The 141688-nt window shown below is 37.5% G+C and overlaps 1 protein-coding gene and 2 long non-coding RNA genes across 5 annotated transcripts; 1 reads left to right on the top strand and 2 right to left on the bottom strand.

Moving 5' to 3' along the window:
* Window positions 1-23633: 23633 nt before the first annotated feature.
* ANO5 (anoctamin 5) lies at window positions 23634-117934 on the bottom strand. 3 transcript variants are annotated; one of them, XR_003141300.3, is made up of 23 exons: window positions 117752-117934; window positions 107827-107873; window positions 96649-96699; window positions 86779-86820; window positions 83952-84065; window positions 79754-79822; window positions 78509-78793; window positions 72823-72936; window positions 69886-70001; window positions 61541-61675; window positions 60853-60958; window positions 60695-60755; window positions 50943-51094; window positions 48295-48369; window positions 46476-46698; window positions 44164-44333; window positions 43426-43523; window positions 36168-36298; window positions 33998-34203; window positions 31722-31900; window positions 30298-30403; window positions 26894-27190; window positions 23634-26785 (listed from the first exon to the last, which is right to left on the bottom strand). XR_003141300.3 is itself a non-coding variant. In XM_025459773.3 (22 exons), exons 1-22 carry the CDS (start codon window positions 117789-117791, stop codon window positions 26969-26971), a joined length of 2742 nt encoding a protein of 913 aa, XP_025315558.1. In that variant the 5' UTR covers window positions 117792-117934; the 3' UTR covers window positions 23634-26968. The 3 variants fall into 3 exon arrangements, 2 of the variants coding, with proteins under 2 accessions (XP_025315558.1, XP_025315559.1); XM_025459773.3 differs by having other exon boundaries at window positions 23634-27190; XM_025459774.3 differs by having other exon boundaries at window positions 23634-27190; window positions 96649-96696.
* A 632-nt stretch (window positions 117935-118566) lies between these two features.
* Window positions 118567-133302, top strand: LOC112667818 (uncharacterized). The gene is made up of 4 exons (XR_007404697.1): window positions 118567-118978; window positions 120276-120405; window positions 121412-121583; window positions 132588-133302. It is a non-coding gene; the product is annotated as an uncharacterized LOC112667818 (long non-coding RNA).
* On the bottom strand, window positions 129821-138292 carry LOC118351847 (uncharacterized). The gene is made up of 3 exons (XR_004808000.2): window positions 138226-138292; window positions 135503-135595; window positions 129821-130208 (listed from the first exon to the last, which is right to left on the bottom strand). It is a non-coding gene; the product is annotated as an uncharacterized LOC118351847 (long non-coding RNA).
* Between the last annotated feature and the right edge of the window lie 3396 nt (window positions 138293-141688).

Here is a 141688-nt window from a genome sequence, read left to right as displayed (position 1 = left end):
CCATTTTGTGAACAAACACTTCAATTGCCTGACCAAGTACTAAATGTCTTTAGAAGTAAGTTGATTGTCTAAAACTCAGTTAACCAAGGAGTTATTATAAAAACATTTAACTCTATCTAGATTTATAAATGTTATGGTAATCACATGGGGGAAAATGGGTTGAAGTGTCTAATCTCAATAGAATAAATTGTGAAAATTTTATAAATACTTTGAAATAGTGGTGTAGGTTTGATGCTTCCTTCTCCATTACCAAAATATATATATATTTTAAAAGCATCATACTTAATGCTATTCATAAATCTTTACTAGCGCATGTTTATGGCAAATTTATTTCAAAAAGTTCTTCAAGGTGTCTAATTCCGAGGCTATTTTAAATGCAACATTTTCTATTGTTTTTTTTTCAACAAATATCAGCAGATAATTTACACGTGTAGTGGACTAGGCCCCTTTCTGGAATGTAGTAAACCAGTGAACTCAGGACAATATCATAGCTTGTTATAATAGATGTAGGGAGTGTATATTCCTGAAGAAAAAGATGCTTTGAAAAGCCTTTAAAAAAATCACTTTTTATTATTTGACTTGAATTCCTAAATCAACATTCACTCTAATAATCACACATTTCTTTCAGGTTGAGTCTATACAAATAAGCTCTAGGATTCATCTGTGACTTGTTTCTTATCAAAGCTTTTTAAGTGGACAATTTTAGTTCAGCTTTATTTGACTTTACTTGGCAGTGTTAGCCTCAGAGACATTTCCAAGAAATTATGATTATACAATTTCTTGAGTGCCAGAGATAGAAGAAATAACTTCGTTTGTCTTATCCACATCTGTGTACATAACCCAATATGCTGCACTGCTATATTTAGTGGCCTAGAATAAAATATCTTTTGATTTCTCTGTGACCTGATCTGTCTGATTTAAAAACTGGAAACTGTAAGTTTTCAATAAAGCACAATGTAATCTTAATTATATATTTTAACTACCAAAAATGAATGTATATAATCATGTATGCTACGTGTTCTTCTTTTGGTGTGTATCTTACTCTGTATATTTTACCACTAGAAAGATGTATACATTTTATTCCTGCCCCTTCTTTTCTGTACTCAAGGAAAAAAACCTTTTTCACTACAAACCATTATGCCTTAGGAAAATCCAAGTTTAAAGTAAATGGAGAACAAATACTGTAGTTCCAATGCCAGAAAAGTATTTTTAACTTTGAATCCTACAGTATATGTAGACAGTAATGTGACAAATTACAGAAGGACTTTGAATTCTCTTTAAGCTCTCAAAAATTTTTCTTAATGTGAAAGATGTGATTGTAGAAGGGAATGTTGGGAGAAATTAGGGCAGAAAAGAGATGCAACTTGTAAAAAAAATAAAAGAAATACATACTTCAATAGGAAGGAGACGAAGGCAGAGATCACCATGACTTAAGATATTTTATAGATAAACAGATTGACAAGTAATATATAATATTCTCCAAGTCTGATGAAATCTTACTAATTGAAATCTTTCTCTCTTTCTCTCTTCTGGGTCCTATAAGGATCATATTTAACTTTCATCAGCCTAGGTTACTGTTTTCTTTGAATAGCATATGCTTGTCATTCCAGCTTGTGGAATATTATCTTCCTTGAAGGCAAGCATCTAACATTATAGAAATCTCCCACTTGGCTGCAAACAGCTAACTATTTTATGTTTAAATTGTTCACATTTTCTAAGTTACTTAAGCTATTAGAGACAGAAGGTGGGGGAATTTCACTTCTAGAATACTTACACATTTTCCAAAGTAAAGATATGGGTGCATAGTTTTTTTTAATAGGAAAGGATATTATGATACAGAATATTTCACTGCTGCAAGCACACATCACAATTTTGGAGAAGTAAAAACAACAGCAATAAAAATAGCAAATAAAAAAATAAAAAATAAATAAAAATAGCAAATAGATGTAATGAAACACAGAAGCAGCTATAAATCTTTCCTAACTGCTGCCCTCTAGTGTTGAAAATGAAAAGGATGCCTTTGAGTTAAAAAGGCTAAACCTAACGATTTAAATTATTTTAAAATCAGCGGGTAAACATGTCTCAGATCATATTCGTATTATTTGTATGTTTTCTCTTAGCACAAAGAATAAAGGGACACTGATTAATTAGCACTTAAGAATGTGCCACAAACCAAGTGGGATTTATCCCTAGGATGCAAGGTTGGTTCAACATTCATAAAACGATCAACGTGATAGATCATATTAATAAAAGAAAGACAAGAACCATATGATCCTCTCAATAGATGCAGAGAAAGCATTTGACAAAATAGAGCATCCATTCCTTTCAAAACTCTTCAAAGTGTAGGGATAGAGAGAACATTCTTCAATATCATAAAAGTCATCTATAAAAACCCGTGTGAATATAATTCTCAATGGTGAAAAACTGAGAGACTTTTCCCTAAGGTCAGAAACACAACAGGGATGTCCACTCTCACCACTGCTATTCAACATAGTGCTAGAAGTCCTAGCCTCAACAATCAGGCAACAAAAAGAAATAAAAGGGATTCAAATTGGCAAAGAAGAAGTCAAACTCTCCCTCTTCGCAGATGACATGATACTATACATAGAAAACCCAAAAGACTCCACCCCAAGATTGCTAGAACCCATACAGAAATTCAGCAGTGTGGCAGGATACAAAATCAATGCCCAGAAATCAGTGGCATTTCTATACACTAACAATGAGACTGAAGAAAGAGAAATTAAGGAGTCAATTTCATTTACAATTGTACCCCAAACCAAAAGATACCTAGGAATAAACCTAACCAAAGAGGTAAAGGATCTATACCCTAAAAACTATAGAACACTTTTGAAAGAAATTGAGGGAAGACACAAAGAGATGGAAAAACATTCCATGCTCATGGATTGGAAGAATTAATATTGTGAGAATGTCTGTGCTACCCACGGCAATTTACACATTCAGTGCAATCCCTATCAAAATACCAAGGACTTTCTTCATATGGTTGGAACAAATAATCCTAAGATTTGTATGGAATCAGAAAAGACCCCAAATAGCCAGAGGAATATTGAAAAAGAAAACCAGAGCCAGGGGCATCACAATGCCAGATTTGAAGTTGTACTACAAAGCTGTGATCATCAAGACAGTGTGGTACTGGCACAAAAACAGACATAGATCAATGGAACAGAATAGAGAACCCAGAAATGGACCCCCAACTCCATGGTCAACTAATATTCGACAAAGCAGGAAAGACTATCCACTGGAAAAAGTACAGTCTCTTCAATAAATGGTGCTGGGAAAATTGGACAGCCACATGCAGAAGAATGAAGCTGGACCTTTCTCTTACACCAGACACAAAAATAAACTCAAAATGGATGAAAGATCTAAATGTGAGACAAGATTCCATCAAAATCCTAGAGGAGAACACAGGCCACACCCTTATTTTTTTCTTTCTTTCTTTCTTTCTTTCTTTCTTTCTTTCTTTCTTTCTTTCTTTCTTTTTTTTTTATTGGTGTTCAATTTACCAACATACAGAATAACCCCCAGTGCCCATCACCCAATCACTCCCACCCCCCGCCCTCCTCCCCTTCCACCACCCCTAGTTCGTTTCCCAGAGTTAGCAGTCTTTACGTTCTGTCTCCCTTTCTGATATTTCCCACACATTTCTTCTCCCTTCCCTTATATTCCCTTTCATTATTATTTATATTCCCCACATGAATGAGAACATATAATGTTTGTCCTTCTCCGACTGACAACACCCTTTTTGAACTCGGCCACAGTAACTTCTTACAAGATAGATCCATGAAGGCAAGGGAAATACAAGCAAAAATGAATTATTGGGACTTCATCAGGATAAAACGCTTCTGCAGCAAAGGATACAGTCAATAAAACTTAAAAGACAACTTACAAATGGGAGAAGGTATTTGCAAATGACATATCAGATAAAGGGCTAGTATCCAAGATCTACAGAGAACTTCTCAAACTCAACAGCAAAGAAACAAACAATCCAGTCATGAAATGGGCAAAAGACATGAAGAGAAATCTCACAGAGGAAGACATAGACATGGCCAACAAGCACATGAGAACATGATCCGCATCCCTGGCCATCAGGGAAATACAAATCAAAACACAATGAGATCCCACCTCACACCAGTGAGAATGGGGAAAATTAACAAGGCAGGAAACCACAAATGTTGGAGAGGATGTGGAGAAAGGGGAACCCTCCTGCACTGTTGGTGAGAATGTGAACTGGTTTAGCCACTCTGGAAAACTGTGTGGAGGTTCCTCAAAGAGTTAAAAATAGACCTGCCCTATGACCCAGCAATTGCCCTGCTGGGGATTTACCCCAAAGATACAGATGCAGTAAAATGCCGGGACACCTGCACCCCAATGTTCATAGCAGCAATGTCCACAATAGCCACACTGTGGAGGGAGCTTCGGTGTCCATTGATAGATGAATAGATAAAGAAGTTGTGGTCCATGTATACAGTGGGATATTCCTCAGCCATCAGAAAGGACGAATATCCACCATTTGCTTCGACATGGATGGAACTGGAGGGTATTATGCTGAGTGAAGTAAGTCAATCAGAGAACAACAATCATCATATGGTTTCACTCATACACAAAATACAAGAAATACTGAAAGGGATTATAAGGGAAAAGAGGGGGAACTGAGTGGGGAAAATTAGAGAGGAAGACAAACCATGAGAGACTCCTGAATCTGGGAAACCAACATGGGGTTGCTGAAGGGGAGGTGGGTGGGGGGATGGGGTATCATGGAGAGCACATGATGAGATGAGCACTGGGTGGTATACTATATGCTGACAAGTGGAATTTAAATAAATAATTAAAACATTAAAATAAAAATCTTTTAAAAATGAAAAAAAATGTGCCACAACTTAAATAATGTTTTATATCTGACGATAGAATTATGGCAATGGTAAAAACACCTTTATACTGTAGTGAGAACCAAGGTGAGTAGGTCTTATTGTGTAAGAAAAAAAAAAAAAAGAGGTATGGTCCTTCCCTGACACTGGATATTGAGCGCCATTCCCTTTGCTCATTCATTGTGGAGAAACAGACTCAGAAATCTGATCAAACCACACCTGAAACCTACTCCCCTAAGTCAATTGACTTCCCCAAATTTGAGAAATTGAGTCCCTTTTAATTAATATTTAAGTCAGTTTGAGTTGGGGTTTTCATTCCTGGTAAGAGAGAATCCTGATTTATCACCTTAAAAGCATTTTATGGATGAATAGAAATAAAGGATGAATAGATAGATTTGAGATCTAGAACATAAACCAAAAACACTGGAAAGAGAAGGAATATATAAAAGTAATTATAGAACAAAATATTAGAAAGGAAGAATAGGATAAGACAAAAGAATTTCAAGTGATTCAATTACATTTTTATTCAACATTTCTAAGTTATGATTAACCTATGTCTTTCGCTAGATACGAGGGGAACAGAAAAAATAACACAAAGATCTTGCTTTCAGCTCAGATTTCTCTTAAGAAAGTTAGATTTTTTTCCTTTAAATAATCAGGGTAACATTCTTAGAAGTTTAATCATGCAATAATGTGGTAAACTGTGGAGACAAGCTGGAAGCAAGGTTCTCAGCTCAGAAGACAACTATTGCGGTCGTGTATCAGCTGACAAAGTGCTTTAAAAATTCGTCTTCTTTCCTATGTCATGATCCAGTTGTTGCTAAAGATAAGAACAGCTAAAATTAACATTTTCACGAGGCTGTTACTACTTTTAGTTTTCTTTCTGTCCCTGTTTTTCTGTTAATTTCCTCTTTTCCACTTTTGTTTTAGATTCTTTGAGAGTCTTTCCTCAAACACCTCGGGTCCTCAGCAGTCCACTTGTATTCAAGAGGGAGGCGCTGTGGGGGTGCCTGGGTAGTGCAGTTGGTTAAGGGGCCTGACTCCTGATTCCCCTCAGGGCCTTGTGAGATCTAGCCCCCTGTCAGCCTCCAGGCCCTCCATTTCTCTCTGCTCTGCCCCGGGTCTCTCTTTCACTTTCTCTCTCAGAAGTAAATAAATCTTAAAAAAAAAAAAAAAAAAAAAAAAGAAGAAGAAAGAAAAGAAAAGAAAAGAAAAGAAAAGAAAAGAAAAAAAAGAGGAACACCTGGGTGGCTCAGCGGTTGAGCATCTGCCTTCGGCTCAGGGTGTGATCCTGGGGCCCTGGGATCGAGTCTCACATGGGGCTCCCCGCGGGGAGCCTGCTTCTCCCTCTGCCTGTGTCTCTGCCTTTCTCTGTGTCTCTCATGAATGAATAAATAAAACCTTAAAAAAAAATAAAGTAAGGCACTGTTGGGAGTGGAGTTTACCCACTGAGATTAATCACACAAAAACTCAACCTTTCAGTTGTGAGCCTTGGATAGCAACAACATGTCTTTTATTTTCTTGAGCCCATGAGCTTCTCTACATAGGAACCCTCCAATCTCTTTCCTGAAGATTATGCATATGGCAACTGGGATTCTAGAAGCTGAGTAGAGAAAGGAGCTAGAGAGAGAGTCTTGCTATTCAGTATATAAACTTTCACTTTTCCCCCTGATTTTAGTAAGGCATCTCGTCCCCTCAGACCTCAGCTGTGCCTACCTCCCTTGAGAGCCAGGCCTATATGATTCACCCTGAAGGGATAAATCTCCATATTCTACAAGAGTGAGGTCTGTTGACCTGTCGGAATAGGTTAAGGTAGGTTGAAGTCCTCCTGATACAGAATTGCAGCAAACCATCTTTTTAAGCCCATGATCCTGCTTTCAGATGGACCTGGTCATCTCAACTCCCAAGTTTTTTCCAGGGTTTGCACATGAATCAGATTGTCTCCCATTGGGTTTCCACGGAAAAAGCATTTAAAGTTCATCTCTCCCCACCATGTAGGCCACTTTCCACTTGTCTATCAGCTTCCCATCTCCGAAAATCTTGTTAACATCCTCTAAATATAAGAACCTCCTGTTCCATTCCCTTTATCCTTGGGCATTTATACCTTTAAAAAATGCTTTACTATCATTTTGTCCAGAAAATGGACATAAGAAAGTCTTAGGAGAAAAGTGGACGTAAAAGAAAGTCTTAGGAGAAAAGTGGACGTAAAAGAAAGTCTTAGGAGAAAGTGGACGTAAAAGAAAGTCTTAGGAGAAAGTGGACATAAGCTATATGTTCGATCATCCAGATTTAATTGGAAACCAGTGTCTATTTTATAGTTTGAAAAAATTCAATCAAAAACCATACCCACACAAAAACCTACACATGGAATGTTATAGAAGTGTATTTATAATTGCCAAAACTTAGAAGCAATTGAGATGTCCTTCAGTAGGGGAATGGATCACCAAACTGTGGTGCAACCAGACGATGGAAAATTATTGAGCACTAAAAAACAAATGAACTATCAAGCCATGAAATGACATGGAGGCACTTTAACTGCATATTATTAAGTGAAAGGAGCCGGTCTGAAAAAAGCACATGTTGTGTGATTCCAATGGTATGACGTTCTGGAAAAGGCAAAATTGGGGAGAGAGTGAAAAGATCAGTCGTTGTCAGGGGTTGTGGGGGTGGGAAGCTGGGAGGAGAGGGATGAACACGTGGATCACAGAGGATTTCCAGAGCAGTGAAAAGGCACCATCCTGGTGGACATAGGTCGTTATACACTAGTCCAAACCCATATGATGTACAACGGCAGGCGTGAACCCTAATATAAATTATAGACCTTGGGTGGTTGGGATGTGTCCATGTAGATCAGTTCTAACAAATAGATCCCTCTAGTTGGAGATGTTGGTGTTGGGTGTCAGCTAGGGAGTATGTGCAAATCTCTGTACCTTCCCCTCAATTTTGCCTTGAACCTTAAAATCCTCTAAAAACTTTAGGTATCATTTTTTTTTTAAAGAATATAGTATAAATCTTGAGGCAGGTCTCGTGTTTCTCTTTTCCAGAGATAGAAAAAAATAATATGCTTATCACAGAAAAAAAATCTAATGTTTCAGCTTATACCATTCTGATTAAGAGCAGCTGAATGCTTCCTAGAGAAGCCCACCTCTTCACCTTCATCTTACCTAATCTCATTCTTGCTCTTTACCCACCATGAGCACAGGGCAAGTGTGTTTTTGTGTTAGGACCTGTTCACTGGCTTACTAGCATATATCTTTTTTACAAAACCTCTTCATTATGAGCAGCCTGGGTGGCTCACTCAGTTAAATGTCTGACCCTTGATTTTGGCTCAGGTTATGGTGTCAGAGTTGTGAGTGTGAGATCCATTCCTGCATCAGGCTCGGTGTTGGATGGTAGAGCCTCTCTCCCTCTCCCTCTGCTCCTCCCCTCCCCGACTCCCTCTAAATAAATAAATAAATAAATAAATAAATAAATAAATAAATAGTAAAATTCTCATCATTCTAGATCATATCATTACCAAAAACTATCTTGATTAATTTTCTGCTTAATTCTGTTTTAGTTCACTATTGCCATTGTAACAAGTGAACACAAGCTCAGTGGCTTAAAATGGCACACATTGGGATGCCTGGGTGGCTCAGTGGTTGAGCACCTGTCTTTGGCCCAGGGAGTGATCCTGGAGTCCCGGGACCGAGTCTCACATCGGGCCCCTTGCAAGGAGCCTGCTTCTCCCTCTGCCTGTGTCTCTGCCTCTCTCTTTGTGTCTCTCCTGAATAAATAAAATCTTTTTAAACAATAAAATAAAGTGGCACACATTTATTACCTTAGAGTTATGTCACTAGAAGTCTGACATGGGTTTCACTAAGCTAAACTCAAGGTGTCAGGAGGGTGGCATTCTTCTGCACACTTTAGGAGAGAATGCGTTCATTGTCTTTCCCAGCCTCCAGAAACTTCCTGAGTTCCTTGGCTTGTGGCCCTCAGCCACCAATCAAATCCCTCTGACCTCTATTTCCATCATCATTTCTCCTTCTCCAATTTGACGGTCTTCCTCTTCCATCCATAAGGACCCTAAGGATCACATTAGCCTCACCTGAAAAATCCAGCATAATTGCCACATCTCAACATCCTTAACTCAATCACTTCTGCAAAGTTCCTTTTGCCACATAAGAAAACATATTCACGGATTCTGTGAATTTTGATGAGAACATCTTTGGACTTGCCTGCCACACTATCCATTGGTTCTTTGTCTTGTTGCCCATTGCTAAGTCAGCTAGAGAAAACTCCTGAATGGCAGAAAATGTGCCTATTTTACTTTCAATTCTATCCTGGGCACCCAGAATACTCCTGCTATGAAGAAGGTCCTTAATAGGTTTTTGTTGTTGTTGTTCCTGTTATCTGTCATTTTTGGAAAACACGTTTATTTTCAGTCAACCATATTTTCATTTTTCTGCATTAGAGCCTATGGAAGAACAGCTTGAGACCACTTGATGGCCATCCCTATCCATTCATGACTTGTGTTTCAGTCTCAAGGGCAGGCTGAGCGCTCCAGTCCTCACCAGGGAACTACTGGATAAGCACACTGAGCACCTGCAGGCCTTCAGACCTCAGGCGGAGTAGCAGTCAACTCAGGAGCTAGAACAGTCTACCCCCCTTGAAACACCTTCTTGGTCACAGCCTTTTCAGCATCAACTTGATCTTCCTTTTCATTCTCTCCAGGATTTCTAGAGAATTAAAGTCAGGCATGACCTCCCATGGGTTCTTACACGGCACCACACATTCTTGAAACTTCTAGGTCGACATTTATCACATCAGAACCCCTGCTGTTGTACAGAATGACATGTCCACCTAGGGCAGTCTGTGTTGCATAGAGCCATGGAGACAGGTTGGCATAAGACATGTCTTTGAGAGGCTGGTGTCATCCTTAGGATCAGTAAGCATCAGAATATGTGGCTCCTGGGAAGCCTCCTGGATCTGGTTAGTGAAGGTTCCAGAAGCCAAGCAACCAATAGTAAGAGTGGTTCTGGCAGCAGCAGCAAACATCAGCCCATCTCCATGGCCAGCATTCCTGGAGGATGTGACACTGACATCAGCCACATTTTCAATGGCAACAATGGCGTGAGCCATCAGCAGAAGCTGCTTCCAGGTGCTCTTCAGATTTATGGGGTCGATGCCATCGTATCACAAATTTCCTTCTGTAAGTATATGGTTGTTTGCAAATCAGTGTTGGTGCCGCCGATGCAGTTTCCTGCTGCAAGAAATTTGAGGACATCCTTCTTCACTTGCAAGATATCTGGGTTCCAGACACTGTGACCATTTCCCTTTCAGTTAGGACAGAAAACCGGGACATTGTCATAGAGACAAAACACTGTCTGGATAACACAGAAAGGTTCAGCAGATATTTTTTTAAGATGTTATTTATTTATTCATGAGAGGCAGGGACAAAGGCAGAGGGAGACACAGTCTCCCCTTGGAGAGTCTGATGCAGGGCTCCATCCCAGGACCCCAGGATCATTACCTGAGCCAAAGGCAGACGCTCAACCACTGAGCCACCCAGGGTCCCCCAGCAGGTATTTTTGAATAAATGAGTAATTGCTGTTTGAATTTAGTGTTGTTTTCTGAAGAAAGTGAATGGATTTTGTCCTCTCTTATGACATTTGGCTCCTAAATGGATTCCTGGTCACCAGTCTCTTCCAGGCTCCAATCCATATTTCACATCCCTGTGGGATTTATCTGCCTGAAGCAACACTCAGATCTTGCCACTTGTTTTTGCAAAATCTTTCAGAACTTCCATCTCTCTCAAGAATCATTTCACAGTTCCTTCTGACATCTGCTTGTTGGTCAATAGCTGGTCTGTATCTGCCATTCCCATTTGATTTCCCACTTTTCCTTTTCAGGGTTCTACATGCTCCAACAAATTGGAGCCTGTATTACCCACAAAAGCCCCACTTCTTGCTCCTCTGGCTCACTCCCACTCACCCATAATGCCATTGCCCTTGCCTCCATTTACCAGTGCCCTGCATGGATCATCATTCCAGACCCCAATCAAATGCATGCTCTTTAATGAGGTTCCTTTCTTTATCCCCTCCCTGGAAAGTGAGATCCAGCTCTGTCATTGGAAGAAATGAACAACCGTGAAGAAGAAAATTAAAACTCATCGAACGTCAGTTTCATTATCTGTTAAATGGAATGAGTTATATCTATCTTTTGCTAATTAAATTAAATAATGCACATTAGCCACCTCTCATAGCGCCTGGCATATGAGAGTGATCATTAATATGATGATGATTTATCTAAAACTTTTAGGTGAAATCAAAACCACAATGAGATCCCACCTCACGCCAGTGAGAATGGGGAAAAATAACAAGGCAGGAACCACAGATGTTGGAGCGGATGTGGAGAAAGGGGAACCCTCTGCACTGTTGGTGGGAAGGTGACCTGGTGCAGCCACTCTGGAAAACTGTGTGGAGGTTCCTCAAAGAGTTAAAGATAGACCTGCCCTATGACCCAGAAATTGCACTGCTGGGGATTTACCCCAAAGATACAGATGCAGTGAAACGCCAGGACACCTGCACCCCGATGTTCACAGCAGCAATGTCCACAATAGCCAAACTGTGGAAGGAGCCTCAGTGTCCACCGACAGATGATGGATCAAGAAGCTGTGGGCCACGTATACAGTGGGATATTCCTCAGTCATTAGAAATGACAAATACCCACCATTTGCTTTGACATGGAGGGACCTGGAGGCTATTATGCTGAGGGAAGTAAGTCAATCAGAAAAGGACAAACATTATATGGTTTCATTCATTTGGGGAATATAAAAATTAGTGAAAGGGAATAAAGGGGAAAGGAGAGAAAATGAGTGAAAATATCAATGAGGGTGACAAAATATGAGCAATTCCTAACTCTGGGAAACGAACAAGGGGTAGTGGAAAGGGAGGTGGGCGGGAGGTTGGGGGACTGGGTGATGGGCACTGAGCGGAGCACTTGGTGGGATAAGCACTGGCTGTTATGATATATGTTGGCAAATTGAACTCCAATAAAAAAAAATAAAACTCTTAGGTGAAATGTCATTTTCAACCCTGTGGTCTTTGAAAATGGGGTTCATATTTGCATTATGTTCATTTTCCATAACTCTTGCCTGCCAGGGAAACAGTAAATAAGATTGAATAGATACATCCTCCTCAACTTTATTACTTGGTTCTGCTTGTGGCAAAGGGTACTGTGTTAGTTTCCTCGGGCTATCATGAGTGACCACATACCGGGGATGGTTTAAAATAACAGAAATTTATTCTCTCACAGCTCAGGAAGCTAGAAGTCTAAATTCAGGATGTCAGTAGGGTTGGTTCCTTCCAGGAGGGAGAAATCATCTCATGTCTGTCTCCTAACTTGGAGTGTTTGGTGGCAATCCTCGTCCTCTCTTAGCCTGTAGATGATGGGTCATTTCAATCTCTGCCTCTGTCTTTACGAATTGCTTTCTTCTCTGTGTCTCCGTGTCCCCTCTTCTTAGAAGGACTCTGATCATTGGACTTAGGACCCACTCTAAATTCAGAATGTTTTATCTCGAGGCCCAACTAAGATCACATCCTGAGGTTCAGGTAGACATGAATTTGGAGGAGACACTATTCAATCCACTACAAGTAAGTCCAAGAGCTCCTTCTTTCTTATAACAAATTGCAATTAAGAATTTAAATTTTAAAACTACGCTGCGCTGGCCCAGGCCTTGCCCCTTTACAGGGAGTGTGGCTTCGGTTTTATTACTTAACTATACCCAGTTTCCGTTTCTGCATCAGGGAAATGAGGATAGTAATAATATCTACCTTAAAGAGTTTCTGTATGAATTAAAAGAAGTAATCCTTACAAAGGGCTTAATGTTGGCTTCTTCTTTTATTTATTTTTTTTTCAGTTTTACAGAGCACATCTCTCAGCCTGGAAAGCTCACCCCCCACTTTTTAACTGATTAACCTCTAAACATTCGTGTCTCAACTGAAGGTTTACTTCCACAGAGAGGCATTCTCCGATATCCTCAGTGAGCTCTGATCGTCCTCCATAGTCCTTCTTTCAGTCCTTATCCCAATCATACAATGATGAACTATTATTACAAACAATAATTGAATGCACTTTAGGGAATTAACATTTGATACCTGGCTCCCCCCCCGGAAGTAGACACTCCACAGGGACAAGAACTCTGTCCACTTTGATAGGGACTCAGATGGCCTGGGACGAGATCCTGGCCCCTTCACCCTTCCTCCTTGCCCAAGTTCCTCCATCTGTGCAAGTCTGTTTCCTTACGGGAAGTGGCTTTAACATCATGACTTAGCCCAAGCAGTTGTGCGGATTAAATGAGATCCTGTGCATAAAACCCATAGCTCACAGTGTCTCTCACATGCTAAGTGCTTAAAAATTACTAATTGGAGTTTTGTTTTCAGTTCCTGGCATTTTAGTTGGTTAAATGAAAAAAAAAAAAAAAAAAAAAAGAGCCATGAGCCAGGTTATGGGTCAAATCTAGGAATACATTCTGTGCCACAGAGCAGTGTGGCAATTCAATAGTTTCCAGTGACCTTGTCCTCATTAGAGATTTTCTCTAAGGAAAGGAGCTAGAAAGCCCAAGGGAAGAGCTGCTGAACACCACTGACCCTGGATAATTTTCTTTCCTATAGCCGTTACAATCCCATTTAGAACCAGAATTTAAAAAAAAAAAAAAAAAAAGAAGAAGAAGAAAAAAAAAAAAAAGGTTCAGAGAATCCAATTTCTTTCTAGCCCGAGGGTGGTCTTTGGGAGGTGGAGAAAGACCTCTGGAAGGGCAGTGAAAAAGATCAGACTAAGCAAGTCTAGTTCTTTATTGTAACGCGAGGCTGGACGCAATAACACTTCAGTGGAAGGAGGCACAGAAACTCACCCAGACTCTGCAGCTTTTAATGTGCTTCTCTACAGTGGAGGGAAACAACAACAACAACGCTGTGTGGACACAAAACGGCAGCTTTCAAATTTTGATTATTCACTACCCTAAGAATAAATTGGTCTTCCGGAATCCAGATGCCCACCGAAGAGCATGCAGTATTATTTCTGCCCTTGTCTTTACAGCAATAGAAGCAATTTAGTGGTACAGTTTTGCCATCGGACTGACCCGGTTTAAAATTCAGATGGAAATGTCACTTTTTTTTTTTTAAAGGAGTCATGAATCACAGAGGTTTTAAATCTACTCTTTAGGGCTGACAGTTTGATGGCTGAAGTCACTTATATGTCCTTAAATAGAGGGAGCTGAAACAATGATAATTTTTTTTTTTTTGGTGAGACACATAATTTTAGAACTTGAAGATTATTTAGTCACTTTCCAACTATTCAGTAAAATTGATTTTTGTGTATTGACCTTCTATTCTATAACCTTGCAACATTCAACTATTGATTCTACTATCCTTTTTGCATATTCGTTAAAAAGTTCTACATACACAGTCATGCCATCCACAAATAAATACAGCTTTATTATTTCCTTTCCAATCTCTATGCCCTTCATTTATTTTTTTTATTGCCTTATTGCCCTGATTAGGACCTTCAGCATGTTGAATAGAAGTGGATTAAAGCAAAAACCCTGGTTTTGTTCCCCCAAATTTCCCCAGGTCTGATGTTAATGTAGTTTTTTGTTAATTCCTTTTATCAAATTGTAAAAATTCTCTCTCATTACCAGTTTGCTGAGAGTTTTTGTCATGAATGGGTGTTGAATTTTTTTTTTTCCTCTCCAAAAATTTAAGCAATGAGATTGCATGATTTTTCTCCCTTATTCTTTAAATGTGGCTAATTATTTCAATGAACTTTTAAATATGAAACCAACTTTGCTTTGCCACTTTGGGATAAACCCCATTTGGTCATGATGTATTGTAATATTTGTATGTTGCTGATTTGGTTTGCTAGCATCAATTTAAAGATTTTTGTTTCTATTTTTGTAAGGAATATAAGCCTGTGCTTTTGCTTTCTTTTAACATTTCCTTTTGATTTTGCAGAGTAATGCTGGCCTCAAAAAATGAGTTGGAAGCAACCTCTCCTTTAAGTCCTTGGATAGACAGATAGATACTAGATATGGAGATATTAGCCAATTTAAAGTCAATGGCCAATAATTTAAAAAAAAATAAAGTCAATGGCCAATAATTTAATCATCTCTGTCCCTTCTGCATCTGTTTGTGCTGAGTATTGACTTCTTGTTATGGATCATAGTTTCCCACTTCACTACGTGTCTAATAATTTTTTTATTATATGCTGAGCTTTGTAAATGTCACACCGTTGCATGTCTGGATTTTTCTTTCTTCCTTTGAAAACTGTTTTTGAAATGCAGTGATATTATTATGAACCCATCTGATTCTTTCATGACTTCTTTTTAAGCATTGTTAAGGTGCCTTAAGAGTAGCCTGTACTCTAGGGCTAGTTTAAATCTCTCTCACATGAGACAACTCTAAGGTGTCATACTGAGCTGTGGCCTTTCTAGGATCTCTACGGATCATCACAGGTGTTCACATGTTGTTTTTTCCACTATACGTGGTCAGAACTCTGCCTTTCCCCAGAACTCTGCCTTTCAGAACCAACAGGAGCTTCGAGAACTGTTCAGCTGATAGCATCTGGAAGTCATTCGCTTGGCCTCACACAGAGTTTAGCAGTTGGCAAGAGAATCAAGGGAATTCCCATGCACATTTCTGGAGCTCCTGCTCTACATAGGTCCTTCCTTTCCAATAGTCTGTCCTGCAAACACCTGGCTCCTAAGTTCCCTGAGCTCCAGGATCTGTCCCCTCCAGTCAACAAGCCCGTCCCTGCTTGGGCCTCCTTTCCCTACTATTCAGCCTTGAAAGTGCCTCCAGGCAAAGAGCCAAGTGATAGGAGAGTTCTCCTCATTCCTTTCCCTTCTCTCTAGAAGCCCAAGCCAATGAGGTCCAGTTATCTACTCTTCGGGGGCAAGTCCAGGACCAGTTACTCTGATTCGCCAGAAGCAGAAGTGCACTTCACAGGGTCTTAATAATGCATGAGTATTACATTGGAATTTAATTCTCACTTATGTGAGTCCTCTAGCATGAAGTCCTGACTAGTGGTGCTGATAATTACTCCTCTCCCTCACCTGCCCATCCTTCAGTTCACAGTAGCAATAAATTGACGTTTAGGGAATTATTTCATTATCATGTATCTGCAAATAGACCAAAATCCACTGAATTGTACATTTTTAATTTTTTTTTATTTTTAAAAAGATTTTATTTATTTATTCATGAGAGACACACAGAGAGAGGCGGAGACACAGGCAGAGGGAGAAGCAGGTTCCATGCAAGGAACCCGATGTGGGACTCGATCCCAGAACCCCGGGATCACGCCCTGAGCTGAAGGCAGGCACTCAACTTCTGAGCCACCCAGGCGTCCCTGAATTGTACATTTTAAATGACTGAATTATATACAATGTATTTATATGTATTTATATTTCAGTAAATCTGTTTTTTTTTTAAATGCATTTGGCTTCCATTTGCAAACCAAGAGCTAAGCTTAGAAGTGTCACCCAGAGAGTTCTTTCAGTACAGAGAAAAAACTATCTCCGTTTGCTATTTAAAAAATCTTACGCAAAAATGATTTAGTACTGGGGAAAAGCAATGTATGACAAATGGGAAATCTCACTGCTTTGGAGGATGGTGACAGCAAGATGAAATCAAAAAGAGGAAAGCATGTTAATTAGACATGAACTTCAATTTCCCCTTCAGCCCAGAGAGGAATGTGCATTCTAATAAGGTGAGGGGGGGTGGGGGGGTAAGCAGATGCCAATGGAACCCTACGCATTGCCCCTCACTCACCTAGAGTTTACTGCGGCTTCGGCGACAACTTCCATAAAGACAGTGGCCATTCCACCCCCAAGTGCCTGCATCTCTTTCCCTTAATCAGAATGATTTTCCTGGCTGCTGGAGTGTTCTTGGCTTGTGACGACAGGTGGAAAACTTCACAAGACTCCTTCCTGGAAGCAACCTTTAATCAGTGAATGATGGAAGTTGGTGGATCAAGACCCCTTCTTGTCCCTCCCTCAGTGTAAGAATTCTGAACTTTGTTTCCAACAGGGTCTGTGGGGATGCTCAGTAAGGCCGAGCTCTAGTTTCCCTATAATGGTAGCCCCCTGATAAGCCCGGTTTTGTTCTCTGTCTCCTCTTCTCCCTCCTTGCAATCACATCTTCATCCTTACTGCATTCCCTGCACCAAGCAGGGGGGACACTGCAGGCAGGAAGCACGTGCCTGATACCTGGTTGAGGTCTCAAGGGGGGAAACTAGGAAGGTAGACAGAGGACTCTGCGCTAAGACGGACCAGCCTAACGTAACAAAGCATGGATGGGCGTCATCAGGCCAGATACCCAGTTGTCCTCCTCAAGCCTCCTTCACTTTTTGTGGATGGTGGGTCCTAAGCTGATAATCCACAAAACTGCCACTTAGTGCACTTGGAAGACCCCCAGCAGAGCTTGCTAGCAGGCCACTGGGCCAGGGGGCTAGATGGGGCCGTGACATGAATTGGGAGGCAGCTAGCTAGGAAAACCTGAGGACAAATAGAGCTAGCTGGCAGGGGTAAGGTAGTTGTTCCCCTGAGGTGTATCATCCAAGCCAATGTCACAGGTCGACTTGCCATAGGATGCCACCAGGGCTCCCAGGGGCCAGACCCACAGGGCCATCTGCCAGAGAACGGTGGGGAATGGTGCCCACACACACCTTCCAAAATCACTGGGGACCAGGGACCCTTCTCCGTTTCCCTCCACTAATAAATCGCAGCCCCATCTTTGCTGTAGGAGAGGGAAGGTAAGCTCCCTGAGGGCTGAGCATCTTTATCTGGGGGTGACTGAGATGAACCTAAGCACACTGTCTACTTCCGTGGATCCCACTAACTTGGCAACCGGGTGATGGTTAAAAATTCTATTTCTCCTTGCTACCAGCAGGCGGCGACCAAGGTAAGAGGATTCCCACACAAAAATCCTACTCTCCTGGCTTAACCTCTGTTTCCCACCTGAGTTACATGGTGAACTCAACTGTGTACAAATGGAACGGCTGTTTAGCAGACTCTCCATTTAATTTTAACAAATAGACTGTGCTATCTCCCAAATGTTCGCTTATTTTGACTAATTACTTTCAGGTTATTTCCAACACTTGCTTATTATAAACAGTGCTCCGGTGAAAAGAATATACCTGAACTATCAACTTTCTACACAAATTTCTCTATCTGCAGTTTACAAGGTTTTTTGTTTGTTTGTTTGTTTGTTTGTTTGTTTCAATTTCTAGAGTTACATTGCTGGTCAGTTTGTAGTTTGTTGTTTTTGACTGTTAACTGTGAAAAATTTCAGGCATACACAAAAATAGAAAGGATAGATCTTAAAACCTGTATGTCCCCATGACTGAACTAGAACAAATGTGAACACCTGGCAGCCTGGGTTTATATCTCCTCCCGTTTAACTTCCCCTCCCCATCAGGAATTATTTTGAGGATATAATCACTATGCCACTTCAGCCACATATATTTAGGATGCTTCTTTAAAAGATACATACTCTCAAAATTATAGCAATAATGCCATTATCAAAACTTTGAAAATGATTTCATAGTCCATTTTGAGATGAAATAAGTAGTTTTCTGAACTTTTTTTTAATATTATGAATGGGTGTTGGATTTTGTCAAATTCCTTTTCTACTGATATGATTGTGTGATTTTTCTTCATTAACTTGTTGGTCTGATGGATCAACTAATTGACTGTGAAGACTAGGCCAGCCTAGCATTCCTGGGATGAGTGTCATTTAGCTGTGGTGAATAATTCTTTTCCTGCATTGTTGGATTTAATATCTTGTTGAGAATTTTTACAACTTTTTTTTTTAAGATTTACTTATTTATTTATCATAGACAGAGAGAGAGAGAAGTAGAGACACAGGAGGAGGGAGAAGCAGGCTCCATGCCAGGAGCCCGAAGTGGGACTCGATCCCGGGACTCCAGGATCGCGCCCCGGGCCAAAGGCAGGCGATAAACCGCTGGGCCACCCAGGGATCCCTGAATTTTTACATCTACGATCAGGAGAGATATTGCCTGCACACCAATTTTCCTGCATATTAATGAAGCTGAGCACTTTGTCAACTTCATTATGTATTGGCCATTTGGAAATTTTTTTTTAATATTGTGTGTTCAAGCCTCCTAGCCATTTTACAATAATAGGTTGTCTAGCTTATAAATCTGTAGCAGTTTCCAAAAATATTGTGGATAGGTCTTTGTCAGAAATACACATTGTTGTAAATACCTTCTCCTATACCATGGTTATAATTTCAACTTTTTATTGATGCATAATATTCATAGAGTACAGTGAACAGATATGTACGGTCTAATGAATTCAGAGTTATTTACGTACCTGTGTAGCCACAACTCAAACAAAAATATAAAACATTTTAAGTGGCACAGGAAATTCCTTCATGTATCCTTCCAAATGACAACTCTCCCCAGAAGTAACCATTATTCTGACCTTTACTGTCATAGGTTCATTTCGCCATATTTCTTAACTTTAGGCACATCAAAAACATGTACATGCAAATATACTCCTTTGTGTTGAGCTTCTTTTCTCCTCTATGAAATTTAATCATGATACTTCATTATTTCACTGCAGTTAGCATTCTATTTAATTAATATAGCACAACCCAATTATCGCATTGTAGTTGGATTTTCAGATTGGAGATAGCTTGGAATATAGTAAGTAAAGCTGCTATGGATATTCTTTACATGTCTTCTGATGGAGTTGAGTATTTAAAAGTTGTTCAGTCATAGGGTAAACTAATGCTTAGACTTAGTAGCTCATATCAATTTTCAAAGTGTTGGTAATAATTTTCAGTTCCATCAGCAGTGGATGAGAATTCCCCTGGCTTCTCTCCTTTCTAACACTATGTATTGTCAGTCATTTCATATTTGCCATTCAGGTAGGGGTGTCCTGGTCTAACTGGCATCCCTCTTACAACTAATGATGCTATTTACTTTTCCATAGTTCACTGGTAATTTGGACTTCTTTTGAAAATGTCTATTTAAGGCCTTTTGCTTGGGCTCTCTTTTTTATTTCATTTACAGAACTTATTCATATATTTTGGGTATGAGCCATTTTGGAAATGGCTTTTTCTTTATCTGTGGCATATATTTTCACACTCTTAATGTTGTCTTTTATTGAATAGAACTTCCTAGTTTTAAAGAAGTTAGTGTATCTATCGTTTCTTTAATGGTTATTGTGTTGCCTGTCCCCAGCCATGAAGATATTCTCCTGATTTGGGTAATTTGTGATTTCTCTTTCTCTTGATCATTTCTCGCTAGGCATTTTGTTAGCTTTTCCAAAGAATGAACTTTTGTTTTTGTTAATTTTCTCTATTGCATGCTTGCTTTCTATTTTTATTATGTGCTCTTTTATCCATTCTTTGGATTTATGCTAATTTTCTTCCTATGTATTTGAGATAGAAGCTTAATCTATTTTCATAATTTCATCTAATATATGCATTAAGATCCAGATGTTTTTTCTTAAAACAGTGATTTAGCTGCTTCCCACTAATCATTTCAATATTCATTTTCATTTAAAAATGTTATCTGATATCCACTGAGATTTCTCCTCTAATCCATATGGCATTGAGAACTGTGTTACTTAATTTCCAGATATTTTTAAATTTTTCTAATTATCTTTCTGTTGCTGAGGTCTAGTTTAACCCACTATGGTCAGAAAATATACGATTTCTGTCCTCTGAAATTGTATTTGCTTTATGGTCCAGGATACATTCCATTTTAGTAAATGTTTCATGTGCACCTGAAAAGAATGTGTATTTTGATATTTTTGATGTAATTTTATCTATATATCAGTTCTCATGTTGATTGATTGCATTGTTAAATATTCCATATTCTTGTTGCATTTTCTTTTTCCCACTTACTCTCAGTTATGAGAGTGTGTTAACATGGTTGTGGATTTATTATCCCTTTTAATTCTACCAACATTTTAAAAATATTTTTTCTTGTATGTTATTAGATATACATCTTTAGAATAGCTAGGTATTCTTTTTAAAATTAACTTTTTTTCATTATAAAATATCTCAAACTCTTTATTGCATCTTGTCTCACTCTCTACTTTGCCTGATACTTGTATAGATCTGTATTATTTCATTTAAGTTACTGTTTCCATGGAGTATCTTTTCTTTCCACTCTGTGCTTTTCAACCTTTCTGTGTCCTTATATATAAAGTCTCAACAGATAGCCTTGGGATTTTACCCTGGCTACTTATCCTTGGTGTCCCTGGAACTTCAATATTTTCCCTAAGCCCGAAATCTGTCGAATGCTCAGCTCAGCTTTTCTCCCTTTCAGCTATTACTTTTGCTTTTGGAATTTCCAATTCCCTCAAGAAGAAAAATCATCACAAACACAGGCTTACCTCACTCACCATGTTTTTCTCCCCTTTCCTGGATACTGATTCCAAAAGGCTACAAGTCCCCATTTAGTAATTTTCTAGTATTTTCAACTTTTAAAACATTTTACCCAATTTTTCTAGTTGCTCTCAGAGCTTCCATGATCTGAACAGAACCCAGGCAATTATTACTGAAGTGTTATTTCTTTTTGCTGATTATTAAAGGGGTGAGTCCAACGTGTTCCCATTAACAATGTTTTCTGTAAGCTTTAATTTCTCCTCTTAGATTCATTTCTCCTTCCTTTTCCTTTCTGTTTACATCGCTGTTCTCTAACTTCTTTGGATGCTTAGCCTATTTTCATTTCGTTCTGTTTGAATAGCCTAACTGAAGGCTGTACACTTCCCCTAAAAGCAACCCACAAGTATTTAGTACAATCACAAAATTTGAGCTGCTCAGTACTTTTGGTCCCATATAATTAAATTATATTTTTGATTTATTGGTTATTTCAAAATCGATCACATAATTTCCTAGTTATCTTATTATTTTCTAGTTTCATTTTATTGTAGACAGAAAAAAATCACCTTCTGACTGATTTTAGTCCCTCGAAATTTTCTAAGCTTTTCTAATGGCCTTGCATTTGGTCAGATTTTGTAAATGTTTAGAACATACGTGAAAAAAATTTCTATTCTTAGTTATTGAATGTAGCATTTTATGAAGGCAAATTGGCTCCATTTTTTTTAATCACATTGTTCAAATGATCAAGTTTCATTAGCCTGGTAAAATTTTGTTTATATGGTAGTTTTGGTTAAGCTGGAGCTATAATTCCCAGAAGTCTTTTCCTTATACGGTGTCCAGTTAGATTTGCAAAAGAGACAGAAATGAAGTTGCTGCTATTTCTCTCTGGAGGTCTTTGCGCCCCATAGATGAGGGACACAGACAGGAATCTTGTCTCACTCTTTGCCATTTCATGTCCCCATCTTCCTGACCAGCAGGGAAGCTGGGCTACAAACTCAAAGAAGTCGCTATACAGAAGCAACGGCTTTCCAAAGGCTTCGTCATTTGTCCTCCTTCCCAGTCTCATTTTAGCCGCTGAATATCCAGAACGTCCTTTAATTTGTCCACCAATAGAGTGTTCCAGGAGAAGTGAATACTTCCTTTCTCTGACCCTCCAAATCTCTCTTCCAAACCATTGCTCCCCACTTTCTTCCAGTTTCAAAAGGCCTATTTCCTATATCAAATTCTTTACAATATTTTGTCCTGATTAAATCCTGAAAATCTGTGTATTCCTCCAACCTACAATGTGTCTTTCATACATAGAATGTGATGTATTCACCTTAATTTCTAGCCAGTATGCACTTTTCTTGAATATACTGGTAAAAGCAAATATATTTTATTTCATCCTCTTTCTCTTTTTTTTAATTAAGTAGAAACTACAAGTTTAGGGCTTGTAGTTTTAACATATAAGATTTGGACTACTTCTGCACACTGCAGAATTAGAACAGTTATACAAACTTGGAAATCCTGAGTCTATATGCCTTGACACATGTCCTTGAGGAGCTGGAATGACAAGTTTGAGAGTTGTTATGAAAAAAGTGCTTTAGGCTAGGGAATTTGGCATTCTTAGGAAATTCTTGAGACTCATACCCACAAAAATGTAACCTGAGAGATTTTTTAGAGTTCCTCTCCCAAAGATTTTGTTCCTAGAGATCTGGGATAGGACCAAGGGTTATGCATTTCTCACAAATATCCCAGATAATTCCAGTGCACATGGTTGTGGGTTTCTTGTTCAGAAAGATGAGATTTTATTTTGAATATATCTCAACAAACTATTTTCCTCCCTGGGGCTTTCTGTTCACCTTTATCAACCTTCCAAAGTAAAAAAAAAAAAAAAAAAAAAAAAGGCAAAAAATGAAAGTACAGCTTTCTCCAAGTTTTCTGGACCATGCAGTCTCTTACTTTGAGGAATTTGCATCTTTAAATGTGACAAACATGTAATCTGGTGAATTAAACATGTTACACATAATGCATTTAATGCTTCTAAACAAAAAGAGGCTTAAAAACCTCTTAGAGTGCTATAATTCAGACAAATTATTTCAACATTTTACTGTAAGAATAAACTGAATTCATGTCAAAGTATTACTTTATTCATGGCATGAGTCTGAATCTCTTGAGATTTATGTACATGTTACTAAAGAGCAACTTTTCCTGCATAACCCCATACACATCTCCTTGGCGGAGGGAAAAAAAACAAAAGAAAGAAAAGAAAAAGGAGGACTTATTTTCTTGGTTAATGCCATGGCACAAAATCACTCATAGGGAAGACATTTCTAGTCAGATATTTTGGGGGGATGGAAAAAGGTATCTCATATACATTGAGCCGTGCTATTCTTTTTAATATTCTCATGAATTTTTACATAATGCTGGAATAATTGACATACTTGAGTTATCACACATAAAGCAGAAGAGTAAAAATTTGTTTAGAAAAAGGATAACATAATAGTTATAGTGAATCATGGTAGTAGAATTCAAAGACTAGTCAATGGGTACTTCTGGAAATGCTCTTTTCCTTATTAACATTCTTCGACAACATAGTAACTATTGCTAGTTAAAAAAAACAACTATTAAAGAGAGGGTCTTTCAAAACAACAGATTCCCCTTTTGAGCGAGCAGTACAAACTCTTCACCCTCAACTGGAGGCAATCAGCAGAGATTCAGGGCTACACATAGCACCGGACGGTACAAAAGCACTTTGGAATCAAAGTTTTCTTTTGACATGTGACAGTTTTCAACTTGAAACTTCTTTGGCTTTCCTCTCATCCTAAGATGACCTAGGAGAGACACTCCTCTTACTACCACATTTGCACCAGGCTGCCTCACAAATGCCTCTCCCGGTGGAAGCATGCATAGCTTCAGGAGAAAACTCGATTTCCTTCATCTTTTGTCCTCTTCTTTATCTTCTTCTTTCCATCTTCTCCTTGATAACTTGCTTAATAGCTTAGTTGAAGAAGAATGTTAAAGCCAAGAGGAATCATGAGATGCAGCAAAAATAAGACAGTGTCCCATCTCATTAAGATACCCCCTTCTTGATGGATTCCTCTAAAATAAATGTTTTGAAGTGGATTCTGCTTCTTGTGTGCAAAGGAAAACTAATGGAGGCAAGGATTAGAGATGACATTTGAAAGAGTTATGTCTTCTTTTTTTGTTTTTGCACTTAAAATTATTTCAAGTAAAATCTCAAATGGGTCCTGGAACATTTCTGAGAAAATGCATATGGGTTTTATCAGATGATAAAAACATCAACTTATATTTGGTAGTTAGGTGCTCTTAATGCAGCCCTCCCACAATAACCTGAGTTTAATTAGATAAGCCAAATCTACCTGAATTAATTTGGCTTTAGATTTTGATTAGCAAGTTTTTAGGAAAGTGAGGAATACTTGTATTTCATTTTAAAATCTTGGTAGAAACAAGGAGAAATTTCTTGGTAGAAAACTGAAACATGAATGCAAAGTATTTGCCAATAATATTTTAAAAGGAAATCTATACCAATCATAGGAACTGTTTGCTTGTCTTAAAATTAGTTCCTCTTTGCTGATTTTTCCATACATTCTAGAAACCTGAAACTTGAGTTGGTCTAAGATTGCAGTATACAGACAGCTTTGTGACTTAAATGTGTCTATTTATTTTAACACTCTAGGTATATAAATACAAACTAAAACTTATATCCAAGAAACCAATTTCCACACCATTCCCTATTTTTATTAGCACCCAGGAAGAAAGCAATACGTATGAGCTGTGCAGAGGGACAACACTGTAGAAACACAGAGTTTGATATGACAAGCCAAAGATACTGCATCTGTGGCTTATTTCGTAGTAACATTGACTGGTGTTCTCAAGCCACATAGGTCTCCTCCTCCTATGAAATCATTCTTCAATAATGAGATCATTTTAAATTACACAAACATGTTTTTGTTTTTGTTTTTTTTATAAAATCTACCCAGTGGAAGACAAGTCATTACTCCCAATATTGGGAGTCTGTCTCATGGTTCTATAAAATTCATAATCCTCATTTCTATATGATTACTATTGACCATTAGTTAATACTATGTGCCAATACTTAATACTGGCAATTCTACAAAAATGTATTAGTATCAAATAATGAAACTACTTTAAAAAATATCTTGTGATAAAGTTTCTTTTTTTGTATGCAATTAAAAAAACACTGTTCTTAAAAAAAAACACTGTTCTTTTGGAACTGAAGTATAATTTGAAGCTGGAGATGCAAGTACTATATCTGAACGGTATCTTTCACTTTATAGTGTTAAAGATATATATGAAGTATTTTTTAAGAGAAAGGGGAACTGGTGGACATGTGCCATAGGCCTAAGTATGAGAAAAATAATGCAATTATTATTATTTTTTTTACTTAGCTATCAAATTCATTATCCCTTTCTTATTTGGTTGATCTACTTTTGGTGTTAAACTCTGTGACTGATGTTAAATTGACAAAACAAGCTAGTATTTGAGATGTTACATCACATAGATGAACAGCACAACCATTTCTTGGGTGTCAAAGGCATAGGGACAAGGCACTGAGCATTGTATGAAGTGATGCATCAATAAAAAACAGTGTAAACCCATTAAAAGATTCAAGATTACCTGAAACAGAGAAATCTAATTTCATAAATAACTTGTACCTAACTTATACAAAGAGCTAATAATGCTCAAACAGGCTTCATGATGCAAAATACGCATTGTAGAAGAAAAATGATTTTTAAAAATAATTCAACGATTTTTTTTTCAGATTAAGGTCAATAAATTAATCAATATTCATTGTCCTGCATTCGTTAGCTACTAAGAAAACACATGGACTTCTCTATAACATCTTTCATTTACTTAAAGAACTGAAGCAACCTAACAACTTCTTAATGCTGTTTTCCAGATAAGGAAATCCAGCCTTGAAACTACTGTTACCAAAATGTTGTCTTTAAAGAACAGAGTTGTTAGTCTTTTGTTGAAACCCCAATGTTCAGTCTCTTGAAAAAAAAAATCAATTCTGCCTTGACCCGGAAGGGGAATCTGGGATTCTGATGGAAGTTTAACTTAGGATGATTTCAGGAACAAACCCCTGCCATGATATTTATCCAACATTTTTTTTAAGATGTGAGTTTTCTTAAGTCATCTGATTTTGGTTTTTCATTCACATAGTCTATGATGGCAGGATATACATGGCTCAGTAGGCCTCTTCACTTCCTTTCTTTTTGTCCCAACATTTTTTCTTGATGGGAAGGAGTTATAAAACAACCCAACAGAAGACCATGAAAATGTGCAGATGCCCTGGAATGTGATGGGACAGCCCAAGTTCAGTGTTTAATTCTAAACTGCAACATTCCATGATTTCCCAGTATTCTGATTCAACATGCCTTTCACAATCATTTCTAGAACTCCAGAAGACAGTATCTGGGGAGAGCTCAGTCAATGAAGTAGACAAGTGGTTTTCTTCCAACCTCACGAACTTGGCCTCTGCAAAAGTGTACAGAAACTCTGAATGAAAAAAGGAGGAGGAGGAGGAGGAGGAGGAGGAGGAGGAGGAGGAGGAGGAGGAGGAGGAGGGGTGAAACTGACACATGCCTCTGGCCTCTGGCCCAAAACCCAGGGAAAATTGTGAAGCCAGACAGGCAACCAGTTGCTTGCTCATTATGTTGATTATACTGCTGATTTAGCCAGTTGTACTTTGTTTTCCTGGATTATGACTTGTTTGGCAAGTTCACTGGAATTAATTCTCAAGTTCTCTTTTAATTTATTAAGCTCAAAGTCATGGAGAATCTTGATAGTCATTAACTTTTCTCGCTTAATTCTGTCCAGAACATCTTTTGGAACATCAGGGATCATCCAGGCCAACAAAAATTTGACTAAAAACACAACATGCTGGAAGAAACATAAGAGAAAATCAAGAACACTGTTAGAACCATCAAATGTTTAGCAGGAAGTTCTTAAAATTCATTCAATAAACTGTGCTCAACACAGAAGGTATGAAGAAAAAACAAAAAGATACCGTTCCTGTCCTTGAACTTTCCCAGAAAGACAAACATTAAACAAATATATACTAAAATGTGTAATTACAGAAATTTCAGTTGATCAGGAATATTAAATATGCTCTTTATCTGTGCTCACTTTTGAAAACCTAATAAAATATTTGTAAGGGGATTTTTAAAAATCGTCTAACTAACAAAGACAAAAGAAAGGAGGGAACAGTGGTAAAAGACTCAAGAGAGGGAAAAAAAAGCTGACACTTTGGGGCCCCTGGGTGTTTCAGTGGTTGAGTGTCTGCCTTTGGCTCAGGTCGTGATCCCGGGGTCCTGGGATTGAGCTCTGCATCAGGTTTCCTGCAGGGAGCCTGTTCTCCCTCTGCCTAAGTCTCTGCCTCTCTCTCTGTGTCTCTCATGAATACATAAATAAAAAAATCGTAAAAAAAGAAAAAGAAAAAGAAAGCTGGCACTTAAACTTCAATTGGTGATATGATGGTGGTAAAACCCAGTAAAACCCAGTAAGTCAAAAGCCAACTTTGTTTTAGATCTCAATAAAGCTCAGGAAAGATGGTCCTAAGGACTTTGAAGTGGGTGGGTGGAGTTGAAAACAAGAGGATTAGCCAACATTTGGCAAAAGGAAAAGTTGAATTTTCAGGAATTCTCTTCCATCGTCATCCAGGTACTATTTATCTCCAACCTTCCCCTGGCAGCAACTGAGTTAATTTACTTTGTGCAGAAATCAAAACAGAAAGCTGTGAACTCAGGAGCATCAGAGACAGTGGAGGATGGAGGAGAGGAACCAAACTGAAAACAGGGCAACTAAGTGAAATTCAGTGACTCCTAAGATCCCGAGTTTTCTTCTATCTTGCTCAGCTCTCAGAACACAGGCAGCCATAGAAGAGCTCCACAGAAAGGAGTTCGGAGGCCTTTTGTATGGGGAAAGTAAGTAGTCTATGAAATTAGAACTGCAAATACCAAAATTTTGTAGGTTTCAAATGAAAAGGTCCCCTCACTACCTCATCACTCTATGGTGAAAGCCACCAAGTGACATTCCTCCTGTACGCACACAAAGCCTATAATCAGTTTCATTCATTCATCCTTAACTACGAGCAGATTGCCTAAAATCAGCAAATACACAAGAAAGTCTTTAATGCAAAAGAAAAATATTGAAACAGACAAATAGAAACTAAAAGGAGACAGATAATAAAGGAGCAAAAGAACAGCAGAATAAAAAGACAAAAATATGGGACTGGGTGGCTCAGCAGTTGAGCATCTGCCTTTGGTTCAGGACATGATCCTGGAGTCTTGGGATCTAGTCCCACGTCGGGCTCCCTGCAAGGAACCTGCTTCTCCCTCTGCCTGTGTCTCTGTCTCTCTCTCTCTCTGTCTCTCATGAATAAATAAATAAAATCTTAAGAAAAAGAGACAAAAATATGAGTTCATCTACTTATAGGAGAAAAAAAAATATTTACAATTTCAAAACAGGAAGTGTAACACCTGAATAGATCTTCAGAAAGACAGAACAGAGAAAAGAAGAACATAATAAAAAATAGTATGTATAAGCAAATTTCCTCAACTTGAAGGGTAGGCATGTTTTCAGGTTTACAGGGCTCAGAGAGGTGTCCAGAAAAACGAGTATTATCCAATAACAAGAAACAGTCTTGTGATGTTTCATAAAAGAAGGACTAGTGAGAGAATCCTTAACTCATATTGATTAATAAAAAGATCACAAACAAAGACTGGGGAATTGGAATGGTGTTGCATCTTATAACAACACCAACACTGACAGAAAATAGAGCACTGTCTTCAAAAATGTCAGAAATACCTAAATAAGGTTGGTTGAAAAATTTTCAGGGAAAATGACTTTCAATCTTGAATTGTAAACCATTTACTCATCTGTGAGGAAAGAAAAGAAATGTTCAACATTCAAGGTCTCAACAATTGACCACCCGTAATTTTCCTCAGAAAATTACTGAAAAATGAACTTCATCAAAAGAAACTCGTAAACCAAGAATGGGAGAAACACAAACTGCAGAAAATCCAGTTTTTCCAACAAGAGAAGGTGAAGAGAAGTTCTAGGATCCTGGTGAATCAGACCCTGGGATGACTGAAAACATTAATAAGAATAATAAAGAAAAATCAAGACAGCCCTGGTGTAACTGACCAGACTGAAAGGTGATCTAAACTTATGATGGAAAATATGGGAATGGAAGAGCGATAGAGTCGTACAGAACTGAGAGAAACAGAGACAGGAAAAATATGGGGAGGGGTATATGTAAGACTGCTCTCTTTTTCATCACGTAGAACTTGTGTGTGCTTGCATTAGACTTGGCTATCACTGAGCTTCATGGCACAGTGAGAAAGGGCCTGGCCTTTATTTCCCTCCCTTTCTGGACCTCACGTCTTCTGATACGGAATGAACTATGAAACTTACCCAAATCCGTGCTCTGCATTTGTTCTCTTTTAATGTGTGCCTTATAACCTAATAAGACTAGATATTCCACAAAGAGGGAAACACAATATAGTGGACAGAGCCGGGGCTTGGGAGTGATACACCTAGCATTGAAACCCAGCTCCAATATTGGCTGATTATCTTTAAACCCGCTGTAATTCTGTTGAGTCTCAGATTCATTTTTTTTTTCAGATTCATTTTTCAAGAGTGAATAATAAAGTTTAACTTACAAGGTCATTATTATAGTGTCTGGAACCAGTATGTAATAGCTGTTCAGCAAAATCAGTGGGTTCTCTTGTCCTTTTCCCTACCTCGAGGGAAGAGGCCGTATTTTTTCTGTTCTCTCTATTACCTTTATATCTTCAACAATAGTAGGTGACTAACAGGCAACAATCCATTGTGCTGAAAATATCCCTAAGATGCTTTTCAGGACAATGAATCCTTCCTTCAAAACAATTCGCTGAGATAATACTACTTTTCTGCTGAGAAGATACCTTTAGAAATCTGAAGGGAAAACACAGACTAACTGGAATGCAAGTTAAAGAGAAGCTTACTTCCATAACGATGATGAAGGTCATCTTGGCAGCGAGGACGTGCCAGTACTGCATATTATGAAAATATTTCTGTTCATGATCAGGAGGGTATCTGTAATCTCTGTACCTGAAAAAAAAAAAAAAAAACAGAATTAAATAAAAAATTAACTATAGCTTCAAATAGAAGACCTAGCACAAATTCTTATTATTTCTTGTAAGAGACACTTTTAATTGACTACAAAAGTAAAGTCATAGGAAGGTAACTGCTATTATGATACATTTCTTTTTTGTACAGATAAAAATCATGGCCACATGTTACTTATATTTAGTAGTTTGGTGCAGCAGGAGACACAAGTGAAACTTCTCTCCTGTCCTTCAAATTTCCCAAAAGAGTTAGCAAAACTCCACTCCCTCTCTTCCTACTCTTTAACACACTTAACTGAAACACATGGTCTCCTGTCATTAAACTGAGGAAATATGCTAATCCTCATCTTTTTTGGTCTTTTGAGACTGGGACTTGAAATTGTTGACCATTTCTGTTTTTTTAAAACTCTATTTTCTTTTGGCTTATCTGACACTGCATTGTTTTCATTTTTCTTACTATTCTTCTGGACTTTTCTTAGTGCTCAACTTTGTAAGCTCACTGTTTTCTACAAAGTTGCTAGGCATTGATTTCTTCAGAGATTTAGTCCAAAGAGGAAGTGATGAAATCAAGAACTGACACCTGTCCATGCTCTTACACACTATACTATGACTTCTCTATCTGCAAATCTAAAAATTTGTGGTTTGGTCTACCTGTGTGTCCACCAACATTTTGCTGTCTCTTTGCTGTTTTGCAGATGAAGCAGCTCATTTAAGGTTTAAGTGGTCTTGATGTACTCTCTCTACATATGTATATGTGTATATATATGTATATATATGTTATGATCTTTAGGTAGTATACATATAATTTTTATATCATATATACTTATTATATACAATCTTTGAATCATAGAGAAAAAAGATCCTCACAGTGTATAAGACGCTGAGTGTGGAAACAAGTTCACAAATCTAATCACATGCTCCCTGCATGGAAGAAACCCTTTAAGTGGGATGGGTAGTGAATTTATCATCCTACTTCTCCTTTTCTCACTCTATCTCTTTTTAAGAACATATAGTTAAATTCAAGTAGGTTAAATGCATATATAATAAATCTCTCCAGTAAATTTAGAAAAGAAACAATTCAAAATTGATATTATCTTTATCCATAATACTCTCTTACTTTTGTACATTCTACTTTTCCAAATCAGATCCATATGATGAGTGAATTCAAAAATTGATGCATTCTACCCAGGATATTTAGTGCCCCAAGTAAACCCTTCACATTGAAAGACATCGAGGAAATGGAGAACTTAAAAAATACATTTTACAAAGCAAAATTAAAAGCTAAGAAAACAAGAGGAAACCTGCAAGTGGTGAAGTCCCGTTTTTCCCAGGGTGCAGTGTGGTTTGGAAAATCAGCTATCAGGAATGTTGACAGGCTATCATTGACATATCCTTTCATGGGCTCAGTGGCATCCTTTGAGTAGGCATAGTAGTAAACTAAACGGGGAATGATGTCCGACGTAAATGCAACAATAAAAGCCTAAAAGACAAGGCAAGAGGGAAACCTTGAGCTAACAATTTGGTTTTTAAAATCTGTGATTTGCATATCTCTCAGTCCTATAGGGATGCAAATGCAAATGATTAAAATGCTATTACAAATCACATTTATGTATGAGTCTCTCTTCTAAAACATGAAATAGTCCTTTCAGAGTGTTATGATTTGTATTCCAAAATTTCCCAGCTAAAGAGTGGCCTAGTTGAAAACTGAACCTAAATGCATGTAGCTCCAAAAGCTATTCTCTTTCCACCATGCCTTGTTATTTCTTATTATTTGTTTCACAGCACATTTCTACTGTCCTTAACCAAATTTATTTGCCTGAACCAACACCTTAAGCTAGGACAGTGTGTGCTCATGAGTCCTTGCATGCGTGTACAAGTGCACACACTGGTAGGTGGCTGGTGGGAGGCAACGGAGACAGAGAAGATCATGCCATGGTAAATTTCCCACAGGTCACTGCAATTAATTTCAGTATTTGATCCTATAGGAATGGTATTTTCTCATCCTTCCCTAAGCTCTGGGATAGTATAAAGAGCACATTTCTTTTAGGTTAGGTAATTCCACTTAAAACCATCTGGTGGGGATCCCTAGATGGCTCAGTGGTTTAGTGCCTGCCTTCAGCCCAGGGAGTGATCCTGGAGTCCTGGGATCGAGTCCCACATCAGGCTCCCTGCATGGAGCCTGCTTCTCCCTCTGCCTGTGTCTCTGCTTCTCTCTTTCTGTGTATCTCATGAATAATAAATAAAAATCTTAAAAAAAATAAAACCATCTGGCTCTGCCTTCTACATTTTTAGTGGTAGGTTTTTAAAAAACTTTTAAGATTACATCTGTAGCTACTGGTCCATTCAGGTTTTCTATCACTTACTGAATAAACAGGCAGTTTTTATTTTTTGAAAAGGTGACAATTTCAAATAGATTTTAAAATTAATTGGAATAAAGAAACATACTGGTCTCATAATTTTCTCACCTGTATCTTATAACTCTTTTTTTCTTAATTAAGATTTTCAGAGTTTTGTTTACTTTATATGTCTTTTCAATAAGCCAACTCTTGATTCACTTAGAAATTATACTGCTTTTTATTTATTTTTCAATTTTATTATTTCTGATTTCTTTCTTACTACATTCTGTTGATCAGTTTTACATTTTTAAGTTTCTGAACTCATGCTCATCTCATACTTTCAAGTCTTTTTAATAATAAAGGCATTTATTGCTATGAATTTTTCTGTAATTGTGGTTTTAGCTAATTCCTATAGGTTTCCATCATTTTAATTAAGTGCTCTTTATAATTTCAATTTTGCCTCCTCTTTATACAATAAAGCTTACTTAGAAGTGAGAGTGTTAGGTGGTTAGATTCTTTTATTATCTTTATTATCAACTTCATTTTTATACCATTATTGTATGTAAATATATATTGTAAAAATTTCTGCTTTGGGGAATTTAGTTTTATCATCATTATTTATCATCATAAGTGCTCCATAAACATAACACATAAACGTTGTATATTCTCTATCTGTAGCATACAACTTCATGTATAATCAAGCTTTAACTCTGTTATTCCAATCTTTTTATACCACTACATCTTTTCTGTCTACTTTGTCATATGCTGTCAAACTGTATCGTGGTTATTTCAAGGAGACAGGTTTTATAATTTTCCTTGTATTTAAGAGTTTGCATGTCATAAATTTCTCTATGTCGTTTAGTGTACAAAAGTGTAGGGAATGGGGGCACCTGGTGGCTCAGTCAGTTAAGCATCTGACTCTTGATTTTGGCTCAGGTCATGATCTCAGGGTCATGAGATCAAGCTTGGTGTCAGGCTCTGTGCTGGGTATGGAATCTGCTTAGGATTCTCTCTCTCTTTGCCTCTGCCCTGACCCTGACCCCCATTCATTCACATTCTCTCTCTCTCTCTCTCAAAAAAAAAAAAAAAAAAAAAAAAAAAGTATAGGGATGATTTATTGTCATGGACTGTCATCATGATGAAATCAACATAAAGACTGAGTTAAACACCATTCACATCTCCCCATCCCCAAGAAAACAAAATAAAATACAAGGCCTTCCAAGCAAAATAGGTCCACTTACATTAGTTGCAACAGAAAGGACAGTCATTCCATAAAGAATGTCTTGCCAAACACCTATGCTATGAGCTTTAGCAGCTACGGGTCTCCTGTACTGAGTTGTAAGTTTCCAGGCGTCCACACGGATCTCTATAATGTTATTCAAGAGAGCAAGGAGAGGAGCCAAAGGAAAAGAGGCCACAAATAAGGTAACAAATCCAAACTGGATAACTGTAGGGAAAAAAGAAAAATTACTGAACTCATTATTGTGAAGGAGAAAAAGGAGAAAACTCTGCCCAAATCTTGCAACATCCTCATTTTGGAGGACTCTACACCAGCAAAATGCTCCAGGCCTCCTTCCATTTGCCCACTTCCTCCTCCTCATTGGAAACAATAGTGACTTAGTTGCTTGCTAGAACAGAAAGGAGAAACTGGGCGCATACAGCTCAGTTCTGTCCTTGCTCTTTCTTTTGACATCTACTTGCCTGAGGAAAGCATCTCTTCCTGTTAGATAAGAGATTCTCTTTACTCTTCTTAAACGTAGCCTTTTATTATGGGCTACATTTAGATCAATGTTGGTCTAGTCTTTACACTGGTATTGGCATATTAGTGGGGTAATCAAGTTTTTCTATCCTGCTGAATCTTTGAGATGAGGGATAATGACTGATTCATTTGTATGCTTCCAAGAGCCAGATGTGTTGGGTATATAAACATATTCAACTACAAGCCTTATGAACAAATACACTGTTTAAGGTTTGAAGACGCTAACAGATGAAAAGGCAGTGCAAAGGAAGATACTTAAGAATAAATCAGAAAATGAATCATCTAAAGCATTAGAAACATATAAATTATATGTGGGCCAAGAAAGTATATATTTTTCTGCAATGAGGTATTTGTTAAGGTCTCGGTCCTCTATACTATCTTGACATCTTTCTAAAGAAATGTTATTCTCTTTTCTCATTAAGACCTAACACCAATGTAAGTTAGCTTCTCTTCCCATTTTATATAGTCCTCTATTTTCAGATGAATCTCAAGTGTTTCTGGATTTCAGCTTTTCTCACAGGAATTTCTCAAAAGAATTAGTCTTGCCATTTACTAAACCAACTGAACACCTCTAGTGAACTAAAAGAAAATTCAGAGGAAATGTTCAGTAGAAACAGCTTGGTTCAAATCCTACATTTGTAGGTTCAAATCCTACATTTTTTATCTATAATCTTTGTGGCCCATGGCACAAACTGACCCATTCAAATTTCAGTATTCTTTAAAACAAAATGCAGTGAATAAGGATTACTTGTGGAATGTTTCAAGATTAGGGATAATGTACATAAAACATCTAGAATTAACTCAGCTATGTCTCAGTAAATGGTAGTTAATTTTCTTATGAAAACTTTATTTCGTTTTTTAATTTCAGTGATAATCCCAAATTCATTTATGCACAAGTGGATTTGATACTTATACAATTAATTAAAAAATGCATCCCATAAAGCAAAGACTATCCAATTTTACAACCAGCTATATGAAACAGACTTCTCCTGACTTGTCCTATTTATCTATTTCAATCCAGGTATTATGTGTATGTATCACAGTGGAGAATCAGTAACAATTTTAGGTCATTTTTTCATTCCACCATGCTTCTATGGGCCTTGAGAGTAAGTTGAGAAAATTATCCTCCTTAATTCACCAGACAAGCAGAGAAATAACTAGAGAGGAAATATTTAAATGGACTTTATAAGCAGCCTCTATCATCATCCCTCCTAAAATTTCACCTCAAAATCTCTTCTCTATTCAATCTTTAGCATTTTTTATGCATTTCTTGTGTTCAATGTGAACTTCCCCTGCACAACTGTTTTTAGCCTGGTTCTTTTGAGCCTAAATGTATGTCAGGAAATGTCCTTCAACTTATTCTCTCTCTCTGGACTGTCAGTGAGGCGAACAGGAGAGTTATGCAAGCTAATTTGAGACAGGAGTTGAGAAGTGAACCTTACTTTATTTGGTTCAATAACATTCACATTCAATTGATAGGAAAAATATCTCTAACATTGGTGTTTTGAAACCAAACTTTATTCTGCATTCTATCTAGTAAGAAATATGTCCATCCACCTGTCTTTTCATCCACCATCCAATGATTTATTGGGCACCTACTCTGTGCAAGGCAGGAAGATACAGTAAGTTTCAAGACAGTGGTTAAAAATTACCTGTTTCTAAGTACTCATAGAATAGTCCAAGAGATCCAAAAGTTTCAAGGTCATGATCTTGCTCCCATCGACTGTACAGCTTTTCAGAGTTGGTCCGAGCTTTTCGACGTCTCCACCAATTCAGAACCATACTGTCAGAAGTGATAAAAGTAAATGAATGATTAGAATTTAAAAGAGAGGGGTCAGATAATCAGAGTGTTAGATCTAGAAATTGGCAGTAAGAGAGGCTAAGTAACTTAAGGTCACAAAGCAAGGAGAGGTATGACTACAGCTAAAGTCGAAATAAAAATCTAGTTGTTCTTTTTACAACACCTGCTGAGGTCAAAGTTCTTTATTGGGGTGATAAGAAAATAAGACAACCCTAACTCTCCCCATGGAAATGTATTTACTCAGAGACGGTTTTGTTAAAGAGCATGAGGAGGAGAGGGTCATCATAGGACTGCTTTTTTCTAATTTACTAACCTTTATGTTGCCATGATACTCAGAAGGATGCTCAAGGAAATGAGAAATTGGTTACAAGAGAAAAACATAACAAAGGACCTATAGAGGCTTATCAAATATGTGGAAATAAATGCAGTAATCCTAAACAAAATGTCACTAACTTATTTCCATACATTTATAAAATGATGTATCATGATAATGCTGGATTACTTTAAGAAACAAAAAGGCTTTTTTATTAGAAAATCAATGTAATAAATGAATTAACAGAATCAAGTAGAAAAACATAAGAACATGTTGACTAATGCAGAAAAATACATTCAAGTACCTATTAAAAACTATTTACAATAAAAGCAGGAAAAGAAGGAAATTACCTCAGTCTGATAAAAAACATCTACCAAAATCCTGAACATCATTCTGAACAGGGAAAAGTTAGAAGCATGTCCTTTAGAACCAAGAACAAGGTAGGTCTGTGCATGATCACATTCAAGAATCTATTAGATGCAGCAAAGGAAACCACCAACAACTAAAAGATAACCTACTAAATAGGAGAAGATATTTATAAATGACATATCTGATAAAGGGTTAATATCCAAAATATGTAAAGAACTTTTACAACTTAACACCCAAAACACAAATATTCCAATTTTAAAATGTCGACATGAATAGTCATTGCTCCAAAGAAGACATATAGATGGCCAACAGACACGTGAAAAGATGCTCAACATCACTCATCTGGGAAATACAATCAAAATCACAATGAGATATCATGTCATACCTGCCAAAATGACTAAAGTAAAAAACACAAAAAAACAAGATGTGTCAGCAAGGAGGTGGACAATAAGGAACCCTCTTGCATGGTTGGTAGGAATGTAAACTGGTTCCGTCACTGTGGAAGACAGTATGGAGGTTCCTTAGAAAAGTAAAATGAACTACCCTATGACCCAGTCATTGAACTCCTGGGTATTTTCCCAAAAAACACCAAAATGCTAATTCAAAGGGATATATACTTGTACCCCTATTTTTATTGCAGCATTATTTATAATAGCCAAGTTATGGAAGAAACCAAAGTGTCCCCTGATAAATTAATGAATGGATAAAGAATATGGGGTAGGGGTGGCTGAGTTGGTTGAGTGCCTACCCTTGATTTTGGCTCAGGTCATGATCTCAGGGTCCTGGGACCAAGCCCTGTGTTGGGTTCCATGTCCAGCAAGGAGTCTGCTTGAGATTCTTTCTCTTTCTCTCTCTCTCTTTCTCTCCCCCTCTTCCTTTTGTCCAATCTCCCCACCTTTTGTGCTCTTTCTCTCTCTAAAATAAATAAGTCTTTAAAAAATATGTGATATGGGGCAGCCCCGGTGGCCCAGCGGTTTAGCACTGCCTTCAGCCTGGGGTGTGATCCTGGAGACCCGGGATCGAGTCCCTCGTCAGGCTCTCTGCATGGAGCCTGCTTCTCCCTCTGCCTGTGTCTCTGCCTCTCCCTCTCTGTGTGTCATGAATAAATAAAATCTTAAAAAAAATGTGATATGTCACACACGTGCACGTGCACACACACACACACCATGGAATATTATTCAGCCATAAAAAGAATGAGATCTTGCCATTTACAACAACATGGAAGGATCTAGAGAGTATAATGCTAAGCAAAAGTCAATCAGAGAAAGACAAATACCATATAATTTCACTCATATGGAGAATTTAAGAAACAAAACACACAGATAAAGGGAATCTCTCTCTTTCCTGAAAAGAGAGAGAGAGAGAAAAAAAAAAAAACCAGACTCTTAACTGTGGAGAACAAACAGATGGTTACCAGAGAGGAGGTGGGTGAGGGGATGGGTGAAATAGGTGAAGGGAATTAAGAGTACACTTATCTTGATGAGCACTGAGTAATATATGGAATTGTGGAATGACTATATTGTACACCTGAAATGATTATAATACTTTATGTTAACTACACTGGAATTAAAATTAAAAAAGAAAAAAGAAAGACATCTTACTTGAATAAAGTAGCACTATGCAGAGCAAACTACAAATTCATGGTCAATTTAATAAATAATTTTCCACAAACAAAAATAATCTATGGGAGACCTTAGCACAGCAAACTGAAAAAGAAAAAGGCCAAACAATTGGAAATGAAGAGAAGAAATCTCTGACTCAAATTATTAACAGCAATGTGAATGAACTGTCTGCTCAGAAAACCCAAATGATGTTAGATAGGAATTATTAGAAATAATAATGGAGTTTTCAACATATTTAATACACACAAAACACAGGTAGAAAACATAAGTTTTAAAAAGATATCATTTACAATAGTAACTAAAATTGAAAGTACCTTTAGATGGATTTGACAAAAGATCTGCAAGGCCTATATGAAGAAGTTTAAATCTTTATTTAAAGTCATTAAAGTCCAAAATAAACGTTCATGAAATAAAAAGACCTCACATTATAAAAATGCCAGTTGTTTTTATTGAAACAACTGAAATGTCATTTCAGTCAAACAAAATTTTCCATATGGGGTCTGATAAGATATTTCTAAAATTTGTAGAGAAAGAGAAAAGAAAAAAGATAGCCAAGATATTTCTATAGATGAATAAGCTGGTAAGACTTGACCCACCGGAGGTCCAGACTTATTATAAAGCTGTATTCATTAAGAGAGTGTAGTATTGGCCCAAGGGTTGACAAATCCTGGAACAGAATGGAGACTTAGTAATAGCCTTGCACTTGCTACATGGCATAAGTGGCACAGTAGACCATGGAGACTGAAGAAGAGGAACTTCTCAGAAATTGGTAAACACAATTACATATATGTGTGTATGTGGAAAATAAATTAAATTTGAACATATCAAACACAAAAATCTCTTCCATCTATATACAAACTTCAAAAGAAAAAGATAATGTTAAAATGTTAAAAATTTAGAAGCAAATGAGAATACTTTTTTGATCTTGGGGTAGGAAAGGATTTATTAAATAAGACTTAAAAAAATGCTAACCCATAAAAATTGGTAAATTCTGCTGCATTAATAGTATGTACTTTTGTCCATCTACACCACAGGTTCCACAGAGAGTGATTTAGCCCACAAGGGTATATTTGCAATGTCAGAGACATTTTTGGTTGTCAGAGCTGGGGAGAGGGTGGGCTACTGGCATCTAGTCTGTATAGTCTCCAAAGATGCTGCTAAACCACTTGCAATGCAGAGGACAGGTCCCCGACAACAAAGAATTATCTGGACCAAAACGTCAATAGCACTGGGGATGAGAAAAAAAGACGAAATTTACGTTGGGATAAAATATATGCAACCCATATGACCAAAACCCAACCAAAAACACAATTATAAGGTATTCCTAGAAATCATTTAGAAAAAGATAAATCGGTACAAAAATGGCTAAACAGCTCTTCACTGAAGAGGAAACACATGTGCCAAAAATGCTCGTTCGTGTTATCAGTCAGGGACATGCAAAATAAGACCAAAGTGAGATTATCATTCATACCTTCCAAATCTGCAAAATTTAAAAGACAACAAGAAGTATAGAGCAAATATATATTAAAATGAACACATAGGATGCCTGGGTGGCTCAGCGGTTGAGCATCTCCCTTCTGCTCAGGGAGCAATCCCGGGGTCCCGGGATCGAGTCCCACATCGGGCTCCCTGCATGGAGCCTCCTTCTCCCTCTGCCTATGTCTCTTCCTCTCTCTATCTCTGTGTCTCTCATGAATAAATAAAAATCTTCAAAAAATAAAATAAAATGAACACTTATTTGCTGCTTATATCTAAACTGCAAGACAAAGAGGAAGGGCACAGAACCCCTGAGACTTTTCAGACCATATCAAAAAGATGGGCATTCATGGAACTGGAATCATAAAGAAAAGGGGATCACCCAGTTCAAGCAAGACACATCTATCTGCCAGGAATCCCGGGAGAACTTCCCTGTGCTCCATTCTGATCCTAACTCCTCAGTCCCCACACAGTAACCATGATCTTGAATTTAACAATAATTACTTCCTTGCTTTCCTAAATATGGTTTTGCCATCTATATGATCCATTGTCAGTTAATTACTAAATGAGCTGTAAGGTTTACAATGGGGTTTGCTATTTTGCAAATGGAGGTCTAATTGTTCCAGCACCAGCTGTTGAAAAGACCGCTCTTTCTTCAATGAACTGCTTTTGCACCTTTGTCAAAAATAAAATGGCCATATTTACATAGATTTATTTTTGCAATCTCTACTCTGTTCCATTAATCCAAATATGCATCCAGTCAGCAATCCCACCATCCTGATTCACAAAGTTTTACAGTAAGCCTGAAGATCGAGTAGTGCAATTTTTCCAATTCTATTATCAGAATTGTTTTGCCAATTTTAATTCCTTTACCTTGTATATAAATTCTAGAATCTGCTTGTCTATATATATAGAAAGAAATTCTGCTGATATTTTGATTGGAATAACAAATCTATAGATCAACTTGGGAGATAACCAGCATCTTTACTAAATTGAGTCTTCCGGTCTGTGAACACAATATTTTTCTGCATTCATCTAGATTATTTTTTTTTCCATGAGGATCTGTAGTTTTTTAACATACAAATCCCATGTATTTTTTTAGATTCATATCGAAGTATTTAATTTTATTTGGGGTGCTAGCTATTTCTGTACTGATCAATGTTTCTTGCAACCCATAATTTTGTCTTGTGTTCTTTTCTTGCTCAACTACACCTTTCAGTTCTTTTTCCAGTGAGGGCCTATGAATGGTAACTCTTGTTTTTCATGTCTAAAAGTTGTCTTTATCTCACCTGCTCTTTATACAATAGTTAAACTGGTTCTAGACATCTAAGGACAACATTAGACATTAATTTTATTCAGGATCTTGAAAATACTGTTTTCGGTATCTAATGTTAAGAGTAAGAAATCTGTGGACAGTGTAGATAATAGTCCTTTTTTTCTTCTGAAATATTTTAAGATTGTTTAGCTCTCATAAATTCTGGAGTTTCACCATAATGTATCTGGGTGTAAATTTAATTTTATTTACTTTACTTTATACTATGAATTCTTTTCATTTCTAAAACTCATGTTTTTCTTCATTTCTGGAAAATTTTCAGCAATTACCTATTTGAAGAATTTTTTTCCTCCACCATTTATTGAATTCTCTTTTTCTGGAACTACTAGCAAGTTAATATAGAAATATCTTAATATACCATAAAATAGCTTCCTGTCCATTAATTTTTAAAATTTCATTGTCACTCTGTTGTGTTGTACAATGTGAGAATTTCTCAGCACTATTTTCCAATTTATTAATTCATTCAATTGTGTCCAGTCTGTAATTGATATCATCTATTGTACTCTTTACTTAAAGTACCATGTTTCTTTTATGTGTAACTGATTCTTTTTCAAATTAATTTGTTCTTGTTTCATTTATATCTGTTTATATTTAAATCATTTCCTGACCATTTTATTTTTATTTTTTTTAAAGACTCTATTTATTTATTCATAAGAATATACAGAGAGAAGAGAAAGAGGCAGAGACACAGGCAGAGGGAGAAGCCGGCTCCACGCAGGGAACCTGACGCGGGACTCGACCCTGGGTCTCCAGGATCATGCTCTGGGCCGAAGGTGGTGCCAAACCACTGAGCCACCCAGGCTGCCCTTCCTGACCATTTAAATGACATTATCACCTCCTTTTATGTTTTTAGGCTTTGCCAGAATCTTTCTAAAGATCACTTTCTAAAAATTAATTTTGCCAGCTGCCTTTGTAGCATGAAATCTCATCATAAGTTTTGGAATTCTGGTTTGTAGGCTTAATTTTACTTGCTTCTTTCTTCTTTTACTTCCCTGTGTGTCTGTCTCTTTTTCTCTCTGTGCATATTTACTCTCACTCTTGTGTTTGGTTTAGGGGTCATCCCCAATCTGCCTCCAGGTTCTCAATCTAGAGCTGGGACTTAAAATAACAGCTTAGTTATTTCTGTACGGCAACTGGGATGTGGTATATCAGATATTGCTTGCAAAGATACGTCATCTTCTTCCTTTGTCAGCACATGAAATAGAACCCTGGTGTGAGCTGTGGCTGAGCTGTGGGGAGAGGCAGGAGCTGTGGGGAGAGGCAGGAGCTGAGCTGTGAAGGAGGTAGGAGCAGAGGGGGAGGGTGTTTTCAGCCTTCTTTCATGAAGAAAGGAGAACAAACCCAATCCCTAACGTCAAGAACAGTTACACCGGCCAAGCCCCGATCTTAAGTGGAGCACTTTAGTCCACTTGATACTTGTAGGTGCTAAAACCTGATGCTGTCATTTCCTAACTAGTAACCCTGCAAGATGACAGGCTTATGATTCTTTCTCTTTTTACTTATGGAAATTTTCAACTTAGATTTGATATCAACTATCATTTTGGTTTTCTCTTTTGAGACTGTGTTCATTATTACTATGCTTTGGAACAGGGAGCAATCCCTTCACATAATAAAACTTTATGCATGACCAATTTTTGTGCCTACGTGTGTCCATGTCATGTGGACAGTTTTATAGTGTTCAACTTTCAGCAATCTTGAGAAACAATATGCAACATATAAAATAATGTACAGAGGATATAACATTTAGATTTCCCAATGGAATTTCCTTTGGAGAGGGGGATAATACTTGACACTCAGCTTCACTGAAGCAATAAAAATCCATATCTAAAAGCCTATATTACTTTAATGCATTCCTGACTTGATTAAAAGTGAGTTTTTGCTCTGGGCTTAACCATTTGTTAACAATGATACCATGGGAATCAAAGAATTCTATCTTCTTCTGAAGGAAATCCCTCATGGTTACTTAAATCAACAAAAATTTCTAAACCATACATACGGGTAAATGGCTTCTTTAATGTTTCCAAAGATCTGTTTTCCAGTCATGATGATGGTCAACTGGGTTGTCAATTCTATTAGACAGCCTCCAGGGTCACACTAGTCAGAAGCAAGAAGAAAAAAAAAAAATGAATGATGGAAGATAGACTTTGGCAACAAAAGAGATCTCAGACCTGAAGACTACAATCTGAAGATTTTAATGGGAATGGATATTAAAGGGATATAAAGAGATCCTTGACTCAGTAGTTTCAAGCAGGATCACTAACCACTTACGAGATAGCTGCATTAGATTCAGATTGCTGGGTCTCGTTCTTAGGAAATCCTAAATCTTTATGTCTGGGCCAGGGCTAGCAGTTGTTATTTTCTCCATGTGACTTGGATGCACAGGCAGGTATGGAAACCACTGATGTGGGCTAGTCTAGGACTCATGGTGGAGCCCTTGCTATATTTCCGGAACGTTGTCACCTATTCTTTGCAGGAAGCCTTCAGGATTATAGACTCACTTATCCCATTTCATAGGTCATATTCTATTCCTAAATAATAAGTACAAATAAGTGCTTGCCCCAAAGGAACTGGAAAGTCCACCAGATGATAGCATTGTAAGACCAATACTCTCTGTGGAGAGAATCAGGGTCTTAGACTTCTCTTAAATCTTGATAAAAATCTGAGTTAGTACTGGGCACACAAAAAAGTGTAATATTGAGCTCCTGAAGCCACAACCTCTCAAGAGAATTCTTACCTCTTCACTTCTCCACACATTAAATATATATGTGTATTTTCCGGGATAGCCCACAAACTTCCCTTTAAAGAAAGCTACGTAGAAGCAGGACGAGTAAAAATTCACAAACTGAAACAGGAACATTTTCAAAGTAAGACTGCTCTCATATTCCTGGTAAGTTCGAGGAATTTCTGTTAAGTAATAAAACACCAAGGTTAAATTATGCATCTTCCTGTTTCTCCTCGAATTTCGTATCGTCTGGGACAAGTCACATTATTAGTCATATTATTCTAACAGCCTATTGAAATATGACCCACTCTTTGTCCTAACAGACCAGCGTTAAGTAACTACAGATTTGTGCTCGGCTGTTAGAGACTCCATACTAACCTAATCACCGGAGAAGCCTAGGAAGCAGTCATTACTATTTTTACAGAGGTAAAATACTTGCCTGGAGTCACACAGAACACGGAATTCAAACCCATATCAGCCTGGAGAGGCTTATGCTCACCCTGTACCCTCGCTGATACCCTGTGAACATATCAGATCTCTCTCTCTCCTTCTTGTCTGTTGTCAATCACATTTAAACAACGTAAAGGGTATCTTCAAGGACAGAGGATGATTTCCAAGCTACATTGTGTTTTCCTTTCATGAATTAAATGGTTATACCAATTTTGAAAATACTGTCATACAAATGGTGGCAGCAATAATACATTTTCTCTCTTATTTATTTATTTATTTATTTATTTATTTATTATTATTTATTTATTTATTTTTTTATTTATGATAGGCACACAGTGGGAGAGAGAGAGGCAGAGACACAGGCAGAGGGAGAAGCAGGCTCCATGCACCGGGAGCCCGATGTGGGATTCGATCCTGGGTCTCCAGGATCGCGCCCTGGGCCAAAGGCAGGTGCCAAACCGCTGCGCCACCCAGGGATCCCTCTCTCTCCTTTATTTAAAATGCATGACCAGGATCTATCACTAGTGAATTCCAACGATTAAAAAAAACCAAATCAGATTCCCACAACATCACAGAGAAGCATCAGAAGGTGTAAGAGAGTCAGGGAATGTGTATTTTTGAGCTGATGATCTCCCAGCACCACAAGCTGATCCAGTCAAACTGGTGACAGCTTCAATGATACTGAAATGGTAACACATATTATTTTAAAGACACAGATAATTCCTCCCATATAGTGAAACTTAGCTGCATTCTTACAAAATCTCTACTGCATATACAAGTGATTTTTATCACTGAAAATTTATTTTTTAGATGCTTTGTTAAGTGCTATCTGCTAGATTTTTCTTTAATTAACAGAAAAAAAAGCAGTAACATTGAGTGAGAACTAGCAATCTGAGGATAGCATTTGATCAAAGTTGCTTCCTAGTGTGTATCTGGTGCTCAGTAATGAGTGCAGTGATGGTGTGCTGACTTCGAGAAGGGGACCAAGCAGGGAGAAGAGATGCGGAGGCCTGGGGTGGCAGCTCAGCTCTCACTTCCAACTTGCTGGGGGCAAGATCAGAAGCCACTGTGCGCTGCGCTCCTCTCCCTGACTGAATCTCCCACTTCAACTCTCACCCCTTCACCATCCCTCACAGCTGTAGAACTTTTAATCATTTGAAAGGAAAAGAGGGGCATCTGGGTGGCTCAGTTGGTTAAGAGTCTGACTCTTGACTTCGGCTCAGGTCATGATTTCAGGGCCGTGATCTCAAGCCCCACATAGCGCTCCGTGCCAGGCATGGAGCCTGCTTAGGATTTTCTCTCCCTCTCACTCTGCCCCCACCTCTGTCACCACGTGCATGCACACTCCTATTTCTCTCTGCCTAAAAATTAATTATTAATTAATTTAAAAAGGAAAATAATCTAGGGTCTAAGACCTATGGCAACTGAAAAGAAAAGCACTACGTTTTAGACTTATTCAGGAGGAGCTGATTGTTCTGTTTTTCCTGCCTGTCAAAATCAAGTCACTTACAAAAACCATACACATAAAAATTATCTGTGTCTTGAGTAAAGAGAGGATATTACTTAAAATTCAACCAGTCTGATCAAGGGAAGATTAAGATGAGAATACTCAAAAAGATCTATAGAGTCCTAATTCTTCTGTTTAGTTCTTTTTCTTGCTTCCACCATAATGGGCCTAAATATGGCTGTTAGGGGATCCTGACTACCAGCTTCTGCATCTACCTATAGAGCAAAACTGTCATTGAAAGTGCCTTTAAAAACTGCCTTTAAAAAAAATGGTTATTTTTTGGGATCCCATTTGGGATGGTCCAAAATGGATGTATAGCACTGTTACGAACATTTTCAGTGTCACACAGATGACCTGGTCAGCTTACCCATTTTTGTAATCCAGGCAGATATCTTTTCATAAAAGAAATTCAAGATCAAGATGATGATAAAGTTCAAGCAGGATCCGGTGAGTGATGTGGTTATCTGGGGAGTGAGGAAACTTTTGACATGTTTCAAGGAAGCTTCACTTTCCATAAAACTAGCAAATGTGGCAAACACTGACAGGCGGTACACAATCACAGCAACCATACACGCGATGACCAGAGCCATCTGGAAATGGGAAACAAGGAGTCAGTCACTCGGGTCTCTGTACATCTGCGCATGCACTTCTGAAGCATATGCTCCTCTTCGTCTCATTATGTTAAGATTAGCACTCTGACTTGGAAAGCAGACCGAGCCAGTCTCTCTCACCAGAGATGTGGGGAAAGAAGCCCTGGCAAGGCAAAAGGGTTGGAGGGAAGACAATGCATATGGTAGCAGCTGGGTGAGTCTAAAACATTGCCCATCCTTTAGGCCTGTCATCTACCAAGCCTTGGAAAACTAGCCAGAAGGCCAAATCCTGCCCATGGCCTTACTTGCTCTTGTACAGTTCTTGAGTTAAAAATGGTTTTTTGCTTTTTTTAAAGGTTTCAGAAAAAACAAAGATGATTACATGCCAGAGACTATTTGTGGCCCACAAAGCCTAAAATACATCTGGCCCATTCCCAGAAAACATTTGCCAACCTCTGTCCCACGTTGTAATTAAACAGATAGTGTGAAGGCCATGTCCTTTGCCAAGAACACATTTACTCATTCTATTTCATTTCCCCTCAGAATGTTGCCATTTGTGGTCTGATATGTCCAGTAGTTTAGACATTTGGATAGATTCTGCATAAATTTTAAGCACTTCCCATATTGCAAAAGCACAAAGATCTGGGGATACCTTTATCTTGATGTTTGGAAAATCTGACTGTGAAAGTTGAGGGATCAAATCAAATAGAATGAATACTAGAAATAAAAGATAGAATCATCTTTCTGGGACCACACTCTAGGTCACTTCTCAAGCAGTGCCCTGAGTTGATTATTGCCCCCACCTTTTTACTTCTATCACTTCCCCTCAGTGACTATTACATTGCCTAAGAAAACACACAGTTAAAATTGAAAAATCAATACCTTTAACTAGAAATACTAAAGATAAAAAATATGGGATACTATGAACTAGTAAGGTTAATAAGCTCATGTCAACAGCTGCTAATTATTTATGCTTCAACATGCTAAACTCTCAGAGGGTAACACTGCTTCTTTTCCTAAGATTAAAGGCCTACTGTGAGAGGACATATATTTGGAAAGTGGAGGACAGGAAACAAATTGGTGATAGAGGAATCTATTAGCTAAAAGGCATGGAAAAAACGTGAGTCCTTCACAATGGGATATTCTAATTAAATTCTTCAAGTAGAAGCAATACTTTCTTCTATTTATCTCGGCAAGAAAATAAATCGTATATGCTTTTTTTTTGCATTTTGTGTAGATTAAGTGGAGATAAAGATAAATTAATGATATTTGTAAAAAAAAAACATATATAGTCTGCAAACAAATCGTTTGTTACACTGTTCTGGCTTCAAGAATTAATGAAGTGCTGGGAGAGGGCATGGGGCAGGCTCTAAGATGAAGCACTATTCTCTCCCCACAGCTCTTTTTCCAAGGTTCAATTATAACACATCCATGTAGATCACATTTTATTTTTCATACGAGCTCTTTTCAAGATAAAAAGATAGGGGAAGGGGAGGGAGGAGAGGGGCTCAAGAGCCACTGCAGATGAAACTGCTGAGTTAGCCCTAATATGACTACACAGCAATGAGACAAGAGCAGTTTTATAAGAATGCTCACCCATAATGTCACCGTAGCTCCTGATAAAAAGTACCATGGAAGACGACTACATAGAGGCATGTATGGTTCCATTTCCTGCAATTTTGAATAAATCACAGAAAAATTCAAAATCTACCTTCAAAGTTGGGACTCCAAGCATAGTCAAGACCACAAAACCCAGTTAAAGTAGAAACCTCCCCCAGAGTCCACTAAAGATCATGGAATGCTATATTCTAGCAATGGCTCCTCCTCTTCCAGTAGAGACCTTGAGCACTCTTGGGTGAGATATTTCACACATAATATGAGACATTATGGATACACACTATATCCTCAGTGTTGACCTAAAGTGGTATTCTGGGCTTGGTCGACAGGAAACAAGGTCAAAACCTGAGGGCTGCTGCCTAAGTGGACGTGCTTTAGTGATCTTACAGTTTTACTCTAACTGAATTGAATCGAACTGCATTGCTCCGTAATTGCTATGCATGATATTAAATAGGTCGTCCTCTTTATATTTATAGGATTGTGTTCCTCCACACAGGTCAGGGGACCAGACCATTCTTTACCTTAATGTTTTTCTAAGTCATTAATGGAAGATATGAATTACACATCAGCTGGAATTCTTAGCTATATCAAGAGGCAGTTAGAGCTTAGCCAAGAAAAATTGCCGCAGAGTAGAAAATAGCTGTCAGCAGAAATCTAAATCATGTAATTCTACCTAGAGGATAGGAAGTTTAGGGAGGGTTTTTATACCTTGAGGATTTTTAGGGAAGATTGAGTGCAAAGAGAACTCAACAGAAGGAACAACTGTCTAAGAGCACTACTGAATGTGTGTGCATGTGTGTGTCCAAAATGTACTTGCTTGTGTATGCGGGTTTGTTCGTACATGCGTTGTGTGTCCATGCATATACGTATGTGTTCCCAATACAGACTCAAACGTGAGGTCTCTGGTCATATTGAACCATGCAAGAAGTGCTGCAAGTAAATCAAAATATTTGATTTCCAAACCATTAAAGTGGATAATTCACAGATAATCAATCCATACTGTTTTTCAGCTGGTTTCAAATGTAAACATTCAATACACCTTGTTTTTATGGCAATAATTTTAGGCCTCTTTTTAGTTTCTTTTTTACACCAGGAAATGTGAACAGATACATATCATGTCATTATTATGGCAATGTCTCCTTTAATATATTTTCTTATTGTCATCCAGCCACCCAAGTGGCTAATATATTTTCTGAGGTGTTTTTTCCCTTTGCTCATTTACTGAGTTTTCTGTAATGTCTTAATAAAAGTTAATAAATGTCTAGTGAATGTATGAGTGCCTAAACTGTGAAAATAATTTTGAGTATTATACTATAAGAATAGTGTCCTGAACACAGCAGGAAATTCTGCTGAAAAGATTATGTTACAGACATATTCTATTCTCCCTTTAACAGCATCAGGCCACACAGATATTGTAGATGATGGAAAGGTAGGGACACTAAGACTATGTGGCCAAGAATCTGGTCTTTGAAGGCAAAGTACCTTGCATTTTCACATTAAAAAAAAAAGGGTACCAAGGAGTCAAATTACTCAGTCAACAATGTATAGGTGATTCGCCAGAGAGGGATCCCAAATCTAGACTTTGCTGTCCAAACACCAGTGAAAAGATCTTCCCATTATGATAAATTTAAAGGGACTAGGTGAATAAAATTTAGCCTAATAAAACAATCACTCATAAGCTCACTATCTTAATACAATACCATTTTTATTTGGGCATATTAACTTAGTATCATTTCCATACGTATATATTTATATGCTAAGTCCACTGCATACACATAATTTTCCATTTTCCTTTTATTTAACTTATTACAAAATGATGTTATTTCATGATACGATGCCTTGTACTTGCTTCAAAATAATCTAGTGGCAGGGAGGAGAAAGGGTAAATAAAACAAGACTGTCCAGAAATCAGTATTAATTGAAGCTGGTTGATGGGTCCTTCCTGGGGTTCACTATACTTTTCTATCTCCTTTTTTTTTTATATATTTGAAACATATATTAGAAACAAGTACTGAAGATTATAAGATTTATATGTTGGAGAATCTTTAAAAATATTTTATCTATTTATTTGAGAGAGCGGGGGGAGTGCATGAGTGGCAGGAGGGGCAGAAGCAGAGAGAGAAGCAGGCTTTCTGCTTAACCCACGAAGCCACCCAGGCATCCGCGTTGGAGAACATTTTAAAGGCAAATTAAAATATATATTATTATTTTGAGGCAACTTTTTTTTTCTTTTAACTGATTTGGATTTTATTCTGATAATGCAAAACTATTATTCACGACTATGACAAGGTTAGCTCTGGCTTTACAAAATATGTTAAAAAAAAAAAAAAAGGCCTAGAGCTGTTGTTTCTAAAGCAGTAACCTATGAACAAGTTAGAAATGCAAATGTTCAGGTCCCTCCCCACCCCATACCTATGCAGACTCAGAAAACTCTGGGGTTGGGGCCTGGCAACAGGCCAGTTTTAACCAGCCCTTCCGGGTGATTCTAATGCCGACTAAAGTTTGAGAACCACTGGCCTATAGAACAAGGCCAGACTGGAGGTCCCGCTTACCTTACAGGGTTGAGAATCAAATTGCACACAGTGTGTTCACTGAGAAATGCCACCCCTTTTGGTTCCCTGATCTACCTTAGTCACTGCATTCATCTTCCTGTGTTTACACATAGCTTCAAATTCAGGTCTCAGCTGAAGCTGCTGCTGCTCCTCCTCAAAGTCCACCAGGTCCCACTCATATTCCATTCTGGCTTGTCGTTGTTTCCAAAACTCCAAAAACAATGTGACTGTAGGCAAAGGAATGTATAAAAGCAAATGTAATCAATAGATGAAGAAATAAAGTAAATAACAAAATAACCAGTTTTTTTTTTTTTTTCCTCTACTTTGGAAAACCATTTGGTTGAATGTCACTACTATGTTGGCTTAAGACCATGTAATAACACTGAAATAACTCATATATAAAAATTCAAGTTAATTTCGTAGCAGTCCATGCAAGAAAAAAAATCTCAGGCAACAGTACTCTCTTTCCATTCAGATAATCTGAACTTATATTTAGACTTAACTTTTTACTAACACCTAGATTTTTTGTTTGCATGTTTTTTACTGAAATCATTCCTGCAATTATATCAGTTTCTCAGGCTCAGGTAAATTTAAGGAAAACATGAGAGCCATTCCCATAGCACAATCTCTGTCTGTGTCTCTGTGTCTGCCTCTGGTTCTCTCTGTCTCTCTGTCTCTGTCTCTCTGTATCTCTCTCTCTTTCTCTCTCTAAATATATAATTTATAATAAACTTTCAATTGAAGCATATTTACAGAAAAGTACATAAAACAGAACTGAATAATTTAAGGAATTTTCACAAAATAAACACTCTTGTGTAATCAGCATTAATATAAAAAAATGGAACATGACCAGCACCTCCAGAAACACTCCCTTATGATCTTCTAAGACAGAAGTGTAACTAGCATCCTAGCTTCAAATATTATAGGATAGCTTCTCCTGTCTTTGAACTTTACATAAATGGCGCCATACAGCAGGTAGTTTCTGCATTAGGCTTTGTTTTGGTTCGATTCTTCTAGTAAACTGAATCCATATTGCTGCGTTATTTTCATTGTTGTATGGTATTCCATTATTTAAGTAGATCACAGTTTTGTTTATTCTCAGGTCCATGGACATTTGGGCCATTGCCGGGTTTTTCTGCTATTACAAATAGTGTTGCTGTGAATATTCTTGTACTATAGCTTTTGGTGGGCATATGCATGTCTTTCCCGAGTATATATCTAAGAATGGAACACTAACACAATCCATATGAATTTATAATTCTATCGCCTGTGATTCAAATTTTATTTCATCTGACTCATTCCCTACCTACTTATATTTTATTTTTTAATTTTTTTCAATTCTTAATTTTTCCAAAGGAGGCTCCACACAAAGTGTGGAGCCCAATAGGGGCCTTGAATTCACAACCTTGAGATCAAGATCTGAGCTGAGATTAAGAGTCAGATGCTTAACTGACTGAGCCACCCAGGCGCCTCTTTTCCTTGTTGTTTTTAAAAAATATTTTATTCTAAGACCATTTAACCTGCTTTCTACTCTCTTAAACAAATTTTAAATTTATTTAAGGTATTTTACAATACCTTATTGTTGACTATTGGCACAATGTTGCACAGCACATCTCTAGAGCTTTAGATGTGCTATTTATCTTCCGTAACTGAGACTATCTGCCCAATGATTAGTTACTCCCTTTTTACCTCACATCCCCTAACCCCCAACAATCTCTATTCCACTCTCCTGATTCTATAATTATGACTATTTTAGATATTTCATATAAATGGAACCATGAAGGATTTCTCTGTGACTGGAACTGACTGTAATGTCTTCAAGGTTCATCCATGTTTTCGCATATTGCAGAATTTCCTTCTTTTCAAGGGTGAATAGTATAACTATATATATCAACAGTATATGTGTGTGTATATATATATATATATATATATATCAATTTCTTTATCCATTCATCAATGGACATTTAGGTAGTGTCTACATCTCGCTTATTGTGGATAGTACTGCAATGAATATAGGAGTCCCAACACCTATTCAAGATCCTGATTTCAGTTATCTGGAGTAAATACTCAGAAGGAGTATTGCTGGATCATATAGTAGTTCTATATTTAGTTTTCTGAGGAATTTCCATAAGTTTTCCGGCTGCATCATTTAGCATTCCCACTAACAATGTAGAAAAAATAATTATAATTATAATTATAATTTTCCACATCCTCATCAGCTCGAGTCTTTGGTTTTTGGTAATAGCCACCTTGACAGATGTAAGATGACATCTCATTGTGGTTTTGGTTTGCATTTCCCTGGTAACTAGTGATACTAAGCATTTTTCATATACTTATTGGCCATTTATATATATTCTTTGGACATTTGTATATATTCTTTGGACAATGTCTAATTTGAGTTCTTTGTCCATTTTAAAATCAGGTTATTAGGGTTTTTCACTATTGAGTTACAGGAGTTCCTTATGTATTTTGAAGATTAACCCTTATCAGATACATTATTTGCAAATATTTTCTGCCATTCCATGGGTTGTCTTTTTAACATGCTGCTTTCTGTGCTGCATGGACACTTTTTACCTTGATGTAGTCAGCTTGTTTTTGGTTTTTGCCATCTGGGCTTTGGTGTTAGGTTTAGGAAATCATTTTGCCAAGATCAATGTCATGAAGTTTTTCCTTAAATTTTCTTCCAGAAGTTTTATATAGTTTCAGATTTTACATTTAAGATTGTATCCAATTTTGAGGTGATTTTTGTGCATAGCATAAGATAATGATTTAGTTTCATTCTTTCACATGTGGTTATCTAATTTATCAGCACTATCTGTTGAAGAGACTATCCCTTCCCCATTGTGTATGCTTAGAACTCTTGCTGAAGATTAGTTAACCATATATGTATGGGTTTTATTCTGAATTTCATTCTGTCCCACTGGTCTTATGCCAGTGTCATATTATTTTGATTACTGTAGATTTGTAATTTTGAAATCAAGAAGTGTGATGTCTCTAGCTTTGTTCTTTCTCAAGATTGGCTTGGATAATTCAAGACTTCTGTGGTTCCACGTCCTTTTTTCAGTTGTTTTTCCTACTCCATAAAAAAATGCCATTGGGATTTTGGTAGAGAATATACTGAATATTTAGATCACTGTGGGTAGATGGAAAAATTAATAATATTAAGTCTTCCAATCTATGAGCATGGGATGGCTTATTATATTATTCCTCCAAATATTTATAAACATAGGTATTCTTTGCTTTGCGTAGTTCCAAAATGCATACATTTCCGTTTCTGTGGGTTAGTTACATAACACCAGTCCCCCAACATGACTCAAATTTCAAGTACCACAGTATATTACCTGTGAACTGTTGCATAAAGTACAAATTTTATTGTTAGTTCTTCAAATCACAAATCACTATATAAATAGCAGATACGTATCATGATTAGTAACCAATTCCAACACTTTAAATGCTGTTGGTATTTGAACCACAGCACATATCTGTTATTCCATTAATGTACAGATAGAAATGCATGCATTTGTGTTTTCTCCTGGTATTCCATATGACATCATACAAAAACAGATATCAAAAGATAGAACTGATCAACAAGGATGAAAATACAGCAAGAAAAGTGATGGTAAAACATAAATGGAATTATAGACGAAATGGAAGTCTCTGAGAATACTAACATTGCTGCCATTTGAGAGACTCTACATATACAGCCAGAGAAACTTAGCAAAAGCAACCTATTGACATAAGTGAAGAAAGCAGTTGTGAGAAAGAGGATGATGTCCCATAGGAAGTGATGTTGGCAAAACTTTCAGCTTAAATGGACTCTCAGAGATAGTTCATTACAACGAAAGCACAGAGGATAAGCTAATGCTCACACCAGATTTTTCTATCCTTGGGAAACCTTTCCTACCCTTTTCTCTATCAAAATCCTATTTTATTTTATTTTATTTTTTTTTAATTTATTCATTTATGATGGAGACAGAGACACAGGAGGAGGGAGAAACAGGCCCCATGCCAGGAGCCTAACGTGGGACTTGATCCCGGGACTCCAGGATCACGCCCTGGGCCAAGGGCAGGCGCCAAACCGCTGAGCCACCCAGGGATCCCCTATCAAAATCCTATTTTAAAAAATTCCAAACAAATCCCAAATCTTCTAAAAGTTATCTCAGTTCCTCTAGTCAAGAAGTAATTCCTTCCTTCTCTGTACTCAGCACTTACAATTTAATGAGAGAATGTATTAGATCCTGGCCCAATTAGATTGTGACCTTCTTAAGAACAGGTTATATCACTCATTTATTTATTCATTTTTTAAATGTAATATTGACTGAGGCAGTTGACTTTTACTCAATTATTCATTTCTTCACTCATGTACTCAGTAGATACATTGTTACCAGGAGAACAAAGTTTTAAGAGCATAGAATAATTAAGCAGTGTTTTAATATTCCAATCTTTCCCTGAAAAAGATCTACCTGCATACTTAGAAGCTGCTTCCTGAAGGTCTGGCTTCCAACCAGCCTGCGTCTAGGTGTTGACTGAGTTCTTCCCTCTTTGGGACACTGACAGGTTTTGGCATACTCCCAAATACTGGGAACTACTAAAGACAAAGAAGTCAGTGGAGACAATCACAGAGTTTAGAGAAACAACCAAGAGTTCAGACTGAATTGATCAAAAGATTCATCTCCTATACCAAATCACATGGTCAGGACTGGGAGAAATAGCTGTTTTATCAACATAGAGAGACAAAGCAAATGAAGAAACATAGGAATAGGTTCTAGACAACATCAATGACAAAACAAAAAGAAAATAAACCTAAGCAAATGACCTTAAGGAAATGGAGATAAATGATTTACCTGATAAAGAGTTCAAAATAATTATCATAAAGATGCTCACCAAGGTGAGGAGAACAATGTATAAAACAAAGTGAAAATCTGAAGAAAGAGACAGAAAATATTAAAGAGTAATAAACACAAGTAGGAGAACTAAAGAATGCAATAGTGTACTAAAAATGCTCTCAAAGGCAGAAGAGAGTAAGAAAGGGGCAGAAAACTGACTCAAAGATATAATGGTTGAAAAATCTCCCTAACATGGGGAGAAAAGAATCTATAAACTCCTGGAAGCCCGAAGCATTTCAAATGAGTTCAAAAAGACCCACACTAAGACACACTGTAATTAAATTCTCAAAAGTTAAAGGCAAACAGAGACTCAGAATGGCAATAGGAAAACATCTTGTTATGTACAGGGGAACCCTCATAAGACCACCAACAAATTTTTCAGCAGAAACTTTGAAGGCCAGAGAAAGTGGCATGATATAGTCAAAAGTGCTAAAAGACAAGGACATGAGGAGAAACGAAAACTACAGGCCAATATTCCTGATGAACAGAGATGCAAAAAACCTGAATAAAATAGCATCAAATCAAACTCAGCAATACATTAATAGGATCATACACTATGACTAAGTAAAATTTATTCCAGGGATACAAGGATGGTTCTACATACACAAATCAATCAATGTGGTCTACTACATTAAAAAAAGGAGTAATAAAAAATTATGGTCATCTCAACTGATGCAGCAAAAGCATTTAATAGAATTCATGATAAAAATTCTCAATATGGGTATGGAGGGAATGTATCAACATAGCAAAAGTCATATATGACAAGCCCATACTAAAATCATTCTCAGTGGTGAAAAGCTAAAAGGTTTTCCTCAATGATCAGAAATAAGACAAGGATGCCCATTCTTGCTAGTTTTTTTTTTTTTCCAATAAAGTACTAAGATCCTAGGTAGAGCAATTAGCTAAGAAAAAGAAAGAGATGACATACAGTTTGGAAAGGAAAAAGTAAAACTGTCTCTATTTGCAAATGACATTAAATTATATAGAGAAAGTCCTGAAGATCTCACCAAAAATAGAATAAAGGAATTCAGTAAAGTTTGAGGATAAAAATTAATATACAAAAATTAGTTGTTTCTATACACTAACCACCTAACTATCAGAAAGGAATCCCATTTCCAGTAGCATAAAAAGGAATAAAATGTCTAGGAATAAATTTAACCCAGGAAGTGAAAGATATGTACACTGAATACTACAAGATATAGATAAAAGAAACTCAAAAAGACATAAATAAATGGAAAGATATTCCATGCTTATAGTCTACAAGAATTAATATTGTAAAAATGTCCATACTACCCAAGAAATCTTCAGATTCGATACAATCCCTATCAAAATAATAATGACATTTTTCACAGAAATAGAACAAACAGTATTAAAATTTGTATGGAACCACAAAAGACCTGGGATAGTCAGAGCAATCTTGAGAAAGAAGAACAAAGCAGTAGGCACCACAGTTCCTGATTTCAAAGCTATAGTAATTACATTTTGTAATCTATATTACAAGACTATAGTAATCAAAACAACAGAATAGTGGCATAAAAACAGACACACGGATGTATGCATCAAAATCAAGAGCCCAGAAATAAACCCATCCATGAATGATCAACTAATATTTGACAAAAGAGCCATGTTCTTTCAACTGTTCTTTCAATGAGGAAAGAACAGTTTCTTCAACAAATGGTTTTGTAATTAACTGGATATTTATTTGCAAAGAAACAAAGCTGAATCCCTATCTTAGACCACATACCAAAATCAACTCAAAACAGATTCTAGACTGATTAAGCATAAGACCTGACATGATAAAACTTCTGCAAGAAAACATAGTGGTAATGAGCATCTTGACATCGGTCATAGCAATGATTTGTAAGATTTGACATAACACCTAAGGCAACAAAAGCAAAAATAAACAAATGGGACTACATCAAACTAGAAAGCACAGCAAAGGAAATCATTAACAAAATGAAAAGGCAACCTACAGAATGGGAGAAAATATTTGCAAATTACATATTTTATAAGGGATGTATGTGTGTGTATATATATATATATTTATACACACACATATAAAGAAATTGTACAACTCCACAGGAAAACAAAACAAAACAACAATCCAATAAAAAAATGGGACACAGAATCTAATTAGATATTTTTCCAAATGGCCAACATGGGAGGCAACCTGGGTGGTGGCTCATTTGGTTATGCAACTAACTCTTGATTTCGGGTCAGATCATGATCTTAGAGATCAAGCCCCGAGTCAGGCTCTGTGCTGGGCAAGGAGCCTCTTTATGATTCTCTCTCTCTCCCTTTCCCTCTGCCCCTTGCCCCCCACTCATGCACACATATGTGCTTGCACTCTCTTAAAAAAATTAACCAACACAAAAGGATTAGTGAGGCTCAACATCACTGATCACCAGGAAGATGAAAATTGAAACCACAGTATCACTTCCCACCTGTTAGAAGTGTCGCTGTCACCAGAGGCAAGAGATTAACAAGTGTTGGCAAGAATGTAGAGAAAAGAGAACTCTTGTGCACGGTTTGTGGCGATGTAGATTGATACAGCCACTAAGGAAAACAGTATGGAGGTTCCTCAAAAGATTAAAAATACAACTACCATATGATCCAGTAATTCTGTTTCTAGGTATATATACAAAGGAAACAAAAATCCCAAATTTGAAGTGATATCTGCATCTCCATGTTAACTGCAGCATTATTTACAATAGCCAAGTCAGGGAGATACTCAATGGATGACGAATGGATAAAGAAAATGTGGCATATACATAGACAGGGAATAACACTGAGCCATAAAAAAGAAGGAAATCCTGCCATCTATGACAACATGGAGAGACCTTAAGGGTGTTATGCTAAATGAGATAAATCAGAAATACAAATATGTGGGATATCATTTATATGTGGAATCTAAAAAAAAAAATCTCATAGAAACAGATTACAGATTGGTGGTTACTGGAGTTGGGGGTAGATGTGTGAAAGTGGTCAAAAGGTACAAATTTGGGGCTATAAGATTAATAAACTCTTGGCGTATAAGGTACAGCATAGTGATTATACTTAAAAATATTGCATTGTATATTTAAAATTGTTAAAAGAGTGGGCATTATATACTCTCATCATAAGAAAAAATACTATGTGATGTGATGATGCTAACTAAACTCACTGTGGTAATCATTTTACAATATATACATATACATCAAATCATCATGCTGTACACCTTAGACCGATACAGTGTTATATGTTAAATAAATCTCAATAAAATGGGGGGGGGGGGGAGTGGAAGTGACCTAAATGTCTCAATAGAGAAGTGCTCAGGTAAAATGTGATAAAGTCCTACTCATTCTATTCAGTCATAAATACACACACACACACACACATACCTACACATTCCCATATCCATTGCTCTGGAAGGAGTCTTGTCACTCACTTTTTAACAAACAATGAGTAGATTTAAAACTATGTATATCGGTTATGTCAAATTATATGAATACACATGCCCACACATGAAGCAAAAGATTCTGAAAAATCATGGCCAAGATATTTCTATTTCTAGTAATTTTAACAATAATTTTCTCTACTTCTATATACGACTTGTATTTTCTATGAACATGTATTTTCATTATGAACAAAAAGCTAAACAAATAAATAAAATGCACTTCCTATCTGGCAGACAAAGTACTATTTTCAGGTCTCAATGCCTTGAACTAGTGCTGGCCCTTTAGCCTAGAGTGTTTTTTCTTCACATCCATTCCATCTACTCATCCTTTGATTGGGCTTAATTATTTATTAGTGGTTGTACTAAAACAAATATCCTTAAAGTTCTGTTTCCCTAGAATTTGGCCACAATCCTCAAAAATCAAAGGTAAACCAATTCACTAGTGAGTAAACTTCTCCAAAAGTTGTCTGCGTGTTCCACATACGACTGTTTCTCGATCTGTGACGAAACGTAAGGTTGCCATGGGTGTACAGTCTCTCTCATTGGGAACAACTGAAAACTATCTATATTTGCTATAATTTGCACACCGATCAGCAGTGAATGAGAGAGGAAGGACTTGGCAGCCACAGGATAAAGATGCAGCTGTACTCAACAAAGTCGGGGTCATCAGAGACCTGCCACTAGGATTTCTCTATTCTCTGTTCTTTGAATCCAGGCTCCTTTCTTTAGACATAGCAGCCAAGCAACATTGACAGAAACCCATAAATCCCTCTGCTTCACACACTGCCCCCCCCCACCCACATTCTGGTGTCTTTTTGCCTGGGTCGGGTTACCCTTGTTCCCTTGCCCACTTTTCAAATGCACATATTTGTGATTATTAAAGACATATTTTTAAATTGAAAGGGAAAACAAAGTCTATTTTTTTTTTTGCCCCGAGTCCCCTATAATTTGGGACATGTTTCATAAGTCTTTGGGCTTCCTCCCAGTAAGTTACTGTTACATAAAATATTTTCCTCACTGATGGGAGGGACAACTTCATGACACCTCTACTTCTCATGTCAAATGAAAAAGATGAAATAGTGGGACATTTCCAAGATTAAGGAAAATTCCACTTTATACAGAAGATTTTTAACAAATGGAACTGGATGCTGGAACCAGAATTATACATGGGGAATTTAGACGCCAACACTGATTTATTAGTCCTCAACAGTTGTTGAGTCTTGTTCAACTTTGTAGCCATGATTCAATATCTTCCAACCAACAAATATTTATGTGTATTCTCTTCTGAATTAAGTACTTACTGAGCTGGTTTTTTTTACCATAGGCCTGGGAGACAGTGTGAACTGAATATATACCAAGTTTCAAAACTGATATTATCTCTCAGAGAAATAAACAGAGGATTAATAAAGACCTTTTTGGACCAAGGACCAAGGACTACAGACCGCCGATGTAGACTCCAGCAGCATACTAATGCTAGTAGACTAATGCTGTGACTACTTACTCACCCCAAATCCCCATGAAAATTGCAAAGAACACTGTGGACTCGTTATCAAATAAGTAGGAGATCTGTAAAAACAGCAACAACACAAAAAACACTTAGTATCAAATCTGATACAAAGAGAAATCTTGAGCCTTTTTAATTGTACCACAACATCAGACATACCTTTGAAGCCAAACAAGTAGTATTTAGTCTCCAGTAATCACACACTAGATCACAGAGTGGGCACATGATAATCTGACCTCCAATCATAGGGTCACAGATCTCAGTGCTGAAGAGGGAACAGCAAAGTTATTTTATTTTATTTTTTTAAAAGATTTATTTATTTATTTGATTGTTTATTTATTTATGATAGACACACACACACACAGAGAGAGAGAGAGAGAGAGAGGCAGAGACACAGGCAGAGGGAGAAGCAGGCTCCATGCCAGGAGCCTGATGCGGGACTCACTCCCGGGACTCCAGGATCGCGCCCTGGGCCAAAGGCAGGCACCAAACTGCTGAGCCACCCAGGGATCCCCAGCAAAGTTATTTTAAAGGTGATGCGTTTTTGGGTGACAGGACAACTGTTTATATGGCTTCTCACATATGGCAGAGGGGCAATAAAGCAGCAATTTCTGTAGAAGGTCAAGTCATGCTTTGAGAAGCAGAATCTTTAGGGTTGATCATTAAAAACAGATTTTCCATAAAGCTCCAGGTGAGGGGCAGCTGTTAACATTTGGGGTTTTTCAAAAACATCAATTATCTGCTGCCAGCAGGAAACATTTTGAAACAAATGCCAGGGAAGTAATAACAACCATTTCATTTAGTATAACAGCAAGATGTTTTCTCTGGGCAATTCCGTTGTACTCACCTGCTTGAGTTACCATCCATTGATAGTAAGCCGTAAATGAAACAAGCTAAGCCCACGATAGCTGCAAAGGACAGCATTTCGGTGTAAAATCCAAGAAAGACAAAATACATGGCGATTTTTTCTCCAAAATAATTCCTATGAAAGAAGGTAAAAATAAAATCCAAGGTTAGAAGAATGATACCTTCCAGAGAGCCTTGGTTCTACATTCAGGAAAGACCTGCATTCCTGGCTCCATTGCTTTCTCACCCTGCAATTTTGGTAAAAAGTCACTAAACTCTCCTCACTTTGGTTTCCACCTCATAAAATACAGGGTGATGCTTATCCACAGAATTGGTGTAAGGACTAAAAGAGATAACACATATAAGCTGGAAGCCAACTGAATATAAGTTGTTTTAATTTTGGAACAATTAGGCAACTTGAAAAGCTTCTAAGATATAAGGAGAGTTTAAAGGTATTGAAATAAACCGCGGAACATTCTGCTACGTAACTTCTAGCACTTAACAAAAATCGAAATCACATTCACGAAGTGCATGGAGTTTTGCTTTATTTCTCTTTCTAAGATAGAAGAAGGTACTCTGACCACATTAGGCAAGAGTGGTTCGGTGTATAGACTTCCATCTTCCTGCGATTTCGGATCTCTGATGGACATTTATAGAATTGTGAGAGGCGTAGCACACCAAGGACTTAAAATTGATCGCTTAATAAAAGTTCCATGAAATATGCAGTTCAGATCTTGCTTTATAGAGAGGTAAAAAGTTACAACATTACTTGTCATAAATGTTTAAGTCTTACCACCAAAGTTTTTGTGTGTTTCTGTTCCTGTTTTTCTAAACCAAGTTCCCCCTTAAGAAGTCTCTTTAAGGAACTAGAGAACATAGTTTTCTCTGTCTCAGAAAACCACACTTTTTTTTTTTAAACCAGATTAATCCTCCTTATTCACATGGAGTTCAGCTTATCAAATCTGTGAAACCCTTCCACAGTTTCCAAGGCAGTTAGATGTGATCCCTTCTGGGTTCTAATAGCATGCAATCTAACAATATATTACATCATTTAATATTAAATTGTAAATTCCATACATGCTCAAAAAAGAAGGCAACTCTCAACATAAACAGTAAAAACTTAATTTTCAAATATTTGAAAGCATCTCGCTGCTTATACTGTTTTTCATTCCTTTCACTGATGATAAACATTTTCACACTCTTGTTTTTCTCTTGTTCGGCTCCTCAAATCACTATAAACTTGAAATTAAATTATGATTCCATCATATTCTCTTGTTAATTTGCCATTCACAAATTCCTTAGGTTCACTTACACTTAGGGTAAGTGAATTTGTCTTTTTCTTTTTCTGCTGAAAAATAGAGCAATTACGTCTATACTGCATAAAATCAAAATCTTTTTTTTTTTAGAAGTTGCATTTATTTATTTTTTGAAAGAGAGAGAGGGAGAGAGCACAAGTGGCAATAGGGGCAGAGGGAGACGGCAAAGCAGACAAGGGGCTTGATTCGAGGACCCTGAGAGCATGACCTTGAGCCAAAGGCAAATGCTTCACTGACTGAGCCACCCGGTGCCCCATAACATCAAAATCTTTTAGTAAAGGATAAAATATTTGATTTGTGGAATTTATCATTCATCATATCTACTTCCACTTGATGTTTTAAAAATTACAAAACTAATGCTTTTTTAAAAAATATTTTATTTATTTATTCATGAGAGATACAGAAAGAGAGAGAGAGATGCAGAGACACAGGCAAAGGGAGAAGCAGGCTCCATGCAGAGAGCCCGATGTGGGACTTGATCCTGGGACTCCAGGATCATGCCCTGGGCCAAAGGCAGGTGCTAAACCACTGAGCCACCCAGGGATCTCAAACCAATCCTTTTTTAAGTTAAGATGTCAATATTACTGCTCTAGAGTTAACCTAAAAATTCTTTGGTAATTCATAAACAAACTGGATATTTCAGCTTTAAGAACTACCTTTTGCTTTCTTTCAAATGTCAAGAATCTTACATGTGACCTTCAACACCTATTTCTGAAAATTTTAAATACAGCCTCCTTACTTCCCTGACTTCTGTCTTGCATCCCTCCCTCAAGTATCTTCCATTCCCAGTGAAGTGATGGTTCTAAAGCAAAACCTCAACCATGCCCTTTTCCTCCTTCAAAGGTTTTATTCTTTCTTTGAGCAGTGTTCTGCATGATGTTGCTGAGAAACATTAAAGTCTCGCTGCTTCTACTCCCCTACATGAAGAACTAAATATACAGTTGTCTTCCTCAGCCCAGTGCTCTGTACCTTCTTCTCTCTGCCTGAGAAATTCTTACCTAACTTGTTTACTTAGCAACTTACTGCTTATCTTCAAGACACAGCTCAAGAAAAAGTAGGTGCTTTTTCATCCATGCTCTGTTGTTTCATGAGTATCACTCTGTTATAATTATTATACATTTGTGTGTCTTCCTGAGACATTCATATTAGAAAACCGTGTCTGGGTTATCTTTGTAGCCCTACTCTCTTGCCTTGTACCTAGTAATGTTTAATAAATGTCCATTAAAAGAATGTGTGCATTGTAATCATGCATCTATGGACAATTCCTTTCTTTTTTTAAGGATGTTTTTATTTGCATCATCTTGCTATTAAGTGCTAACAGGTCTCTAAAGCTTTTCCTAAAACCCATAAAATCAACAAGCAGAGAAAATAAAACCACACCAAATACAGGCCTTCAGCATCATGACAGAGAATATCATGATCTTCAAATTATCTATAAATAAAGAAATAAACCCAGTTCCAGCAGGGCACCTGCCACCTGCTGTCACAAACCTGAGGTACAAGAGAGCAGTGAAGGAAATTATTAAGAAATTCCAGTACATAAAAAAAAAATAAGTAGGGTAAAGACATTAGACAAATACAGACAAAATAACCACCTGTGGGGGCTGGGGAAGATATAACTAAATGTTATAATACTGAACACATGTTGGGACATGGTAATTCAGAGCACTGGCCAAAAGGAAGGAATCTGAAAATAAGCAAGAGTAGCAGCTTCAGAGAAGCAGTATTTTTTGGAGATGAATAAGATATACAGGGTGGTACTCCCTAAAGGTGTGGCAGTAAGAGAAAGAAGAAAATAAAAGGGACAGTTAGGCTCCTGTAGAAATGAGAGAAATAGCACGCAATAACCACAACCATCATCTATAAAAGAAACTGCATGGAATCGTAAAGGACTAGCATAAGAGTGCACTTTAATGCTAGGAATTCTGTGAGTTAAATACAAACAGACAAAGACAGACTATAGCCATACAAAACTATATTACAAAAACCGACAATGTTAAATAATTTCATTCAGCTCATGAATGTTCTCCCAAAGGAACATAAGAAATAGTGCAATAAAGTACTATAAACAATTAAATTTTCTTGAATAAATGAGAGTATAAGAAAATGCCAGAAATATAAAAATAAGAAGAAGAGGGAATTGAATAAACAAAATAAGAAAGAACTCCATAAAGAGAGAAAAAACAAAAAAAAATCACATAAGGTTATATCAGAATTGATGCTGAAATTATGAGATATTCAAGAGAGAGAATAAAGGGGAAATTAAGTGAAAAACTAATAAAAGTAAGAAAAACAGGAAACCTATCAAAAGAATGAAAATAACAAAAAAGTAAAAAGAGTCTGAGAGAAATTGATATGAAGATAGGCAAAACAAACAAACAAACAAACATATATATAACTGGAGTCCAAAGAAAATAAAGACCCTGGAATCAAAATACTGGAAAAGAGCTAATATTTCAAAACTACAATCCAAGAACACTTTCCAGAAAAAAAAAAAAAAACAAGAAAGAAGGTATACATTGAAAGGATCCAGTAGGAACCAGGAAAAACAGACTTAGAATAATCAACTCCCAAACATGATGTGTTAAATCCATAAGATATTAAAACAAATGAGCAAGCAAACAAAATCTCAAAGCTCCCTAGCAAAATGATAATGTTCAAGGACAAAAGAACTTTCTGCTCATGAGGACACACTGGAGGCATTTCCACAAGGCAGGGACACCCACTATGTCCGTTACTATTTAATACTGTTCTGGAATTACCAGCCAATGCAACTGAACAAAAGAAAATAATTGGGGTCATAAGAATTGGCAAATATAAACTATTACTGTATAAAAAATGACATCATGGTGCACCTGGGTGGCACAGTTGGTTAAGTGTCCAACTCTTGGTTTCACTCAGGTTGTGAATCTCAGAGTCATGAGATGGAGCCTGGTGTCAGGCTCTGCACTCAGCGTGCAGTCTGCTTGAGATTCCCTCTCCCTCTGCCCCTCCCGCTCGTGCTCTCCCCCTCCATCTATAAAATAAATATTTTAAACATAATAAATGAGTAAATAAATAAATAAATAAGCCATGGTAACATATCTGGATAACCTTAAACAATCAATGCTAAAACTAATCTAATGAAGAATTCAAGGTATCAAAACACAAAATTAAGATGCAAAAATCAATAGCCTTCAATATAGAAATAATAAGTCAGAAGATAGAAGAGAATACATAATTTATAATAGCCACAAAACTTTTAAAACACCTAGGATTAAACCTAAGAAAATTGCCTGACTTACGTAAAGAAAAGTCTACAATACGCTTGAAAAATCCAAAAGTAGCCTGGAACAAAAACATATCCTTTCCTTGACGTGCCTTTTCAATGATTAGAATGACTGAACTATCCTCAAACTATCAGGCCTACCTAAGTTAATTTATAAATTTAATGTGATCCCCATATAAATACCGACAATCTGTTTTTTTTAGTAAACAGCCAGACAAGTTGATGCTAAAGTTTTTATGGAAGAAGAAATGTGCAAAATGTACAAGGAAACACAGAATGGAAAAGCTATGTGGAGTATTAGCCCAGCTAGATTTTAAAATATACTACCCGTATACCCGTACTGCAGAGTAAAACACTAAGCAAAGACGCTACAATTAAAACGGGATGGAAAAAAAAATAAAAAAATAAAAAAAATAAATAAAACGGGATGGTACTGATACATGGGTGGCTGGCTCGGTCAGAGGAGCAACGCAGAGCATCTGGAAAGGAACTGAACTGCACACAGAAATCTAGCATAAGATAAAAAGGGGGCACCTCACATCACTGGGCTGCAAATATACGTCTTAATAAATAGCGTCGGGACAAGTAGATAAAAGTAGATCTACTTCTCACACAACATGTAAGAATAAATTCTAAGTGGATCGGGAGTCTAAATATCAAAAGAGAAACTATGCAAGTAAAAGAAGACGTAGGTGAATTCCTCTGTAACTTGTGTGTATAAACTGGCATTTTGTCACTAAAAATCCAAAAGCAATAAAAATTCTGATCAATATTTCTATTGATTTGTGTAAAATAAGAAAATACTTGTACGTAGCAAAAACCAAACCACCAACCAAACAAATAAAAAAAAAAAAAGCCCATAAGCTCCATAAGCTAAGGCAAAATGCACATGACAAACGTGGAGAAAATATTAGGAATACATTTTATAGATAGAAGGTACAAAACCTCGGTGTATAAAAAAAAAAAAACTGAAAAAACACTGAGAAAGAAGGCAAAAGTCCTATAGAAAAATGGACAAAAATATGAGTAGAGATTCATTTTAAAAGCTACAAAAATGTCCCTTAGCATACAAAAAGATGTTCGATTGCATGCATAATGAGGGAAATATGAATCAAAACTACACTAAAATACCATTTTTCACCAGTCAGCTAGCAAGAATTAGAGAACTTGACAGCATACTCTGTACTTTCATACGTTGTTGGTGGGAATTCCGAATGGTCCCATCCCACTGAGGGAGAATCTGGCAATTTTTAACACAACTACATATGCTCTTACCCTGCAATCCCAGGATTTCACACAGATGGATCTACCCTGGAGGTACACTCCCAAGGGCACATACACATGTACATTGTTACTCACTGAAGTACATGGTTACTTTTCTTTGTAATTATGAAGTACTGGAAACTGCCCAAATGAACACATAATGCCCAAGAACACATAATGGTAGGTATACCATAAAATGGAAAAATGAATGATGATGTCTCAGTGAATTCGTTTGCTTTGATCTTGAGGATATATTGTTAAGTGAAAATAGCAAAGTGGGAAGAGTCTATAAAGAATTTCACTTTTGCTTAACAGGGAGAAATTTCAGGGGCATCTAGTGGGCTCAGTCGGTTAAGTGCCTGCCTTGGGCTCAGGTCGTGATTTTGGGGTCCTGGGACTGAGCCCCACATGGGGCTCCCTGCTCGGTGGGGAGTCTGCTTCTCCCTCCCATTTCCTCCCTTTCTCTCTTGCTCTCTCTCTCAAATAAATAAATAAAAAATCTTCTAAAAATTTCTAAAAAAAAAATCATTTCACTATTGAAATGGAAAAGTATAACTTGCTACAAATGGAGGTCATTAAAAGAAGATGAAAAACTTTTAAAAGTTATTAAATTTATGCCAGACACTGGCTTCCCTTTGTTGTAAAAGGGAATTGGCAAGGGCTGACTACACATTATAGGTACACCCTGTGCTGACCCAAGATGCAATGTGTTTGTATATACCTAGGGCCATAAATACTTTTGGAGAATCCTAATAGCAGAAACACCATGTTGATAGTTTAAAAATGTAAATGAATTCAACTTTCAATACATTTTGAACAATGCACACTATGTAAACCTTCATTCTGATGACTATGCTTCTTTAAAAATATGCTACGAAAACATTCTCCAAGGGCCCAATGTCTGCAAATGTCCTTAGCAGCAGGTTTGTAACAGTGGAAAATCTGGGACGGCTGTTTTCTGACAGAAGAACAAATAAATGAATTATGCATCATTTATAACATGGCACTCTGTGTTCTATTAAAAAACATGAGATAAATCTGTGTGTATTCACAGGAGAACCAATAATATGTTACTTAGCAAAAAAAAAAAAAAGAAAAAGAAAAGAAAATGGCAGCAAAAAGGTAAATAAAGATGCCATTGTTTTTTCTAGGGAAAGAAAAATGATTGTGTATGCATTTTATGATGTATGCACATAAAAATAAAACTGAATGGATACATCAAATCAAGGGCAGTTACTTCTACAAAGTTTGATACAGGAAGAATTTCACTTAAGGTTTTGCATATCTCTGGAAGCCTGGGTGGTTCAGAGGTTGAGCATCTGCTTTCGGCTCAGGGGGTGATCCCGGGGTCCTGGGATCGAGTCCCGCATCAGGCTTCCTGTATTCCTGTACGGAGTCTGCTTCTCCCTCTGCCTGTGTCTCTGCCTCTCTCTGTGTGTCTCTCATGAATAAATAAATAAAATATTTTAAAAACTTTGCATATCCCTTTACTATTTGAATAGCTCATAAATGTGCTACTTCTGTCATTTAAAAAATTAAATGACTGTTATTTAAAATAAAACATCTACCCAACAAAGACTTCACACAATGATTTACAAAAAGTAGTAGCTTATATAGGCTACCTTTCATTTATCCTTAAAAATTTCCCCTTACATGCATTAAATGAAACTGCTGACAACTGTAGGACTGATTTGAATGTATGCATCAAAATCAGTCTCCTTATGAGATGCTGCGCAGGCATAGCGCTACCAGCACAAATCACCCAGTAAAACACAAGATGTAGAGCAACCAGGAGTCTAATCTGATTATTCCTTTACTGGAATCATAGCTGGAGTGTCCTGACATCCTGCATGTATGGAGTATTGGTAGGGGTCAAAGCAGGAAGCTGCAAGTCCTCTTGCGTAGCCAATGAATTGAACTGGTCTAAAGAATTGAGGTCATGGAACAAGTGCCTTCACGGATCTCTGAGATCTACACACACACACACACACACACACACACACCTCCATACACAAACTTTCTGCTATCTTCTATAAAACTAGTATGTATAAAGCACTAAGTGCTCATCCCTATGCTAAAAAACATACATATCTCAGTTCATTATTAAACAGCACCATAAGGAGAGTGCCATTGTTATTCCTATTTTACAGATGAGCCTCTACGGTTAAATAATTTGACCAAGTTTATGCAGCCCCTCAAGAGGAAGAACTTGGATGTGAACCCAGCCTACCTAAATATCAATGCCCAACCTCTGAACTACCAAGCTACCTCCACATGGTGGTTAGGCTCATTCCTCCAACAGCAAGCATCCTGCTCACAAATGAAGGACTCAATGACAGTGTGGCCACAAAACTGAGAAGGTGTAATATGTAGTGAGTGAAAACAGTGGTAAGAGAAATGACATGTGATGCCATTGTGAATAAAAATCACATTATCAGGTTTTAATCAGTTCGAGGCTATGCAAAAAAACAAAACAAAACAAAACAAAGACAAACTTACCTGACCAAATCTAAAGGCTGCTCCTTGTAAAAATAGGAAAACCGAGCCCAATTCTGGCAAAGTACGTATCTTTCGTTGACAGGATTAGGAGGTTCTGAAGGCTTCCAATACTGACCCTATAAACATTCAAAAAGAAAGTACTTGAATGATAAAGCAAAAGACAGGGGTGAAGTAAATAAGCACGGCTTTTATAAGGTTGGTGAATGAGGCAAATTGTTCTTTTGCTTTGGACTTGAATTTTCATAGTCCACTGATGTGCAGTTACCTCCTAAAATCTATGAGAAACTGTAATAATAGTGATAATCATTAAGAACCCCACTAAATTATTTAAAAATACAAGTTAAAGTTTTCAGACCCTGGCTTTACCCCCGTTGCTCTTTCCTATAGAAAGCCCTTCCTTCCCTACTCTAATTCTACTAGGATATTCACAGCTCGGAGATTCAGGTTAACTGTATAACCTGCTGGGACTTTAGAAATACACCAGCACTTTTATTTTATAGTTAGAAAAATTATACCCAAGCAAAGTGCAGTGAATGATCCAAAGTCCTACTACTATGACAGGAATCTCCTCCAGACTTGTCTGGTCCTCACTGGTAATCACTGACACAATTTCCCAGAAAATTTAAAACACGTATCACAAACTTTAGCACCAAAGAACCTTGGTACTGTTTTGTGCATAAGGTTTTCCCCATTGTTACATACTGAGCTGCTTTATTAATAATGTCCCTTTGGGATCTAGCAGAGTAATGTCTGCATAGGGGGCTTCAACACGTTCTTTTAATTGTTCACTTAGGTGAGTGGACTGCTGAAGACGGCGTGAACAAAAATATCCAATTTAAAACTAAGCATATGTGAAAAATCTCAATATGATAAGGTGTAAGATTTTATGTCACCTAGATTCCAGCTTTTTTTCTTCTGTAGCTAATCCTGCTAAATCTTGAAAAATGAAATAAATACTATTTGGGTGTCTTGAAAATTGGTTCCTTAAAGCCCAGAAGGGAAAATCCAGTACCTAACCTTGCATTCAGGATAGAAAAAAAAAAAAAAGAAAAAAGAAAAAAAAAAAGGCAAAACTAACAGTAAGTTACAACTATCTTTAACAACACCTAAATACCATTGATTTTCTAGTGATCATAAATGACTCTGCTAGAAGGCTGGGTGTACAGATTAAAGTTGCAGGTGCTGAGGATATTAGTTTGGCTTAATGACATGATGATATTAATAAGAGAAGTAATTCCCTAGAAACAAAACAAATAGCATCAAAAACTTCTAAAAGGCAATGAGCCCTTTTGTGAAGAAAGACTGATAAAATGCATCGTATGGCATTTATTAACCCGCTATACATCTCGCTCCAAATGACCATGGCATTATTTTGCTTTTATAATCCCCCCCAAAATTTCTTTTGCCCCAGAAGAAAACAAAATGTATGTGGAGGATGGGGAGAAGGTGGGGAAGGATGGTTTCTCTAACACTTAAATTAAATTCACATGAATTGACACTCCTGTTAAAAACTGCCAACCATTTTGGAAAATTTGGCTATACTCTTTCTTACAGCAAACATATCAAAGATAATCCACTAGACAGTGCTGAACAGACGTAGTTCTTCAAAGGTGTCCCTAACTACAAAGAAATCATTTGTGAAAGGAAGAGTCAAATCGGTGTGGCAAGCTTCATTTTCTTGTTTCAACATATTACCATGGCCACCCCAACCTCCAGCGATCACCACCCTGATCGGTCCCCAGCCATCCAGAGGCAAGGCCCCCCATGAGCAAAAAGATGACAACTCATTGAAGGTTCAGATGATGGTGAGCATTTTTAGCAATAAAGAACTTTTTAACTAAGAACCTTTTTTTTTTTTTTTTTTGCAATAAAGAAGTTTTTTTAGGCAAACTCTTATCGCACACTGAATACACTACAGGATAATGTAAACAACTTACACTATGCAGTGGGAAACCAAAAAAAATCACTTTTTAATGAGACATGGAGTGAGCAAATGCCGTTGGAAAAATGGTGCCAGTGGAATTCTGTGACATGGAGATGCCACAAAACTTCAATTTGTAAAAAAATGCACAATAACTGCAATGTGCAATAAAGCAAGGCACAAGAAAAGGAGGTATGCCTGCAATTAAAACCAATTACATATCTAATGAAGGAATACATGAATTCATATATATTTTTTAAAGATTTTATTTATTTATTCACGAGAGACAGAGAGAGAGAGGCAGAGACACAGGCCGAGGGAGAAGCAGGCTCCATGCTGGAGCCTGATGTGGGACTCGATCCCAGGACCCTGGGGTCACCCCCTGAGCTGAAGGCAGATGCTCAACTGCTAAGCCACCCAGGGGTCCCATAAATGCATAAAATTTAAGTTCTTATGGATTCAAAACTTTATAAAAAATATCTGATGGGTCCACATAAAAATTTCCAAATATTCTATTCCTCAGTGTTGTTTTTAACAAAACTCTTTTCTATATGGATTCTAAAGAAAATTCGCCTACAAATGTGATTTTTTAAAAAGATTTTATTTATTTATCCAAGAGAGAGAAAGAGAGGCAGAGACACAGGCAGCGGGAGAAGCAGGCTCCATGCAGGGAGCCTGACGTGGGACTCGATCCCGGGTCTCCAGGATCACGCCCTGGGCCAAAGGCGGCACTAAACTGCTGAGCCACCCAGGCTGCCCTACGTATGTGATATTTTTAAAAATAAATATCCATTGAAACCACAGTGTAAAGAGGTATTAACTACGTGTTTCAGCATAGCTGGTAAAGTTCGCAGCTTGGAACTAAGGAGTGTTTGGGGGGATTTTCCCAACATGAGAAAGAATTAAGCAACCTGTCATCAAAGAGAGCAAAGGGAAGATTCTCTCTCCCAACAAAGCAGCCTCAGAATGTCAGAGAGAAAATGGGCTCGGTATTTCAAAACCAAGCTTACACTTACATCATGGAGTGGATAGGCAGATGAGTAAGTATTAGAAGTTAGCAGTCTTTCAATCCCAAACTTCTTCTTCCCGTCTTCTACGCCAAAAGGACACCGTGAGAGAATATAATATACCTATGAGGTAAGAATTGAACACATTTCAGAATTTTATGCTATGCACATTTTTTATCCCATCACAATTTCACAATGTCCAACTTTGTGTGAATGTGGATACAGGTTCTGATTACAGAAGGAACCTTCCCTCTGTCGTTTGAAGGTGAGCTTGTGTGGAGTGTGCAAGTAGTTCAGCTCCCGGGCGTGAGAGTTCTCTAGTCCCTCGGGGAGAGGCAGGGGTGGATCATGATTTATTTTGCTTCTCCTGTCCCACGTTCTTCTCGAAGTCTTGTGCCTAAATTCTTACAATCAGGCCTTCACGTTGGAATCTAGTATCACTACCACCGGTTCAGCTGGGGAACGTGGGATAGAGTTGAAACTTGGCTATGCTGATTACTCCAGTGACTCTGAGGATTTATACAGGGGGTCTTCTTGATATCTGAATTTATTAACTCAAGATTGCCATACCTCTACAAGCACTTTGCAATCACCTATACCTTTGTATCAGTTTTCTCCTTCATATAGTTTGGGCTCTGATGTCCTCTGCTCTCATATTTCTGCCAATTCAACCCTAACTGCTTTTTGTCTTCCAGCAACTTTTCAGAATTTCTGCTTTTCTGACTGTCAAATTTGGTCATTGCAGCATTCTTTTTTTTTTTCTTAACGATTTTATTTATTTATTCATGAGAGACACACAGAGAGAGGCACAGACACAGGCAGAGGGAGAAGCAGGCTCCCTGCAGGGAGCCCGATGCAGGACTCGATGCCAGGACCCCGGGATCACCACCTGAGCCAAAGGCAGACAGATGCTCAACCACTAGCACCCAGGTGCCCCTTAGCACTGTTTTAGATCCATTTCCCTTTCTCCCTTCTTACGTTTCCTAAGTTAAGGAATTGTTGGTTGGAGTGCTGGTTGTTCTCAAAACATCATTAGCTAATCTGGATACTCATTTAAGTGCAGCTTAGGGGCAGCCCCGGTGGCCCAGTGGTTTAGTTCCGCCTTTGGCCCAGAGTGTGATCCTGATGACCCGGGATCGAATCCCACGTCAGGCTCCCGGCATGGAGCCTGCTTCTCCCCCCTCTGCCTGTGTCTCTGCCTCTGTGTGTGTGTGTGTGTGTGTGTGTGTGTGTGTGTGTCTGTCATGAATAAATAAATAAAATCTTAAAAAAAATAAGTGCAGCTTACTATTTTATGTTGGTAAATATATCATAATTTATGAAAGCAGTTTTAATTTGTACAACTAATGTGTTAAATATCAATTACTCTGCATACTTAGTATTTCTTTAGGAAAGATTGATCAAAATTAGAACTCTGTCCTGGGGTATTAACAAACTGGAGAATTTTACTCCACCAGAGATTGAGACTTATTATGAAACCATGAAAAATACAGCACGGTATTGTTGAATAAAAGCAAATCTGGACTTAGGAAAGACGTTATATGAAAAGATTATTACAGGAGGGGGAGGGACACTATTTTAATATGGAGACTTGTGAACATCTGCAAAGTCAGGCTGAAAGGGACTTTCTTTTCTATTTATTCATTCACTCATTCATTCATTTGGGTGAAGCAAACCAAGTTCAGGGAGTGTCTTTCTTTGTGGTAAGGAAGGGCTGCTACACCTGCCAGTGTTGGCTTGGGTTAAGTGTACATCAAAGTTTAGGGTCCTGCGGGAAGAAAGTTTAATTAATGTTCAGTCAGTTCAGCTAACAAATACTTTGTTTTAATGGATCAGTGGGGATAAATAGTTCAGCTAGCCATTTATCAGACCAAGAATGAGAATATGGAGGGCCTATGTCTGACTCTTCTTACTACAAACTAATTATAAAAGGGAGAAACTTTTTTTGTATATTTTTTATTGGAGTTCGATTTGCCAACATATAGCATAACACCCAGTGCTCATCCCATCAGGTGCTAAAAGTAAGAAATGATAAGGCTAATTATAAATTTAAAGGAACTGAAATTTCCCTGGTGCCCAGAGGAAAAGAGACTTTCTCTACCTCTCTGTTCTTGGAGCATTTCCTTTAGAGAACTTGTCATTTTAAACTCTTTCTCTATCCCTTTGAGATTTATGTAAATCTGTAACAAATGCTAAATAAGCCTCTAGACAGTGTTATAACCCAAGAGTGTTTTCCTTAAGTCTTCTAGGATCCACCTCTTTTAAATGCAAACATCAAGAAAGATAGCATCCCTAGCCCTCAGCCACGCCCGTGTATCTATGGGAGCCATAGCCTGGGCACCTGGCTCCAGCTTATACCTATTTGATTGGCATTGAGATAGGAGAAGCGTAATTTCTTCTTGGTATCAAGACAACTAACATAGATGGACACCTCAATCACCAGGCGAATTTAAGATGAACTATGTGGCTGTCAAGTCAAACTGGGAGATGGGGGCAGTGGTTATCTATGAATATACAGGGAAGGGCGATCCTTTACAGTAAGCAGTTTCCCAGAACAGGAAGAGTGGGGGATTCCTTTAATGGTCCCTGTTTTCTAGGAGCACAGGATGCCAGTAAAGTTCAACTTTGTCCATATCGGTACGAAAATAGACAAAAAGATCAAAGCTGTAGAGTTGGTCTCAGAAGTAGACTTATGAAGAATATTTAAATACTCAGGTTATGACAAAGGTGGAACTAAAAAAAATGGTGTGAAAAGTTGAATGTTTTCAGTAATTGCTACAAACTGAATGACCACACATATGGTGGGAAAATTACACCATGCACAAAAAATGAATTCCAGGTGGATGTTAGTTCTCAATGTAGAAAATAATACAACGTCAAAAAATAATATAGGAAATTAACTTCATGGGCTGGTGGTAGTTAAAGATTAAGAGCGTGATTCATAAAGAAAAGGCTTGAGAAATTGAGGACTACATTAAAATTAAAAACACCTGCTGTGCAAAAGAAGCCATTAAAAGAAAGGAAAAGGATACTATATGTTGGCAAATTAAATTCAATTTTTTTTAAAAAAGGAAGTACAAAGTAGGACAAGATGAGTAATATATATGATAAAGAAAGGGCTCATATAAGGAATATATAAACAATTTTCTCCCAATCAACAATTTAGGAAAAGATCTAATTGAGAAATAGACAAGACTTACAGGGGCTTCACAAAAGTGCGTATCTTAATAAGCAATAAACCCATAAAAACACATATCAGAGAAATGCAAATTAAAACCACAATGACACATACACAAATAAATTTCAATACAAAATAATGAAAATAGAATGTACAAAAACTCATTCAAGAGCTAAATTAATCATCCAAATAAATATTGAGCAAAAGAAGCCAGACTCAAAAGAATATATACTACATGATTCCATTGTTATAAAGTTTCAAAAAAGCCTAATCTCTGTTGGGAATTAAAGTTAACCTCTGCTGAGGATGATGGGGAATAGTGATTGGAGGCAGCAGGGCTTCTGGAGGGCCAGCAAGTCCTTGATGAGGGTGGTGGTTATATGGCTCTGTTTGTTTTGTGATGATTCAGTGAGCTGTATGTTTACGACTCGGAGGCCTATCGCTATTCATTTTATGCTACAATTTATTTATTTTTTTTTTATTTTTTTTTTTTTGATATGCTACAATTTAAAAAGAAAGAAAAAGAAAGATTGGTGAATTCTAGTGTTGAGAAAGAATGTAGGATACTGAGCACTCTCACACGTTGTTACTAGGACTCTAAATCAGTGCATCTTTTTGGAAAGAGTGATAGTATAATATAAAATTTTAAATATGTATGCCCTTAGATCTAGAAATTTTTTATCTGGTATTGATTTTGCAGAAAAAATTACATATATGCTGAAATACATAAATACTAGGTTGAAAACTACAGAACTATTTGTGAATCGGAAAAGTAGGGAACAAAGTCAATAACTGTCAGATTTGAGAATATATAGACATGTAAGATATTATAAAATCTACAGTGGGAAGCTCAGATGTCATGATAGTTGTGGAGATGCTTCGAGAAGTATGAAATTCGATATCAGTGCAAGATGCTCTTGGAATACTTTCAATTTGTACATACATAAACTTTTAAAATTTTTTTGAATTCAAATTCAATTTGTACTACATAGATTAACCTGAATGCCCTGGATAAGGATAGGAAGGAAGGGACTTTTCCATATTAATCTCCCCAATAACTTCCTCAATAGAGCAAAAATGGTTCTAGTCTGCTGTGAAGGAGGAAAAACTTGTTTTAATGCTGAATTAATCTAAGGTATCCACACTCTTTACACAGAATAAGTAAAGATAAATGGATATTGATATTTCTATACCTGGTCAAGCTCCTAATTTGTTCCTCCTGGTTCACTGGCCTTTCGTTAGCTACTTTTTAATGTAACAAGTCTATCTAAAGTACTCTAAGGTTTGCAAAGTGCTTCACACAGGAGTCTTTCATTTGCTTTTGACAGTAATGTCAGTATTGACTATCATTAGCTCTGTCTTAAGACACGGTAGCTTATTTAGAAAGCAGCAGAGTTATGACTTGAAACCAGGTCTTCTGATTCCATGTTACATACTCTTTACTCCCTTAGGGGTTGCCTCTTAGGTTTGTGGTGGTGGTGGTAGTTTTTTATTCCTGGTAAGAAAAGGAAGAGAACTTTTGGGTTTGTAAATGTATAGTCTTCTATGTAAATTCTAGACATGTATTTTGTTTAATACTCCTGTCTTTGAATTTAACAAGAAAAGATTGAGACACTAGAAAAAATGATTATTTCAAAACCTTTCTTAGACACTGAAGGGTACTGAACCTAAAGGGAATATAAGGCCTCAAATCTGAAAAGAGAGTTAAGTGATCCCCAGTGGGAGGGTGCTGTGATTGCTAGAACCCCGGTGATCACATTAAAAGGCAACAGGAAGAAGGGGCAAAGCAACAAAGAACCAGAACTTTTCTCCCTCTAAAGTCAGGTTGATAACAATAATACCTGAAATGTATTGTGCACCTAGGGTATTCAGGTATCGAAGTCTTTCATACCTTAACTCATTTAATTCTCAGGGTAACCTATGAGGTAGACTTTATTCTTAACATAAGGAAACAGTGGCACTGAGAGCATGATTTTTTAGGAGAAAGGCTTTTAATGGAAAACTTAAAGATGCTAGGACTACAAACAGAGAGGAAATATTATTCAAGACTGAAAATGGTTTTGAGAGGAAAAGGTTTTGAGGTTTCTCAAACGCTATCTATCTATCTATAAGGAAATCTTAGAATTCCATTTTCACTTGGAATGACCAATATTCCTCCTGCTGTGTGCATTTATAAAAACAAACTCTAAATTTATAACACCATTTACAAGTAACTAATAAAACCTAAGCCCTGGCTCTCAGTTAAGAGCTTTTCCCAATATCGCATGAAGCCTCTGTCTTAACTGTGTCTACACTGTCAACTTTTCATGTTTAAACAAGTTTGATACGTCAATCTATATGTGAACAGGTTTAAGTGGTCCAGGTGGAGCTTCAAACCTGCTCAATACCATCAAATATTTATCTAAATGTATGCAGAAACACTGGGCAGACACAGCATCTCCCAAGCACATGTACACAAGCACACGCAGGCACACATGCCTCACTTGAACGGATGTGACCAAAGGTCTCTCTACCTACAATTCTGTTTCTTGATGAGGATGGAAAGAAGCTTGACTCGTCTTCAATGAGGAAGAGTTCCTGCCGATGTCTGGTGAATTGGGCAGTGAAATATTCAGGACGAGGGTGCCTCACGTTCTTTGGGAGCTTCAGAGGTCCAAGCATGTAACTAAAGGGGAATGTCTCAGCTGGAGGAATATCACTCTCCTGAATAGGCATTTTGATTCCCAACACTTCAGCGTAAGTAACTAGTACCTCCCAAGGGGCATGGATCTTGACAAAATAAGTCCTCCCATCTTCAGAGTTCTGCATAAAAAGACAGCAAAATAACAGAAAGCATAATGATTTAAGGGACAAATGCTCAAAACATATATCTGTATATTATATTTACATATACATGTAGATGCGTAAATGTTGTGTGTACATGTGTGTGTGTGATAGAGACAAAGAAAGAATACTCTAAAAATATATTTCAGAGTCCGTGTATACTAGCCCTGCTATAAAATCATAAATATTTGTGATTCTGGGCAATCTATTAAGTTATTAGTGACTAACCATGATCCTGAGCTTAAGGTATATGAGGGATACGTACAATGTATAAGATATACTTATTTTTCTTACCCAGCTATGTATAGCTTATATCTAGAGGAAGAATTTTAATAAGTAATAAGGTTCATTACACAGGAGAATGACTAAGTTATAGATTGTGTAGTATAACACATATTTATTAGTTCAGGAAAAAAAACAGGGATAAATAAGAACTAGAGAATACTAGAGTTTCATGGACAGGGTGGAATCAGAAATAGGTCTTTAAAAATAATTTTGAAGGAAATTCTAGAAAACCAGTAGATGGAGAGAGGTTTTAAAAAATAAATAAAAGAATTTGCCATTTTCATGAGCAGAGGAAGTTGTCTTGGCTGACACAGTGGGTTGTGCTATAAAACAGCCAGGTTAACTAGAGTGCCAGATTACACGCAGCCTTCAAAATGAGAGATAAAACAATCTTTGTACCCTGAACAGAATTATGTATGTCTATTTTTACAATGTTCCACTCATCATCTTATATTCAGAGCACTGACCTACTTATTTACTGGGAAGACCACAGGCCCTGCCATCTACAAATCTGTACCCAAAAAACTATTGTATAGCTCCCAAACAATCAAAATCAATCCCAAAATCAATTTGGCTATCTGGTCAAAGGCCATAGCAGAAGAAAATGATGCTTAAAACACCAAGACTCTGATCCAAATGAACAGCTACACCTACCCTTTTGTCTTCGACTTCCAACTCAAGACCTGTTTTTCTGAGATTTTGTTCAAATTCTTTTCTCCTTTCCTATGGAAAAACAAATCAATAAAATTATGTGAAACACTCTTGTTTGCCCAGTGATAATCAGATGGCCCTCTGCTCCTCTCATGATTGTATATAAAAGTATTTTATGTATTAGCCCCATCTTAGCACCATGTCCTGCTCTTCACCTGTACTGAAATTCGCAATACAACTATACAAATCCAATATACCAAGGAATAGTTTCCACAAAATGTACAAGACCCTATCTGAAAATATGCGCAAAACTTTACTAAATGACATTTAAAAAAAAACTTGATAAACAGAGAGATATATCATGCTTCTAGTTGGGAAGACTACTATTACAAACACATTAATACTCTTAAAAATAAATGATACATTTAATTCAATTTTAAGGCAAAATATCATTATGGCTTTTTAATCTTGAAGAACAGCATAGCTTCAGTTAGAAAAAATTTTTAATAAATTAAAATAAATTAAAACCATCATTACTGGTGGGCTTCAAAACAATTCACTGACAGTTGAAAAATCTTTTGGCTTTCGTTATAATTTAAATGTGTTTATAATTTAAATATAAAGGATGTGACAGTAACTGAAAATTTAAAAGGCTTTTTGATGATACTATAGAATGCTAAGCTTCAAATGGAGAGGTCTACCTTGACATATCTTCAAACTTTACAAAGAGTAAAAGATAATTTACTGTGCTCTTTTTCTCCACTTGCAAAGTTTGCCACAGATGAGGTCTACAGTAGTGGTACAAAGTTTCCTCCCAACTACCCTTTCCTAATCGCCCTTCTTCTATGGTATTAGATTGAGGCAGACTGCAAACTCCCAGAAAACCAAAGGGAAAGGGGGAAAGAGGTGGACAAGAAAAAGGAGGAGGGACATTCAAAATATGGTTATCAGAACTGAGAAAGTGAACTACTCTTTTCACTCTCGTGTAACAAATGCTTTTGCAAGCTACATGGCTGCCAATTCCCTGAGTTCAACAAAACTGAAGAGCTAGTAGGATTGTTAGTTGATGGGCCATTAAACACTACTTTTACAATACATTACTATAATTTGGGGATAGAATTCAGGGGTTCAAAAAGATGAAAATAATAATATTTCTACTCCAATCTACTTATTTACTGAACAAGCTGAATTTATACCACCATATAAAAACAAGAGAGCAATATAGTTGAAGCTGAACTATCTCACTCTGGAAATAATTCCTGTTTATCTATAAATATTTTTAAAGCCCCTCTGTCCATCTCATTAACTGACAAACTTATGATGAGTTTATTTTTTTATCTTTGATTATTACTTGTCAAATTTTGTAGCATATTCATGATGCCTTATTAATTATATAGTTGTACAATTGTTTAAAAAATTCAAAAGAAAAAGTTTAAGGCTTAGACTGTCCTGGCTAAGGGAAATAAAAATATTTCAATGTGTACGCATATATTTGTTGCAGCAAACTTACAATTGAACAAACAAAAGACTCCCAAAGGTAAAACTTTTACTTCAGGAAAAATTTAAGTGGTGAAGATGGGATGGAAATTTTAGGTGAAGGAGAAAAATAATGTAAAATTTCAAGTGCTGAAAGAAGATTTCTTCATATAACTCATTTTTTTTAGATGAATGATGGTGAGTGTCAAATTTCCACATTTAAGTTCTATGAATATATGCTAAAAAGTGGTTTAACTGGACCATTAGCATTACATTGTAAATTACCACCTTTGCAACTATTGAAATGTAGGATCAATACTTGTAGTTGGGGAAGACTTTTAGATAGATCAGGATTTTAGGAGGGGCGGTGGATGTTCAGGAGCTTATTTTGTACCTGCCAAGTCTGAGACGTCTATGAGACTTCCAAGTAGAGACACAAAATAGTCATGTGGGAGAGAAGAATGGACTGGAAGGTGAACTTTGGAATTAGCACAAATGTCGTTTTACAATGGTGAGACAGGATGTGTCCCTGAAGAAATGTATGCAGGCTGGGTAAAGAAGAGGATTACGGACTGGACCCTGTGGTACTACAATAATAAAAGATCAGGGAGAGGGAAAAAAATCAGGGAGAGGAAAAGATTGAGAAGGAGCAACTAAAGAAATAAGAGAAAAACTAAGAGGCTATGGAGTTCTAGACTCCAGGTGAAGAGCATACATATGAGAAGGGAATGAGAAACTGTGGCACATGCTGCTATAAGGTCACTAAGATGAGGGTTGAGACTTGATCACTGGATTTATTTATATGAACATGAGCAGAATGGTTGAGGTGATGGCCTGATAAGAAAGGGTTTGAGAGGAAATGGGACAGAAAAGAATTTGAGTGAAGAATAGTAGCTGGCAGGGAAACTGAGATCAAGTGTAAGTTTCTGTTCTTCGCAAGTGGGAAGCTGAACTGAATGAAGAGGCGAGGCATGACTGCCAGACAGCCTGGAGGACCCAGCTGAGGTCCAAGGGCACAAACACGAGGTGAAAATATGTAAGTGAACTGCACGTCCTTCTTTCTGCCTGGTTCTGGCACACAGTGGGTGGAAAGGTGGGTTCGACTACAGTTGCTGTTTTGCCATGGAAGGACAACTGAGAGAGGGGCAGGGATTTGAAGGCATAGGCAATAGAGTGATTATATTTGTTGACCATGAGATTTAAGCTGGATCAGCACAAGAAAACAGGGGATAAGGACCAGAAGTGAAAAGGGGGTTAAAGTAATTAGATCTTATCTGGTCCTGCTCGAAGGAAGGGTATTAGTCAGATATGTTTGAGAGGTTGGTCAAATAGCTGGATGCCTGGATGAGATGAGAAAGATTTGTACTTATCAGTAATGACAAGTTCTAGAGGAGTGAATGGAAGAGAGATAAATGGAAACAGGTTCCAAGAAAGAGGATAGGATGCTAAAACAGTCATCTATGTAAGCATTGTGATAATCAGTAACTTATGAAGGAGTATTGGTGGAGAGAATGAGAGTGAACCAGGAGTTCAAACTGTTGAGAAATAAAAGGGAAGACCCAGGGACAGATTAACAACAGCAGCGAAGCAGGGCAATGATTAATCTGATCAGAGTTAAGCTTGGGAATTTTAGGGATGACGTAGGAAGAACCGACTGTGATCAACAATTAAATACAAGGAGAACAGGAATTTATCCATCTCCAGAAAAAGGTCCCAGTGTGAAAACCAACCACCACTTGAGAGGACTCTTGGACAAGACAATGAGCCTCAATCAAGAGCCCAGTTCCAGGGGGACATTCAGAGAAAAGGGAAATGATAACTGTGGGTGGATTTCAGGTGCTTGATGGAAGGGCTTCGAGGGAAGAAAGGGACAGGGTCTTATGGGATAATATCGATTTTTTTTTAATTTTTATTTTCTATGATATTATTTCCCACATAAGTATGTTAGTAAATGTGTGTGTATGTGCTTGTACATATGGGTTCATTTATTAATTCATATTTCAAATATCCAATATTTATTGAGCATCCACTATACTGCCACCATTGTTTTAGGCATTTGGGTATACAACACTGAACAAGACCAGTCCTTGGTCTCATGAACTTGTTATTTTATGGTGTTGGACCCAGTAAACGGATTAGACAACAAATACATAAGCTTGGAAAGTATGACTGTTATAATGAGAAGAAAACAGGATAAGGAATAGAGCATAATGTGAAGGCTATTTTGGATAGTGTGGATTAGTCCTACATTTTCAAAATGAAACTGCCTGCAAAAAAAAAAAGAAATATTATATTCAGTCATATACCTCAAATTCTGGAGGTCACATTTAATATTGTGGAGCTACATAAAAAACTATACCAGTCACTTGGAAGAAGATAAAGAAGGTAGTGCTTGAGGAGGGCACTTGACGGGATGAGCACTGAGTGTTATACTGTATGTTGGCAAATTGAACTCCAATAAAAGAATATACAAAAATAATTAAATTAAATTTAAAAAAAAGAAGGTAGTGCTCAAAATGTCCAAAGAAACAAACTGACTTTACATATCTAATCCAACCTTAGGTCTTCTCACCCACACTCAGCTTTCAGTAACATTTCAGAAGCCTCTCTGACTTTTACAATTTAATTCAATTCGATGGGAACAACCCATGGGAACAACCCTGTTGAGCTACAGAAAGTGGTTCTTTTAATGATTCCTATTTCTCTCTTCTCCGTAAATACTTACTGCCTTAAAGTCCGCTTCTTTCTTCATGTCATCAACATATGAAAGCACAAAATCGATTTGCCTAATCCCATCTCGAAAGAAGATAGAATCTTTGCTTTGTTCATCTTTTTTAAACTGCAGGAGACATGAATGACACAACTTTACAGCTTTATTTTCAAATGGCAAACGCACAAGAAAAATTAGCTAAAATTTGGTCTAATTTTCTTTCAGTCCTGAAATGACAGGTGAAGACAAATCACTACAGTTTTCATCACAGGTTTTGTTTGTTTTAGAAAATTATATTTTATAAAGGAGATAGATATACATATATAAACAAGAAAGACTCAAGATAAAGCTAAGCATTTAACTACATGCATACACAACAAAAATGCTGCAATTATACCAAAACAGAAAATGAACTTATGTATACATTGATCCCAAAATGCATATTCAGAGAGAGGCTTGTTATCTTCATTAATATACCAAGTAAGTCCAATAGATAATTCATTTTTACATACTACTTTGAGGATGTAATTAATCAGAGACCAATTAATGAATCTCACTCCAAGAAAATCAACTTATGACTCATGCTTATACTCTTATTTTCATACAATTGCCAATTTCTAATTCAACTTTTGAAGGGTTAAAATAAAATCAGGGTGCAGTTAAAAATTAGAAAGCAGTAGCTTGCCAGCTGAGTTTACTACAAGTCACCACTCATGCAGATCTCCTTTCAACCCCAGTCCCTAAGTGAGACACCTTTGTTTAAAAATCTGTCATCAATTTTCTCAATAGAAGAGTAAAACTGACAAATTCAACTTTCCCATTAAGCTCCTGCTAGAGATCTTCAGAAGAAATTTCATGTTCGACTAATTTGACCTTCCTCAGAGCTTATTTTTAGTATATAATACATAATATTTGGAATATCCTGCATATAATACTTAAAGTGATGCAAGCAGATCATGCATGTGGATGTCAATGATCTCTCTAACCCTGTGGTGCAGTTAAAACTTAACACAGGCAATTTCCCAACTGTTTCAGCTAACCCGTGAATGGAGAACTGGATGTTTTTAATTTTCATATTTATGAAAATGTCATATTTAATTGTCCTATTTATGTCAGTTTATGAGTTTCTGTTATGGTACTCTATGCTGTTTTTCATCCAAGTCAAGCCTGGGAGACCTCCCCTAAAAAAGGCCTGGTTACAGGTTAGTCACGTGTAATAAGACAAAAATCTCATGTTTGACCTGGTCTACGAACAAAGTAACTATATTTTATTTCAGTGAAGGCAGAGCCATTGTGTCTTGGGAAGGACTAGTTCTTGATGTACAGGAGGAAATGAATGGGAAAATAAAGACGAAAGACACATCCAGGGAAGCTAGAGTGTCAGCATCAAAATACAGTCATTCAATTGTTATGTCTGAGTTCCCTGCACCCTAACAAAAGATGCATAATTATCTCCCTTTTCCTAAAGGAAGAAAGTAAGAGAATCTGAGAAAACAAACTGTTAACATATTACTGTTACCTCTTGATTTATAGAAGTCACTGCAGAAATGAAAAGGAAACAAAGCAAAAAAAAATCATTTGAGCTCTTGTAAATCATCATAATATTAGCATATTTTATGAAGTCCACCAAAACTCATGGAAGCCAACTAGGGCAGGAGAAAAAAAAAGAATTAATTGGACTAAATATAATCAAAGCAAAAAAATTAGAGGAGAAAACCCAATAATCCTTATGCTTTTAGTTTGTAACAGGCAAAATATGCAGGGTAGAGATTATTTTTAAAACAATATATATTTACAACTGTTTTTATTGTTTGAACAGGTAAGTCTAGGTCCAAAGAGAAATTCTGATGACAAAAGATGTGCATATAGAATCCAACACAAATCACACTTAGAGTATTTTACTATTAGGTAGGGAATAAACAAAGTAACCAGAAGAATAGTGTCTCCAATTTTTCTGAGTATTCAGTAAAATGGGTATATATACTTCCCTCCTGAAAGCCAAATGCTACCTGGGAAAACTCAAACTTCTATGATAATGGCTGTTCACTAATATTAACAGTAAAATGTTTAAAATATGGAGAAATCACTGGTAACCTTGTAGAGCACTATGAGGTTCACATCTTAGTGCTGTTAAGCAAAAACTGGCTGAAGCAAACAAGGTGAGGAAAACCTGATAATTTTGTTAAGTATAACTGAAGGCTATTAAAAAACATCATTCTTCTGTTTTGCTCAAGACACGACATTAAGATAATATCTTGCAAAGTGTATATGTGTTTGTGCTTATATTTGATTTGTTCTTAGAAATGCCAATTTATAATGAGACAAACATCTGGGTACCTTTTCTTTGAATGAGACAGTTATTCTAAGGTTCATAGTCCAGGATTCCCATTGGGAGTTGATAAACTTCTAAAACTCTAGGTAAATTGTGTGTATTTGTGTATATGTATGTAATATGTGTGTGGGTATATATATTTATATATATATGCGCATATACCAAATATAAACATATATACTACATGTAGCCAATATATATAACATTATGGTATATATTAGTACACATAGTGTATATAAATATGTATACACACCAGATATATATATATTATGTGTAATATATAAATTTTATGTATATGAATAGACACACATATACATTTTTTAGAAACAGGGTCCACTTTAATCAGATCCAGAAACAATTAAGAATCACCATTCTAAAATCTCAGTTGCCTGGGGACTGGGAATCAGTGACAGTCTCTCCAGATCATCAGTGTATGTTGGAATACAAGTGACTAGGGCTATCACTACAGCCATTCAAAGCATAAGCAGCATCATTCAGCACTTGTTTTACCATAAGACGTCGTCTCAGGAACAAATTGAATCGCTTTGCAGACTGTGAAACAATCAACAGAAAGTTAGCAAATCCTCCTGACATGAAAGATTCCAAAGAAAAAAAACAGGTTCGTAAATATACAACCCTTCAGTATGATCACTCAGGTGAGTGTGAGTATGTGTGCTTGTGGTGTGTGTGTGGGGGCATCTAAATTTGGAGGGTAGGAGAAGCTAGCAAGAGAGAAAGAAGAACAAATGTAGGAAGAAAACAATAAAGAATAAAAGAAAGGGGAAACAAAGAGATTTCAAAGTAAATTTCCCTAAGTTCTTTATATGGTAACTTTACATAATATGTATTTGTGGAACTGAGTTAAAGAAGAAAGGAGAGAGAAAAAAATAATGAAGGAAAGCATGAGAAGAATAGAAATGTAAAGTAAAATATGTATCCAAGTAAGTATTCCCATACATAGCAGGCAAAGAAACTAAAATTGCTACAATTATACCGTATGGTACGGAAAGTTCACCTAATAGCATAAAATATTTCATAGCCTCCCAAAATACCAGGGGAAAGAAAGGAAAAGCCATTCGGTTATTTAAAGCTGAATTGTCTTCAATCTTCAGTCACTATGACCATTATTTTTAAAACATCAAGGCAATTACCTAAACACATCTGGGAAAATCAACAATGTTTGAAAGAAAACCAAACAATGGCACAAAAAGACAAGCACTCTGTGTATTTTATAATATAATGAAATGATAAGGATCCTAATAAAATTGTCAATAAAAAGTTTTAGTTCTTGTCATGAAAAGTTTTGCTGAAACTGTTGTCTTCTTAAAATAAGCTAGAGACGCAAGCAGTGGTGGCTACTGGAGTGAAAAATCCCTGCTCTATAAACCGAGGCTCTACTATGCATCAATGAGTTGATACTGCCATTGCTTAAGAACACAACAGACACAAGACAGAGGACAGTCATTGCACAGGGCGTATTATAAAATGTATTGTTCTGCTGGGCTAACATTTTTTCATCTTAGCGCTTTGGTTTTCTTGGGATATTTCATGAGATTCCAAGTTACTGTTAGCTTTTTCCTAAACTCATTACAGAATCATTAAGGGAAAGGATAGAGTTGTGCACTAAGGGGTCATGAAGGACCACATTGTGCCTTTCATGGGCTCTGTCTGGCCTATTTGCTTAATGTGGGCTCCTTCCACCATTATTTTTTTTTTCAATCTAAAAAGAAATAAATGAATGTATGTGTATACACACACACATATACACACTATTATATTTATGGGGGAGTTGTTTCTTTAATTCTGATTTTAAAAGCAATTAAAATATTTCCATGGGCTCCAAAAAGTGTCGTGGGCTCTCGTAAGCATGGTGCCTACTGTGCCTAAAGAATAAATGGGCCCATGGGGTGCCTGGGTGGCTCAGTCAGTTAAGTGTCTGCCCTCAGCTCAGGTCATGATCATGATCGGAGCCCTATGTTGGGCTCCCTGCTCAGCGGGGGAGCCTGCTTCTCCCTCTCCCTCCCCCAGCTTGTGCTGTTTCTCTGTCTTGCTCTCTCAAGTAAATAACTTTTTTAAAAAATTTTTAAAAAGTTACCTAGATGATTGCTAAAAGCCTCCTGCAATAAAAACATCTACTATCAAGTAGGTTTGCAGCTTTCCCAATATGATATCTTCACAATATAAAAACCAATGAGATCAATACCAGTAGTTGGTCCTGAAACATATTGACTCGATAGTTAATATTTTTTTAAGAATTTATTTATTTGACACAGAGAGAGAGAGCACAAAGAAGGGGAGCAGCAGGCAGAAGGAGAGGGAGAAGCAGGCTCCCCCTTGAGCAGGGAGCTCAAAGCAGGGCTGGATCCCAGGACCCCGGGACTATGACCCGAGCAGAAGTCAGATGCTTAACCAACTGGGTCATCCAGGCACCCCAGTTAATTTTTTTTTAAATTTTTTCCCAGTTAATATTTTTTAAACTCAATTTTAAATATATTAAAAGATCTCCACCAAAGGATCTGTTTATAAAAAGATAAAATTACATTCTAGGGACAAAAATTATAGAATTAATAACCTTATTATGTATTTCCATCATGTGCTAAATTATGCTTGCTTTTTAAAAAAATGATTAACAGTGAAACTATTTATTTCTGGTTTTCTGGAAGTACTGAATTTTTTAATATGGTAAATCATCATATTTAATGTACACATCTTTCTTGCCTTTTTCATAATAGTACCAAAATATTAAAATAAATTTTCATTTATCAAAAACTTTTAATAAAATGTTTTCTCTATGTAACTTCAATTCATTAAATTTAACCAAATTTATTTGTAAGAAGACACTTCAGAGTCCTATCTCTGGGAACAGAGTTGATAATCTGTATTATTGGTATCACATAGTAGGAGTTGTCAACAGCATCTCTGTCTCATTATATATTAGTTTTTATCACTCATCTACATTCCTCTTTCTTTATGTATTTCTTTTTTTCTCACACCTTTCCTTGGCCATTTTTTAATGCTTTCGATGGGCCAGCTACCGAGCCATATAGGCACTACCTAGTGTGGTGTGGCAGGCATCACTTCAGAGATTGCTGACTCCAGGTCCTGGCTCAGCTACCTGATCACTGGTAAGAGATCAGCAAGGAGTGAAAGTCCAATATCACAGACAATTCTGGAATGTATACTGTAAATGAATGAAAATCAATATAATTCATGGAGCTGTAATACAATAAGCCATCCGATGCTCTGAATTTCTAAACAAGAAAAAGTCCATTCGCTCTTGAGATTTCAATTTCACATTTAAAACTACATTAATCCTTGATGTTAAGGCTACAAGATACTCAACCTACAAACTATAAAACCCACTTACTGAGTGGATCCTACACAACAACTAAATTTAAACAAAAACCATAGTACTGGCATATCTTAATTTCTTTGTGCCAAACACAAAGTATACTCTGTTACACTAATCAGATAAATCCTATGAATTATTAGCAAATGGTAATAAGGACATATAACCCCCCAAACAGAACTTAGGTTGAATTTACTGGAGAAGATCCTTCTAATGGAATTTTAAGGATTGATTTCTTAGGAATTCACTGTGAAATGGGATTTTATTTTATGAATCTCTAATACCCTTATGCTTAAGACTTTTCCTAACTATGTGTGTATATCGGTTGCTTCACATGAAACTTCTGAAGTTAAATTAACAAAATATATTATTTTATCAACAGGAGTATACTTGACAACTTTGGCTTATACACTATTGGCCATAAATATGCAGAGTTCAATTTTAAATACACGACTGACACATTTCCAAAAGGCCCCAAACAGGCACTGCAATTCATTGCTGATGTAGACCAATACGCAGAAATACGGTTTCTCCCTCATTTCCAAAAATTCAAATAATATATTAAAATTATTCATTGTTTTTTTTGTAATAACATATTTACTTATAATTTTTACTTTTTTAACTAGTGTATATGTATATTTCATATATATATATGAAATGCAATAACATAAAATGTTTGCTCTAGTATTTCTTTTCTGGCCAACATTATTACTCATTTCATAATTAAGTCTGAAATATATTTTGTCATGCATGTTTTAAAAAATTAACTATTCCAGGTATCAAATATAGTGTTTATAGTACTCTAAGCAAAGAATAGAGTGGATCAGAATTTTTATAACAATGAATATTCTAGTGAGGCTTCTGAATATGCTATATTAAATACTTTAACAACTATACGTGAAAAAAAAAAACAGTAAATATTTCCCAATACTACTATCATCTTTTTATGTTAACTGAGACCACATAAAAGGATGCTTACATGTTGAATAAGCCTAAAATCAAAAGATTAAAAGAATGTAGCAGAGAGTCTTTTATATGTTTCCATTTCATACAGGTAAACCTCACTTTTCTCAAGGCCAGTCTGACTTCCTTTGTGAAGACCCTCACATAGGGAGAGCTCTGCGTCTTCTGACATTCTACTTCCTTCGTGTCTATACTACTCATGCAGCACAATATGGTGCTTTAGGATATCTCATATGCTTTAATCTTTGCATGTTTGCACTAATAGAGATCTAAAGGAAAAGTCAAGGGAAAATTCCAGGAACAAAGAGCAAAAAGATAAAATCTAAAATGAGAAACAATGTGAGGCAATCCTGGCAAACCCTGTAGTTTAGTATTTGCCAACAATAATTTCCAAAAGAGAGCATATGTAAAATACAGGAAGGAAATAATCATTATACTGAAGAAAGATTTTTCCTTAGCTGAAAACGAATGCACAAATCTTAGGACAGAAATTATCCTTCATGTGCCATGAAAGATCAGTGAAAGAAGATCACGTTTAGAAGAATGTCCAAGCTCTGAGGCTTTGAGAAATATTTCAACATTGAGAAATATTTCAGACATGCACACCTAAACAAAAACAAACTGAAAACAACTGATTACCTACAATGGAATGAGAATCAAAATGGCACCAGGTTTCTCATGAACAACACCAGATTCACTAAGACAGGAGCTGTACCTTTAAAGGTTTCCAGGAAAAGTTATTTTGAACCTACCGAGACAAACTATACTGTGCACTATATTCCTTTTACTTTTCCTTCTCACCTATTTTTGAAATGACTCTATTTTTAACCTCTACTAGCTGGTTATTTATTCCCTTATGTATATTATTACCCCAAAATAATAAATACACCTCTAAGTTATTGGGATCAGATATGAGGTCATAAGTTTACTACTTTCTGGACAATGCAAATACCTTTGAACACCCTAAGTCCTACTCTGCTTATTATTCCACCATGTATTTCTCATTTCTGTATATCTTTTAAACCCAAGATAATAATTATTTATGCATATATATTAAAATGTCTAATTGAAAGTTGAAAAAAATAAGATCAACAAAATATAAACTATTTCTGAACATATTTACCAATAGATGTGCAAGACATATACTGAAAATGAAATTGTTGTTGAGATGGATTAAAGATCAAAAAAAGAGATATGCTTCATATTCATGTATCAAAAGATCAGTATTGTTAAAATACAGTTTCTTCTCAAATTTTTCTAAAATTCTATGCAACACCAATCAAAATAACCAGTAAGATTTATTATTTTTTAAGATGATTCTAAAATGTGTACAGAAATGCAAGAGACGTCTGGGTGGCTCAGCGGTTGAGTGTCTGCCTTTGGCTCAGGGTGTGATCCTGGAGTCCCAGGATCGAGTTCCGCATTGGGCTCTCCACATGGAGCCTGCTTCTCCCTCTGCCTGTGTCTCTGCCTCTCTCAGGAATAAATAAATAAAATCTTTAAAAAAATGCAAAGAATCTAAAATAAGCCAAACGATTTTGATAAGGGAAAACAAAGTAGGAGTAACCACTACTTTGCCTGATGTTAATACTTACTCTAAAGCAGAAGTAATCAAAACAGTACCATCCTGGCATAAGAACAGACAGATGATGTGGGACAGAACAGAGAGTTTAGAAGTAAACTCACATATATACAGTCAAATGGTTTCCCACTGAAGTCGCAGTGTAATTTCTGAGAAAAGGACTGTCATTTGAACAGACAGTGCTGTATTTATATTAAAAATAAATTTCAATCCTCATCACAAGTCACCTACAAAAGTTAATTCCAAATAGATCTCAGGCTAAAAGTAAAAGTTAAAACCATAAAACTGAAGACAATCTGAGAAAAATCTCTTACTTTGGTGTACACAAAAATCTCTTAGATAGAACACAGGAAGCATGGATCATAAAAGAAAAAGATGAGAAATTAATATCCAAACCCTTCAAAATGTGTTAAAAGATCTGAAGGAAAGTCTCAGACTGGGAGAAAATATTTGCAATGAAAACACCTGACAAAGGTCTTGTGTTCAGAATACATAAACACTCTTAGACATCAACAGGAAGTTAATCAACTCGATTTTTAAAATTATATAAAAGATCTGAAAGGACAGTTCACAGAAGAAGATATGTGAATGGTCAATAAGCCCATGAAAAGGTGTGTAATACCATTATTTATCTGGGAAATGAGAACTGAAATCATAGGATACCACTATCTTCCATTAGATTATTAAACTAAAAAGCTGACAATATCAAGTGTTGGTGAGGGTACAGACCAACTACAACTCTCATACATTACTTATAGGAAAGAAAAATTAGTAACCACTTTTAAAAATAGTTCAGCAATTTCATATAAATGTACACATACTCTTTCATATGACCCAGAAATTTTACTCCTAGGAAATTAATCAAGATCAATTAAAATACATGTCTATAAAAACTATTTGTCTCACTTGAATGTTCCTAACAGTTTCATTTATAATGGTTCCCAAACTGAAAAGAGTATGAATATCTATCAACAGGTGAATGGATAAACAAAATTTGGCATATCCATTCAATGAAATACTATTTAGCAATAAAACTAAATAAATTGATAAAAAACTAAAGATATGTTCAACAAGATTTAATTTACCAATATCATTTGAAATTCCGATGTATCTCAGCAACATTATGCTGAACAAAAGAAGCCAGACACAAAATAGTATATAGAATTTGATACCATTCACATAGCACTTTAGAAACAAAAAATCAAATCATTGGTTGCCTTAGAGCAGCAAAAGGACATTTTTTGAGATAAAAGAAATCTGTATCTTGATTGTTATGGTTTGTTAAAAACTCATGAAACTGTACACTTAAAATAGTGCATCTCACTATATATAATGTATAAACCATAAAGATGATAACTCTTAAAAAAAGTTTTTGGTTTAAACAACTAGAAATTTGGACTGTGTGTAGCTGGAATATGAAATATTATATATATATATATATTAAACATTATTCAGCCATAAAAAAGAATGAAATTGTATGACTTGCAATGACATGGATGGAGCTACAGAGTATAATGCTAAGCAAAAAATGTCAGAGAAAGACAAATATATATGATCTCACTCATATATGGAATTTAGTAAACGAAACAAACAACCAAAGGTGGAAAATAGAAAGAAAAACAAACCAAGAATCAGACTCTTCACTCTAGAAACAAGCTGATAATTACCAGAGGGGAGGAGGTGTGGGGATGGGTGAACAAGGTGATTGGGATTAAGGAGTGTGCTTGTCATGATGAGCACTGGGTATGTATGGAATTGCTGACTTGCTGTACTGTACTCCATGTAACACTGAATACTAACTATACTGTAAATAAAATAAAAACTTAAAAACAAATAAATTAATGCAATGTACTATCCTAGACAGGATCCTGAAATAGAAAAAGGACATTAGGGAAAAACCAAGGAAATCTAAGTATGGGCTTCAGTTAATAATAACGTATCAATGGTTATAACCATTATAACCATTATAACCATTAATAACGTATTAATGGTTCATTAATTGTACCATGCTAATTAATGCAAGATGCTAATAACAGGTGAATATGGATATGGGGTGTAAGTAATTTTATGTACTATATTCATAATAAATCTGTAAATCTAAAACTATACTAAAATAAAAAGATTATTTCAAAAAAGCTTACTGTTTAATTTTCACAACTTACTGTTTAACAATATTTGTCTTTAATTATATCGACATAAAAAATGAAATATCATAAATCATTTTTAAAATCATTTGGAATCTGGAATTTTAGTTACTAACATATGACATATGGGGAAATTATTTACAACTCCTATCACAGGCAGGGGGATAACAATAAAACTATAAACAGCTCCGAAAATAATCAAGAGAAAAAAGAAAAACCTAACAGCTTGACAGGAAAATAGAATAAATGAACAGAGTTATCCAGAAAAATAAATTAAAATGACCAACAACATAAGGAAAGATGAATATCCCCCTCAAAATAAGAGAAATGCAAATTTAAACCACACTAAGATACACAACTAACTAATGGAGCTCCCAATGGCCACTAGCTATCGCATTACCAGAGAGACAAAAATCTACTCGTGACAACATGCTATTGATGAGGCTGTGGGCAAATAGGCATTCTCAGGAACTTGTAGGAAATGCAAAGCAGGATCACCTGGGTGGCTCAGTGGTTGAGCGTCTGCCTTTGGCTCAGGTCCTGATCCTGGGGTCCTGGGATCGGGTCCTACATCAGGCTTCATGGATATGGGGTGTAAGGAATTTTATGTACTATATTCATAATAAATCTGTAAATCTAAAACTATACTAAAATAAAAAGATTGTTTCAAAAAAGCTTACTGTTTAATTTTCACAACTTACTGTTTAACAATATTTGTCTTTAACAATATCCCCTGCCCTCCCCTGCCCTGGGGGAGCCTGCTTCTCCCTCTGCCTATGTTTCTGCCTCTCTCTGTGTCTCTCATGAATAAATGAGTCAGATCTTAAAAAATATATATAAAAGAAATGCAAAGCTGAGGGGAATTTTGCAATATGTGGCCAAATTACATATATGCTTATTCTTTTATACAGAAATCTTATTTAGAAAGATAACACTGGCCAAAATATTATAAGACTGTAACAATATTTGGAGAAAAAAAGATTAAAAAACAATCCAAATTGCATCAATAAAGGGATTGAATGAATACACTATGCTAACCCTCCACAAAGTAATATTATGCAACATACAACTGGATAGGATGGAAATCTATATCAATATTGCATGAACTCAGGTTATGTTAAGTGAAAAACAAGGAACAAATACATATGTATGTGTACACACACACACACACACACACACACCCATATATGGAAAAGTAAAGGACACATTAAAAGGATAAACCAAAATAAATAAGTAAATAAAAAATAAAAGGATAAACCAAATAAAAATGATTACTACAGAGGATTAAGAGGAAAAATCAGGAAGAAAATTTTCTCTGAAAATGCTTTGTTTCATAATTTCATCCTCAAATAGATTTACCTTCAAGTGGGGTAAATTGCTTGAAGCGGGTACCTTCAAGCAAAACTTCAGGGCTTCTTGCTTGTACCAACACCTCCAACGACTTAGACAGACACTAACAATGTGTTCTCATGGCCAAATATTTTGTGAATTTCATAAAGTAAATTATTGTTCTATCCTTCTTCTTAAAGAATGGCACCAAAATAGCCTAAGATTTAGGCTCCACTAAACCATATTTGATCAATGGTTTTCAACTTTGGAATCAAGTAAATGTTTCACACAATCCAAAAAAAGAAAAAAGAAAAAGAGAGAGAGAGAACCAAAGAACCAACAAAGCTGCAGTTATTATGATTTGATCAACCCCACATCCTTCATTCTGGAACGTTATAGATTAGCATGCTACCGAAAAGCAAAACATTACCCATTTTAAAACTGTCAGTATAAAAATATAACTCTATTTCCCCATCTTCCCAAACAGCATCTTTTTTTTTTTTTTACCAAGCAATTAGTGAAAATGTTCAAATCCCTTTATCCTCTTAACTGATATTCAACTCTGATTTTTAAATAAACTGTACTTCATAATTTTTCTCACGAATGCACTTAACAGGTAAAAGAAATGAAGGGATCAAGTATGAAGAAAGAACACTAAACCAGAATTCAGAAACTCGAGTTCTGGTCCAGGATCTGCTTCTTCAGCAGCTGGATAATTTTGGCCAAGTCATTAAACCTCCCAGACCCTTCATTCTTTTTTTCTCATTTATAAAACAGAGAGATTTAAAATGTAAAGCAGATGGCTATGCTTTATGGGTCATTCTCATTAATTCGTTTGAGGTTACTTTTTCTCCCCATAAGAAATAGATTTTTTTCCAAAGTAATAAATTCCTAAATATTACATATGAGCACCTGAAAAATAACTGACATGGAAAAGAGAGCATCACCCTCTCTGACCATAAAAGACCCCCTTTGCGCCCATGCAGGGAAGTATAGGAATGATGGCTGCTCACCACTGGTTCTTCTCCGATGAGGAAGCTGGTCTCTCTGCTGCTCAGGGGCTGCTGACGGTAACATGGGGGAGACAGGATGCTGTTAGTAACCGTGCAAGTGGGGAGCATATAACTTGCAACAACAAAAAATTCTAGGTTCTCAATATAGAAACACTAAACTTGCAATTGAGAGGACTTACAAAACACCTGAGATTGAAGGCAAAAACTCTGTATATATGTGCATCTGTGCACTTGTGTGCTCCTGCTGCGTGTATGTGTGTATGGAGAGAGAGAAAGAGCTTGAGAGAGAACAAGAATTCCGAAGGTACCTTCATCAAATCACGAAAAAAAAAATGGGAGATGCAAGAAACGGTTAAGAAACTACTATATTACAAAGAGGTAACAGAGAGTGCCACCCTCTAATGATGCCGAGCCCTGAACAGGACCACAAGGAAAGGGAGAATTAATTGGCTATTGGAGGCCTTCCTTTTCGACATTTGTTTGGAATCCCTAAATAAATATTAATATTCATATTAACTAATGTAATTGATAAATATTAATTAAAATCATTGAATAACATCATCATTTTATTTAATTTACTAAATAATTAAATTATTAAATCAAGTGAATACCTTAGTAAACATACCACCAGGATTCTTAAGGACCTGCACTTACAACTCAAGGAAAAAAAGCCATGCATGGATATAGATACACACAAAAAACACCTGTAATTAAAGCAATAGCTATGTTGCTCTGGTGTATGGTGGATTTTTAAATCCTCACGTTCCACGACAGATGGCACACCACAGCACATGCTCCTGAAACCACACACTATCACTTCTCTGCGGTCCCCATTGACAGATACCACAGGGTGCTATGGAGAGGCAGCAGCCAGCCGAAGTGACCAGAAGCTCATGTCTATAGACTAGGAATTCACTTACCTGGTTCTTGGAAAAAAAAAATCACAAACAGCATCTCATTATGCCCAGGTGATGTTGGGCAGATGAGTTTTGAAAACAGGAGATAAAAAGTACTATCAACATAAAAAAAAACAAACAAACAAAACAAAACCTCAAAGGGCACTTTGGAAACACATCCAAGGCTACAAAAGTTAAGTTGCAAAATGTGCCACACACGCACACACTACAAGGAGCAACAACAACAACAACAACGCAAACCTAATAATTTGTCTGTGTTCTTAAGGAGGACAAGGAAGAGAATTTTGAAAACCTATTAATTTTCATATTGCAGTATTCAAAATAAATTCCATGAAAAGATGAAATCGGGGTGCCTGGGTGGCTCAGTCAGTTAGGCAGCTGCCTTTGGTTCAGGTCATGATTGCGGAGTCCTGGGATCAAGCCCCACATTGGGCTCTCTGCTCAGTGGGAGCCTGCTTCTCCCTCTGCCCCTCATCCATTTGTGCGCGCTCTCTCTCGCTCTCTCAAATAAATAGATAAAATCTTAAAAAAAGATGACAGTCATCTATGGTATTAAAGCTATACTGAAACAGTGGGAAGAACTAAGGCAGACTGAGTCTAAGAGTAAATAGTCGCTCAAAATCCTCTTTAACTAATCTGTGTTCTGCCAATGGACCTTGAATGCATTCCGTTAACTCGCCTAAATACATCACATATGAGCTAATGGATATCTCAATCACTCAATTCCAAAACGGCAACCTCAATAAATCGTTTTATTTCTGTATTTCTGCCTTTAAGATAATATGTATATTCATTATGGCTTCACTTTCTGTTGACTCCTCATCACATAATTTTTTTTCAATAATGCTAGATAATGATCAGCTGTTTAACTTACAAGAAGGTACAAAAAAACCCTAAAATGTCCCAAAAGCAACCGGGCTGGTCAGTGGACACTCTCTCACTGGAAGAAATACCAACATGCTGCGACTTCCCAATCAAAAGCTGCAGGTGCATCTTCAGTTTGCACAATAAAATTCACAGAGGTCCCTTCATACTTTTTGCTGAGCATTTCATTGCTTCATTTATCACTGACCTCAGTCTCAGGCCAAAGGAGAATCTGTGCTGTTCTCAATTCTAAATTTCCCTCTTCCAGGGCCACGACTTTCCTGTCCCAGGCTGCCTCTTTCCCTGACCCCGACCATTACGGAATGGAGGGAGGTGGTACACAATGGCATGAAATGAATACATAGATGAATGAATGATGCAAACTTCCAGGAGCCAAAGAAACCTGGCAATATTCTGAAGATCTACAAAACCCCATAGAAACTACATAGCAATCCTGAGGATTCCAAGTATAAGAAGCAATTATTTGGAAATTGAAATTTTGGGGGGAAAAAGACAGGATTCTTAAAACAGTATTCTTTTTTTTTAATAAAATAATTTTTGATTGGTGTTCAATTTACCAACATACAGAATAACACCCAGTGCTCATCCCGTCAAGTGTCCCCCTCATTAAAATAGTATTCTTAAAGAAGTAATATTGTAGAGTAATTAAGAGAGCAAGCTCTGAAATCAGCCTGCCTGGGTTCCGAGGCCCAACTCCAGAATTCTACAGATATAACAATAAACTAGTTTAGGTAGGCTCATTTTAGAGACTCTCCCAAACCTTTTTCTTCAATTATACATGTAAACTTGAGCAGTTAACCTCTTCATGCCACAGTTTCAGTACAGTGAAGTTAAATATGATAACACATGGGACGTTTTCAATAAATGTTGACATTTTAAAGTTATTTTTTGCTTCATTTCTACTAATCGTATCACAGATTTAATATAGTTATCATGCTACAAATTTTTAATTCACATGCATTCTCTGGATCTCCCCCAAAATTCTAATAATGTTCTGCGATGACCTGTATTAATTGTAGATCAGAAGGTAATACCCTAGAATTTAGTCCTTTTAAAGTTTAAGCAATCATAAAAGCAGAGATGATTCAAAAGTAGATAATTTTAAAATACTGAGCCTACAATTTCTATGTATTCTGTTTTGTAAAAGACCCAAATATTCATAGCTATGAATTTGCTCATAGACTAAATCGAATTATTCTACTCACCTTCGCCTCAATCCAAAACTGGAATGAATATTCTCGTAATTAAAGTGTCCTTTTCAAAAGGCTGACTACAATGTAAATTTTGTATCTTTATAGCATTTGAGTCAATAAAAGGAAATCAAGTTAAGCACTGAGGGAAAGTTAAATAAGTTGTATTCACTTATTGTTTTTTTTTCTTTTCATGTTGAAATGATTATGGATTTATAGAAATTTGCGAAGATAGCAGAGAAATCCCACCAACTGGGTTGCCCCCAGTGACCAATACCTCACATAACTGTGATACAACCTCGAAACCAGGAAACTGCCATGAGTACAAGGCACGTATTCAGGATTGTGCTGCTGCATCACGTATGTACACTTGAGTAAGAACCAGCACAATTAATACACAGAGCACTTCTAACCAGAGATTTCCCCTTGAGCTACTCCTTTTAAAGTTTTATCTACTTCCCTCCCTCTGAACGTGCATAACCCCTAGCAACCACTAATTTTTCCTCCGTCTCTGTAATATTGTCATCTCAAGAGCTATAAAAATCGAATCATATAGTATATGGCCTTTGAGGGTTGTTGTTGTTGTTTTTCATTTAAGCTCAATGCCCTGGAGATCCATTCAAGCTGTGTGTGTGTATCAAAAGCTCATTTCTTTTTATTGGTGGGTAGTAGTCCATGCTAAGGCATGCGGCTTATTACAGTTTGTTTAACCAGTCACCTACTGGAGCACAATCAGGTGGTTTCTACTCTGGGCTACTACAAATAAAGCCACTGAAAACACTTGTGCAAAGGTTTTTGTGTGCTTATAAGTTGTCATTTCTGTGGGATAAAGGCCCAAGGGTGTGATTACGGAGCCATAGGGTTAAGTGTATGTTTAGTCTTTTAAGACACTGCCCCGCAGTTTCCTAACATGACTGCCCCCATTTTACGTCCCACCAGCAGTGAATGGGAGACCCAGTGTCCCTGCAGCTTCTCCAGGTTTTGGTATTGTCACTATTTTCCATTTTAAATGGTGTGTTCTCATGGGCGTACAGTGAAATCCAACTTTGGTCTTATTTTGCAATTCCTTAATTGCTGGTCATCATGAACATCTTTTATTTGCCAAATGCATGTGTTTGCCATCTTTATCCTATTTAAGGTAATATATCATCGTGTACTTTACTCATTTGGGTTGGCTGCTTTTCAAAAATGGGTTTTGCTGTTTCTTCGTAATACCACACATAGGGGGAAACTTTTGTCAGATATGTGACGTGGACATATTTTCTCCAGATCTGCAGCTTGGTGGTTCCTCTTACCAGGATCTTCCATAGAACAACAGCTCTTAAATTTGAAAAAGTCCAATTTATGAATTGTTTTTCTATGGATGGATCATGCTTTTACATCAGTCTAACACCTCTTTAGCCAGACCTACTTTCCACAGATTTTTCTCCTCTATTTTTTCTTCAAAAAGTTGCATGGTTTTACATTTAAGCCTGTGATCAATGTCGAATTAATTTTTGTATAAAGATGAGGTTTAAGTTAAAGTTCTTAATTAAAAAAATAAATAAAGTTCTTAATTTTGCCTATAGATATCCAAATCCTCCAGCACCACTTGCTGAAAAAGATTATTGTTTCTCCATTGAATTTTTACACATATGTACAAAATCATTTGGGTGTACTCGTGTAGGACTATTCTTGCCATTTCCAATCTGCTTCATTAATCAACATGCCGCTCTCTGCAAATGCCACAGTGTCTTGCTTGCTTAAACTGCAGCCAAAAAGTCAAGTCTTTGAATTGGGTAGAGTGATTCTTCCCACTTTCTTTTTTAAAATCTGTTTTCTCTCTTCTACTTCCGGTGATTTTCGTATAAATTTTAGAACACTTCTGTCTATTTCTAGAAAAAGTCTTGCTGAGACTTCAATAGGAATTGCATTGACCTATATACCAATTTGGGCTTCCACGTGTTCACTGCTCAGAGAAATGTAATTTCTGTATGAAATTTGCTTCTTAGTTCCAGGGGGGATTTGTTTTGCTTTGTTTTGTTTTTTTGGAGGGGTGGGTTGTGGGTGTTTCGTTTTATTTTGTTTTGCTTTGTAAATTTCTTGGGATTTTCTAGTTAGATCACCGTGTCATCTGCAAACTGGCAGGTTTATTTTATTTTATTTTATTTTATTTTATTTTATTTTATTTATTATTTTAAGATTTTATTTATTTATTCATGAGATACACATAGAGAGAGGCAGAGACACAGGCAGAGGGCGAAGCAGGCTCCATGCAGGGAGCCCGATGCGGGACTCCATCCCGGGACTCCAGGATCATGCCCTGGGCGGAAGGCAGATGCTTAACCACTGAGCCACCCAGGGATCCCCAGAGTTTTATTTATTCCTTTCTTATCCATATGCCTTTTAGTTTATTATCTTATTGCAAGAATTTTCAGTATTATGTTTAATAGAAATGAAGACATTCCAGTCATGTTTTTTATTATAGGAGGAAAGTTTTCAGCCTTCCACTACTTAATATTATGTTACTGTTTTACTGTTCTTTTTCAGGTAAGGGAGTGCCTCTCGAGTCCTAGTTTTCTGAAATATAGATAGATAGATAGATAGATAGATAAAGATATGTAGATATAGACAGGTAGGAGCATATATATATATATATACACACATATACATACATATATATGTGTGTATATATATATATAATGCAGTTTTTTTCTGAAAAAATAGATAAAAATCATCTGATTTTTATTCTTAATCCTTTTAATATAATGAAGTACATCAACTGAATTTTGGATAATGAATAAGCCTTCCATCAATGGAATAAATTTCACTTGGTATAGTATTATATTTTCATATTCTACTTATTAGTATTTTACTAAGGATTTTTCTGTCTATGATCATGAAAAATATTACTCTGTAGTTTTATTTTTTTGTTATTTTTTTTAGTACTATTTTTGTTTGGTTTAGGTTTAGTACCAGGGTTATACAAGCCTCTAAAATGAATTGGGAAGTGTTCGTTCCTCTTCTATTTTCTGGAAGAGATTGGTGTTAATTATCCTTGAAACATGTCATAGAATTCTCTAGTGAAACTATTTGGGCCTAGAGATTTCTTTGAGGCAAGAAGTCTTTAAGTAACTCATTTTATTTCCTTAATAATTATGGGATTATTCCCATTATAAACAATGTTGAATGGGTTGTGCTAATTTGTGATCTTTGAGGAATTCAACCATTTTATCAAAACTGTCAAATTTATAGGTGTGGAATTATTCTTAGTATTCCTTTGTTATCATTCTGATATCTACAGAGTCTATAGTGATATATTCCTGATATTATGTGTATCTCTTCTTTCTCCCTTGCTTGCTCGCTCTCTCTCTACCCTTTTTGTAAGTCTAGCTATAGGCTTGTCAATCTTACTATCTTTTCAAAGAAACAGCTTTTTGTTTCAATGATTTTCTCTAACATTTTTCAACTTTCAATTCATTGATTTCTGCTCTTAATTATTTCCATCATTCTGTTTTCTCTGGGTTTATTTTGCTCATATTACTTGAAATGGAAGCTTATTATTGACTTGAGACTTCTCTTTACTAAGATAAACATTTGGTGCTACAAATTTCCCTCTCATCATTGCTTGGCTATAACAAATGTTAATATGCTGTATTTTCACTTTTATATCCAGTTTTTTTTTTCTTGAGACTTTCTTTGTCCTTTGGATTGTTTAAAAGAATGCTATTTTGGTTCCGCTACTATTTGGTGAATACGACGTTAGCACTGCTGTGTCTTATTGTTGAATGGACCCCTTTTATGATGTTTCACTCTGTCCATGGTAATTTTTTTCCTCCAACATATACTTTATAGGATATTAATGTAGCACCCCTACTTTCTTTTTATTAACAGTTGCATGTATCTTCAGCCATAATGTACATTTTAATCCTCTTATTGTCATGTTTTTTAAGTCATTTTTCAAATTTCTGTCTTACATGTCGTGTAACTTGATTAATGTACATTAGGGATTAATTCTTCATTTTTATTTTTTGTCCTCTATTTGTTCCCTCCATTTTATGTTTCTCTGCCTTTTCATGATATCCTGTGGATTACTGAAACCTTATTTTATAACTCCTTTTTATTTATCTAAACAGTTTTTGAGTGTATCTCTTCACTTAGTTTTTTAAATGGTTGCTTTTTATATTACATCATATCTACATTATTTCTCACAGTCTACAGTCCACATGCTTTCTTTCTCAAGAAGCCTCATCTCCCTTTTTATCCCAAAACTTTATTTATAATTGTCTTAAATATTTCTCTGCATACATTGAGAACCATATCAGACATCATTTAACATTTTTACTTCAACTGGTGAATATAATTTTGAAAACTCAAAGGGAGAAAGTCTATTTTAACCCTTTCTGTTGTTGTTATTGTTTTTCCCTCTTTCCTCATGCTACAAAATTCTTTCTGTTTTCTGTTAGAGAACTTCCTTTGGTCAATCTGATAAGGTAGATGTGCTAGTGAAAAATGTCTTCAGTCTTCCTTTACTTGAAAATGTCTTGATCATTCCTAAGGATATTTTCACTGGCTATAGAATTCTGAATTGGTTCTTCTCTTCACTTCTCTTTTCTGAAAAAAATGCATGTATGGGTTCTTTCAGCCTCCATGGTTTCTGGTGAGAAATCTACTGTTCTTTTAATTACTGTTCCCCTATTGTTAAGGTATTGTTTCTCTCTCACTGCTTTCAAGATTTTCTTTTTCTTAAATCTAGTTTTGAGAATCGGTGTGAATTTCTTTGGGCTTATTCATTTGTGTGGTTCCCTCAGCCTCCTGAATCTGTAAGTTTAGGTCTCTTGAGAAATAGTAATTTCTTTTCTATCTCCAAATTCAGTGATTCCTTCTTCCATCCTTTCCACTTTGCTGGTCAGGTTTTGTTTGTTTGTTTGTTTGTTTGTTGTTGTTGTTGTTGTTTTTGAGGTATTCTATTTTTCAGTTTTAAATTTTCCATTATGTTTTATTTAAAATTTCTATTTTTTCATAGGACTTTCTATTTGCTTATTCAAAGAATGTTCACAAATGCTCACTGAAGCATTTTTGTGGTAGTTGCTTCACAATCCTTGTCTAAACAATTCTAACATCTGTGTCACCTCAGCATTGGTATCTGTCTTTTCTCAATTGAGTTGATATCCTCCTGGTTCTTCATATTACTTGTGATTTTTCTCTAGAAGTCTGGACTTTAGGATATTAAAGTATTATGTTATGAGTCTAGATTTTATTTAAATTTTCTGTTTTAATAAGTCTCCTCTGATATTACTCTGGTGGGTTAAGTGGGATGATGCCTCACTATCTGAAGCAGGTAGAAGTCCAGGTTCTCCACTCGGCCTCTACAGAAATGAAGGGGTGGAGGGAGGTAGAAGCGTTTCTCATTAATGCTGGCTGGTGTTGGGAGTTCAAACTTTCCATTAGACTTTCACTGATTCCAAGCTGGCTTAGAAAGGGCAAGGGTGCCTCCTCTTGTTCCCCATGGCCCTCACTGTTAGGCAGTGGTATGAGGTGGCTCTACTTCTTGACAATGGTGAAATTCCTGGCTCTCCATCAAGCTACCTGTGATACCTACCCAGCAGAAAAGCATTTGGCATCTTGTCACTACTGATGAGAGTGGAAGTCTAGGCTGTTTACATGGTCTCCACAACATCATCAGAGGATTGTGAGAGAGGGACATGTTAACATCCAGTGGGGATGAAAGTCCTGGCTTCCCATTCAGAATTCTTTGACATAAACTCCAGGAGGTGGGGCATCTTGTTACCACCAGACAGGGGTTAAAGCCTAGTCTTCTCACTTGAGCTCTTCTGGAGAAAATGATGGTAGGATCATGTTGTTGTTGTTTTTGTCTCCCTGTTGTGTTTGGCTACAAAAACAGTCATTGGTTAAAAGTTTTCTGTATTCCTAGGTCACCCTTTCCCTGGTCCATCAGCTAAAGAAAATAGGCTTTTCTTGTTGCTTTATTTGTCAGAGCCAATTAGTATTTCGGCACTGCTGGCCTCTCCTGTACCCAGTCTGTAATAGATAAAGCAAAAAAAAACCTAGAGAACTAACTTTAGTGTTGCTCCTTGGGTCCCCAGGTCACTAGACAGTTTTCTCCTCTCTAGCTTTCAGTCTTCTGTTTTATACATAATGTCCAGGGTTTTTAGTAGTACTTAGCAGAAGGAACAGGGAAAATTTCTTCTATTCCATCTTTCTAGAAGTGAAAGCTACAATCACTTTTGAACTGATTAATTCAATAATATATCCATTTAATAATTCCAAATTTTACTAGGCATTCTTCAACTATGTTTCAGAGAGATGCTGTTTTTACTCCAAATACTTTATATGAGAAAAGGTATGCTAGACACAACTCTAGGTTGAATCTAAAGGGGGGTTTGGAAAGAGAGTGCCATTCTCCTGAAGGTGAATCAATTCCCCTTTCACTTGTTGCTTTCCTATAAAACTTATAAAAATATTACTAAAAATTAATACATATAGTATTTCTATAATACTAAGGCTTAAACTTAAATGAACATATTTCTCAGTGTGGCAAGCCAAATGTAAAGCCTTAAAAATCTAAGCAAAATTGTTTAAAATGAAGGCCTATCCAAAGTTGAAGGCAATGAAGCAATATCCATTGCTTTTTAAACGTGCAAAGAGATAAGGAAGGGAACAAATATGACTTGATGACTTGATCAATACAAACAAAATGAAAATGACAATATATTTACCATTATATTGTATCAGTCAATCTCATATGATAACTGTTTCTTCAGTCCACTTCAAACATACAAACTTTAACTTTTAAATTATTTATTATGTAGTTACCTTGATTCACTCATTTAATAAATATGTTCCCTGTGTCACATTATATAGCTTTAGTTGTAGAGACTCTGCTTTATGACAGTGGTTTTCAAACTTCAATAGCAATAAAAATCACTTAGGAAATTACTGTTAAATCATGACTCCATAGCCTTATTCCATAACAATACAATTAGCAGTCTAATATTGGGCTCAGGAGTCTGAATTCTTAAGAAATTTTTAATGTAATTGTTATTCAGGTGGGCTACAAACTGCGCTGTAAAAATCACTGAAGTAAATGATTTTCATAGTTCCCTTGGTTGTTATATTCTATTTCTCTCAGCATTTTGGTTACAGGTTTTATTTGTATTTATTTTTTTTTAATATTTTATTTATTTATTCATGAGAGACACACACTGAGAGAGAGAGAGAGAAAGAGAGAGAGAGAGACAAAGAGAGAAAGGCAGAGACACAGGCAGAGGGAGAAGCAGGCTCCATGCACAGAGCCTGATGTGGGACTCGATCCCTGATCTCCAGGATCACACCCTGGGCTGAAGGCAGCGCTAAACTGCTGAGCCACCCGGGCTGCCCATGGTTACAGGTTTTAAAGGAATCTCAGATCTTCTGGGCATCTTAAGTCAACCTTACCTAGCAAGTCTCTATTTGGTAGGTTGTGTTTTCCAGGGTAGGAATTTCAGTCATTCCTAAAAAACTATTTTTAAAGAGCTTTTTTTTTTATCTGGCTGGAGATCTCTCAACCCATTGAAGGAAATCACCTCTGTGAGTGCTTAGGTGTCAACTAGAGCCTACCAGAAAAATTATTTTATTCGAAAAATATTTAGAATGCTTACTCTTGTATACAAAAGAATGTATAAAGTTTATATAAATAAAATAAAGCCTTTAGGTAAGAGATTTTTTTTTATTTTTATAACTGTACTTAAACTTATTATTCATTATTTCATTTAATATATGTACTGAATTCGAGTCGGGTCACTTGAACTGTAGGATAGTCATCAATAAGCACTCATTACATACCAATAACTGTAACATGAAAAGTTGTCACATATCCTACCTGCATCATACTCTAGCAAAGCATTAAGCTCACTACTCTTCTCTTACATAGCAAGACTCACCACATCTGAGTGTTTCACAGGGAGCCTCTAAACAATTCTAAACTTCTAGTTGCTCCCTTGTCACATCTAGAAAAGTCAAATATTAAATCTGTATAAAACCTGGCCTTTGCTCTCCTTACCAAAAACATAAATAGAGGACAAAATAAAAAGAGGTACAAAATAACTGAAGTACAAAAAGACTTAAGTATTCACACAAGTTACATTTCTAAGTTTGTCTCAATTTTCTGTTCTGACTTATAAGAAGCTAATACACATTTAACTTACCTCATTCATTCCGAAAATATATTCTGTTTCTATATTGGATATTCTCTCTAAATTAAATAAGAAAAAAAAAAAGAGTTAGAATGGCCAACTGATCAGAATAGGTTAAAAGTCTGCAAGAGGAGAAAACAGAATTTCTAAAATCAAACAAAAAAGTTCAAAGAAAAAATACTAGAGGTAAATATCCAAGACCTTCCTGGAGCTAAGTTGTTCAAAAACAGCTTCCAGTAGAAGTCAGCACCGAAAACTGCATATAAGCAAGGGGAAAAGCAAATAGTGGTATTTAGGATATAATCTCACTCACTAAGAAAGAAAATTAACTCTGATAAATGCAGTTATTAATCCATAGCCACAAAACAGCAGAGAGGAAAATATCCAACAGGGATGTCCACCGCTACCTTAGTTTTCATTGTGTGAGATATTGAACCAAACTGTATGCAAGGAAAGCACTAATGGACACTACCAGTTCTAAATAGACCAAATTATTTTCCTCATACACAGGTATTGTTGTGATAGTTAGGTGTTGAGTCACTGGGACTGAAACACTTATTCAAACCTGTTTCTGACACTAAAAAAAAAAAAAAAAATTAAACATAGAAAATTCTTATTCTGTAGTGACTCCAAGTTGGGAAAACACTGAAAAATATTTCTCAACTCAAAAATTTCCCATAGAAAAACATTTATTTGGAGAAAATCACAGTGGGAGTGGAATAAAGGGCCATCCACAGTAAGTGTAATTTTAGGAAGCATTAGTACATATTCTGAAAATACAGAAAAAAATAAACCTACCATTTGTATATTTTCTTTCTTTTTCTTTCTTTTTTCTCATTTCTTTTTTCTTTCTTCCTTTTTTTCCTGTTCTTTTCTCCAATTTTTTTTAATTGTGGTAGAATACAAATAACATAGACTTTGCCATCCTAATCATTTTTAGTGCACAGTTCAAAGTATTAAATATATTCATAACATTGAGTAACCGTCACCATCATCTATCTCCAGAACTCTTACATCTTGTAAAACTGAAACACAATACTCATTAACAATATTTCCTCATTCTTCTTTCCGCCAGCCCCAGGCAGCCACCATTCCACTCTGTGTCTCTGATTTTGACTAATCTACATACCTCATGCTAAGTGGAATCATATAGTATTTGTCATTGTGTGAGTGGTTTATTCACCTAGCATAATGTCCTCAAGGTTCATCAATGTTGTAGCATATGTCATTCCTTTTTAAGGCTGCATAATATTCTATTGTGTGTGTATACCAGGTTTTATTTATCCATTCATGTTAGTGGACACTTGGATTATTTCCACATTTTAGCTATTATGAATAATGCTGCTATCAACATGGCTGTAAAACAAAACAAAAACAAAACATGGCTGTAAAAATATCTTTGAGATCCTCCTTTCAATTATTTTGAGCATATACCTAAAAGTGGAGTTGCTGGGAATATAGGGCAATTCTATTTTAAATTTTCTGAGGAAACGCCATATTGTTTTCTACAGGAGCTATACATTCTTACCAACAGTGCAGAAAGATTCTGATCACATTCTCACCAAATCTTGTTACTTTTCAGTTTTTTTATCGTAGCCATTTTAATGGGTTTGAAGTGGTAGCTCACTTTAGTTTTGATTTGCATTTCCCTAGTGATTATGTTGTTGAGCATGTTGAGCATCTTTTCATGTTCTTTATTAGCCATTTTTATATCTTCTTTAGAGAAATGTGTATCCAAATCCTTTGCCTATTTTTTAACCAGATTTTTTTATTGTTGAGTTCTAGGAGTTCTCTATATATTCTGAATCAGATATAAGATTTGGAAACATTTTCTCCCATTCTGTGGCTTGCCTTTTTACTGTTTATAGTGTCTTTTGATGCACATTTTAAAAAAATTCATGAGGTCATTTTGTCTATTTTTCTTTTCTCGCATGTGTATTTGGTGTTGTAGCCAAGAAACCACTGACAAATCCAACACCATAAAACTGTTGTTCTGTTTCTTTCTAACAGGTTGATAGTTTTAGTTCTTACATATAGGTTTGATCCATTTTGAGTTAATTTTTGTATACGGTGGTAAGGGTCCAATTTCATTATTTTTGCATGTGGGTATCCAAATTTAGCAGCACCATCTGTTGAAAAGACTGTTATTCCCCCCATTGAATGGCCCTGGCACCCTTGTAAATAAGTCACTTGACCATATATGTGACAGTTTATTTCTGGGCTTTCTCTTCATGCTTGCTTCGGCAGCACATACACTAAAATCTGGGCTTTCTCTTCTATTCCATTGGTCTGTGTCTGTCTTCATGCCAGTACTGCACTGTTTTGATTACTATAGCTTTGCAGTAAGTTTGGAAATCAAGAAGTGTGGGTCTTCCACCTTTATCTTCCCGTTTTAAAATTGTCTATTCAGCATCCCTTGAGAGTTCATATGAATTTTAGGATGGGTTTTTCTATTTCTGCAAAAAACATCATTGGAATTTTGGCAGGGACTGCACTAAATCTATAGATTGCTTTGGGTAGTATTGACATCTTAACAATATCAGATCTTCCAATCTATGAACATGGGGTATGTTTGCATTTATTTATGTTTTTCAAATATTTTTAAGCAGTGTTTTATAGCTTTATTTATATATAATCTTTGGTTAGTTCTTAAATATCTAATTCTTTTTTTAAGTTTTCATTTTAATTCCAGAGAGTTAGCATATAGTGTTATATTAGTTTCAGGTGCACAATACGATAATTCAACAGTTCCATACATCACCCAGTGCTCAGCACTACAGGCGCACCCCTGGATTAAAGGCCTAAATGTCAGACTTTAAACCATAAAAATCCTGGAAGAGAACACAGGTAGTGTGTTTTCTGCTTTGAAAACCTTAGCAATCTTTTTATAAATATGTCTCTTATTCTATAAATAGAATTGTTTTTCTCAATCACCTTTTCAGATTGCTCATTGTTAGTTTACAAAATTGCAACTGGTTTTGGTGTAGTGACTTTATAATCCACTTTTATTAATGTGTGTATAGGTTCTAACAGGTTTTTTTGTGGACTTTTTAGGGTTTTCTACATATAAGATCATATCATCATGTGTGAATAGAGATAATTTTAATTCTTCTCTTCCAGTGTGGATGCCTTTTATTTCTTTTTCTTGCCTAAATGGTAGAGCTAGAACTTCCATTCCTATTTTTAATAGGAGGGGTAAAATTGGGTATCCTTGGTAAATAATAATAGAGAGATTTCACATTAAAAAAAAGCTCTTTGAGGTTCCTAACAATTATTTAAAGCATAAAGAGGTCCTGAGATCAAAAAGTTGGAGAAGTGCTATCTATAAACTCAAAAGAAATAGAGGCATTATGGGAATGTACAATAATGTTCAAAAGCATCTCAAATATCCAGAAATAGTAAAATGGATAAATACAATATGTGTCATTATGACCAATAATATATATGTAATAATACCACTTATTGTATTTAGTTAACAAAATTGAATGAATTTCAATTACATGCAGAAAGATAAATCTACAAAGACTATTATTTAGCAAAAAGGGGGGCAGAAACTTTAATATTTCATTTATATATAGTTAACTATGCAAAACCTAAATATGCTACTTAGGGATGAATACTTAAAGGCAGATATTGTGACAATTCTCCTTGGGTCTCTCACATTTCTGAATATCTTGCAAGCGAGACACTGATTACCCTTCGCTCTGGATTATCTTTTTAAGGATCTTGGTTCAGTGAACACCCTTGGACAATACAGCATCTCCTTCTGTAGCAAAACGCAGGTTGCTCACAGTCTGAGACTATTGCAGTAGTGACTCCCTCCAGAGCAAAGAGAAGGCATAATTACTGACCAATACAAAAGACTCAAATTCCTTAACTTGGGATTGCTCTCCTGTATTGCAACCCACCAGATCTGCAGGAATTTTTGGAGCCTCTTTGTGTCAATATTGGGCAACCTGGGCCCAGGAAACAGGCACAAAAGGCTGCCATTTTGGCTGCTGTTCATGCTGGGAGTAATAACTGTCCTTTGTCTCTGATCCATGTGTCTTATGTCTTCTACCAGCATCTATGAAACTGTAATGGGATATTCTGTTAGCTTCCAACTACAGTAAAACCTCAGATCTTTGACAGTTTTGATACTGGATTATTACTACAACATTGATAATAATGTGATAGTGGCTAACATTTTTTGAAGTTTCCAGTTCTGTAGAGGAAGCGGTCCAAAACTTGAGATAAACGCTATGATGGAGCAGGGCGGGGGAGTAGTTTAATTATGAGAAAACCAGGAAATGTCTCTGAGGCAGTTATAGATAGATAGATAGATAGATAGATAGATAGATAGATAGATAGATAGATCTGAACATTGAAGGCATTCAACCCCTGTGAGAACATATAAAGGCCGTTAAGGCAGGAGCTGAGGTCAAGAATCAGATGCTTAACTGACTGAGCCACACAGGCCCCCACAAAAAAGCTCTCAAGTCATATTTACATTTACATTGCATAAAAAGCACTGGTCCTTCAGTGAAGAATGGGTTCAAAGGAAGCCCCAGAATGGAGCAAAGAGACAAACTAGGAGTTGCTACAGTGAAGCACCAAGGAGGCATGGCTGTCTGGACCACAGTGGGGGGCAGTGTGTGTGAAGCCATGTCAATGGATTAGACACTTGCATCAACATTTGAACAAACTGCTGTCAAATTTCAGATGTGCAAGTTTAGGAACAAAGATTGAGGACTCTCCTAGGCTTGGGCAATTTGAGAAGATTCTATTTAACAAAATGGGTAAGATTATCAGTGGTGGGCAAATACAGGAGAGGCTGACATTGGCTGCCCACAAATACCCTTTCTCCTCCTTCCTCTTTACTAACCAAACCCTGATCATTGGGTGAAGCAATGTGCTCCAGCAAAAACAAAAAGAAACCAAAGAACCTATTTTCCAGCCTTCCTTGCAACTTAAGAATATGCGTACATTGAAAGTTCTCAAGTATCATATAAACGGCATTAATGTCTTAATAGGTTTGTGCAAGCATTAAGTGAGATAATTTATGTAAAGTGCTTCGTGCAGCCATTGACACAGAAGTCAATGAGTGTTAGTTATTTTTTGTTGATAACTGTTATTATTTTGAGGATATATTCTATTATTGATTTTCAAAACTTAAATTCTTTGAGGTAATTTTGAGAGTGTCAGATTAAAGATGAAAGAATTTCTATTGTATTCAGATCTTTTTGTTGCAGGGTCCGCTATTAAAAAGTTCATAGTTGCGATAAGCAAAGTATGAAAACTAAACAAACTGTGGCTATAGCTGTATCACTTAACTTTTCCAAGTGCAGGCTTCCTCAAGACTAAATATACAAGTAAAAATTCATTGAAAAATATAAAACATGGTCCAGTACTTTCATCAAAGGGCTCTACCCATGAACACGGTCTAGATGTGCTGCTCAAAACTGCACAATGTGGAGACCATCTCCCATTAGATTTTCCAATGAGGAAAAAAAAAAAAAAACAATATAGTAAAAAAACTCTTCTAATAACTCTTCTAATAAGCATATAAGGAACAGGATTCCAAGGAATACACATTCTGTCTCTCCCTGTATGGTACCTGAATGCTGACTTTGGGCAGGCTTTTATTTTCTTGAGAACAAACACAGTCATTGTGCAGAACTGTTCCAAGTACAGAAGGAAGAGGTGCGGGCCTTAAGCTAGGATTATAAAGTACTTTAGAATTCTGTTTTTAAGAAGAGAGAGTTGAAAAATTGTAAGCACAAACTCTTCCTTCCCCTAAGGAATTCTGCTGCATTTAACATAAAACAACTCTTAGAGAAAAAAAAAAAAAAAAAGTTTCAAATTGCTAGCAGAGCTGAATGCAATGTATTTATCAGAGAGTGTGGAGAAGGGACAATACAGTCCCTCCAGGTTATGTCTTACTTCCACTAATACTCTCTTCCCCTTTTCCCTTTCAACTTGCTGCTTCCCTTCCTTAAAACCAAAACCATCTTCTTCCTTGCTGGTTTTTCATGCTGGATCCGTCCTGACGTGGTCCTGTCAGCACTGGCCTGCAACCTCCTAATCTGTCCCCTGCCTTAGCCTCCTCCTCGGTCCCACACCACCCAGAATGGAGCCCTCTCTGGGTAGGCCCAGCCCAACTATATCACCCCTCCGGAGGGGGCAAGCCCCGTGACAGCCAGATGTGACACATTTTGTAAACTGTACCCTTTTCTGAAAAGCAGAAAGATTAAGGGAAAAACAAAAAACAAAAAACAAAAACAAAACAAAACAAAAAACAACCAAAAAACAGGTGTATTTCTTCACACACTGCTCACCAGAGCTCTCTCTCTCTCTGACAACACACATGCCAGAGACACAGACTGTCACACTCACAAAGTATGAGGTTGGCATAACTACACACAATCACCAACCCTCTGTCGGAACAGAAAGGTAGCTGAGGCAGGATGTGAAGCCAACAACTCTAAATCGGCTTCGTGTCATTCCTCTGGCATCCTCCAAAATCAATGGAAATAATTAGACTCTTCCTATGGGCTAGAAACCAGAGACAGGAAGGGTTTAATAGTAAAAGCTACGGAGAATCATAAAATATGAGGGAAAGTAAAGGCAGCCCAAAGACTGAGCTTTGAGTTTTCTCTGAAAGCACGTTGCTAAGAATACACACTTCAACACACCCTGAGCCCAAAATAGCCCTTGCATTTAACCAAATGATCTTCTCAGTTTACACCCCTTCCAGCAGCATAAGATAAAATGCACGCAATCAAATATTCACATTCCTAAAGAAAGTTTGGTTTGGTTCAACACAATGCTTCACGCAGCTGGAAAGATTCAAGCAACTTGACATTCAACTTTAAAAGTGCCTTTCCCAGTGTTAAGCCCTAAGGCGGTCTTTTTGCCATGCTGAATGTGTCATAAATCAACTAAAAAGTGAATATTTCAAATCACAGCTTCCTTACAATGTCAACCAGTTGATAGTTCGATGTCAGCAACACTGACATTTTACCAGCAGTACTTGCTTACATAACTATTTAAACGTTGTTACACTAGGGTGTCCGGGTAGTACAGTCGGTTAAGTGACCAACTCTTGGTTTTGGCTCAGGTCATGAGCTCAGGGTTCTGAGATGGAGCCCGGCTTCAGGGTCCAGGCTCAGTGCAGAGTCTGCTTGAGATCCTCTCTCCCTCTGCGCCTCCCACTCGTGCTTTCTCTCTCTCAAAAATAAATAAAAGTGTAAAAATATATATATACATCTATATATTGTTACACTTTGTCTTTACTAGTCACTTAAAAGGCTATTAGGTAGTAGGAGAACAGCTAAGTGGAGAAGACTGATTGCTTATGTGTTCAGTTTTGAAGAAACTAAACTGAGAAACGTTAACACATCCTAGAAATACCTCATTAAGTATTATGTCTAAAAGGTAAAATGTTAGCATTCTCTCTCTAGGAAGAAAAATCTCATCACATGTAAATCAATCATTTAATTTTCTCCTATTTACCCTTCAAAGGTGATTTAGGAAATACATAACATACAAGATCCAGGCTTGCCTGTATCGAATTTACTCGAAGAAATCTGTTTACATTTAAAACACAAAAACGTAAGTCATTCCTAAAAACTGATGCTGTGGAACCCAGTCATTTTCAGCCTCTTCAACACACACTTTGGTTTTTATAACTGTGAGGTTAAACTCCAGGAAGAAACCTATATTGAGACTATTTAGAGTGGCTTCCAGAAACCACTGGGTTGTTGATGTTAAAAATACATCCTCATTTTAACGCACTTTTCATTCAACTCCAGTAATAACACAGGTCTCGGTAGTGGGCAGTAAAACCAACACAGTAAAATAACTGACATAATGAAAAATACTTAGAAAGCTGAGAGTGATCTGAGTGGCCAGGACCACCCCTGCTCCTTGGGCCTTGCTCTCACCAATGCCCTAATCCTCTGCTGCTTGGATGCTGGATCCATGAACAAAACGGGAAACAGGAACGCGGGCTGGATGCACCTAAGCTGCGGTATGACCTCGTGGCAGAAGTAATGCTAATTTGAGGATACATTCTAGTAAAAAAAAATTATCCTGAGGCTACATTAGATTATATTTCTAACATCTGAAAGAGAATAATGGTCAATCTCTGTCATGCCATAGTGACAGATTTTTTTTCTTCACTATGCACAGAAGGTTACATACTTCCCATTTTTCCCTCTTCTCTTCCTTCAAAAAAAAATAGATTTTTGTGCCTTTTCATAGGTTTACTTCAGAAGGACTGACGATAAAGACTTCCTGAATGTTTCAAGTGAAACAAATATCTACTAAGACGTTTGGATTACTGAAATTACAACTGGAAGTAATTCTCAGCAAAGTGGCAAACCATTAAGTACAGAAAGGGACTTTCGATTTTAGACATCTAAAACTCATTTCACTGTGCATAGTGAACCAACAATCATTTTCATCAACAAACTTATTACATCATGTAGCAGAGCCATTAGTCAAAGCTTAAGGTCTTCGATAGTTTTATTCCTTCTACCTTAAATCGTTTTTTGATTTAAAGAAAGGGCGATGGCCTAAATGACACACCATCGAGAACAGGGTCACAGAATGGGAGAAAATAGTTGCAGATAATACACACAGAATATACAAAGAACTCTTATAATGCAATAATAAAGACAAATAATTTAATTTTTAAAATGAGCAAAGGGCTTAAGTAGGCATTTCACCAAAGAAGATAGATGAATGGCCGATAAGCAGTGGGAAGATACTCAACTGGGGGAAGTCATTGTGAAAATGCAAATCAAAACCGCACAGATACCACTTCACAACCACTAGATGGCTATGAATAAGACAAAAACAAATGTCAGGATGTGGAGACATTGCAACCTTTACATATTGTTAGTTGGAATACAAAATGGAAAACGGGCAGTTTTTCAAAATGTTCAATATGAAGCTACTATATGGTCAAATAATTCCTCTCGTGCGTATGTACCCAAGAAGAATAAAAACGTGTGTTCACGCAAAAACTTGTACATGAATCCCAGGCCAGCATTATTTGTGGTGGCAAAAAAAAAAAAAAAAAAGTAACCACCCAAATGTCCACCAAATTGACTGGATAAAATACGGTATATCTATAACGATGGAGTATTAGGTGGCAATAAAAAGGAAGGACCTAAGTTAGAACGTGGATGAACTTTAGACACGGTGCGGTAAGAGAGGAATGCTGCTTACGGTAGCCCACCTACTGCAGGGCTGTGCTTACGGAGCGTCCGGAACAGGTACATCTGGAGAGTAAATAGATGAGCAATTGCCCAGGGCTAAGGGGAGCGAATGGGGGATGGGGAGTGACTACTAAGGTTTCTACTCGGGGTGATGGAAACGTTCTAAAATTACACTTCGGTGGTGATTGCAAAACTCTGGAAGTGCACTGAAGAGCCCCGAGTTGCACCCTTGCGGCGGGCGGCGGGCGGCGTCTACGCTGCAGCCCAGCCAAGCCCCGGAGGAAGGGAGGCGGACGCCGCGTGCAGCGCCTGTCTCGGGCCCTCGGAGAGCTGGGAGGAGACCCAGAGGCCTGACCGCTCGCCCAAGCAGCCTGTTTCGTGGTTAGATCCGACGCCAAACCAGACCCGAAACGCGAGTGTCCGAAAGTCCGCAGACGGTCCCGGACACAGACGTGCATCCCGAGGCGCAGGTGTGCGCACAGGTGGGCGCCCCGCAGGCCCCCGCGAGCTGCGCGGCGACCGCCCCTGCAGGCGCCCCAGGGCTCAAGCCGGGGGCCGCGGGCTCTCGGGGCTGCGGGGGGCGCACGGCTCGGGGCCCGCCCCCCACACCCGGCCCGGGGACCCGAGCCCCGGCGCCCCCTCCCTCCGCCGCCCCGCCCCGCCCCGCCGGCCGCGCGCCCCGGCCCGGGCCGCCAACGTCCCCGGGTCCCGCGCGCCCCGCCCGCGCCTACCTTCCTCCTGCACCATCTCCAGCACGTCCGGGTCGCCCATCTTGGCCAGCTCGTTGATGACACTGACCGACGCCTGGCAGCCGGGCCACTGCGACTGGCGGCGGGGCCAGGCCAGGAAGCTCAAGCGCAGGGCCGGACGCCCGCTCTGCTGCGCCGCGCCCCCGCCCGCCCTGCTCTCGGCCCGCCCCGCCGCGCGCACCCCCGCGCCCCTCCCCGCCGCGCCCCCCTCCTCCGCCGGCCCCTCCTCCGCGCCCCCCTCCTCCGCGCCCCCCGGCGCCGCCCGCAGCAGCCCGCCGGGCTTCCTCTCCGGCCGGTACTTCCCGCCGCCCGGCTCCCGGGCCCTGCGCCGCAGCCTCCTCCCCCGGTAGCGGGGCCGGGAGCCCTCCCAGTACCGCTCCCGGACCTCCGCCGGCTCCGCTCCCCGCCCCCGCCCGCCCCCGGGGCACGCCCCCCCCGCCCCCTCCTCCCCCTCCTCCCCCGCCCCTCCCTCCCCCGGCCCTACGGACTCCCCGGGGCCCGCCCCCTCCTCCCCCGGGCCGCCCCCCGGCCCCCCATCCCCCGGGCCTGCCGTGTCCCCGGGGCTCGCCCCCCCCTCCCCCGGCCCTACTGTCTCCCCGGGGCCGGCCCTTTCGTCCTCGCTCCCCTCCCCCGGGCCGCCCCCCGCCCCCGCCGCCTCCCGGCTCCCCGGGGCGCTCGGCCCCATCAACAGGTGCAGCGGGCGCCCCCCCACCCTCTGGGCGCCCCGCCGGGCCCCCCCCGCCGCCGCCGCGGGTCCGTCCGAAGCCCGGTCCTCGGGTCCCCGCCGGCCCGCCGGGTGGTCCTCCATCGCCCGGCCCCTCGCCGCCGCGGGTGGCGCTCGCAGGGACCCCTCCCCCCGGGCCCGCTTTCTGTCGGGGGACGGAAAGCCGCCTCCCTTAAGGGCCCGGGCCTAGGGCTCCACGCGCCGGGCACCTGCCGCGGGGCCACCCTGGGGCGCCCTCCCCCCCCCCCCCCCGCACACGGCGGCGGCACCCCGAGGGCGAACCGAGCCGAGGCCGCGCCAGGTGGGCGGCTTCAGGGCCGCAGCCCCCCGCTGTCGGGCCCCCCGCGCAGGCCTGGAGCGCAGTGGAGCGTCCCACTCCCGGGGCACAGGCTCCTCTGAACCGGTTCGCTGCGCTTGACACCCTAACTGCCAGCTCCCCCGGGAGCAAAGAATTAGCGTCCCAGGGGGGACACAGGTGGCTGACGGTGAGCTGAGGGCGCCCTGCTGGTCCGGGCCCAAGGCCTTGCGGGTGCTGAAGACGGAGTGACTGACTGTGGGTCAAGGATGGGCCACTTAGGAATAAGGAGGTGACCAGGGAAGACTTGACCTCTCTCCCCTCTTCATTTTTATGCAATTCCTTTATTTTTATTTTTATTTTTTTTTTTTGTCCCTTTTCTATTGACATCTTGGAACTGAGATTTACCTTTTACAGATGAGGAAACAGCCCTAGAAGGAGATGTTTTGGGGAAGGTCATGCTTAATTGTGGAATTGAAAATCACTTGTTTCCTTCCTTCTTCCTTGCTTTTCTCTTTCTTTCCCTTTTTCTTCCTTCTTGTCTTCCTTTCTTTCCTTTTCTATACCACGCTATCTGTTCCCTGTTAAACTTCTAGGAACGGCATCAGTTCTGGTCAAGTGATCTGAGACTATTGGCAATTCCTTACTTGATGCATTTGGAAACTGTGTTTGACATGTGAATGTACATAAGCAATAGTTTCAAATGTGATTATAATAAATCATCTGTTATGTGTGTTTGGTTTCTGCCTCTTGATTATTAATCATTGTTTGATTCCAATAAGATGTTTTCTACATCATTTGTTTCACGTTCTTCCTGTATACCAGTCCTCTATTGGGTGCTGTGGATGATGTGTGATTAAGCAGATGGCTACAATCTTCGTTTTACATAGATTAAATAAAAATAAATGCATTAACATTATTCTTCTATAGTTTTATAAAATCACGTTTTATATTTCTCGATTCCGTACCGTATTTGAAGTGACATACATGAGAATACAAAAAAATGTGCCTTTTGTTGGTGAGGATTAAGAAATGTACTTGTCGTGATGATTAAAAGGAAAATTTAGGGGTGCCTGGCTGGCTCAGGTGTAGAGCAGATGATTCTTGATCTCAGGGTCATGAGTTCGAGCCCCATATTGGATGTGGAAGTCACTAAAAATATAAATAAATAAATAAATAAATAAATAAATAAATAGGCAAACTTGAAAATATTTCCCTCTTGCTTCCTAGACTAAGGGCGGTATACAAAAGTATTTTAAAAATAACAGAAACACAGCTGTGTTTAGATGGTGATACTATGGAAATTAACCTGACAGATTGAAATAATTGTTTGCCAACTGATAAGTAAAACTATGAATTTGCTATTGGAAAGACGCTTTAGGGGCGTCAGCATACAACGTTTGAAAGCCTGAGCTGTTTGGAAGTTAAATGTGTGCGCTTGAGCAACACCTGCATATAAGCAATTTTTTTTTTTTTTTTTCTTCTAGCAACCTGATTGACTAGCTGATTTTAACTCTGAAGAGGACAAGTTCACGAGCTAGACTCCGGGGCTAGGAAAGGCCTTGGGAAGTCATCAGATGAATTCTCCACCCTCCTGGGATTTAAAGAAAGGACATGGTACCTCCAGTCCATGTTCTAGATCGGTCTGCCTTCTCAATTTCTCTATATATCAAGACTTTAACTCCTAGAATAAGTTTCCTCTTTGGGGCTATTAGGCATTTATTATTATTTTTTAGCCCCTAAAAATGTCACGCGTTCCGTGTTCAGTTGACCCTCAAACAGTGTGAGGGTTGGGGGCATCCACCCCCACACAGTCGAAAATCTTCATGAAAACTTTTGACTCCCCAAAAACTTAACCACCAATAGCCTACTGTTGACCGGGAGCCTTCACGATGACACAAACTATCCATTAATGCATATCTTGTCTATGTGCTATAGTCTGTATTCTTACAATAAAGTAAGCTAGAGAAAAGAAAATGTTAAACTCCTAAGGAAGAGAAAATGCATTTACTGCATTTATTAAAAATCACCAGGTATAAGTGGATCAAACCTGTGGGGCTTGAAGGATCAACTATTTTTTTTTTTTAACGTCACTCCAATCCTCATGAAATAGCACGTCCTAAGGTATGGATCTTCGAATCGGGAGTCCGAAGACCTATAATCTGCTCTGGTCTCTGTCCCTTGATTAGCAGAACAGCACAATGACCTTGAAAGGGTGATGACTTTGCTTCTTTGAGCCACAGGCCCCCCATCTGTGACTGTGAAAGCTCCTACTTGCCCTGCCCACCTCCCAAAGCTGTTGTGAAAGTCCAACAAATCACATGCATGAAAGGAGTGTGGAAACAATAAAAACGTAGCAAACATGGGAAAGTTCTATTGAATGACAGAGGCGAAATTACAGATTTATTTACCAGTAGGGAGGGACACTCGTCATGGGTGTTGCCTTCTCCCACAAAATGCTGCTTCAACCATGTCTCCGGAATTTGCAGGCACTTTCTGACTCCATAAAGATTCCTCGCTCACCACTCCCTGGTTTCAGAGGAAGGGCCACATCTCTCTGGTTGCAAAACTTACCTCTTTGGACCTTGACACCTTGACTTTTTTTTTTTTTTTTTTTTTTCAGGTCCTGGACTTTTACAAGAACCCTAGGCCTCTTTACTAGCACCTTCATCACAGCCTACTATCTTTCATTCTTTCCTCTCCTAGAAAAAGCTGGCCTCACAGGCCGGCCTCTGGAACCACCATGACCATCAGAGGGATTGAATACTCAGCACTCACGTACATGCTTGTAAAAGGTTGGTATGTCAACCCCGCCTTGTTACTAGGGAAATGGCATTGATTCCCAGACTAAAGAAGAGATCCTGGGGAATGATCTCAGCAGAAAATAAGGCACGAACTGTGTGATTCTCTCCTGTGCCTGCTCGGGACAGCAACTGAGGTTAGAAATGCCACTCCACCACTTGCAATCTGCCCATGGTTTTCTATCACATGTAAGGGAAAATGGCAATGCCCTTCTTGTTACCAGGACTGCAGGGCTGTATTTTTCCATGATCTCCGCCTGGCTAAAGCTCTATTATTATTTCCCACCTCTCCCATCACACTCCAGCCACGTTGTCTTATTGCTGTTCCTCAAACACCATAAGCACGTACCCATTTACTTCCCCCAAGCACTTTGCACTTGCTCTTCCCCCATAAAGATCTTCACACCAATGCCTGGTGGTTGACTCTCCTACATCACTCAGCTCCTATGCAAATATCATTTCCTTGGAAGGAACTTCGCTGTTCACCCTAAGACAACAACCTTACATCCCTATACTCTTACGCTGTGGTATTTTTCTTCATAGCAGTTATCTCCTTCTGACTCTACATGTATCTGCTCATGCATATTTACTTGTGGATACGCACCATAGAAACTGAGGTTTTGCTGTTCCCTTCTCTTGCTATGGCACTTAGAGTGGTGCCTGACCCAGAAAAGCTCTCAGTAAATATTCCTCGAATGAATGATAGGACCAAGGTTTACCAGCAAATGTTGTATTCTCTTAGTTCATCCAGTAGCTGACTCCTCTAGCAGCTGGGAAGGTAATCTTATTACACGCTTGAAGTGGCTTATGGCTTTAAAAATGTCAAGTGCCATTGTGAGAAATAATTTTCTAATTCTGAGGAAACTATAAAATGTACCTAAAGAAACCACTAGCATTAGCACAGATACAGATAGTCAATCAGCACCTCATCTCGCCATCTGAGCACCAATCGCCTGGCTTCTCTTTGAACACAGATGCTGGATCTTTGGCAAATAGTGGCAGCAAATAACAAGAAGATGCAAGCTAAGCCCCATCTGTGCTTTAGTGCTATTATCTTCCTGTACTACTGAGTGTCCTTTAGTATAAAATAATCATACCCTCTTGTTTAAATGGGAGATATTTAGTATTGTTACTTTCCTTTGGCATACACATAAATAGGGGCTAAAAAAAAAAAAAGAAAAGAAAAGAAGCCATATGGTCTACACTGGCTGCATCTTGGACCTTGAGTGGATATACTTATATTACTATATTTCTTTTCCATCTTTCACAAAGTTTTCCCTCAATGAGTCTATGCTCCCTAACTCTACATTTTCCCTACCATCATATCTTTTTTTGAACCTTATTATGTCCCTGAAAGGTTATCATGCCACCCTTAGAGGTTACCCTTTACTGCTCTGTGTTAGTCATTATACCCAGTGCCTCCTTCCAAATCCACACAATGGTTCTCAGGACCTATGCTATTCCGAGTCTCCATAATTCTCACTCTCCCACTCCTAGAGTGCACATTAAAGTCAGACCATTCTGGACCAGGCAGTCCTGTCCTGGATTTGAATCCTCCCTCAACCACCTAGTGGCGGCATAACCTTGAACTAGTAGGCTTACCTCTCTAAAACTTAATTCTTTATTCTATATCATGCATATAGATTGTATCCACCAAAAGGAGTGGTTATGAAAATTAAATTAAAACGTCAAGTAAGAGACCTTCAGTAATGTGAGTTTTCATCTTTCTTTTTGTCCACTCAATGATTCCCTTGGCTCTTTCATCTTTCTCTCACTAAAAGGTCCCTTTGATTCTCATTTACTATCTTTTCCCATTAACTATCTGTTCTTTAAGGCCTTCTCTCAAATATCGAGCTCAACACGTACCTCCCATTGAAAATTTCTAAGTTCGTGGGACGCCTGGGTGGTTCAGTCAGTTGGGCATCAGATTCCTGATTTCAGCTTAGGTCATGATCTTGGGGTCATGGGATTGAGCTCTGTGTCAGCTCTGTGTTCTGTGTGGAGTCTCCTTATCCACCTCCCTCCACTCCTCTCCCCATTTGTGCTCGTGTGCTCTGTCTTAAATAAATTAATTAAATATGTTTTAATAAAAAAGAAATTTCTAAGTTCTTCACAAAATTTGTGTGTTCTAACATTCCCTTGCTTTGAACAAATCAATCTTCCTTCAAACTAGTCCAGCTCCCAGCTCTCCTACTTACTTCAAAGTCATCAGGATTCTCTCAAGATAGTGATAATAGCTACTATTATTCAAATATGTACTAGGTAACGTGCTTGTGCATATTACTACAGTGACTCTGTATGATGATATGAGGTAGGTACCTATTATCAGACACCTGGTGTATGTGCTGCACATCTTGGTTTACCCTCTCTTTTAAAATCAACTTTATTGGGGTACAATTTGTAATAATTGTGATCATATTAATAATTAAATTCACCAATTTTAAGTGTGCAGTTAGATAAGTTTTGTGATATATGTGTCATCACCACATTCACTAACCATAGACTATTGCCCAAAACTATTCCATTCATTTGTAGTCAATCCCCTTGTCCCATCCTCTGGCCCCTGGCAATCACTGATATTCTTTCTATCTCTAGTATTGGAGTTCTCCATTCCACTCCAGTTTTTACTATGTATGGCAATTACTCGTCCGCATGTATAATTTGAAATGATCTTGCCTGAACTCCACCGAGTATCTCGTGCTTTCTGCCCTAGGGCTTCTCTACCACCATGAAATGGGGTTCCTAGGTGTCTCTACTCTGCTACTATGACACATGTGCAAACCTTTAAGGAGGAGGGAGTTAGCTGGGGCACCTGGATGGCTCAGTCAGCTAAGTGACTGCCTTTGGCTGGGGTCATGATCCCAGGGTCCTGGGATCTAACACTGTATGGAGCCCACATCAGGCTCCCTATACAGCAGGGATCTGCTTCTCCCTTTCCTCTACCCCTCCCCCTGCTCGTGTGCTCTCTCTTTCTGTTTCAAATAAATAAATAAAATCCAAAAAAAAAAAAATAAAGAAATAAAGAAAAGGAGGAAGTTAGCACAACAGGAGATAGCTGGGACCAGTAAGGTCATTGCCATTCTTCGGTGGGGCATTTCTGAGGTGCATTTAATGCAGTTCCTCAAGGGTATACCAGAGGGACCATCCCTCATTTACCTTTGGATTGGCTTTTTCTTCCTTTCATGTGTGACTCTTCCCAGCATTCCCTCCCTCCTCAATCCACTTCCTTAGAATCACTTCCCAAAATAATCTTCTTGTACATAAGTCTTACCTCAGGCTATAAGGGAAAACCCACACTAAGATAGAATCTCTAATTTTTTTTTATAAACATTTAGGAAACTGAGACAAAAATTTAAAAAATTAAAATTAATTTTAAAAAGACTAACTGCCCAGAATTGCATGGCTATTAAAACACGGAGCAAGAGCTTGGCTCCCGAACAGCCTGACTCCATTGTTCATACTCGTAATCATTATATTGCTTTTCAAGGTAGAAACTAAAATTAGCTTTGATTTTGCCCAGTGTGTTTGTGATATGTATCTAAATTACCAATTTTCTGTCATTTCTTCTTTTAAAATGTCTCACTCATCAGTTATTGAAAATGCTTTCCTCTAGTTGAAAGCCACAATGGGTAATTTCCTACTGCTATCACTTTACAGCCTCTCAGACTCCTCTAACAGCCTCATAGCTTATTTTCTTCCTTCCCATCAGGAAATATTTTGTACAGATAAGTGTGTTGGCTTTGGGGTTTGATAGAACTGATTCAAATCTTCACTCTCTCAGTTCTTCACTGCGCTATTTGGTGAGTCTCTTACCCTCTCTAAGCCTCCCTTCTCTTATTTTTAAAATGGAGAACATAATTCCTAACTCACAGGACTGTTTGCTGCAATGATATAATAACTCCTATGTTTTCATTTGTTTAATATGGCATGCCATATTCATTTGATCACATTTGTTATTATTCTTGTTGAGTTGTATTTAAGTGGCAGAGTTCTGGAGAATCTAGAGCCTTTTATTGTTTTTTTGTTTTGTTTTGTTTTTTTGCCTTTTATTGTTAAATGCTTATTCATTTCTTTATTTTTCATGGAAGGATTTGTTTTTATGAGTCTGTAATGCTTCTAGTAATCTATGAGGCGAACCCAAAGATTTCTGGACTTTGAAATCAACTGCGTGATGCATAAAATTGTCGATATAAATATTGCTGGAAGTGACAGAAGGAACTCTTAAGACCCAATGGACTCACATATTGATTAAAGTGCCCCATTATGTAGCATTCAGATGATCTTTTGTGCTGTGGCAATAAAGTAAAAGCTTCTGAGAAATAGTATATTCCCATTAAATGATGCTTTAATGCTTGGAATCAAATATGCTGTCTGCCAATTTGCGTTTCCTAAAATATATTTTACCTACTACCGAAATTCTAAAGAAGTCCTTAAAACTTGGGTTGAATAGAAAACCAAACTTGACTGAAATACAGGAACTTTAAGTTAGTTAAAGCATACAATTATGTATGCTAAAATCAGTGAGGCCTTTTATAAAATATGTTTATGCAAACATAGTCTATTTTCAAAGTATCTAATTTGGTTATAATTTCAACCATGAGTACAAAGAAAAAGTGATTAAAGAGTTTCACTGCCTCAGTGGTTACAACTGGGGTTTTATCTCCTTATTAAATCCTCTTCAAGTTCTCCACCCAGTGGCTACATGGTTTCTACCAGCAGCATAAGAAGTATCCAGAATATATTTGACTCTCCCCAAATCATGAACATAATTGCATCTGAGCCTACTGTGGTTTGTAATTTCACGTTTTCAGGAGAAAGTTTTTAATCACATTCTTTATTTAGTTCCAAGGTCACAGAAAAATGACCCCACCCTCCTTAATTACATATTTGCTTTACATTAAGGGGATAGTTCTAATCTGAATTGCCAGAAAAGTCATTCTTCAAGAACAGAGAAATGGAAATCTATAAAATAAAAACAGATCTGCTTCCAAAGTTAACTGATCAATATCTATTCCACTGAGGTCAGAGGGCCCTGAAGATGGACCCCACGGCAGGGTCTGAAGAACCCCAACTTGTCCAGGTAAGTAGAGTGTTTAGCCAGAAGAGGAAAGAACTGATGGGAACCCCAAACATTTTACATCTGTGATTATTTAATTATTTTTTTCACCATCCTTTCCTGCATTACCACTTGAGGACACGAACCATGTCTCTTTTACTCATCACTGCATCCACCAGAGGCAAGCACAGGGCTTGACATATGAATATTCATGGAATACACAGCCAGATGAATTTCTCCTTCATTGTTTTGCTTTCTGCTAGTTTCGTTAGTGATTGTCTTATCTCTCCAACTGGACTGTAGTCATCTGAGAGCAGAGACCATATCTCATATTCCTCCAAGATCCTTCCCAATGATGTTTCCTTCAAATCAGTGTCAATACCTACTGATTAAGCTGTCAAGTTGTGAATTTGAAAAAGTAAAGAAAAAGATAGGGAGGCAAGAGTACTAGCAAGGAGTTGTCATGATTTCTGCATAGCCCATCTCTAAGTACACATTGAATTATACGAAATTCCCAAATTTGACCATTTTGACCTAAAAATTCCATAGTCCTTTTATATAGTTCCATCTAGCTACTGCAGAGTGATAAAAGTGGAGAAACTAAGAAAAACCATGACATTTTGATTGGGCAAACTGAACTTGAAATCCCAATTCTGCTACTTTATTGACTTCATAATCTTGCACTAGCTTCCGATTCTTGTTGGAGCTCTGTTTCCTTAGTTGTAAAATGGGCATAATGCCCTCTTTGGAGGGTTGTAGAGATGATATGGGCTGAGAACTCTAAAACCTCTAACCCATTACAGAAGCTCAGTAAAAAGTCGTTCCACTCCCCAGTATTCTTGGGCAAATATCTTAACATTTTCTTTTCTCAATCTGCTTCTCTGCAAGACAAGCAGAAGACATAAGGGAATTGACTATGGCTCAGAGCTCATGCTCATACCTACTATACTATACTAAACCATATTATCCTGTATTAGGACTATACTATAGTTTTTATAATGGCTTTAAATTTCAACTTGCCTAAAAGTTAATAGTCCTTCAGACAATAAGATATGAACCTAGTCTGAAAGATAGACAAAAAAATAAAAATTAAAAAAAAATTAAAAAGTGTGTGTGTGAGAGAGGGGTGGGTTATAGATGTCTGTGCCTGGCTCAGGTCACTTATTCTTTTTTTTTTTTTTTTTCCCAATGCATGAATGAATGACTAGTATGTGTCATACTTCATAAAGCTCAGTGTGCATCACCTTCATTTGGTAGGAGCTTGAAATGTTTATCTTTGAGTCAGTTTGCAAGTCTGCTCACGCTGTAAGTTGAGCTATTTTAAATAATAGAAGGTTAATAGTACAAGAATAAGTATCATTTGCTTTACATTTAGGGAAATTCCTCTTAATCATTTTAATCAACTGAGTTCTATCTCTGGCACTGTTCTAAGGACTTTACATATATTCATTCATTTACTCTCTTTGACAACCGAATATAACATGCTATCCTCCCTCTTTTTCAGATAAGGAAACTGAGGCACAGAGGGTATTAGTAACTCACCCAAAATCACATAGCCCATAAGTGGTGGAGCCAGAATTTTCACGGACGTAAACAGACCCCAGAGATCATGCTCTCCCTCTCTGCACTACTCTGCCTCCTGATGGTTCTTTAATTTTGCACACTACAGCTGAAAACTCTCACTACCTAGTAGGCGTGTTATAGGCAAAAGTGATTATCAATTAATGTTATGGAGATGCCTCTTGGTGATGCCCTGATAAAGATTACTCTATAATTGCTTCTAAGCACCATTAAAGTTCCATTTCCTCGTATCACAAGCTATTCCCTCTAAGGTGGATGAGAACCTGAGGCTGGGCACAGGAGGGAAGAAGGAGAGAAATGAATCCTGGGGCATTGGAGAGCTTCCGGAAGGCCAGGATGGGATTTGGTACCTCCATAAGAGGAAGACAGAGGGTACAGAAAGAGATTTCCCTATTAGGTTAAACTATGGCAACAGGGAGCTCATTAGCATGGGTCCCTGTTTGTGAATGAGGAAACTCAGCAGCAGAGAGGTTAAAGACTCACCCATGGTCACATAGCTGGTAAGCAGCAGAGCAAGGATTAGAAATCATGTCTAATGACACCATATTTATGTGCTATTTCCTCCATCACCCTGGATAGCTTTTAGGGACTAGGAGAATAGAGGGCTGTACTTACTATACTTACTGTAGGGTCCTAAAAAAAGTGAGGTAGGAGAGGATGGGGATGAACAAGCTTCTTTCTAAGTTTGCACTGCTCTCTGACTATTTATATTCTTTTATTATGAGTTTAAGTCAACTTGTTATCTTCTATGTTCTGCTTTACTTGAAAGGTCTTTATTGATTGCCTGTGATGTACAAAGTACTGTATTTGTTGCCGTGTATTTTTGTAGTCGGCAGCGTGGGGTGGCGATGGGGTGGAGAGATAAATATTTTACCTTCTAAATCTTCAAGGAATTTATGGTCTAGTTAAGAGAAATAATATACACATTTTCTCCTAGATACAGCCCAGATTTCTGAATCCCAGATAAAAGGCTCTTCCCAACTGGACCATGGTCTTCCCTAGTGCCCTCAAAGCACTCTCCTTCTTCTCTTCATCTTGACCTCCTTTGAGAACTTCCAACTACTCACCATGCAGGTTCTTGCCTTGGTGCCTTGGTCAGTACAGTTTCCTTCAATGTGTCTCTCATTTCAGTTACTCTGCTCTCTTCTAACATAGAAACTGATGGAGTAGCAGCTAAGGAACAGTCACATGACCTAGGCTTTGCAATCAGGTGCTCTCATTTGATTCATTGAAACTTAAGCAAATGATACAAAAATAAAAGAAGATCTGAACGCATTTGCTATGGTGGCAGGTGGAATCTCACAGAGGCACCATGTTAGGTATGTCATGGTGACAATGGCATATCGAGGATGGCTGGGTGTCCTGCCTAGGCCATTCCTACCATAAGATGGTTATTGTCCCTCCAGTTCCTGGGCAAGAAGATCATTTTAATCAACTTTGAAATTGCTTTGATTTCTGTCTCTTTCGTAAGCCCAGCCCTCCTTCCTGAGATACAGTGAATCCTGAGCCCCAGTGGTCTTTTGCTAAGTCCCTTCCTGTTGCTGCAACCAAAGACAGCAAATTGTTCTCAAACTGTGAAAACTTGTGTCTCAAACATTTTCAGATACTGTTGATTGTAATTAAATATTCTATTCTTTGTGAAATATGCCAGTTACTATGTGAGGCACACTGAAAAATAGAGGTAATTTGAAAGAATACTATTCTTTAAGGATATAGAAAAGTCTAAACTTAGTAGGTCCTTTCAAAGAACAAGGAAGAAGGAATGACTAATGAAAGTTTATTGTGCATAACAAGTGATCTTCTTGACTGTTCTACCAATTATTTTTCTCTCCTTTTTTTCCTCTTTCTCTTTTCTCTCCTTGTTTACTCATTCAACAAACGTCACTGAGCATCTTCATTGTTGATTGGCATTATTCTGGGCTTTGAGGACACAACAGCAGCCAAGACAAAAAAGGTCCCTCCTCTAATGAAACTTCTAGTGTCTGGAGGAGAGATAAATAAACAAATTAAAATGATTATTTCAAAGGGTTAATAGGAATAGCAACAGAGTAATGTGATCTGGAATTATTGGGTTGAGGGCATGAGAGAGGTTGCTTTTCTTGTAGTTAATACAGGCACATCTAGGAAGCCTTCTTTAGGAAGATGATGCTTAAGCTAGGCCGGAATAATGAAAAGAAGCCAACCTAACAAAAAAAATTGGAGGAAGAGTAATCCAGGTAAAAAAAGTAGCATACACAAAGGCCCTGTGACGTGTTCAAGTCTAGGAAAGAGACCAGAGTGAAGGAAATCCAGCAAGTAAAGTGTGGATGTTAGAAGAGGAAGATTAGGAGGAGAAAGTAGGGGCTATTTCATTAGAACTTAGTGGGTCATGGAAATATTTAAATTTTATTCTCTCATTTTCCATGGAATTCTGTTTCTGAATTTCAAATTCCCTTATTAGGAAAGACTTAATTGAATAGAATACTCATCACCCTAGTTGCTTGTATTAATCAAGAGAGTATTTACTCTTCTGACAGATAACCTTCAAAATCTCTCTGACTTAACACCGAATGGAAGAGAAGTATATTTCTTACTCCATTAAATTCCAAACCAATGTTCCTAATCACTGTTGGTAGCTCTGTCTTACTTAATTGTTCACAAACCTAGACTGATAAAAGATTCACCATCTTTAACACATGGCTTTCAAGTTGGCCCTGAATGCAGATATCCAGGCTGGGAGTGGGTTAGGGAATTTGGGGAGAGAATATGTGATTTCATGAGAGGTTTGATGGGCCAGCTGGGAGAGACAATAAGTACTTCTGCTCATGTCCCTGTGGACAGAATTTAGTTACCAAGCTGCAAAGCAGAGTGGAAAATGAAGCCTGGATGGTGCCCAGGAATAAAGAGAAATAGTTCCATCGATCATGGCCTGTGTCGTGAATCTCCCAAGTCTGCCTTTCTTGGTATTAGTGGAGCACAGTGTAACGGGCAGGCATTTGGGGGCTTCCTACTCCATAGGGATGGAAGGGAAATAAAGACTATGTATTTAAAAAAAATGAAATTCAAGTAAATATGATTTTACCCCTAGAAAATGAAGAACACTGAAGTTCTGATAATGCAAACTACACAGAAAATAAAGCTGAACAAAATTTTCCCACCTGATTGAAATGAACAGAAAATATGGTAATTTTCAATGGAAGGAACACTTGCTTTGCTAGAGCAGTGTAGTGGGCTGACTAGTGCCCCCCCCCAAAAATATGTCCATGTTCTTTACCCCTGAATGTGAACTTATTTGAAAATGGGGTCTTAAAAAAAAAAAAAAAAGAAAATGGGGTCTTTGTGAAAGTAACTAAGTTGATTATTGCAGGGTGAGCTCATCCTGGATTTAGGAGTCCCTCTGCATGGAAAACATGTGACCAAAAAAAAAAGTAAATTCCCACTGTAACATTGCCCTAGTCAGTACTCCCAATGTACCCCCGCACCACGGCCTTGCCCAGCCCAGTATCTCGCCTCCCCATTTCCAGGGATCTTTAAAGAGCATCTGTAAAACATGCTCAAAATTCCATCTCTCGGCTCAGCCCTGCAAGCAAACTGCTGTGTGGAATCTGGCAGGTGTTACTCAGCTCTCCCTTGTCAGACCCCAGCATTCACAGCTACCTGAAGGAAGCTCAGCAGGCTTGTGGTCATGCACACACCCAGCCAAGCTAAAGCTCCTCCTGTTCCTGGAGGTCATAGCAGAGCATTTTTTAGGAAAGGGAGGGGACCGATCCTCTCTTCAACTTCCTAGTGACTGAGTCCCATTGCAGCAGTGTCAGTTCCTAGGCTCTCACTAGGTCCCTCATGACATGGGTCCGTCACGCTCAGGTCCTAACTCTTCTCTTACCTAGAAGCTCTTATATGACCCAAGGGATTTGGTGGGTGGCAAACATCATCCCATTGCCTCTACTCTTTCCACCTCTTCCATTGCCTTGGCACCTCTTTCTAAAAATAAATAAATAAATAAATAAATAAATAAATAAATAAATAAATAAGAGAGAGAGAGAGAGAGAGACAATAAGTTTATTGCCTTTATTCCTATAGCCCAAGCAAAAGCACCATGAAGTCCATATAGCAACTTATGTAAAAAGAACCCTTGGTAAGGGAGAGAAATATCACCTAGCCACACACTGCTCCTGGTAACATCCTCACTTCATAGGGGAAAAGGAGAAGGGAAGGAGAGGAAATGAAGGAGAGCAGGTGTGAGGCTGTCAGAGACAAACAGCTTCTCTGCTTGGTTCCAACTAGTGTGCTGAAGAGCCATCAACGACTTTGAACCTGGACTCCAGGTTTCCTGTTGTTACAGGATTTCTTTTCTTTTCTTTATTCTTTTCTTTTTTTTTCAGTGCCCTCTGTTCTTGGTTCTTGGCTGCTTCGAAGAATGAAGAGGTGGACCAGACCAGGAGTGGTGGGCAGCAGTGCAGTGTACTGAGCCATAGGACAAAGCTCCTGAAGAGGGAGGGCACCTGAGAGGGTTGCCACCGGAATTTCTAAGTCTAGAGGTTTTTATGGGCTTGTTGGAGGGCTGTTTTAATCTGATTGACCCTCCACACACTTATCACCCAGTCAGGTTTCTGTCATCTATCCATCACATGGGAAAGGGTGGAGGACTCTTTCCAGGGTGGCGTAAAACCCCTTTGAAGGTGGTTTCCTCTTAGCATGGAGGGGGCAGGTGTGCTTGTCTCTGCCTTTCTCCTAACTATCCTCTATTAGTGTCTCTTGTTACTGTTTCCACTGCCCCCCTAGGGGAAGAAAGTTCACTTCCTCAAGTCTTGGTTGGATATTCGTTGATGAGAAGTTTACAAGGCTTTAGTTTCCGGGCTTTGGTTGAATTCAACCACAGGATTTGGGTTGAGAATAGATAAGATAGGGGATCCCTGGGTGGCTCAGCGGTTTAGCGCCTGGCTTCAGCCCAGGGCCTGATCCTGGAGACCCCGGGATTGAGTCCCATGTCAGGCTCCCAGCATGGGGCCTGCTTCTCCCTCTGCCTGTGTCTCTGCCTCTCGCTCTCTTTGTGTCTCTCATGAATAAATAAATAAAATCTTTAAAAAAAAAAAAACAAAAGAGAATAGAAAGGATGTGATTTGGTGGTCTATTAGCCCTGTGAAAGAGATCTCAGGAAAAGTGCTGGCATCCATTTAGATTGATTTTGTATCCATAGAGGCTAAAAGCAGGCCTAATATAAGAGGAAGAGATATCAATTGCAACTAAGGAAAGAAGCCAAGAACAATAACAGAAGGAGAATGAATTAGGTTTGAAGAATGAGTTTTGGGTCAGAAACAGAGAACAGGAAGGGAAATTAAGTGTGACATGTCAAAGATATATAGGTGATATTGTATTCATTTGCTAGAGCTGCCATAACAAGATGCCACTGATTCCTGGTGGTTTAACAGAAATTTATTTTCTCAAAGTTCTGAGGCTAGAAATCCAAGATCAAGGTGTCAGTAGTGCCCGTTCAGTTCAGTTCAGTTCAGTTTCTCCTGAGACTTGCAGATGATCATCTTTTCTCAGAATTTTCACATGGTCTCCCCTCATGATATGTCTCTCTGTGTATTCAAATGTCTTCTTCTTTTAAGGATACTAATGATATTGGATTGGGGCCCATTTTATCAGCCTCATTTTAACTCAATTATTCCTTAAAATAAATACTTCATCTCCTAATTACCCCCGAAGAACCCCATCTCCAAATATAGTCACATGAGGGATTAAGGCTTCAGCATATGAATTTTGGGGACACAGACATCCAGCCAGCCCACGTCAGGTACAGAGGCATCCTGCCTAGGCTGAATGGCTCTGTGATCTTAGACACCTGCAAATGGTATTGGATCCTTAGCAATCACCATCAATGAGCACCTCTCTCCATTAGGTCCCTTGGCCTGAGTGGATGCTTCATTATTCCAAGTGGTTACTTATAGTTTATTTCCTTAGCCCCCAGCAATCTATTGGCTATATCCAGCTCCTTGCAGATAGGACTCCTCTAGGCTTCTAGACAGCTTTGCTGGAGATACTGGAGATAACCCAATACTGCTCTTGCTCCTATATGGGTTACAATCTGGTTTGTGGAAAACTCTCATTTCTTTGCTTCAACAAAGTCTGAGAGTTCAGGCCTATCCCAGTGAGGATAGCAAAGGTACTTCTAGAGCTTTGCTGCCATAGACTGTATTGGTATTCTCAGACATAAATCCGTTACTCGTCCTCAAGCTTTCTCATTGTGGAAACATGTTTTAAGTCTTAAGAGTGGTCCTATAAATATTACCTTGCCTTGATAAGCTTCTGGTAAAGGTTTATCCACTCCCTGGAGTGGGGTGGAGTGAGGACTCACAGTGTAGAAACAGCTCTCTCTAAGGACATCTCTTCACCGATTCTTCTGCCTACTTTCCGGTCCTTCGGTTGAGATTTTCAAGAGTCAGTGAAAGTTTCACATCCGTTTTATTTTGGGATCCTGGTCAAATCACACATACTTGCCCAAAGAGAGTCAGTGCATGCAAGAGAGAGAAAAAGGAGGGTACTAAAACTGTTGAAAGAAATGGAGATAGAAATAGTGGGATAAGGATAAAAAAGGAGAGGAGAAAGAAGAGAAGGAGGAAAGGAGGGAGAAACAGAGAGAAATGGGCAGCTCACATTTGGAGAGTAAAGAGTTATGTTTTACCTCTTTGAAGACAAAATAACTACATAAATTATTTGGGATTCATCGACATGGAAGATTCATCTCTTGTTCCCTGTTTACTTATTCAATTATTTACTTGTAACAGAATGGACCCAGTGATATTTATTTTATACTTTGGGTTAAGGATACTTTTTATCCTCAAAAATAAACATTGTAAAAATGAAATAAATGAAAATATTTCTAATTTGGCATTGAATGGAAATGCATTAATAAGCCCATAAGAACCTTCCATTTAACTTTTTCAGGTAAGCTAACCCTAACTAAATGTAATTATCTTTGTTAAAAAATAAGGTTTCAAATAACATATCCACAACAAAGAGGATAAAAGACTAACCAAGTAGCTTAAAAAATATTTTTAAACTTCAAATAACCTTTGAGCTATATCTTTATTCTAACCACAAAAAGAACTGTGACTTAAGCTTTCACTTTACTTGGTAGATATCACAGTAGTATTTGTATAGCAAATCTTAAACTACTTTCTGTGTATTGCAATCTTTAGTCAATGAGTAAAGACAGTGATGATGTTAGGAAGTAGAGTTTTCACTTTTAGAGAAATGAGATACAAATATGGGAGAGAAGAAGGCTACAAAGTACCTGTAGAGTTGGATTGGAATTTTCCATGGTTGAAAGACAGGAAAAGTACAAGATGAGTTTGGAACATTTTGTGGTGCACAAAGTAAGGAAGTGCTGGAAAAAAAAAAAAAACTGAGAACATGTCAATAGGACAAAGGACTCTCCTGAAGGGGCTTCCAATGGTCAAATCTGGCACCATGGGTATATTAAAATTAGAAACAGTAGTAAAGGATTATAACCCATCGATTAAAAAAAATCCATGTGACTGTACTGCTAATATGTATAAATAGAAAGGACAATTTTTTATAATAGAAAAATGAAAACTATTAATAGGAGTAGAGGAATGATGATATTAGAAAATCAACCATCTTGTGATTAGCTTAGTAATAATTGATTCAGGCATGAATCATCAAAGGGTAATAGAACTATAGTGTAAATTTTGATGAGATACAGGATATGTACATTATCTCAAAGCATCTTTCCAGAAATTAGTTATTGATCACCACGAATGGCATGTGATGTGATTCGTAGAGGAAAAAAAATTACTTCATGGTTGTCCCAGACAAAAATATATAGCCGGTACTGCATTATAAGAAAACCCCCATAAATTGTTGGGAAATGTTTTACAAAATAACTGGCTTGTGGTCATCATAAAAAGTCAATGTCACCAGAGACAAAGAGAGCCTGAAGAACTGTTCCAGATTAAAAGAGAATAAATAAATAAAACAAGTAAATGCATTGTATGATCCTGAATTGGTTTCTTGAATGAAGAAAAAAATTCTGACATAGAAATTATTGGTATAGAGGTGAACTTTGAATATGGCCTCTACATTAAACAGTAGAAAATTCACTGCAGTAATGGAATTACTAAAGGCCCAAAATATCATAAGATATATATTCAGCTTCAACAATAACCAAAGTAATATAAAACAAAAACAAATTATATTACTTAATGCTAGCAAGCACATTGCAAAATAAGTACTCACATACCACCCATATGCGTGTGTTTTGATAAGTGGATGGATGGACAGACGGATGGATAATGGATGGATAGATAGGTAGGTAGATGGAAATACATATTTTAACCTGAGCATTTTCAGCTCTTTAAATCTATCCTAATAAAATCTTTTACTATTCTTGCATCTTTTTGGAAATTTTGTTTTCTTTTCAAAATACTAGTTAAAAGCATTCTTTTCCCTAATCATAAGACTGGTACATTACACAGTCTAGAACATTTAGAAAGTGTGAAAAGTTTACAAAGAAAATAAGGAGTACCTGTAAGCCTACACCGTAAATCTAACCACCATTAATAAAGGAATATTTAAAAATATATTGGAAACATACTGGGTAAATAATTATGTTTTCTGTTTTTTAACTTAACATTGTATTATGTTATCAAATAATATTAATTTCTGAAGACCTTATAATTTAGTGAAAGCATAGTATCATATGGCTATAATAATACTTTATTATAACATTTTCTTTACTGTAAGACATCAAGTTCACTTCCACTTTGTTATTATTATATTGCTCTGGCAAATGCCTCTGTACATTCATATTTTACATATCTCTTATTATTTTCTTAAGGAAGACTTAAAGAAGTGAAAATTTTCAAGTTAAAAAGATCTACCTATGGATCTACCTATCCATCGACACGTATGATCTCCACATTGCTTTCTGGAATATTTTTAACCAATCTCATACTCCTGCCAATGGTATATGAAAGTGCCTATTATATTATATACTTACTAGCTTGTAGCACTATCATTTTTTTGTTTTATATTGCACTGATTTTTTATAGGTGAAAATTTTCCTTATATCTCTTTTGCCATATTACTTCTGTGAATTCTGTTTTTATGTTTTACTCACTTTTCTATTGAGAAGTTATAGTTTTCACTGTTTGCTTTATGTCACATACACACATATATTGATAGTCATACCGATAGTGAAAGAGCCGGAGATGGAGCTAGGAATAGAGGCCTAAGTATGGAAGGAGGGAATGGGAGGAGAAGGAGACAAACAGAGACAGGGAGAGATAGCGATGGTGTATATGATACAGATACAGATTTTCTATCACTTTAAGATTCCTGAGGAAGAGATTATCTTTTCTGGGTGGTTTTTATTATAATTCCCCTGGTAGTACTGTTTCTCTAAATAAGATAAATACTTATTCTCCTATCTTGAAGCAGCATATATATATTCTACATAGATTTTTTCAAGAGTCTGTACAGTTGTTATTCTAACTTTTCTTTTGCTCCCTCTAGTGAGAAAAATCTATTTCTGTAGTTTGTAACATTCCTGGCTTCTTTTTCGGTATTTAGTGCCCTCTGGTGTTTGCAAAGAAGGATAACAATATATTATGCCTCTAATTCATTTTCTTTGCTTTTTGTTTTCTATTTGTTTTTACTGAAGTTCGATTTGCCAACATATAGTATAACACCCAGTGCTCATCCCGTCCAGTGCCCCCCTCAGTGCCCGTCACGCAGTCACCCCCCCCACCTCCCCTTCCACAACCCTTTGTCATTTCCCAGAGTTAGTAATTTTCTGCTTATTGGGATTCCTTGGCACAGATGGATTGTATCTGTATGGATTAAGGTAATGCTTAAATATTTTCAAATTAACCCCAGAAACAAAAAAACAGTGACAGTCAATTAGTTATTTGAGGAAAGTTCTGGCATTAAAAAATACCTGCCGTCTCCGTCTGGGAAATGACAGAATGAACATTGCCTGGGAAACGTAGTTACCAGAACAGCTCTCCTGTCCAAAGCCAGACCGTGAAACATTCACATTCCATCTGTGAAGGCCATTGCTTGCTAATGTAACAAATACTGTGGGAATAAAGGCAGCAGGAGGAAATGGGAACTACCAATGAGGAGGAAGGAGGAGAGGGAAAGGAACTATTTCTCTTTGTGATTAGAAGACTACTTATATTTTTTCCAGGCAATTTTCCTCCTCTTGGGGATTCTTTATTTTTTCCTCTAATACAGAGATTGTACATTAGCCACCTCTGCAACTTGGGGTTATTTCACTTTCTTAACGTGGGCTTCTGTTTTCTTATCTGTCCACTGAAATGGACTAGTTCACGCTTTTTATTTTTTTAAAGATTTTATTTATTTATTCATGAGAGACACACAGAGAGAGGCAGAGGCATAGGCAGAGGGAGAAGCAGGCTCCATGCAGGAAGCCCGATGCGGGACTCGGTCCCAGGACCCTAGGATCACGACCTGAGCCAAAGGCAGAAGCTCAACCTCTGAGCCACCTAGATGCCTCTAGTTCAGTCATTTTCAAACCTTTCTGATGGGGAATAAGAATGGACACTCATTCAAACAAAACAGTCCATGGAAGTCTAACGTAAAACACAGGGAAAATTGTTTTGGTTCTCTGCCATGTAACTTTCCCTTTTGTTTACCTCCCAGTTGACCTCTAGATTACCCCTGAGGCTTTCCAAGTTCTTGAGGAGTACATTTTGACCCCTCAATTTACAAATAATTTACAAAATAAAGGAAATAAAGGAAATTTACAAAATGCCCCCTTCCCATAAATGGTGAAATGTTACCCTCAAATGCAGAAAGTTTGCTCTCTATAAGTGATTTTGTACACAAAAACACGTGAAATTTCTTTCATTTATTTATGTACCTAAATACTTAATGATAATCAGACATTATGTTTGATTCTGGGGGTACAATAAGTTGATAAGTTCCCTGTCCTCTTTAAGTATATAGTCCTGTAGGGGAGACAAAGATTAATGAAATTATTACATAAATAAATATAACATTATTAAGGTGATGCATTAAATAAAGGAGAAGTAAATGCTACCATGGGATCGTATAATAGGAAGATTTGATCTAGACAGGAATATTAGGCAGGCTTTCTAGGGGAAGTGATGAATGAAGTGGGATCTGAAAATAAGAGTTACATGGGTAAAGCAAAGAAGTAGTAGTACTTCATGAAGAACACAAGGCTAGAAGCAGCATGGTGCCTCAATTCATTGAAGATGGTCAGTGTGTCTAAAACAAAGGAAGCAAAGGGCAAGGGAGAAATGGGATGACCAAGGGGCAGGACAAACCAAGCCTTGTAAACTACTCAAGAATTTTGATCTATATCTATATATCTCTATCTATGAAAAATAGAAAGCCACCAAAGTGTTTTAAGCAGAGATGACATCTTCAGGTCACTCTGTCTATAGCATGGTGAATGTATTAGAGTGGGGGAAGCAAGAGGAAGTAAAAACATGGACAGGGATACATTTCTGGACATATTTTAATGTCTGGCAGAGAGATTATGTTGGCTTGGACTGGGATTTGTTCATGAGGACAGAAAAGTAGATATGTTTAATTAAGTCTTAAGGGAAAAAATTGACTCAACTGCATAATAGATTGGATACAGAGGGTATGGGAGATGAAGGTGTCAAAGATAACTTCAAAATATCTGTTTTATTCAACTGAATGGATGAGACATGGACCATCACAAAAGGGTAAAGATTTTGGTGAAAGAAGGGGAGTCATGAGTGTGGTTTGGATGTGTTATGTCTGAAGAGTTTTTGAGACCATTTTTCAAGTTGACTATTGCAAATTACTACTTGAAATGCAAAGGAGCTATCCACCTTGGAGATATAGGTCTGAGTGTCATCTATGTTTGGGAGCAATGGAGACATGAGCATAGATGATGGTTCTAAGAAACACAGTGCAAAGTTACAATATAATTGGGTCTCTGATAGAACTTTAGAAGTTTCAATGTTAAATGGCTAAGAAAAGAAGACAAAGAGGTTAAAGAGAGCAGCCATTGCTATAACTAGGTCAAGAAAGTAATAGATCCTGTAATAATGGGCAAGAAAATGTTTCCAGAAGAAAGGAGTGGTCAGCAGAATCAAATAATGCTGAGAAGTTAGTTAATGAGGCCTACACATATTCACTGGCTTTAGCAACAGTAGGTTTTGAGGGCCTTTCATGAGACTTGTTTCAGCACAATGATGGGGTCTGGACTCCAGACTAATGAGGTCAGAAGAGTGAGTTGGAAATGAATTGAAACATATCTTTATATATATGTGGCCTTAAAAGTGAAGAGAGAGATAGACTCCTAAATGATGCAGGATGTAGCATTTGAGAGAAAGATTTTAATTTTGAAACAGAAGAGACTTGAAGATGTTTAAACACCAGTGGAGGAATCCAAAGAGAGTCACAATGTATAAAAAAGAAAAGGAATAAGAGTTAACCAATAATACAATTTTCAGAGAAGAGTGAAGATGATAAGATCAAAAATATATAAGGAGGTACTACCCCAGGGTGGACAAAGGGGCTGCACATCTACTCTAACCAAGAAGAAGCATTGTTAGCTTACTTCAGCATACATGGCAAGTGTGGATATTTGATGGCAAGTGAAGCAGGCATTTGTGTGTGTGTGTGTGTGTGTGTGCCTATATATTCATAAACCTCATATTTTCTCCAAAAAGTAAATGATGACATCATCTGCTTAGTTTTGAGAAAGAGAAAGGAGAGTTAAGATTTGAAGTTTAGGTCAAAATAACAAAAGAAGGTGACCAGACAAATGTAGGAGAACAGACTGTCAGTGTTGACCATCCACCAAGGTTGGTTACCATGGATTTATGGGTAGCCGATCTGCTTTCCTTGACTGACTCACCTCTATTGCATTTTGCCTTTCACCACATATGGTTTAGCTGGAACAAACGTAATAAGAAGACACCCATGGAAATAACATTTTATGTCTATTTCAAACAGTTTGCATGGTTTCACTAACTTTAATAACGTTTTGAAATTCCCTGGAGCCACACCTGATGTAATTGAATATGTACAAATGTAAAACAGTGATCTAACCATTTAGCATAGAAAGCCATTTCGAACAAGAAGAAAGAGGACAAAAGAAGCACATGACCACAGAATCCAATGGGGCAGTTCCATTTTGATACACTAATCCTTCCTGAGGTTGGAGAGGCAGGAGGGGCAAGGTATGGTTTCTCCGGGCTTTCGGAATGCTTACAGAGGCAAATCTACAATGCGATGAAGCATGCTAGTATCCACGGATGAAAATGTTATTATGCAAAGGAAGGCAGTGGGGATTTAACGTGACTAATTTCACTTCTAAATCCATTTTTCATGCCATTGTATGATACCTTGGGTCCCGAAGCTAAAAGAACAGGTAAAAAAATGGCAAGATAGCAAATCCTAGAACACTGTGCTGCTGCCACTTCCG

The sequence above is a fragment of the Canis lupus genome, chromosome 21 (assembly GCF_003254725.2).
Source record: "Canis lupus dingo isolate Sandy chromosome 21, ASM325472v2, whole genome shotgun sequence".
In the NCBI taxonomy this organism is placed as follows: Eukaryota; Metazoa; Chordata; class Mammalia; order Carnivora; family Canidae; genus Canis; species Canis lupus.
The sequence above is the reverse complement of the archived record's forward strand: the minus strand, read 5'-3'. Positions and strand labels throughout refer to the sequence as shown.

Bases quoted from the DNA above. Each gene is read 5' to 3' on its own strand.
- ANO5 (XM_025459773.3), bottom strand. From the start codon at position 117,791: ATGGGCGACCCGGACGTGCTGGAGATGGTGCAGGAGGAAG. The intron at 96,700-107,826 runs GTAAGTTAAATG...TGTTACCGTCAG, and splicing joins ATATTTTCGGAATGAATGAG to CAGCCCCTGAGCAGCAGAGA. The intron at 60,959-61,540 runs GTGAGTACAACG...TTCCCTCTTCAG, and splicing joins ATGGATGGTAACTCAAGCAG to CACTGAGATCTGTGACCCTA.